At 43.6% G+C, this 144,179-nt stretch overlaps 2 protein-coding genes and 1 long non-coding RNA gene across 4 annotated transcripts in view; 1 reads left to right on the forward strand and 2 right to left on the reverse strand.

Annotated features, from left to right (window-relative positions):
* Positions 1 to 20,733: 20,733 nt before the first annotated feature.
* On the reverse strand, positions 20,734 to 99,747 carry PDK3 (pyruvate dehydrogenase kinase 3). Its single transcript, XM_075913292.1, has 11 exons — positions 99,489 to 99,747; positions 73,663 to 73,804; positions 69,933 to 70,004; positions 57,985 to 58,169; positions 55,563 to 55,652; positions 43,715 to 43,792; positions 42,293 to 42,369; positions 40,525 to 40,626; positions 40,154 to 40,264; positions 31,533 to 31,646; positions 20,734 to 28,317 (listed from the first exon to the last, which is right to left on the reverse strand). The coding sequence occupies exons 1-11, from the start codon at positions 99,592 to 99,594 to the stop codon at positions 28,174 to 28,176; spliced, it is 1,221 nt and encodes a 406-aa protein (XP_075769407.1). The 5' UTR covers positions 99,595 to 99,747; the 3' UTR covers positions 20,734 to 28,173.
* LOC142822524 (uncharacterized) lies at positions 48,035 to 103,933 on the forward strand. 2 transcript variants are annotated; one of them, XR_012898428.1, is made up of 4 exons: positions 48,035 to 48,135; positions 60,579 to 60,647; positions 62,852 to 62,962; positions 103,882 to 103,933. It is a non-coding gene; the product is annotated as an uncharacterized LOC142822524 (long non-coding RNA). The 2 variants fall into 2 exon arrangements; XR_012898427.1 differs by lacking the exon at positions 103,882 to 103,933 and adding an exon at positions 65,748 to 65,857.
* Positions 103,934 to 135,515: 31,582 nt separating this feature from the next.
* LOC102456751 (organic solute transporter subunit alpha-like) overlaps positions 135,516 to 144,179 on the reverse strand; it is a 22,074-nt gene continuing 13,410 nt past the window's right edge. Inside the window, exons 8-9 of the mRNA XM_006112514.4 lie at positions 138,971 to 139,076; positions 135,516 to 136,712 (exon numbers count right to left, since the gene is read on the reverse strand). Of these exons, the coding sequence (XP_006112576.1) occupies positions 136,525 to 136,712; positions 138,971 to 139,076 (294 nt within the window). The 3' untranslated portion in view covers positions 135,516 to 136,524. The remainder of the gene's footprint in view (positions 136,713 to 138,970; positions 139,077 to 144,179) is intronic.

Consider the following 144,179-nt stretch of genomic DNA (forward strand, 5'->3'; position numbering starts at 1 on the left):
TCATTCTTCTGGGTAGACCACAAAAATATCAGCAACAGCCTCCCAACTCTCCTTCCAGAGATGATGTGGTCAAGATTTAAACTCCCTTGTTACAATGTAGTCCTGGGCTTTACTTTCTTTCAGTCGTACATCTTGATACACTTATCCACTTCAGTGGAGTGACACCTGTAGAACAGAGCAGATTTAAACAGCTTCAAGTTCCATTGCTTCATGAACAAACTACCTGAGAGCTGATTTTTGATACATGATGCAGCTTTCATGTGAATGTGGAGCGGGTTGGTAATGTTTTCCAGGCAAACTTTTCACTCTTGTTAGCAGGGCAGCTGAGCATTTGCATTGATACAGGAAGGGGCTTCAATGCTGCTGGCTTTCAAATGCAGTCAAGTGGAAGACACCACCAGGTAGAGACAAGTTGAAAAGCAGCTCTCACTTAATTCAGCACAGACCTAAGTTACAGGAAATTCTGACTTTAAAATGCATTATAAACGGACTTCCACCCATACAGCTCCCCTAGGGCAGGAGGAGGAAGTTACTTAGCTGTGACTAGAGGTCCTTCCAGAAGCATGGCCCCTAGCTGTATTCCACTGAGTATTATGTGCATCACCTAGAGCTTTTAAAAGTAGTGGTGTCTGCTGGTCCATGCATGTGCATTTGTACTGCTTCATGGTTTTGCCGAGGCCATAAAGGGCAGGTGGACCAACTGTGCGTTCAGTTCCTTCTCCAGTGCAAACCACCAGATCCACAGCAGAGGGGAGGGAATATAGGGGGACCACAAATCTCGAAGAACCTCCAGTTATAGATAAGTAACCGTCTCCTCCTTCAAGTGATGGTCCCTATTGTATTCAACTGTGTGTGAGTGGCAAGCAGTATTTAGCTAGAAGGAGGATGCAAGGAAGATGATGGAGCCATGGCAGAGGACAAGCGTGCTGAATGAGACATTCTGTTGCAGATGTTGTGCAGGGCATAACAGAAAGGTGCGTACTGAACTCCACCTGGCTGCCCTATATGTGTCCGTGTGCATCACATTGTGAAGTGTGGCTGGAGCTAATACGTGGGCTCTCACGGACTCAACTCATAACCCCAGCGGGTGGAAACCATCCCTATAATTGGTAACAGAGCTCAATGTACCCCCACAATCACCTTGAAATTCGGAATGGGGAGGTCCTGCCTGTTAATACTTTCTGCAACAGTGACAAATAACCTAGGGAACTTCCTCAACAGCTTCATCCTCAGCAGGTAAAAGCTCAGGGCTCTACAGACACTGAGGTAACGAAGGTGCCCTTCTTCTGCTGAGGTGTGCAGCTTCAGGAAGAAGGCAGGCAAGCGTCTAGGTTACTTGAGGTGAAAGCAAGAAATCACTTTTGGCAGAAGCTTGGAGTGCAAATTCAGGGAAATGTACCTATGTAATGTGAAAAGGGGGTGAAGGAATTGCCATCCTGGTCTCCAATTTGCCCACCCTTCCCACAGGGGTAGCAAGTGCCTGGAAAGTGACCTCCATGGAAATAAGAGAAAGGGAGCATCAGACCAGAGGTTTTAAGGGCAATTTCATCAGTGCTGGGAGGATAAGTTTGAGGTCCCATTGTGGTCATCAGTTGAACAGGTGAATGTGTCTTTATGAGGTCCTTTCAGACTAGAACAGCCAACAAGTAGAAAGCACTGGTAACTGCTACATGCAACTCAGTGGAGATGAGGGTGATCCCTGATGCCTTTAGGGATAGAAGATAGTCCAAGAAGAGAGGAATCCTATAGCTTCTGGTGCAAGGCCTTTCTGTGGGACCCAGAAGGTGAAGTGTTTTCATTTGGCTTTGTAGGCTTACCGCATGGACTCCTTCTTGCTATTCGAGAGGACATCTCATGTCACTGACCAGCATTCCCAGCTAGCAAAGATGTCCATCCAAACACGAGTCTCTCATAGAACACTAGAACTGGAAGGGACCTTGAGAGATCATCAAGTCCAGTCCTCTGCCCACACGCCAGGACCAAGCACCATCTAGATCATCCCTGATAGATGTCTATCCAGCCTGCTCTTAAATATCTCCAGTGATAGAGATTCCACAGCCTCTCTAGGCAACTTATTCCAGTGTTTAACCACCCTGACAGTTAGGAAGTTTTTCTTAATGTCCAACCTAATCCTCCCCACTCAGTCTTCTCTTTTATAAACTAAACAAGCCCAATTCTTTCTGTCTTCCCTCATAGGTCCCGTTTTCTAGACCTTTAATCATTTTTCTTGCTTTTCTCTGGACCTTCTCCAATTTCTCCACATCTTTCTTGGAATGTGGTGCCCAGAACTGGACACAATACTCCAACTGAGGCCGAATCAGTAGAGTAGAGCAGAAGAATGACTTCTCATATCTTGCTCAACACTCCTGTTAATGCATCCCAGAATCATGTTTGTTGACTTATATTTAGCTTGTGGTCTACTATGACCCCTAGATCCCTTTCTGCAGTTCTCCTTCCTAGACAGTTGCTTCCCATTCTGCATGCGTGAAACTGATTGTTCCTGCCTAAGTGGAGTACTTTGCATTTGAGTACTCAGATGAAGTGTTAGTGGATCGGGATGTCTGATCCTACCATTGTGCTGTGTAAGCAGTTCTGGGAATGTCAGTAGTGGGAAGAGAGGATGCTTTAACATCTGAAGAGGAAGAAACATGAACTGATGAGGCTAGAATAGGGGTGATCAGAGTGACCTTCTGACACCAAACATTGTGAAGAACACAGGCAAGGTGTGGGAGGGAAGGAAGGCATAACTGATGTGGGCTGACTAGCTGATTAGGGCGTTGCCCAGGGAGCAGGCTCCAGGCCTAGCCTGGATGCATTTGGTGTTGGTGTGAGAAGCAAAGAGATCCTTGACTGGAGTCCCTCAAAGGTGGAAAATGTCTGTGACCACAGAGTCACAGAGTTCCCATCTGTGTCAGCAACAAAATTCCTGCTGAGAGCATCTGCAATCAGTTTCTGAGTCCCCAGGAGATGAGCTGTTGACATCAGGATACCATGTGCGAATCACTTTTGCACAAAGCACTCCTGGCACAGTGCCCCTTTGCTGGCTTATGTAGTGAACTGTAGCAGTTTTGTCCAACATGAGAACATAGTTGTATTACCCTGAAATGTAGGGTTGGGGTGCCTATCGCCCCATTAATCTTTTCTTATTGGGGTATGGTCTCCAGGATAGCTAAGGATTTACTTGAAGGTCACAGATACAACTCTCTGATAGTGATAGACGCAGACAGTATTCTTTCCAAACCAAAGTATATTTTTATTAATGTAACTAATAATCCCTGCTATCGAAATCAGACAAATACCAGCTTGCAAATTAACAAGCATTTAAACTACAAAAGCACCCAATTCAAATGATTTTAAGTGAGGTGCTTTACTGCACAACCACAGACACGTCCAAAAGGGCCCATGGGGACCAACTCCCTTATCAATTTTCCCACCAGCCAATGCTTCCCACCTGCTGGCAGGCCCAGCCAATCAGCACCTTCTCTCCCCCTCCTCATACCTCTCTCACACTGTGCTCAGCTGTTTCATTGTGCATGAGTCTCTGAGGGGTGGAATAGGGCAAGAAAAGGAAGGGTCAGGGTTAGAGCAGAAGCAGGAAGAAGCAGGGCAGGGGTGGAGCTTTGGGATAAGGAGTGGTGTAGTTAGGGGTCTGTGACAGAATCAGGGTCAAGCATCCATCAGCACATTGGAAAGTTAGCACCTGTGCTATACTGTATGGCGAACTTATAGTAAAAACTGACAAGCTCAGCTATTTGCTGATTGGGCAGTGTTACAAGCACTGCTGCATGCTGCTCCTGCTGCATTTTCTTAATCAGCTCACTCAGTTCTCTCTTCACAACTGTAGTTCACTCCCCACAGCTTCTCCCTCTCTGTCCTTTCGTCCCCGGGTTATTTTGTTTCCATGCTGCAGATGTGGGGGTTGTTGCTGATGCTAGAGCTGCTGTCTCTAGGTGCTTTCTCCAGCTGCGCTCTCCTCGGAGTTCTAAATTTGTTCCGTTAGCTCTTCTGTCCTCTGGGTTGTCCCTCTCTCCCTCTAGCCATTCTTGCAGCAGCTCTTTGGCTGCCCGCTATGAGCTGCCCTTTTATACTGTCTTATACTTGCCCTTACATACCCGCAAGTATTTACCTCATTTGCACATGCTCAGCACCAACCATTGCCCCAGCGATTTTCTGACATTTACACAGACTCCCAGGGAGGAGAGCAGTAGAAAGAGGAGGAAAGTCTGTTCGAGCCTTGTGTCTGAATAGCAATCAGTTGTAGAGAAAAGTGAAGATAAGGGCCCCTGGATGCTGGGGGCAGCCTGCTGCTACAGAGAACACCTTGGTGAAGACCCAGGGAATGATAGGACACCATATTGGAAGTGTTGAGGGACTACAGTAAACTTGAAGTCAGTGGGTCAGGTGGATAGCTATGTGAGAATAAGTATTTTGCATGTCCAGAGCTGTAAACCATGTGCATCTTTCTAGTGAAGGTATCAAAGTGTAACCATCTGGAACTTAGCCATGTTGTATGACATACACAGGACCCACTTATCCATTATCACACTCCATGGAGAGTGTCAGACTATCAAACGGTTTGGGGAGCAAAAACAGGGGGGTGCAATGTGGTGGATGCCTAAATGCTCTCAGAAATATCACTGAACATTTAGTGTGGGGGGAGGAGAGAAGAGAGACTGTGGAGACTTGATACTTCTGGGGAAGTTAATTGAACCACTGGTGGAAACACTGAGGAGCTACATACCATCATGCAAGAGGTGGCTGACAGGGGCACTTAGGTGCAGGTGATCATGGGGTAGCTCTAAAATTTTTGGCTACGTCTACATTGGCAAGATTTTGCACAAATACTTTCAACGCAAGAGTTTTTACGTTAGAGTATTTGCGCAAGAGAGCGTCTACACTGGCATGTGCTATTGCGCAAAAGCATCCGTGCCAGTGTAGACGTTCCCTTGCACAGGAAAGCTCTGATGGCCATTTTAGCCATAGGGCTTTCTTGTGCAAGAAATTCATGTTGCCTGTCCACACTGGTCTCTTGCGCAAGAACAGTTGCACAAAAGGGCTTCTTCCCGAGCGGGAGCGTCATAGTTCTTGTGCAAGAAGCCCTGATTTCTTACATTAGAACGTCAGTGTTCTTACGCAAGAACTCCCCGCCAGTGTAGACAGGCAGCATGTTTTTGCACAAAAGCAGGTGCTTTTTCACAAAATCATGGCAATGTAGAGACAGCCTTTGAGTGTAATGAAAATATTAGTTTTCTTGTTGAAGAGGGGAGATTCATTGAAGGGAAAGGCTTTGACTGTGTTCTCTACCTCCCTGGGGAAACCAGAGGAATGTAATCAAGTCTCCCTCCTCATCATGATTCCTATGGCCATAGTGCTCCAAGACATGTCCACCAACTCTACTATTGCCTGGAGTGTTGAACTGGCAACCAATTTGAGTGGTAACAGTCCTCCTATTCCTTCTCTCAATTTCCCAGGTGTGCTCAGGTCAAAAGTTCTCCCACAATTCCCTGGGAAGAAACGTAGCAAGGGATCATTCCGCAGCATAAAGAACCAAGGGATACACCCCCAAGAGTCAACACACCACACAAAGCAGTATCAGTGAGGCCACATTCACTTGAGGGGGGGAAGCTTTGCAGTACATGGTTAATGCTCAGGATAAACTAATTCAAGGACTGATCATCCAAGTAACTACAGTAGACACACCCTTACAAAAACCAAGTATCTCAACAGAGCAAATTTCAGGCTTTTCTTTTACTGTAAACCAGAGACCACACTGTATTTGGAACTCATAGCATAGGACATCTAGTGGCTGAATAATATATTGTAAGTAAATATTTTGTCAACACTTTGGATTCCTTTTAATTTAAAAAGAAATCATAGTAGCTATTCTACAAGCATTCCCTATTGCAGAGAGAGAGAGAGAGAGAGAGAGAGTAGAATTTGTGCTCAAATAAAACCATAATTCAACACACATTATATATTTGTTTTTCTTAAATACAATTATTTGATGGCAAGAAGCTCTTTGGAGGAGTCCTCCCAACAGAGACTAACACTAGTGAATAAAGTCTAGCATATCAATTGCAGTTTTGAGTCAACTGTCTGCCACATATTGTAGCACCTTCCAGTCAAAGTTAATAGATTCGTTTAGGCCAGTCTCTCCTTTACCAACTCCACCAGGGTTTCCCCAGCAGCAAAAGAAAAAGTGGCATAGATAGGCATTCCACCACGTTAGCTAACACATGGTAAAATCCTAGTGTGGACAAGGAAACTAAGTTTTTTCAAATGTTTTCAGACTCTCCCCTGGTGTTCACTTTGACCTGCTAATTCAACTGCCTTGTCCTTATCAGGATTTTACCAAGAGTTAGGTCATATGTCATAAGCTCACACCATTTGCCTAGTAAAGATAAGGCCTAAGTCTGGATGGAAAACTGATCTTCAACTCATAATACGATTGTGCTCCTTTTACAACTCCTTTGTGGTATAGAATGGTGGCCTAGGTATTTATTTTAAAATATTTTTATTTTTATGCTAAAGAGATCAGATTCTGACTCTTCCCAGGAGGACTTCAGCAAGATGTAAAAGGAGGGGGAGGAGATATCACAGGAAGCCAAAACGTAAATTGCAGGTCTCTTCACAGCCAATTTCACATGCTAGATAGCCTGAGACCACAAACGGAGGAGAAATAGGTAAAGTAAATTTAGCAGAGAAGCAACAATCTTAATGTCACTTCTACACCTGGGGAATTTTATTCTACCTAGCGGCAATTCTTCACCGGGAATCTTTGCTCAGTTTAAAACATTCCTTAGTTCAGCCACAGATTACAGGACTAGAGGTAGTAATATTCTATGCCCTATGTTTCCTAGATCAGATTAGATTGTAATAGTCTCTTTGTTTAAAAAAAATCTGATTTCTTCTGAGGAAGAAGCTGAAGCTCATGTAAGTTTATCAGGATTTGGACCTTTTTGTTGCATTTTCTGGTCTCTTGTGGTTTAAACTCTGCATATGTAGTTTGTAAAAAAAACTGGTTTCCTTGGGGATATTTTTGGTGTGAGTTTGAGCCACTGTAGTTAAAACATTCCAATATAATTAAAACAAGAGTAAATCCCCATAAGAGCTCATATTTCCACACTGAGAAGCAAGGGAATCAAGAAGTATGCCCAACTCCTTGTCAAGTGACTGTAACCCAGATAATTATGTAGAAGAGGACAATGGAGCTTTGCCCTTTTAAGGGGATTGAACAGAGAAAGATTTTATGGACTCGCTCCTGAAGATTCCTGTGGTGGATATGGTGAATCCAAGGTGCCCTTGTGAAAATGTCTCTATCCCACTTTGGGTAGTTCCCATCTCACTGAAAAACAAGATTTCATGGGCTGCGAGTAGCTAAAGCAGAGTGCACTTTCTGTAGCTACTGAAAGGGCCTCCACACAGAGTGCTCCTTGGCCTCTTGGTCATGAAAGTAGATATAGAAGTAGCAGGTGGGCAAAGTCCTGAAGTTTGCTCTTGCCCCAAAATAAGTCTTAATAGATAGACTGCAATGGATAAGTCCCGGATAAAGAACAGCGGCTCCATTTGAATAGATGGAGGCACAGACTATGGCATGTCCCAGAACTCATGAACAAGTGTCAACAGCTTGCAGCATGTTGGGGGGAGGGGTAGAGATCAACCTAAAATCTCTGTTGGGAGAACAGATCCAGAAACTCTTGTTTTCCTTTGAAGGTGCCCATGATAAACAACACACAATAATGTATATATGCAACCTTTTTGTACTGGTGTGTGTACACACACACACCCTTGCTGTAAATTAACTTTTCAGCAATTCAAGAAAGTAGAGCAAGAAATCAAGTGGTCTTACTTCAAAATGAGGAAAAGAAGAGAAACTTGGCCCTTCCAAGTGATACAGAGCAGGACAAGCCCATATGCCAAAGCCAGCCTTTTTGGTGCTGAAATGGAGAGTTGGTTGTGGGGGCAAACGAGGCCACCCACTACTCCAGGTGCCAGCTCAGGGACCCCGTGAAAGCAGTTGCCTGCAAATGTCTCCAATAACATGTGAAAGCTACTTCCCCATGTATCTTCCTTAATGCAGGCACTTCCTCCTGGTATCTGCTTGCACTTACTCCTCCCAGACTCTCTGCAACACCTTTCTCCTCTGCTCCTTCCTTGCACACTGAAGGGGAGCCTTTTTAAACCAGTCTGGACGGGGTCTTAATTGGTCCCCAGGTGCTCTGATTAGTTTGGCTCACTTGAGTCTGGAAGCCTCCTAAGTGGCCCCAAGTGTTTTAATTGGCCTGATTACCCTGATAAATTCTGACAAATTCCTACTGGTTCCAGATTAGCCCTTGCAAGTTTATCCTGGGAACAGGGGCCTATTTAATCTGGGCCGCTACTCCTAGACTCTAATCTGCCCCACCCACTGTGGCCCCATCATAGGACCACCTTGTTAACCTGCTCCTGGCTCTGGCCAAGATGACCATTTATAAAACCAGGGAGTTGAGGTTGGCTGAGGGAGGGGCCTCTTTCCATTCCTCTATCCAGTCACATATCTTGGTGGAATTTATCTGGCTGGTATCTGCTGGCTCCCTTTATGTTTTCGGGAAGCAGTGAGACTCTGCTCAGTTTACCCATCCAGTACCCATTCAGTTTCTCTCTGCTTGGTGTACCCATCCAGGCCCTTTGACCTTCATACTTTTCCCTGACTTCTTTTTATTTGTCCCACAAAATCAGTTGTACTCCAGCTTGCAGTGTATCTTCTCCATAGGCTGGGGAAGGGTCCTTTAGATGTGGAAGGGCATGTGCCCACCCACCTCAAGGTTTTCCAGTAAGACCTCTTTCCTGTAGTCCACTGGCCTGATAGGCACAATACATATTAATCTGTATTTTATTTTCACTTTCAAGGCATCCCAGGAAAAAAAAAAACAGCAGCATAACCTTTCCATACTTTTTTGGAATATTTGGTATCCTCAATTTACAACGCAAGCAATTTCCTTTTTTTTTATTGGTTCATAGCAATTTATGATTAAGAAAGTCAAACACACTGTATGCAAATCTGTTGCCAAGAAGAAGATACTTATTTTAAAAGATAAAACTATTGCTTATTATCCGATTTTGTTCTAAGTTGATTTTTTTGTTTTGTCTGTCTGAAGGGTTTCAGCTATGTATGCTATTCCAAATAAAGAAAACAAAGAATGTTTTTTAATATTCACACTGTACATGTACATAAATAAAAAAGCAGCAGCAGATTTTTTCTGGCTAAGAATTAACATTAGTTTCCATAAGAGATATCTCATTTTAAGTCAAAGAGTGATCCAAATAAGAGCCCTAGAGGTTTCAATGAGACCACTTACATGAGAAAAGAATACTGGATTTGATCCACACATTTATTTTTACTTCTAGATCAAACTTCAATAAAATTGGTGCCAGTCACTCCAGTGGCTGGCTGCCTGAAATTTTATTTTAAACACTAGCTCCCCAATTAGAGAGAAATAAGAAATAAATGTATTGTTAAAATCACATGGATAAGATGACCTCAAAAAGCAGACAGACAAAACAAGTTTATTCTTTAATTAGAATGAAACCAATCAATGATGGCTCAGTGAACAAGTACTATCATTACTGCATCACTAGACAAAGTGACTCCGTGTATATCAGTCACTTGAAATAATAGAGCTCCAGGACAGTGCAACAGGATCATCATTAGTTTAAGAATTTGGGTTTTATATAGATGTTTGAACATTTATTTCAAAACAGAAGACTGGTAATATTCTTCAGTGCCACAAACACTGCTTATGAGTTATAACTGGCAGTTATTTTAATGAACCATTACAATGAAGTTGTTCAGTTTATGTACTGTAAAACAACAGCTTCAAGCAAGTAGCACTACTTGTAATAAAGCCTACAGTGCAATATTAAGCTCTAATGCTAATAAATACATCAGCAAATTCAATCTCTTATTGAAACAATTTCAGATTACAAGTGCGATATCACTTTTGTACAATACTAGTTAGTGTACTAGCATACAGAGTAAACTGGCTTAGACACATGCACAGTAATTTTAAACATACACAGTAATTTTAAAATACCGTGATGTACTCTGCAAAATGTTGGGCATTACCTTGCAGATGGTTAGGAGTTGTTGATACCAGCCTCTTTTTAAGATAAATGGAAGTCACTGGCATGATGCCAGAAATACTAACCCTTTAGTTCACCAACATCCAGAAGTACAGAAACTACCATTCAGGCAGCATATAGAATGGTATATAAACAAACAAAATTAAAAAGAATAGAACAAGTTCGTCTAACTGAACACAAGGGGACAGTTTATTTATAACAAAACAACTTGCTCTTATATAGCAACAGTTGTCTTAACTTAGATATCTAAAATGCTCATTCATAGACCAAAGTCATGTATTAATATGCTTTTACAGACCAGCGGAGCGGGCCTGTTAATATAAAAGAAACAAGATCAAGGAGAAACAAAACAGGAAAAATTTAAAAAAAAACTTTGGACATCAATACCACAACACAGCGTGCAACATGCTAAAATGGATTTTCCATTTTAGGTGTCCACAAACCCTGTGTCACTTTAAAAAAAACACACCAAAAAAAAAGTAGGGATCCTATTCATTGAAAAAAAGTAATAAAAGTAGCAAAGAAGAAAAAAAGAGTAACAACACCTGATCAGTGTAAAAAGATGGGATTGAAAGTGGCAATAAGAAGGGACTGCCTGTATGAAAACATACTGCAAACATAATTTGCTTATTTAATCAAAGAGCCATGCCTATTTAACTCGATCAAATGTTTATTTGACTACATTAATTTTATTCCAATGAATTTCCAATGACTTAGATCAACAGTTCTCAAACTGTGGGTTGTGATCCTCTTTGCTCTTGGCCCCAAGAAGTCTGATGCCCAACCCTCCCCCACCCTGTCTAGTGCTACATGTCCCCTCCCACCCAGGACAGAGGCCATTGGGCTTCATCTTTCCCTCCCTCCTGGAGTGATGTAACAATTTGTTGTCAGAAGGGGGTCATGGTGCAATGAAGTTTGAAAACCAATGACTTAGATGAAAAGCAAAGTGAAAGAATGTTGGCAGCTATCAAATTAAGCATTTTGCCTTGCTAACCTTTATGCTAGCAGAAGCAAATGACGTGCACGCTATCCTCAGAACAAGACACATACACACACAAAGGAATGTGTGTGAATGAGAGATCTAAGACCAGGTTGTCATAAAGGTGGACAGGAAACAGTCTAATAAATTGCTTAGGAGTCACTGGCCCAGTTTTTTCATCCAAACGTGCAATAGACTTAATCTGAGAAATCAGTAAAACCCTAACAAAACTGAACATCCCCAGAGATACTGAATGCAGACAGATGTGACTCAAAAAGCTTTCAAGTTTAATTTTTCTATTAAGAAAATTCTTCAGACAAAAAACAGAATAGGAAAGATATAAAAACTGATTACTATTTAAGACGTCTTGTTACACTGGCCAAAACAAAAATCCATTCTGAAAAACCATATTGAATTGCATCAAAGAAGTCTGCAAAATAAAAATGTAAAAATAGTGTGATGGGACAAGAGTATAAGTGTAATAAATTGGGTCTTTGAGGTGACCCTGTGTCCTGGAGCTATACATCTTAATTATACTGCTGCTGCAACTGGTAGCTCTCTAGTCTAAATACAGTTACTATCGGTTATTATATAGTACATTTTGTACTACAGGCAATCCCCGGGTTACGTACAAGATAGGGACTGTAGGTTTGTTCTTAAGTTGAATCTGTATGTAAGTCGGAACTGGCATCCAGATTCAGCCGCTGCTGAAACTGACCAGTGGCTGATTCCAGGAAGCCCGAGGCAGAGTAGCTCTGCCCCGGGCTTCCTGGAATCAGCTGCTGATCAGTTTCAACAGCAGCTGAATCTGGACGCCTGGGACAGAGCAGCTGGGGCACTGCTGGGTAGGTCTCCGCAGCGCTGCACCTCAGTGCTGCGGGAATCAACCCGGCAGCACCCCAGGTGCTCTACCCCAGGTGTCCCCAAGTCAGCTGCTGCTGAAACTGATCAGCAGCTGATTCCAGGAAGCCCGGGGCGGAGCAACTCTGCCTCGGGCTTCCTGGAATCAGCCACTGGTCAGTTTCAGCAGCGGCTGACTTTGGGACTCCTGGGGCAGAGCAGCTGGGGTGCTGCTGAGTTGGTCCAGTAGCGCCGCACCTCAGCGCTGCGGGGACCAACCCAGCAGCACCCCAGTTCCTCTGCCCCAGGCATCCCGATTCAGCTGCTGCTGAAACTGATCAGCAGCGGCTGAATCAGGACTCCTGGGACAGAGCAGCTGGGGTGCTGCCGGGTTGGTCCAGAAGCGCCAAGGAGCAGCGCTGCGGGACCAACCAGCAGCGCCCCAGCTGCTCTGCCCCAGGAGTCCCGAGAAAAGCCTGGTCTGCTGGGGGGGAGGGGCCGCACTAGTTGCGCCCCCCCCCCCAGCAGACCATGAGACACAGGCGGCGGGACCGAGACGCGCCGCGGTCCCACCGCCCGGGTCCTCCATGGCTTTACTCCGCGTCTCCCTGGTCTGCTGGGGGCCCCCCTCCCAGCAGACCAGGGAGACGCGGAGCAGCTTCTCGCCCCGGAGGATGAGGGCGGTGGGACCTCGGTACGTCTGGGTAGTCCCACCGCCCACATCCTCCGGGGTGAGAAAAGCCCGGTTCGTAAGTGCGGATCCGACATAAGTCGGATCCGCGTAACTCGGGGACTGCCTGTATAGATTTTGCTATTTACATGTTATGCAATTAACTACTTCCTACCTCCAATATCACAGATGTCAAAGGGGAAGCAGTGAGGAAATGTTATGAAGATTCCTTACAGGTAATAAAAATATTGCTTCAAGAAAAAGAAAGTGACCTCAAACCTAGCAATATATTTCTTCTTATAGTTTAGATGAGTGGTTAGAGAAATGGACTGAAAATAAGGCAATCTTGATTTCTATCTCTATCTGCTCCAGAACTAACTGTTGGGTAAACGAACTCCTTTGTGCCTCAATTTTTTCTCCCATAACATGAGGAAAATTATAATACTTACCTAACTTTACAAAGAAATTTGAGAATTGCAAGCTGAAAAGTGTCTAATATTATTTTGACAGTTCAAACACCCAGGGTTATCCAAAAACATTTAAAGCCACAAAGATGCATGCACAAAAACAAAAACATTACAATTCAGAAAAATAGCATTTAATTATGGAAAATGTGGTGACAAGACAAACTATTCAGATGTACATATAAACACTGAACATTGGAATTTTAAATATTTTGCAACAGTATTTTTCTAAAATGTAAGTAACATATTTCAACACAACAAATAACGGTTCTCCATGTAATCCAGACTTCAAAATTAAAATAATTTAGGTATGAAAAATTATCTATTATATATTCATAATTAACTATCCCGATTGATTTTGTCATCTTTATTACTTAACACAGCAGTGCTTAATAAAACTTGATAGAAAATATTACCATCTATAGCTGAAAATTATTCTGAATTACAATATCCGACAAAAATCTAGCTACCTCTAATTAAACTGGGTTAGCATGTCTCTGAAAAGGATTTATAGCACAGGAAAAAAAGGCATCTTGCAAATTCAGTTCTATTTCATTAATTCTTACCTATCACAGTATCAAAAATCCAGTCAGTAATCCTCATTTCATATATTAAGCATTATATTTTTAAAATGTATCTTATTTTTAAATCTTCAGAGGGGTAGCTGAGTTAATCTGTAACAGGAAAAAACTTTAAAAACAACAAACAGACTATTTTTTATTTTTTTTTTAAATGTTATGCATATGTAACCAAACCAGTTTGGAGACTCCAATCATTCTGCCATTAGATGTTTCTATCACGCTTACCAGAGAAGATGATGCACTAGAGTTCTAAGCAATTTTGCAAGTTACAATTTAGACACAAAAACAGGTCAGATACTTGATTGCAGAACCCTTAAAGCAGTGGTCTCCAACCTTTTTAAGCATGAGATCACTTTTTTAATTTAAGCATAATCCAAGAGCTACCTCAAACCCAAATACCTTTGCCCCGCCTCCTTTATATCCCTACTCTGAGACCCCGCCCCTGCTCACTCCATCCTCCCTCCCTTTCACCAGGCAGGGGCAGAGTGTTGGGGTGCAGGCTCTGGTCTTGGATTAAGGGATTTGGAGTGTGAGAGGGCTCTGACCTGACCTTGTGGAATACAGTTGGGATTTAGAAGGGGGTTCTAGGTGCAAGCTCTGGGAGGGTGTTTGGGAGCAGGGGTGCTTGGGGCTGGGGCAGGAGCCTGGGGTGCAAGAGAGGGTTCATGACTGGGGTAGGGTTTCAGGATGTGGGCTCCGACTGGGCACTGCTTACCTCAGGTGGCTGCTGGGTGGTGGTGCAATGAGACTAGGACAGGCTCCCTGTCTTAGCCCTGCACCTCTCCCCATAGCAGCCAGCACTCTCCATCTCAAGTCCCAATATGCCCCTTCTCTGCTCTGTGGTGGTAGGATACAGGATGGGAGAGGGGGCAACTTGACATCAACGCCTCTCTCCTCCATTCCCTGCCCTGCACAGAAAGCAGGCAGCTCCTAGGGGTGGGAGAAGCAGCTACAAGGCAAAGGTAAGGAGTTGTGAGGCAGTGGGGGGGGGGGGGGCGGGAGGCAGCTGAAGTGCCAGCACTTGATAGCTTCTTGGCCAAACCAGTCAAGATCACCTCTCAGAGGCTCCAAGATCTACCAGTAGATCCCAATCTACTGGTTGGTGACCACTGCCTTAAAGGTTCTTTGATAAAATGGTGTACACTACAGCCTCACTTGCAAATGTCTCATTACATTAGCAAATTTCCAAAACTGCTTTTGAACTTTAGTGACTTAACTATTAACTTGGGGAAAAATCCTTGAGCAAACCCTAATCGAGTAAATCATCAGAAATGACTGTGAGGATTCTTGTCAAATTGAAAATGACAGCTGGTCTATCAACATGCTCATGGAACCTATAACTCCACAGTTTGCTCAGGAGAGCAAGATTTTAAGCAACACCAATATCCACCCTTCCTTCAGCCAGCAACTGGCATGACAGATCCCAGTGAATTCAGAAATCACATTTGTATGCAGTTTGAACCAGATTGTGATATGCAGGAGTGAAGAGTAGAGCACTGCAAATCCACACGTATTTGCTTCATATCTGTGGATAGCCACATCCACCTCCATGGCTCAGACTTTGTATCTAGAACCCTGTAAATAAGCAGATAACCACTTTGTATGCATGGGTATCCTCATTCATAGCTCATTTTTGCAGATACAAATGCGGATGCAAATACAAATTTGTATCAGCATAGGGCTCTAATCAAGACATCAGAATTGTATCCTTCCCTTTTAGCTTCACTAGCATTCTTATTTTTTTGCTTACATGAATGGTGAGATCATTGTTTCCCTGATCGAAGGACTAAGTCCTGTCTACCAAAAAATTTCCAGAAACTTGGAAGAGTCTTAAAGACATACCAGAAAAATTGAAATTGTACAGTACAGCAAGGAATTAATCACATAAGTTAGCAATTATGAATCATACTTTTCAATAACTTTACAGGAACAAGGGAGCCATATGCATTTGCACTGTGTCCAAGACTGAGGACCTCATCCTCACTGGGCTTCTCAGTAATAAATATCAAATAAAAACAGTCAAGATATCTGTGACTAGTGATTTGAGCCACTTATTTCATTGGCATGCAGTTCTTCCTTGAATTTAATCTGGTAACAAGGTAAGAGATCTGCAGTCTCTAAGACCAGATCTATGCCAGACCTGGAAACTCAGCTTAAGGTATGCAAGTCCAGCTACATAGAATACGTAGCTGGAGTTGGCTTATCTTAAACCAAGCTTCTGGCATCCCCTCAGTGGAAGGCCAATAGAAGCACTCTCCCCCATTGGTTTCCCATTCTTCGCAAGAAGAGGAGTACCAGATGCTGGTGGGGGCATTCTCTGAGTTTGATTCAGCGAGTCTTAATTAGACTCACTAAATCAAACTCCAGAAGATCGATCATGGCAGCATCGATCTTCTATGGAGTGATGACAAGGCTTAAAAGAATTAAGAGACCCAGGCGATCAGTTGGCTGTCCAGGAATATAAAAAGGAAGGGGAAACTGGGTAAAAGCAAAAATAAAAGGAAGAGTGTGTCCTCCTTGCTTCTGGCTGGCTAAAGCAGGCAAAGCTTCTGGAGATTATTTGCCTAATGTTTTTCAAATTACTTGGTTTTTTTTCCTGTTTTGTGATAATTATGTATCAAGAGCTTTACAAGATTTGGTGATTTATTTCCATTACTTTGAAGGTGAGATTGCTCACAAACTTACAAACTTCTAATTGTCTCCAATTAGGCACCCAAAGTCACGTGACAAATGGATAAGATAAAAGTCTACAGCAGTCCTTGCACAAGAAAATGCTGGTCATCAAATTTATCTTGTGTATCATATGTACAACTACTGAAGTTTCATCACTCTTCATGTTCTTCAGTATAAACCTTGCTAATGTTTTTTTTACAGTGTATATATCCCTTTCATAGGGCAGCTTTTGCCAGAATTCTACACCAGAGTTTTGCTCTAATCTCTGGCTACTTCAAAAGAGCACTTTATATTTACAAATTGTCATACTGACCAATTGATTGGCAGGTGGCAATTTACTTTATTTAAATTTACCACAGGACCCTTAAGATAAAATAATTACCTAAGCTTAATATACTGTCATTGAGATGAGGACAGGGAGCGCCTGTTCGTATGCTTTCATTTTAGACAGTAATTTCCCAATTCCTAGCCAAAAGATCTGGGATTCTCGATCCTATGAATATGCTGAGGGAACAAAGCAATTAAATTTGATTCAGGAAATACAAGTCCATCAGTTATACACAAAATGGAAAAGAGTTGTGATAAATTGAGACTGTGACTTGTCAGAATCTATTCAATTTAGATTATAAATGACAAAAAGAAAGCAAGTTTTATTTTAGGATCACCTGAAAGCAGATTTACAAAAGCATCAGATGAATACGTGACAAACGCTTTCAAAATGCTGGCTCCAGTAAGGTTTGTGCAGTCATCCATAAAGCATTTATTAAATTCTACAAAAATGCCAAACTTGCACATGCTTTTTGAATTGTCATATGGTTATAAGCAACCATCTTTTGGATTTTTAATTCACAACTCTGCCTACTTATGTTTCAAAACTCTTCTCAAACCAAATATTTTATTCACCTTTGTTTACTAAAAATTCTTATAAAAGTGTTGCCACATTGTAGGTTCTTGGTAGAATGCCCTCATTAAAAAAAATAAAGCATTAAGTTCTGGCTTCCTTAAAATAAGTTGTAATTATTCTGAGCATCACAAGAACCACCAAAAGAGAAACTAAAAAAAGACATTTAATTTTTAAATTTCCTTTAGATCGAAAATAAAGATTTATCAAAATAAATTGTTTTTGACAAGGTTGTAAGATTCAGCGTTGTGTTCAGAAGTTTCCAAAAAGCAAAAACCTAGATGATATTTGACAGGAATGCAACAAAGTTTTAAACAGAGTAAAACTTAATAAATAATTCAGAAAACTCATGATTAGCGTGTAACTACAAAATAAACAAACCTGAAGGAAGCCTATTGACAAATCAAGGAACTAGGGTAGCTCTTTTTAAGGAAGTGGTTGTATCGATTATGTGCCTGTCAGAGATATAATTAAACATAAAACAGTCAGAAACTAATTTAATGGAGGAAAATCCATTTGAAAACCCTAACTTCTGTCTGTGTCCAAGATACCCTAGAAAATTTCAAAATGGCTGACAATAAAGAGAGCAGTCTAAGAAAAATTCAATTATTTAAATACTGATTTTGTGACATACATTTGCTCATGGCTCTACAAGGAAGTACTTCTCACATCAAAAGTAAAATCCACATCAAATTTGAAGAAACTAATGGTGAGTTTACAGTTTCCTTGCTAACTCTGTCTAATGCTCCAATTCAGCAGTTCACTAAACAAACATGCTTACCTTTAATTAAGTCAGAGAATTTAATCATGTACTTGTACTTATATTGCTGAATAAGCGGGTAAATAAGCCCCCCCTCTGACTAATATAAGTCTACACAGTTTTGATTAGTTCCCTTAAAGACTTTACTACCATTTTTTAAAATTATTTGACAGCAATTAAAAGGAAAAGGGAAGGAAGACTAAGAGTACGTCTAGACTACAGGGTTTTGTCGACAGAAGTTTTGTCAACAGATTCTGTCGACAAAACTTCTGTCGACAAAGCACGTCTAGACTACATCAAGCCATAGACAAAACTATTTGCTTTGTCGACAGAGAGCATCCAGACTGCAGGGCGCTCTGTCGACAGAAGGAAGTACCCGGAACTGCTTTGCCAGGTCACAGGGGCAGCATGTACTTCCTTGTTCTGCTGCCTGCACTTTGCAGAGACGCATGCTAAAAGAGCCCCCCCCCCCGACTAGCCATTGCTCTGCTGCTGCAGCTGCCTAGAGGAATAGCAAAGGTTCTGCAGTGCCTGTTTGGAGTGCCCTGCATCCTGGCACAGCACAGCAGTGTGGGTTTTGGTGGTGGTGTTTTTTTTGAAGGTTTTTCCTAACCTTTGTTTACCATGGAGCAAGAGCTTCCCCTGGCCAGGCGCTGGCCCCACTCCACGGTGCTTCAAATGCTGCTGCAACTGCATGAGACTATCATGCTGTTAATGCCTGGTCCGGAACCTGAGCCCAGACTGGAGCCCCTCCTTCAGGATGCAGCAGCACTGTTCCTGCCTCTGAACTTTTTCCCCCCCGACAGGCGATGTTGGAGGAGGGAAACAAGTACGGACTGGTGGGACCGGCTCGTAATGGAACAGTGGGATGATCAGGCTTGGCTCCAAAACTTCAGGATGCGGAAGTCCACCTTCCTGGAGCTTTGCAACTGGCTTGCCCCCACCCTGCAACAGGACACCCACCTGCACCATGCCATCCCGCTGGAGAAGAGGGTAGCTATTGCCCTCTGGAAGCTGGCCACTCCTGATAGCTACCGGTCAGTGGGACAGCAGTTTGGTGTGGGGAGATCTACTGTAGGTGCTGTGTTGATGGAGGTAAGTCCCCTGGGGACAGGGGGAGGGCAGTCCGTAAGGGGACTGTAACCAAAAAAGGGTAGGTGGGGGGCAATGGAGGGGAGGTGGTGGAGGGCTCCTATGTCTTACACCATCATACTACTGGGAGCAATCACTGGGGGGGGAGGGTGGTTCTGTGTTCTTGGGGGGGCGGATGGTCGCCAAAGGACTTGGGCAACCCCTCTGACTTCATAATCTGCATGTGTTTGTATGTGTCTATTTTTGCAGGTGGTGAGGGCCATCAACTCACAGCTACTGAATCAGATTGTCTGCCTCAGACACCTAGACACGATCATGGCTGGTTTTGCAGGGCTGGGATTCCCAAACTGCGGAGGAGCGCTCAATGGAACGCACATTCCCATCCGTGCACCACCCCATCAAGCTGCCCAGTATATCAACAGGAAAGGGTACTTTTTCATTGTGCTGCAGGCCCTGGTTGACCACCGTGGACTATTTACGGACCTGTGTGTGGGGTGGTTGGGCCGGGCAAGATACTCGGATCTTCCGCAATTCACACCAGTACGAAAGGCTGCAGACAGGAACCTTCTTCCCCCAGCAAACCTCTGCTATCGGGGACGCAGAGATGCCGGTCTGCATTGTGGCCAATGCGGTGTACCTCCTCATGCCCTGGCTTATGAAGCCATACACAGAGCATCTGACCCCGAGCAAGGAAGTGTTTAATGTGCACCTAACACACGCCCATTTACAGGTGGAATGCCCATTTGGCCAGTTGAAGGGAAGGTTTAGGTGTCTGCTAACTTGCCTTGACATGGGGGAAACAATATTCCAGAGGTGGTGGCAGCATGTTGCATCCTCCACAACCTGGTAGAGAGCAAAGGGGAGGCCTTCCTCCCAGGTTGGGGGCCAATGGCTGAAGTGGAGGGCAGGCGGTTTGTGTAGCCTCGGACAGCTGCCATTCACCAAGCCCATCAGGCGGGAGTGCACATCCGGGAGGCTCTGCGTGAGCGCTTCTCAGCTAGAGCCCTATGACTCCCCAAGGTATCCCCAATGGGGTCTGTGGGCCTTCCCCCCATCCCAAAACCTTCCCTCCCACAATCCATCCCTGCATCAGCCTCTGAACAGTTAAGGCACACAAACCATGTTAAACTTGAAAAATATGTTTATCAAGGAGTAATGTTAGAATTTAGATGTTATAAAAAATAGAATTGTTCAACAACTGTGAGAAAAAAAAACTTTTTTTAATCTATTAACTTGTGTTTATAACTGTGGTAGGAGGGGGGATTTCAACCAGGAGGAAGGGAGGGAGGGAAGGAGAGAGGGAGGATTTCCAACATGGAGTGAGGGAGGGAGGGCAGACAACTTAAGGGTAATGGCGGCCTCGCCTGGGCTGCAAGGCTTTGCCACCCCTTGTCCGTGGACCCTGCCATCCTCGGGCTCAAGTTGGGGCTGACAATGACTCTGCTCTAGCGGGGGGGGGGGGAGAGGGGCAGGGCTGGAGGGGTGACGGGCTGAGGGAGAAGGAGGGTCAGAGGGGGCTGGAGCTGGATGGGCAGGAGGAGTCCCCAGGGGGAGAGGACCTGGCACAGCCAGGGACTCCCGGATGGTGGCACACATTGTGCTCCACTCTGGGAGGAAGTCCTGCAGGAGGCAAGTATGCCACCGAGCCTCCTCCCTCGCTCTTTCAGCCATGGTCTCTTGCATTTTGGCCATGGTCCCCTCAATTTTCTCCATGGCCTCCACATGCCTCCTCAGGAGGTCGTTGTAGGTCCTCCAATGCCCGCGGGTGCCATGGGACCGGGTGGGTGGTGGCACAGGAGTTGCTCGGCGGACAGCAGCAGCAGGTCCAGCTGTGGAGAAGGGGGAGAAGCGATCAGTGTTAGCAATTCACAAACAAGTCCATACACCAAGGGATGGGAATGTTGTTACTGGTAGGCCACATCTGGCCTTGCCAGCCGCCTCAGCTGCACAGGGGACCCATTGTGGCTAGGACAATATCCACCTCCACCCCCTAGATCCTCCCGCCCTCCACTGTGGCTGCCCAGGCCAGATCAGTGTGCAGCCACAGTAGGACAGGGGCCTGCTGCACCTTGGGTCTCCCATGCCTCCCACCCACATACCCACCACCTGCCCACCTGCTTGTACATGCACAGAGAAATGCAAGCTGTCCAGGAGGGAGGACCAAAATGTGAACACTGCTCTGAATCCTCTCTGCTCCCACCTCCCCTGTGCTGTGTCTGTGACCCTGCCTGCACTCACCTGATGTTCCTTCTCCAGCGTCAAAGGGTGCCTGCGAGGCTTCCTGTGTCTCCGGGACAGGCTGCAGAGTCAGGGTCAGGGTGTCCTCCATCTGCTCCTCCTCCCCTCCTCCACATCTTCCTGGGGACTTCCTGCCGGCTCTGCTGCACTGGTGTGTGCAACCCTGTCTGCACGAGCACTGGTGCAGACATAGATTCCTGGCCTCCCAGGACGCGGTCCAGTTCTTGATAGTAGGTGCAGTACACTGGGGCTGCACCTGAAGCCGAGCTCCACTTTCGGGCCTTCATATATCCCTGCCGAAGTTCCTTCACTTTGGCCCGGACCTGTTGCAGTGTCTTTGGGTGGTGCCCTTTATCGGCCAGCCCCTGAGACATGCCGCCATAGATGCTGGCGTTCCTGCGCCGGGTGTGCAGGGCCTGGACTGCTTCCTCCTCCTCCCACAGTTCAAGCAGGGTCAGGACCTTTGTCCCTGACCAGGCTGGGGCTCTCTTTTTTGTTGCCTGTGGGCACCAGGGCTGGCTCCCTCAAAGGTTCTTGGGGGCCTCATGGTGCTGGAGCTGCACACATGGCCACGTGCAGGTGACGCTGGGAGAGCTCGGTGCTGACAGGCTCTGTCTGTGGCCAGCTTCCTGTCACAATGCCTGCCAGGGATGTCTGTGCCTTTAAAACATGGCTACAGACAGGACCAAGAAGAGGTTTTTCCTGAAGGACTGTCCAGCAGGGGGTTTCCTTGGAGGTCTTTTTCTGTCGACAAAAGAAACCCCCGGGTCCAGACTGCCCTTTTTGTCGACAGAACTGTCGACAAAGACGTCATGCCTCGTAAAATGAGGTTTACCAGCATCGACAAAACTGCTGAGTTCTGTCGACGTTATGTCGACAGAACTCAGTGGTAGTGTAGACGCAGGTATAATTTTGTCAACAAAAGTCCACTTTTGTCGACAAAACCCTGTAGTCTAGACACACCCTACGAGAATACAATGAACAAAATTATACACATGGCCACCAGGTCAGAATTTTAAATAATATACATGGAATCTTTTGAAAAAAGCTAACTACCCTTCTCCACGCATACCTAAATACCCAAACTACTTCACAGCAGTTATTTGCCAGAATTAAAAACCATGGCACCTCAAGGGACGAACAATATGATACAGCGCCTTTGCTCTCAAGTATGCCTATTCTAATGAACTCCGAGTAAGCAGTAACCCAAAACAATTACAATTATGAATACTTTTCAGTGACCTATTCCAAGTGATTCTACCAGCCAGGTATCTGCACCATAAACCCCAAAACATCAGCCAGTAATTTTACTCTACGTTAGCCGTTCATCAGGGAAAGAGCAAGGTACAAACAGGTATGAAATATACTGGCAGGGCAAACTGAGGAAACTTGCACAGCCATGGTCCATACTCTAGCGCACTTTGATTTCCAGGAGTGTCAACCTGGCACTTTTCAGAGGTATTTAATTAAAAGGAAATTTACAAATACATAAAAGAAACAAAAAAGGCATGCTGTAGTACTGGGTGGCACACAGCAAAATAGCATGTAAACTATAAACAGTCCTACCAATATTACCTTAAGTGTTTTGAATTGAAGAAGGAAGGAACAAATTTAATTATACCAATTTGAACTGCTTTGGGGCATCGTTAGTAATGAAATTAAAACAAATAAAAGATAATAAAAATTAAATTGATAGAGAAACTATTTTATCAAACACCACAGATGGAGATTATTAAAAGGACTGTTGATAATTTAGGTCCCGATCCTGCAAGCAGACAGATTTGAATAGTTACACACATGGTTTGCAGGACTGAACCCTGCCATGTCTATACCCTTAAAATTTGTATTATCCTTTAATAAACTCCTTTTCCTATTTAATACTAAAATCATCTCAGATTATTTTACTGCTAAAACACATCAGAATATTTTCATTCATCAAGTAAGTGAATATCCAGAAAGAAGAGATGTTACAAAACCACACAATCTTTGTTACAACCAAGGAAATATACATAATTAAGTGACTTGACAATAGCCGACTTGGCACTGATATTGTCAAGAGAGAAATATTCTTGATCCTGAAATGCAGGGTTTTTTTTTTTTTTAAACACAAAATTATTTAGATCAGTCAAGCTCATTTTGCAATTATAGCGCCTTTGATGTAAGCATTTAGAAGCATTTTATAAAAACATTAAGGGTGAAATCAATGGGAATTTTGCCAGTGTCTTCAGTGTGGCCAGTATTTCACCCAAACACTTTGTCAGGCTTCTGAGATAGATAGATAGGGAATACCACACCTCTCTGAAATGGTCATCTTTAGGTTGGAAGGAAACAGCTATTTCATAGTGCACATGAACTCTGTACAACACTTAAAGCCATTTAAAATGTATATCCAACTTGTGCTATAAGCAAGATTTATAACTGGAGTTAAAATTTGGCAAAAACACCAGGATTTACATTGTAAAAATATAAGAACAGCCACACTGAGTCGACCAATGGTCCATCTAGTCCAGTATTCTGCCTTCCAACAGAGAGTGACCTGCACAAAATGCCTCAGAGGGAATGAACATAGAAATTTATTGAGTAATCCCTCCCCTGTTGTTCAGTCCCAGCTTCTGGCAGTCAGAGGTTTAGGAACAAGCAGCACACAGGACTACATCTCTAACCACTTTTGCTGATAGTCATTTATAGACCTATCCTCCATGAACTTATCCATTCTCTTTGGAGCTCAGTTATACATTTGGCTTCACAAATTCCTCTGACAAGAAGTTCCATAGGCTGATTGGGTTGTGAGAGAAAAAGTATTTCCTTATATTTGTTTTAAACTTGCTGCCTATTCATTCCACTGGATGACATCTGACTCTTGTGTTATGTGAAAGGGGTAAATACTACTTCCTTATTGACTCTCATAACATTCATGATTTCATAAATCTCTACTATATCCCTCCTCACTTGTCTCTTCCTAAGATGAAAAGTCCCAATTTTATTATTTCTCATATGGCAGCCATTTCAAACATCTAATCATTTTTGGTGTCTTTTTCTGAACCTTTTCAAATTTCAATACATCTTTTTTGAGATGAGGCGACCACATCTGCATGCAGTATTTAAGATATGGGAGCATGAATTTATATAGCAGCAATAATATTTTCTGTCTTATTAGCTGTCCCTTTCCTAATGCTTCTTAACGAATATTGTCAGCTTTTTTGATTGTGCTGCACTTAGTGCAAATATTCTCAGAGAAAGATCCACAGTGACCCCCATGATTCCTTTTCTTGAGTGGCCAGGAAAATCTAGACCCCATTATTTTGTATGCATAGTTGGGGTATGTTCTCCAGTGTGCAATATTTTGCATTTATCAACACTGAATTTCATCTGTCATTTTGTTGCCCAGTCACCCAGACTTGTGAGATGACTTTGCCACGCTTTGCAGTCAGCTTTGGACCCAATTCCATTGAGTAATTGTGTGTCATCTGTAAGTTTCTCCACCTCATTGTTCACCCTTTTCCCAAGATCATTTGAGTATGCTGAGCAGCACAGGTCCCGTTACAGATCTTTGGAGTACCCTCTATTTACCTCTGCATTATGAAACTGATAATTTATTCCTACTTTTTGTATTCTATCTTTCAACCAGCTACTGATCTATAAGAGGACATACATACACCTTCAAAAAGTATGACGGGAACTACAAAACCCTATGGCCTCTATTTAAAATATTATCCAAAAAAATAACACAAACTGCAGCAGTAGAAGATTCCCTCGCTACTATACTGGGTCATTAAGCAAATACTTAGATAAAGGCAGCACCCTGTACTAAATCTCCAGACAACACTTACCTGAGTATTTAAGTATTCCTTGAAAGTTTTATCTCCAAGAAATGAATCTAAGAGAACCCCCCAAGATTGAGACATTTAATAGAATCAAGAAGCACAAGGTTTTATGATTGACTTTTTTAAAAACAAATTTCAGTAAGTATCTTATCAACATTTGGTATTTGAGCTACAAGTCAGCAGACTAAATTCAAGACAGACATGCCAGAATATGCTTACCAGAAAGAAAAAAGTTAACTACTTTAATCCCATTCGTTTGAGAGTTTTCAAAAGAATATAGGGAGACAGTATGTATAGCTTTGTCTCCCTGTCTTTGTTAATGACACAGTGCTGAAGATATCTGTTCTAATCTACTGCATTCTGTACGAAACTCAAGACAAGGGGATACAGTAAAGTTAAAGGGCTATAAATCTGAAATGGATAGGCAATAAATGTTTACGCTACATAAAATTTAACTTTTGAAATCACTTCCACAGGATACCAAGGCAAATGGCACCATAAGATTCAAAAGAGGATAAAACACCTATAAATCAGAGCAGAATATGTAAATACACTAGCTAGACTCAACACTGCAACATCTATCAACCTTAACTTTTCAGAATGTAAATACATTTTGTCTTTCTGGGAAAGTCTCCTCTCTACCAAATTTCCCCCTACTGACTATTCCTTTCCACTCCCTCAGGCTAACGGGCTTCAGAGGGAAATGACTTAAGTTAGAGAGTTCAAACCTGCACAGAAGCGAGCTTTGTATTGGTAAGTAGTCTGGTAGCTTAGGTAAGGCAGAAAAGGAGAGGAAGATCAAGCACACTGAGTCGGGTCTGCCTGCACTCAGCAAGAGCGACTAGAGGATGACAGGAAAACAGAGGAAATAGGTATGCCTGGTAGAAAGAGAAGAGAGTAGAATCTGCTCTCATCTCCCTTCTGTGAACCATAAGGACATGATCAGGATCAAAGAATATATCGTCAGCTCTAGCCATTTCAGAATACATGAGTTTTAAAGTACTGAATAGGATGCGAAGAAAATGTATATGGCTTTTCCCTGGAACACTAATGATCATTTTCATCTTTTGGGGGGAATCTTTCAAACTTTCAAGATTACAATTTTTTAAAAATAAGGACATTGTAAAAAGTACAAGAGGTGACAGGAGCAGATTTTTTTCCTTAACTGACTAGATATCTGGTTGAATGTATCCATTAAACTTAAATCTCTAGTCATTTAAAGTACTTTTCGGTAATTACCTTGATTTTTCCATAGTAACAGATGGACCATTTAGCTGTACCATGTGAATAGCAGCTGTACCATGTGAATTTGCAATCATGGGGGATTGGTTAACACCAGCCCCCAATCCTGCATACAATTTTATAGATGCTTAATTTCCATGCATACATGTGATGTGTCTACAGTCTTTATTTTTTCCTCAGTTTATTCATAAAAAACAGGGGAGCTGAGAGACCGGATTGCTTATAATTGCTTTGAGATACTTGGACAAAGGGTTCTATATAAGTGCAAAGTAACATCATTAACTCAAATTAAGTTTTAAAAAAATATGCAGGAATTTCTCACCTTTTTCTTATTTATCTAACAAATTCTTACAAAATAAATAGACAGGAAAAAGGGATATTTTGCTGAGTTTTTGTAAACAAGTTTTGTCTTGTTAAAATCCTACAATATCTTTAAAAAAAAATACCAACACCCCTCAGATTCTGAGGATGCACCTTCAAGTACAGTTGCCATTATAACCCATTGTAGCTTTACTTTTGTAGTTAGGATATTACCAGAATGCCTAACCTTTATAGTACAATCTGTTGACCCAAAATATCAGATGCAATATTTGGAAAGTTGGTATAATATAGCTTCTTGACATTCGTAGGTAACTCAACCAATTTTAGAGAACGCTGTATAATTAATCTATATCCTCAGAAGAAGTCATCAATTTCTTACCAGTCATCTACTATTTTTAATTATCCTTCATTATTTCTATTATGCTCCCAGTTTCATAATATTTAAATCAGTAATACTTTCCAAAAGCCAGTGTGCAACAACTTTCTATATACCACAAATTCATATTGCCAGACTATTGTCTATTGCTACATAGATAAATAACTTTGCAAATTATTTACCGTCTTACATTTAATCAGGTTTTAGGTGACTAACATTCTTAAGGCAAATTCATTTACATGACTGGCAGTCTAGTTTCTTGGTATGCGCTACCAAAAATAAAACAAAAATGCATCCGAGAGGCAATGAACAACATGAATGAAATTTATTCTCTCACCTCTGTATCCACAGAAGTTACTTCCTAGAATGGAGAGAAGCACTTATCCCTTATACTCTTTCTTATAATAATAATGTGATTTTTCATTTGGCATTTTGTGCAAATCCAGTAAAACATTAAGGTGCATTTTAAGAGGTGAAAGTTGCAATGCATTAGAAGATTATATATTTTTGGATGCTCTTGACAAATAGATCTGGGAATATAGGGAAGTATCAATTTAAAGCTACAGAACCCTTTTAAGAACTATGCATCTCTATTGTCACTAGTTATAAGATCTGACGAGCCCAAAAGGATTTTATGTAACAAATGACACTGTGCAATATGAAACTGCAGCTAAGAGTGGATTTTCTAAGCACATATTGAACTACATTAGAACTTGTCTGTTATATTGCTGTGTAAGATGCTATTGAATATTTTGCTGATTTTTATGTGAGAATAAAAACTGGCCTTTAAGAGAATACCCTTTTACTATATAGCTGTGTACTTAAGTGCAATCACAGTGCAATCGCATTTGTCAATATAAAACCAAACTAAGCAAGCATATTTTGGTGAAGTTGTTATAACTCCACACACACCAAAAATGCTTAGTGCTTTTTTTAAGTCTCATACATCATTTCATTTTTGCAATTTCAAATGCCCCGATAGGACTTTGTATGGAAGTAACTGGCTACTAAGGTTCAGAGGATTTTGGAACAAAGCAGAGACTTTAAACTGAATGCTGTAGTCATCTCTGGGAAAGACAAAGGTGGTAAATTATCGATTAGCTTTATATTTAGACGCATCCCTGGGTTCACTGCTAGGATTGCTCCAATCATCAGCTTCAGGTGTAGTCTTGTAGTGTCGCCATGCTGACTTATTAAAAACCGGAAGTCTTTCAAATGATTCACTTGAAAGAGCCTATAAAATGATAAGAGCAATGGTAAGAAACTGTTTGAGAGACGTAAAGTGCTATACATGATAACCAATGCTTTGTGAACACTAACTTCTGCATCCAACAAAAGCTTCAACTATTTAACATTGTATGTATGCCCCACACATGAAATTTTAGAAGCCACTTTGACTAAACTTCTGGTGACCCAGTTAAAAATGAAGTTTACCATATTGCAATAAAAATCCATGAAAAAATCATTTTGAAATGCTCCCATCTCCAAGGAAATGGAAGCTACAAAGAGAATAAAAAGAAAGCAATAAAAATAAAAGTTTTAGAGGAGATCCCTTTGGGTCCTTTTAGGGGAATGGCTGTAGATCAGTGACTCCAGCCTACTGTACTCCCTTCAGGAGTCTGATTTGTCTTGCGTATCCCCAATTTTTACCTCAGTTAAAAGCCACTTGTTTACGAAATCACACAAAAATACAAAAAGGTCATAGTACACCATTACTGGAAAATTGCTTATTTTCTCATTTTTATCATATAATTATAAAATAAATCCTTTGGAATATAAATATTGTATAAATACATTTCAACATACCCGTATATAAAGTGGTACAAACAAGTCACTGTCTGTATGAAATTTTAGTTTGTACTGACATCACTTTTCATGAAGTAAACGTAAGCAAATTTAGTTGAGAACTATAGCAGTACATCATGGGGGGAGAGGAATCTCTCAGGTAAGTAACCAAGACTCAAATAATATAGGGCATTTAAAGCAAACTGCTTGAATCCAACCAAAAGGCTTATTTCAAGCCAGTGTACTTCAGACTGCTAGTCTGTGCAGCTGCACTGAGTAAGTACTTGATAAGCAATTATTCACAGGCCAGAGGTAGAGCTAACATGATTCATCTGAATCTAGAACTACAGCCAAATGGCTGTGCAAAATCCAGACAAATCTGAGATTGTGTTAGTGGGTCAAGTGGAAGCAGCTGGAAGAGGTGGCAGAATTCAAAGAGGGACTGCAACTGCCAGTTGTAACACAGGTCCATAAATTGGGGTTTCTGATAGATCCTGGAATGCTCTTGGATGCACTGGTAGCAGTTATTTCTATGCTTTGCATTTTCCTGAGCCGGTAAGCTCACCCAACTACTCACTTTCTCTGCAATGAGGACCCAGCTACACTTAACGTATCTTTGTTTCTAAAGTGTAGACACAGGTCAAGTGCATTACACTCTGTAATCTTGAGTTGACACTCAGAAGCTGAAGCTAGTGGAGAATTGCTACCACATGCTTACTCAGCACAGTTGCACAGATTTATCTAATTTATCTGAGGCCTAGTTACCTACCTGAAAGATGCCTCTCCCCCTACCCCATGATATACTGCTTTAGTTGAACCCTGCAGAAACACTCAAGATGAACTCCCTAAATATACAGGAAAGGATGTGGTGGGCAGAACATTCTCCATGAGGATTTCTCTATTTTGGAAGCTATTTCTCACTTGTCTACACAGAGCCCAGAATTTGTTGTCTGGAAATGTTGTAAAGCTCAAGGTTGGGGTGGTATTTTTAAACTTTTATTGTTAAAACTGCAGAGGAAGGTACAGCCTGAGGCAGCTATATTATTGGTAACTCTTTATTGGTATTTGTTACTTTTTTTGGCTTTCGGGATAACGTCCAGAGCACTGGATGGGCATCTATAGATATATTTTTAAAATCGGAACAAATAAATCAATATGCAACAAAGGCTCCACATTTGAGATTCTGAGTAAGTCTTTCACATTGAATGTATGAGCAAAGAGCAGCAACACAGGCCTTTCACCTTTTTTAGGTGTAAAGAGCTGCCCAAAAGCAGTGCCCAATGTCTCTCAAGAGTCCACAGATTCCAAGACCAGAAGGAACTGATATGATCAGCTAGTCTGACATCCTATATGACACAGGCCATAGAACTTACCCAAAATAATTCCTACTACATATCTTTTAGAAAAACATCCAATTCTGATTTATAAACTTGCCAATGATGGAGAATCAATCCTTGGTAAATTCAAAACAATGATTATCTATCCTTCATTGCCAAGGGTTAAGGGTGATCCTAAAGGGCTGAGGCCCAAAGATAGGAGAAGTAAAAGTGAGGAAAAAGGAGGACAAGAAAAGAACAGAAATTGAACATTTTAACCTTTACCATTATTCTATACTCCCATCTACACTTCACTAGGGATGCTAGTGCATAGTTGACTACCTAAAAAGCATAGGCTGTATGAGAGAGTCAGCGCGAGGGGAGGGGTGGGAAACAGGAGACAGTGCTGTGGGAAGCCAGCTTAAAAGACGGTTCCCCCCAGCACCATCTCCGCAGTGCCACCTGTCCCCCTTTCCTCTCCAAGTGCCTCTGATAGAGGCAGCAGGAGGGATAGGGGAGGCTGTTCTGACAGCAGCCCCTGTCCACAGGAGTCCTGGGGGGAGCTGGGGCCCCCCCATGGACAGGACTGTTGCCACCAAGGAGCCCCTGTTGGCAGCAGCCTGGGCTGGCCACAGCCAGAAGCTGCTGGACTTGGCACAAGCTGGGACCAAGCAGTTCCCACTTGCGCTAGTTTGGGATGCTGCACCTCTGAATTTTAAATGTAGTAAGAGCCCAGTGGCTCTTACTACATTTAAAATGTAGAGTCACAGTGCAGTTGACTCATGAGCCAACACGAGCCAGGACTGCTGAGTCCTGGCTTGAGCTGGTTCCAGAAGCTACCTCCGCTGGAGCTCTGCAAAGCGGTACTTATCGACTATTTCTGCAATCGATACAAATTGTATCAAGTACACAATTAGCTAGATAACCGCAATTTAATATCCTTACACTCTACTCCTGTTCTCTCAATTTAATTGTAGTCACAAGTGTTAGAAAACAAAACAACAAAATTATTAACAAATACTGCCTGCCATGACCTGAGGCTCTTTGATATCTCATCACTTTAATATTGATCAAAATCAGAATAGGAAACAAAGACCCAATAATTAAGAGATTAAAAAATACTGGAAACAAACTAATGCAATATCAAACTCTGTGGTCAAAAATGAACATCTATAACTTCCATTTTAAGTATTCTGTTTGTCTGATATAAAGTACAAAAAATACAAATAAAGAAAACCGTAGAGATACTAGGGAAAAATTTTGAATGTGAAATGAGAAGCAGTTGACTGTTTTGCCTGACAAAAGAATTCATTATATTAAATGAATTATGATGGAATTAAGTTGTTACCTTCAAATAAATTACAGCATCAGTACCCACGCCTTCCATTGAATAGAGTTTGAGATCACCTTGAAAGTATCTCGCATAAAGACGAGAGATTGGCAAACCATACCCAAATCCAGCCTATAAAACAAAACAAAAAAACTTGTGGTGAGATAAAAATCAATATTCTGTATCAGGTATAATTATTTATCAAAAGAAGATTAAAGAACACCAATTACTATATTTGCATCCATTTGCCCATCAGACTTTCTTTTGCTCCCCAGTCTATATAACATATTGCAGCCTGCCTCCATAAAATTTACTCGCTTAAATATGAAACGAGAAAAATTACTAACAGCAGCAGTATGTTTTGGCAACATACAAAAATAAAGACTAAATCTTTAGTAGACTAGCACATGCTTGCTATTACTTTCTGAACTACACAATTATTTTAGCAGATCAAACAGTAAGTAGTCCCCAGAAAACAAGAGGATGATGCTCTCTACAGCTCTTTTGTAAGATCGCTTGTGCTGCAATATTCCACTCATTGTTAGTGGCACTAAGTATCTGACAGCAGTTTATTATCTTCGATTAAAATATGAAAAAGCAAGACATAGCCCTACACACTTCAGCTGATCTAATAATATACATCAATGATAGCGGATGGCATGTCGCAACAAATCGCCATGGAGGACAGAAATGAGATGTAGTGAAAGTAATGACTGCAACTTTATTCAATTATATACATTAGGGGGTTGTGCCCCCTGCTTACTGCACTCACCAACCCCACCCCTGGCGGGGGGAAGGCAACCCTGGCTCTTCCTGCCAGCCACCAAGGAGGGCCAGGCTGCAGCCACACCAGCCTAGACACCTTCATAGAATCATAGAACTGGAAGAGACCTCAGAAGGTCATCAAGTCCAGCCCCCTGCTCTAGGCAGGACCAATTCCAACTAAATCAACCCGGCCAGGGCTTTGTCAAGCCGAGACTTAAACACCTCTAGGGATGGAGACTCCCTAGGTAACCCATTCCAGTGCTTTACCACCCTCCTAGTGAAATAGTTTTTCCTAATATCCAACCTGGACCTCTCCCACCACAACTTGAGACCATTGCTCCTTGTTCTGCCATCTGTCACTACTGAGAACAGCCTCTCTCCATCCTCTTTGGAACCTCCCTTCAGGAAGTTGAAGGCTGCTATCAAATCCCCCCTCACTCTTCTCTTCTGCAGACTAAACAGACCCAAGTCCCTCAGCCTCTCCTCATAAGTCATATGCTCCAGTCCCCTAATCATTTTGGTTGCCCTCCGCTGGACCCTCTCCAATGCGTCCACATCCTTTTTGTAGTGGGGGACCCAGAACTGGACACAATACTGCAGATGCAGCCTCACCAAAGCCGAATAAAGGGGAATGATGACATCTCTGGATCTGCTGGCAATGCTCCTCTTAATGCAACCTAATATGCCATTAGCCTTCTTGGGTACAAGGGCGCACTGTTGACTCATATCCAGCTTCTCATCCACTGTAACCCCCAGGTCCTTTTCTGCAGAAATACTACTTAACCGGTTGGTCCCCAGCTTGTAACTAGGCTTGGAATTCTTCCATCCCAAGTGCAGGACTCTACACTTGTCCTTGTTGAACCTCATCAGATTTCTTGTGGCCCAATCCTCCAATTTGTCTAAGTCATTCTGTACCCTATCTCTGCCCTTAAGCGTATCTACCTCTCCCCCTCAGCTTAGTGTCATCCGCAAACTTGCTGAGGGTACAATCCATCCCCTCATCCAGATCATTAATAAAGATATTGAACAAAACCGGTCCTAGAACCGAACCTTGGGGCACTCCGCTAGAAACCGACCGCCATCCTGACATCGAGCCATTGATCACTACCCGCTGGGCCCGGCCTTCTATCCATCTTACCGTCCATTTATCCAATCCACAATCCCTTAACTTGCTGGCAAGAATATTGTGGGAGACCGTATCAAAAGCCTTGCTAAAGTCAAGGTATATAACATCCACTGACTTCCCCATGTCCACCGAGCCAGTTACCTCATCATAGAAGCTAATCAGATTGGTCAGGCACGACTTGCCCTTTGTGAATCCATACTGATTATTCCCAATCATTTTCCTCTCATCCAAGTGCCTCAATATGGATTCCTTAAGGATCCCTTCCATGATTTTTCCAGGAACCGAGGTAAGACTGACCGGCCTATAGTTCCCTTCTTCCCTTTTTTGAAGATGGGCACTACATTTGCCTTTTTCCAGTCATCCGGGATTTCTCCCGATCTCCATGAGTTTTCAAAGATAATAGCCAAAGGCTCTACAATGACATTTGCCAACTCCCTCAGTACCCTTGGATGCACTAAGTCTGGACCCATGGATTTATGTACGTTTAGCTTTTCTAAATAATTCCTAACCTGTTCTTTACCCACCACAGGTTGTCCATCTTCATCCCATCTTGCGTCACTTGGCGCAGAAGTCCAGGAGCCAACCTTGTCCGTGAATACAGAGGCAAAGAAAGCATTGAGTACTTCCCACATCATCTGTCACTAGGTTACCTCCTTCATCTGCACACCCTCTCTGATCACCTTCTTCTTGTTAACATGCCTGTAGAAACCTTTCTTGTTATCCTTCACATCCTTAGCCAGTCGCAATTCCATTTGCGCTTTTGCCTTCCTGATAACCCCCTGGCATTCTCGAGCTATACCTTTAAACTCCTCCCTGGTCATTTGTCCAAGTTTCCACTCTTTGTAAGCTTCCTTTTTGTGCTTAAGTTCACCAAGGATTTCCCCTGTAAGCCAGTCCGGTCTCCTACCATGTTTGCCTCTCTTGCTACGCGTCAGGATGGTTTCTTTCTGTGCCTTCAATAAGGCTTCTTTAAAATACTGCCAGCTGTCCTGGACTCCTTTCCCCTTCATGTTAACATCCCAGGGGATTCTGTCCATCAGATCTCGGAGGGATTCAGAATCTGCTTTTTTGAAGTCCAAGGTGTGTATTACTACTCTCTTCTTCCTTTGGTCAGGATCCTGAAATCTACTATCTCATGATCACTGCTTCCCAGGTTGTCACCCACTTCCACTTCCCCTATTAGTTCCTCCCTGTTTGTGAGCAGAAGGTCAAGCTGCGCACGGCCCCTGATCGAATCCTTCAGCACCTGTGTCAAGAAGTTATCCCCAACATTCTCCAAAAACTTCCTGGATTGCCTGTGTACTGCCGTATAGGTTTCCCAGCAGATGTCAGGGTGATTAAAGTCCCCCACGAGAACCAGGGCCTGCGATCTGGAAGCTTCGCTCAGTTGTCCGAAGAAAGCCTCATCTACCTGATTTGGTGGCCTGTAGCAAACACCAACCACAACATCAATGCTGTTGTTTGCTCCTTTAAACTTAACCCATAGACTCTCAACAGGTTTTTCTCTCTCTTTATACTGGAGTTCAGAGCAATCGTAGTGCTCTCTTACATATAGTGCAACTTCTCCTCCTTTTCTACCCTGCCTGTTGTTCCTGAACAGTCTATACCCTTCCATGACCGCGCTCCAGTCATGCGAGCCATCCCTCTGTTATCCCAATTAAATCATATTTCTTGGTCTGGGCCAGGGCCTCCAGTTCTTCCTGTTTGTTGCCCAGGCCTCTCGCATTAGTGTACAAACACTTCAGGTAACCAGTTGATCGTCCTATCTTCTCCATTTGAAACATGGGTCCTCCTTTCTTGCCCCTTCCTCTCTGCATTTCTTCCCGGTATCCGACTTTCCCACTCCCCTCAGGATTTTGGTCACTGTCCCCCGATGAACTTAGTTTAAAGCCCTCCTCACTAGGTTTGTAAGCCTGCCCACGAAGATGCTCCTTCCTCTCTTCGTTAGGTGGATCCCATCTCTTCCTAACAATCCTTGTGCCCGGAACAGAGTCCCATGGTCGAAGAAACCAAAGCCCTCTCTGCGACACCATCTGTGCAACCATGCATTTACGTCCTCAGTTCGAGGATCCCTGCCCAGTCCTTTCCCTTCAACAGGGAGGATGGACGAGAACACCACTTGCGCTCTGAATTCTTGGATCCTTCTTCCCAGCACAACATAATCCGCAGTAACACGCTCAAGATCATTCTTGACCGTATCATTAGTTCCCATGTGGAGAAGCAGGAAGGGGTAGCGATCCGAAGGTTTGATCAGCTTGGTAAGCCTCTCAGTGACATCCTGAATGCGAGCTCCCAGTAAGCAGCACACCTCTCGAGATTCCAGGTCCGGACGGCAGAGGGATGGCTCAGTCCCTCTTAGGAGGGAGTCCCCGACCACCACCACCCGTCGTTTCGTTTTTGGAGGTGGTGGCCGTGGAACCCCCATCCATAGAGCTACACATCCCATGCCTTCCAGTAGAAGGTGTTCCTTTCTGGTTTCTTCCTTGTGAGGTCCCTTCCAGAGCTTTCAGCACTGCAGAGCCTGTGGAGAGAGCTTGAAAGCGATTGCTTACCTCTATAGCATCGGGGGATTCCCGTGCTGGCCTTTTTCCCCTTCTAGAAGTTACATGCTGCCAGTTCTCTTCTTGGTCACGTACTGCCCTCTCTGGCTCTTCTGCCTGCCGTTCTTGAAGGATTAAATGCTGCCTTCTATCGAGGAAGTCTTCATCCTCTCTGATCAAGCGTAGGGTCAACACTTGGGCCTCCAGTCCTCTAATTTTTTCTTCCAAAATGTCGACCAGCTTGCACTTGGTGCAGATGGAATCCGTTCTTTCTTCGGGGAGGAAGACAAACATGGCACACGCTGTGCAGGTAACAACAGCAGACCCATCACCAACCATCACTGCTGTCCTGGAAAAGGAATTTAAAAAGAAAGGCAAGAGAACCTCCCGCCCTTCCCTCTCCTCTTCCAAACTCCCTCTCAAAACTCCCTGTTAGCACTCACCTGTTGCAAGCTCCTTGGTCGCTTGCCCACTGCCTTATAAAGCCCCTCCCCCTACCAAGGCTCAGCCAATCAGCAGAGGCTTCTAGAATTCAAACTTTAATTAGAAGCCAACAGTTTCCACCTGCCAATCACAGCACAAACTGTTCGCAAGCTCCTTGGTCGCTTGCCCGCTTGCCCCTTCTCCCTCCTCCTTCTCACCCCACAAGCCAGGGTCCTTTCTCCCTCCCCGAGCCAGGGTCCTTTCTTCCTCCCTTCCGCCAGCCAGGGCCCTTTCTCTCCCTACCTCCGTCATACAGCCCAGGGCTGCCCAGCTGCCCGCTGGGAGCGGAAGACAAGGAGGAGACAAGTCAGTGCAGCAGCTCCCCCAGATGGCTCAGGGGTGCTCTAGCAGCTGTGGTAAGTACAGCTGCTGGGGAGAGGGTGAGTCTCCAGGGGGGCAGCCAGATTCCGGGCAGTCAGGCACTGTGTTCTAGCTCCCCAAGAGCCTGACGGTTGGAGAGACCCCAAAAGGCCACTGCTGGCACATAAGCCTGGCTGGGAGCTGCACTCCTAGCGCCTGCCCCCTCACTCCTGGGCTTTCACGGCTCTGATGTGGGTCTGCCAGTTACTGTTCCGTGGTTCTTGGCATTGAAAGCCCTGTGGGGTAGGGGTGGGGGTGGAGAAAATGGAGGAGGGGGTTGGTTTAAAATAGCAATTCCAAGTGGCGAGGGGAAGCAGCGAGGTCAGGCTTGTGCTGGGAGAGGAGGGAGGAAGCAGGTGGGACGCAAAGTAATGTGATGTCACTCTGTCATCCTGCAGGAATTTCTTTTTTAATATTATACACAAAACAGTAATAGACAGTTTTTGCAATGGTTGCACATTCATCAAAAAAATGTAAAAGAGCTCTCCTCCTGAACGTTAAGGCCTCAATATAAGCCACACACTACTTGAAAGACAGACTCCTCACATTCATAGGCTTGAAATGATTACACACTAAGACTAAGATCCCCAGTTACACATGAGACAAGTCAACAGACCCTATCATGACCCTAGCTTATAGAAATAAGGGTTATCATACTAGCAGTCTTTTCTCTCACTGCAGATGGTGGAACGAGTTTTTACCTGCAGACCCTAGCTTCCAGCCCCTGTTCCAGAGTGAGGAGAGTTACTGGGTGAGCTTGCACTCTCCTCACCATCAATTACCCCAATCAGGAGGATAGAACAGTGGGTAGGTGAGCAGTGTTCCCTCCAATTTTTTCCATTCATGTGCAGAACAAATTTTGTTGTGTACCAAGGCACATGCGGACATGCACCACCAGTGGAAACACATGCTGGTGGCTGTGAGCGCTCTGCTCATCAGCTGGGAGGCATCTCAATCTCTCCTGGGTGGACACCTAAGCACACTGCTTATAGGGAACACGGGTGAGCTGATGAGCCAAAATTGGCCCATCATTTCAAGACTGATAAGAAGAGTACAGAAAGCAGCAAAGGAGAGAAAGGAACAGAGCTAGCTGAGCCCAATTTCACATAGATGTCCAAGACCGACCTCAGTTCCTATCAGGCCGGAGAGAAGGGCCTAAAGCCCAGGATACAATGCCAACAGCACTGCCGCAAGAGACTATAAAGGCCTTGGTGAACAGCACAGTGAGATACAAAACTAAGGGAGTCTAAACAGGTTTTCTATGACGCAAGAAGGCAGGATCCCTGTTTTAGTCCTCCCCCTACCATCCTGTGATGAATCATTGCTATTCAAAAACCTAAGTCTAGGAGTTCCAGCTGAGGCTGAGAATCACCATACATGTTGTATGTTTGAGTCCCTCTATATTGGCAAAGACTATCCACAGCAAGAAAGCAGACTGCAAGAAAGTACTCGAAAACTATGCTCTTACAAAGTAATGAACAATAATGAACAAAAAGTCTGACCTACAGCAAAACAACAAGAAAGGGAAACCAGAAGCACAAGAAAAGGACCAAAATGCTCATTGAACATTCAGTCTCTTATATATTCTAGTCCAGTGATTCCCAAACTTTTCGGCATCACATCCCCTTTTTGATTGTTGAGAAACCCTCACGCCTCTCTCCCTCCAAAATAGCAGCAAAACTTGTTGAGAAAAAAACAAACAAACAAAGCCCCCCCCCCCCCCCCACACACCCCAAACAAACAAACCCAAACGAACAAAAAAGGAACTGACCAGGGCCGAAAAACAGTGAACAGTCATGGCCCCTTTAATTCCCAGGACCACTGTTTTTTAAAAAAGATGCTGGTACTCCAGGGGAAAAATCCCTCTCCCCCCAAAGGTTGCCCTCTTAAGAACAGAGCAGGCATTGCCCTTTTAAGGCAGACATTTTTAAAAGTCTGCCTGGGATGCTCCATCCTCCCCCTGTCTCAGCCAGCCCAAGCTCTGCGTGTTCCGGCAGACACCTGAGCCAGGAAAAACAGAAAATATCGGACATTTCACATGGTATTTTCTGAATTTTTTTACTGGACGGACTGGGCTCTTTCTTGGTGGCGAGCTCTGCCTCGGGCTTCCTGTAGTCAGCCACAGTTTCTTCAGCAGTTGCTAACTTGGGGACGCCTGGGGCAGAGCAGCTGGGATGGTGCTGGGTTGGTCCAGTAGCGCTGCATCTCGGCGCTGTGGGACCAACCCGGCAGCCCCCCAGCTGCTCTATGCCAGGCGTCGGCGAGAAAAGCCTGGCCTGCTGGGGGGGGGGGGCGGAATAGAGTGCACTAGCTGCGCCGCCCCCCTCCTGCCCCCCCAGCAGACCAGGGAGACGCGGGCGGTGGGACCGCCGAGACGCGCCGCGGTCCCACTGCCCACGTCCTCTGCGGCTTTGCTCCGCGTCTCCCTGGTCTGCTGGGGGGGCCCCCCAGCAGACCAGGGAGACGCAGACCACCTTTTCTTGCCGCGGAGGACGCGGGCGGCGGGACCACAGCACGTCTGGGCAGTCCCGCCGCCCGCGTCCTCCGCGGCGAGAAAAGCCCCGTTCGTAAGTAGGGATCCGACGCAAGTCGGATCCACGTAACTCGGGGACTGCCTGTAATCCATACAAACAAAATGTATAAATCCTGTAACAAGGAATACATTACTGAAAGACCAAATCTGAAAAATATGCGGCATTCAGCAACTCCCATTGTTCTTAATGGAAGTTACTGGGTGCTGCACATTTTTGTAGATCTAGCATAGAAGGTACTATGAAGAGGAACAGAATGACATGTCACTACTGAAGACCAAACACTAAAATGAATTAGCCTGACACAAAACACATTACAAATGTTTTGATTTGATTTTTACACAATACAGATTTAAACCTATGTAAAAGTCATTTTTTAAAAATTGATACAAACTCACTTCCTACTTATCTGCAGTGCTCTGTTCGTGCTATAGCACTGAAAAAGTAGCTCAGCTAATTGGGCACAATTTCGTGTGTACGAAAAAAACTAAATTCTAGTTAGTTTAAATACTAAACATCTTTTACATTAATCTGTTTTAAAATGCTGTACATGTAGTCATTTCTAAGCATACAATGTTCACAACACTCAAATAAGTAATTTCCTACTCCAAAGATGAGATGCTAAAAATGAACAACAGTGAAGACTGAGTAGCATTCTTTTCTCCTGGTAAGTGTTGCCTACACTGATATACTGATTACATCTAATTTCTGCAATAGAAAAAACTTCAAGAAATTTTAATGTAGAAAAAAAGAATCATCCAGAAGAGAGATTAAAGAATGTAACTGCATTTACATTCTGAAAAAAATATTTTACCCTGACCTACAGATACTTACCAAAGGTGCAGCTCTGGTTGGCTCCAAACTAGGCCTAGGTGCTGTTGAGTACATGTAGTTAAACAGTCGATCTATTTTTCTCAGAGGGACGCCACCTCCCTGATCACTTATCTACACAAAAAAAAAAAAAAATTATCAAGGTTTACTTAAACTCTTATCTGCTCAGAAACAGAAAATTCATATCATCAAACAAACAAAGCATGATGTAAATCACTTATATAAACACTGATGCAAATTGAATGAGTGCAAGAACCTATATGGAGTACATAGTTTAGTGTTTGCAAAATTAAAGATCAATTTCTTGAAAACATTACTAACATGAGTATTTCTTTGAAAATCAGCTCAATAGGTTAAAAATATTATTAGTTTACCTTTATGGATAGATCTTCTTTTCCCAAAGTGACTAATGTTTTAATTGATGGATAGCCTTCTTTCCTACCTTCATGTAATTCCACTGTAGCTCTCATTGAGTTCTAAAGTTAAAACAGTATGTTTTAGATTCTGATTTATTGTCTCTCTCAATGTTACCATATTTTTGGTAACAATATACAAATCAATATGTTTTCACTATGTTATTCTGAAAAAAATCTTCTGAATAAAACTGCCCTAAATTTGTATATATAAATACAGAAAAGCATATATACTTGAGTGAACTGAAGATGTGCTTGCCAGCAAGTCAAATGTCAAATTATTACATTTTTATATTGTAATACTTCACTGAAATTAACTGAATATCTCTGTTGAACACAATGCCAGAAAGCACAAGACAATACAGCAGAACATCAGAGTTATGAATACCAGAGTTACAAACTTACTAATCAACCATACCCCTCATTTGGAACTGGGAGAAAGACCAACCCTCCCCCCCCAAAAAGAACCAACACCATACAAACCACCAAAAACAAAAACAAAAACAACAACAACAATACAGCCCAGGCGGCGGCTTTGCTCTGGTGTCCCTGGTCTGCTGGGGGGCGGGGGGGTCCAGCGGCTTTGCTGGACCCCCCTAGCAGACCAGGGGGACAGGAGCAAAGCCGCAGAGCACACCCGCAGCGGGACAGCCGCGGCGCGCCTGGACTGTCCTGCTGCAGTCGTGCTCCGCGTCTTTGCTCCGGGTCTCCCAGGTCAGCAGACCAGGGAGACGGAGCAAAGCCGTGGAGGACTTGGGCGGTCCCGCCACCCCCGTCTCCCTGGTCTGCGGGGGAGGGGGGGGGGTGCAGCTAGTGCCCCCCCCCCCCAGCAGACCAGGCTTTTCTTGCCTACCCCTGGGGTAGAGCAGCTGGGGGTCAGTTTCAGCAGCGGCTGAATCAGGATGCCTGGGGCAGAGCAGCTGGGGTGCTGCTGGGTTGCTCCAGTAGCACGGAGGAGCCGCGCTACTGGAGCAACCCAGCAGCTCTGCCCCAGGCGTCCCCAAGTCAGCTGCTGCTGAAACTGACCAGCGGCTGACTACAGGAAGCCCCAGGCAGAGTTGCTCTGCCCCAGGCTTCCTGGAATCAGCCCCTGATCAGTTTCAGCAGCAGCTGACTTGGGGACGCCTGGGTTTCTTAAGTTGTATCTGTATGTAAGTCAGAACTGGCATCCGGATTCAGCCGCAGTTGAAACTGATCAGTTTCAGCAGTGGCTGACGCCAGTTCCGACTTACATACAGATTCAACTTAAGAACAAACCTACAGTCCCTATATTGTATGTAACCCGGGGACTGCCTGTATTCTGAAAATTAGTAAACAATTTTTTTAAAGTCACTATTCAAAAAGAAAACTAACATCTCTCAAGATGAACGCTAGCACCCACTTAAATATCCAAGCCTTTTCCATCCAATAAAACAAAAAGCCTGAGCAAAATAAGGTCTTGTACTGCACCATGGTCAGTGTTAGAAATTTTATCACAAGTTATTTTGAGTTAACCAAACGCAGAAGAGAGTACAACCATTTCTGGAGAGTAAATGAATGTTTAAAGAGTGCACATTAGGGAAGGGCTCAAGGACTAACTTTGATCACATCACCCCAAAGTTTCAAAAACAAAAAGCATGAAAACATCAGGAACAATGATTTTTGCAAATATTCTGGCTAAGAAGAACCTTAACTACAACATACAATTACAATGACTACTACAATTCGAGTATTAATAAATCTTACCTACCTTGAACAACTCAAACAGCATATGAAACAGATGTGAGGGTACATAGACTACTTGAATAGTCTTGTTTGGAGCTTTAGCTAGAAATAAATAAATCATTAGTTAAGAAGCTTTTTTCAAAATATTCCCCATGTGGTATCACAATTCACTCCATCGACTGTAGTAATCATAATTTGTAACAAAGTCAACTTCAAAACTATGCTCTCTCTTTCCAAGCATGTAATAGCGGATCTTGAAAACATACTTCTGAGTTAAATACAGAATGCAGTTATATCAGAAGGTAAGTAGAATTTTGCCTGGTAATTACCTACAAAAGATAATGCTAAGGAAAGCAAAGGCAGCTACTAGAAGCAATATCTGATTCAGCGTGAGCTCTTTTCCCTCAGTATCACATACTGAACAAATGCTTAGAGAGAAGGATGTTAGGGACTAGTCGACTATCAGATATCAAACGCTCATCAGGTAGTCAAGCCAACTAGTCACTTCCCCCTCCCCCTTTGCTGCCTCTAGCAAAGAGAGGCAGCAAAGGCAGGGGGAAGGGGGGAAAGGAGGGAAAGAGCGAGTACTTCAAAGCAGAAGCGCCCGCATGGAGCCCAGGGTCAGTGGGGGACCCCAGGCTCCATGCAGGCGCTTCTGCTTTAAAATGAACAAGAGCCCCCACTGGGGACTCTTGTATATTTCAAAGTTGGCACTCTGCATGCAGCCCGGGGCCAGCGGGAAATCCCACTGCCTCTGGGCTCCACGTGGGTACTTCCACTTTGAAATGTACAAGAGCCCCTGGGGCTCTTGTACATTTCAAATGGTAAGCGCTCTTGTGTAGCCCAGAGTCAGCGGGACTTCCTGCTGGCCCAGGGATGCACGTGGAGTTCCACATTCCTCCTTTGAAATGTACAAGAGACCTCTAAGGTCTCTTGTACATTTCAAAGGAGGAATGCGGAAGTGCCTATCGACTAGTCGAGCAGACGATGGAAATTCCATTAACTATTCAACTAGTAAATTAACCAATATTTAACATCCTTACTTAGAGCCCTGCAAATCCATGGATACTGCTTTATATCTGCAGGTATCCACATCCACAGATGTAGATGTGTGGTGCTTGTTTTTGCAGATACAGATGCAGATACAAAATTGTGCATCCACACAGGGTTCTACAAATGTTCCTGCATGTTAGGGTGCTCTTACCTCTGGAGTAGTTTTATATAACTAATTAATATTTTTATTGCCTTAGAAGGCCAAATAATTAGGAGGGCAAGGAAAGACACCTCTCTCTATATGATCGGTGTCCTGCAGAAATTAATAATTTAAAAACTTATCTCTGGACTAAACAAGTTAGCAAGTATACTTTTTCTATTTGCTAATATTTTATTTTCCCATTCCCTCCAGAATTTCCTACAGCACTTAAAAATAAAATAAACTTCCTATTACCATTGAATTCTTCAACTTCCAACTCTGGTGCAACCAGATAGTACTGCTCACACAACATCTTAGCTGTTTCATAAGCATCTGTGAAAGAATAAAACAGCATACTTTATTCTGAATTTTACATGTATTCAAAAAGATTAGCAATATTCATTCAACATCTCAGAATAACAAGACTGCAATCAGATACCTACATTTTTAGAAAATTAGTCTAAAAACCTGAAATTAATGCACATTTTCATATTAGTTGTGTATATTTACATCTGCATAACTCAAAAAAGGGCAAATTATCTTAAACAGATTTACTATCACAAGTTTTGAGTCATATGGGTTATGCAAGTAGACGCTCACAACAGTCATCTTGCTTGGATATTTATTTATAGTAATCTGATAGCAAACTTAATAGGGGAAAATAATCTTTAGGTCAAGGGCCAAGTTATAAGATCTGGCAACTCTGGGATGGTTTAAGCAGAGTAGGTTAAAGTAGTTGTGTGTGAGATAGCTGCTGTTCATTAAACCTGCCCTCAATTTTGTTATTTAGTGCAGATAGTTTCTCCTACTATATCCACATTCTATGTTGCCACAATGCTTCAAATCCTCTGGAAGGACAGAGTGCTACAACATATGGCTGGGGAGATCGGGGCTCAAACTGGGCACAATCCAGGTTTCAGGGTGGGGCAGTGCGTACTGTAACCCTGAATTTAAAAGATTTAAGTACAGGTGTATTTTGACACATTGGAAGGTTCTAAGGCACTACAGGCCAACCTTAATTTGATAAACTTGAATTATAAACTTCCCTTGTTTTTTCAGTAAGTGGCGATAGTGAGGGGGTAATGGATGCAGGGCACCTGTAATGGGGGAGTACAAATGCTTCCTGAGAATACCTTGTTGCCATCCAACTACTAGTTCTTCTCCCCTCATGGTCCCTTCCTACCTCCAGTAAGTAGGAAGTAGAATTGGAGTAACTTGGAAGAAGGACGAGGGGGACAATAAGGAGCATATATACCACCTACAATCAGTAAAAGAGAATGGAGGGAAGCTCCAAAGTTTGTACTCCAATTTGGGGGGCTAGGTTAGAGTGAAGGAGGTTCACTCTACAACACAAAAGGATTGCAAAGGTGTGAAGATGATCATTAATCTCAATGGGATGTTCACAGAAGAATAAGAATACTCACAAAGATGAGTACAATCTGACAATAGTTCTAAAATGGCTTAACTGACATTTCCATATCAAAGCGTGTTCTCCTCCCCACTCTCCCCCAAGCCCAGCCTCTGTAGTGGAATTTTCAAGGCAATTTTCAAGGCAATATAATTATGCAAGTGGGATATAGAGTAATTTGATAAGTAAACTCCTCATTGAGGGAATTTAGATAGGGTTTATCCCTGGGATCCTGTCTCTAAATGACTCCAAATTCACAGCCAGTGGTATACCTTTAGCCTTACTATGGTACAGCAATAGCATGTTCGGCTAGTAGTGCCTCCACAAGTACGGCTGCATCAGGATTTCCTTTTTAACAGAAGTAAAAAAATAACTTGCAAAATTCTCCTTTGGGTTAGAACAGCATTTAAAAATCTTAATGCAGTTTGTACATTGCTTGATTTTTCTATAGTAGGTAATATAATTTGAGGTTTGTTCTTATTATTTTAAGATGGGCCAAGATGACAATTTTTTTTCTTCACATCCCTTTGTTACAGGAAAAAGAGATTATTTACCTTACAATAATTGTGGTTCTTTGAGATGTGGTGTCCATATGTATTGCCATGGGTGCATATGGGGATCTTTTAGCCAGCAGCCTCCACTGGTTCATGCCTACGCCCTGTGTGCCTCAGCCCCCATACCCAACAGCATAAAAGGACAGGAAAGGGACAACTGCCTTTTACTTCCTCAGCCAAAACAAAACGCGGGTGTGAAAACTCTGTGCCAGTAGGGAAGGAGGGTAGATCACAGGATATGTATGAATAACACACGTCAAAGAACCAGAGTTACGTAAGGCATCTTGTTTGTCTACACCCACTCACTCTCCCCTTCCCTCCCCCCCTCCAACACATACACGCATTTACTTTCTTTCCACTCTTGGTGACTTTCGAATGGTTACCTGATGCTAAGATGTGAATGCTCATAATCTATTTAAATAGCAATGGTAATATAGCTCTGCCAAAATGTTCTATTTATCTGAACAGGGGAATAATGACTAAGGAATGCATGCACAGAACTCCAGTTGGCTTCTCTACAAGTTTCAGAAACAAGGACATTTCTAAAAGAACCTGTAGGAGCCTGTGGAGTGAGTTTTAACTTGACCAAGAGACTCTAATCTAGCTAACCAATAATATGTTAATAAAATCAGATATCTATTTAGATAATCTTTGGATCACATAGCCTGTCCTGGAATCTCTTCTGCAAAGGCAATAAACAATCTAGGTGAGATCCTGAAGTCTTTAATACAAAGGTGGGAAACCTAAGGCCTGGAGAGCCAGATGCAGCCCTCAGCTTGTCTGATTCCAACCCCCAAGGCTCAGGGTCCCCCCTTCAGCATTGAGGAACCTGTGCTGGTGCTCCAGTCGCCCTGCTTTTCACTTGTGAGAGGTCCCTGAATGATTTGTGTGTGGATCAGTGGGCCCACAACCAAAAAAGGTTCCCCTTAACTGTTTTAATTCTATCTAGGTAGAAAGATACTGCTCTTAGTATGTTCAGAGAGTATTACCGCCACTAGAGTAAAAGAAAAACCATTTATGTGAACAGTTTTGGAGGTCTAACAGATACCCTATCCTTGTGAAAAACAGTTTATAGTGGGTCAGCCATGAATGTTTGTATTTTTCCTGTAAACTGATATAATCACGACTAAGAATGATATTTTCATAGACAGTGTAAAGACCATGATGCTAATGGTTCAAAAGCCAAACCCTCTCTTCTCAGTCTCACACCCAAAATCAACCCACCTAAAACCACATTCAGATCCCAGGAGCAAGGATATTCACATATATTGATGAGAACACAAGCATTAAGCCCTCAAGGATCCTAGTCACTGTAAGGTATGATAAAATAGCATGGATGTATCGGTGGATGGTAAGCTTTTACATTTGCAAGGTGAACTCTTACAGAGCTAACAGACTACTAATCTCTAATGAAAGTCTGATGTTCCAAAATCATAGGAACATCAAACTCCAAAAGGGAGAGGGAACACTGTTCCGCTCAGACAGTGATATTTTTTTCCTACTTAGCCACATAAAACTCTTCTTGTAGAGACTTGTCTATTGTAAATCAAAATGTCCTGGACATCTTTGTATCAAGATGTCTCCTTGTTGACTAACTGAAAGGTGCAGTGAAGTTGGGTGTGGATGAAGTATAAAGAAATTACTCACCTTATGCTGTAACAATGGGTCTTTGACATGTGTCGCTATGGAGGTATTCCATTGTAGGAGTGCTTTCATGCTTGCCCTGCTGACTGGCGAACTTAAGTAGCAGCGTCCATTAGCATGCCACATGTGCTGTCTCCCCTCATGTTCTACCACAAGGCAAGTCAGACATGCACACTAATCCCCTTCTGATCCTTCTCAACTTCCCCTGGCTAGACAGAGCTATTCACAGTCATCAGGGTCATTACGTCTAGCTCCTAATTGTAATTCTAGTCATAATTTCCCCCTTTTTCTTATCTTTTCTCCCTTAAAGAAAAAATTTAAGACTATTTTTCCCCATTATTTTTATTTTGTAGAGAACCCTTCTCCAGTGGGATGCCCAGTTCACCAGGCTTCTAGCGCCTCTCTTGCAAAGTTGTGATCCCTGTTGCAGACAAGCATTCCCAGTGCATTCACTGCTTCAGGAAAGGCCACAACAAAAGTATGGACTCTGTGAACTCAAACCCCAGACTCATAAGAACAAATTACTCAGAGAAGATTATCTTCATGGAGTTGGCTCTCTGGATCCACACCAAAAGTTACCTGGCAAATGTGAATCATCTCCTCAGCCCTAAACATCTAATGGCTGTGGACTGAAGAAACAAGCCACTGACCCCTCTCGCAGATCATTAAAACAAGAGTGGGAAGTCCCTACAGTGAGCCCTTAGATAGCTGCAAATAATCTCTGGCACACTTTATGCTGACAGAACAAATACCTTCTCAGACCAGTACCCACAGTTCATAAGACCGAAGCATCAAGCACAACTGACAAGCCCATAGACCGAATGGGCATAGGCATCAAGTCAACAGCACCCAAGGAAAAGGACAATAATAAGCACTTCTCTAAAAAGATGTTGCCAATACATGATCCTACATTAATACTGTCATCTATACCTCATAAGGCACCACAGCAACCAAAATGGACAAGATCTCCATCCCTCCTGGTACTGTCAATGGCACCAAATGAATCAGTATTGCTGGAATTCAACAGTCCAGGTCAGGAGTTTTCAAAGCTGAGTTGCGAGCCTGCTCAGGTAAGCCACTGGCAGAGCCGGGAGACACATTTTTTAATCTAAGTGTCCATAGGCACAGAGCCTTACAGCTCCCATTGGTTGTGGTTCACCTGTTCCATCCAAGAGGACCTAGTGGAAGTAGCATAGGCCAGTCTGCCGCTTTCCACAGCTCCCATTGACTAGAAAAGGCGAATATCACTAGGGAAAGTCAAGGACATCCACCACCATCTCCTTGACATACCCCATTCATCATCCTCTCCCTCAAAGATTGCCCAACCATTAATCTAGACAATCCAGACCTGACAAGAACCATTTGGCAAACCTGTGTCAGGGGCACCTACTTGCACATGGGCAGACAAAAAATATTATGTCTCAGTGCAGAAGACTGAGTTCCTCTTGTTCTACCTTTCACCCAACTCCATCATGGTGAACATGATCAATTCCCACAGCCATCAACATCAATGAGATCCACTGGACTGGAAACATTTGGACCTTTCTGGAAGGAAGGCATATTCTTTGTTTCTTTTTCTTTTGGCATAGGCTTGAAGTTTTATTGATTCATATGTTCTCGGACAGCAGCAGGATGCCATGGCCCGCAGGCAGAGGCTGATCAAGTTCAACCAGTGCAGCCCCTTCCTGTGCTCCCCTTAAATTGGTTAACCAATTAAACAATATGTTTAACCGGTTAACCAATTAAACAGGATTTTACACCCCTGTTCAAAACATGCGCATTAACTGACCTAGCCAGTCTTTCCAATAATGAAGTATACAGAATGTCTAGATTTCTGCTATTTTTTATTAATATCATGTACCTGCATCTCGAATCATAGAATACTAGGACTGGAAGGGACCTCGAGAGGTCATCCTCATGGCAGGACCAAATACTGTCTAGACCATCCCTGATAGACATTTAGCTAATCTACTCTTAAATATCTCCACAGATGGGGATTCCACAACCTCCCTGGGCAATTTAGTCCAGTGTTTGACTACCCTGACATTTAGGAACTTTTTCCTAATGTCCAACCTAAACCTCCCTTGCTGCAGTTTAAGCCCATTGCTTCTTGTTCTATCCTCAGAGGCCAAGATGAACAAGTTTTCTCCCTCCTCCTTATGACACCCTTTTAGATATCTGAAAACGGCTATCATGCCCCCCCTGAATCTTCTCAGTCCTAAACTAAACAAACCCAATTCCTTCAGCCTTCCCTCATAGTTCATGTTCTCTAGACCTTTAGTCATTCTCGTTGCTCTTCTCTGGACCCTCTCCAATTTTTCCACATCTTTCTTGAAATGCGGTGCCCAGAACTGGACACAATACTCCAACTGAGGCCTAACCAGTGCAGAGTAGAGCAGAAGAATGACTTCTCGTATATTGCTCACAACACACCTGTTAATACATCCCAGAATCATGTTTGCTTTCTTTGCAACAGCATCACACTGCTGACTCATATTTAACTTGTGGTCCATTATAACCCCTAGCTCCCTTTCTGCCGTACTCCTTCCCAGACTGTCTCTTCCCATTCTGTATGTGTGAAATGTTTCAGCCATTCTCCTGAAGAGATCCTGAAAAGTTTTGTAGTTATCTAGATATGATGGTGTTGATGGAGGGCAATTCATCTCTAGAGTGGATAGAGGAAGGCATTCTAATGTCTGGAGAGACCCCAGGAGCCCAGTAAAGGTAGAGGTGAGAACAATAGGCAAATTGTATATTAAGCCAAAAAGGGGACCGGTGAGTACTAGGTAGAGCATTCCTCCCTATAATCCCTGGCTACGTCTAGACTACATCCCTTTTTCGGAAAAGGGATGTAAATTAGACGTATCGCAATTGCTAATGAAGCGGGGATTTAAATCTCCCGCGCTTCATTAGCATAAAAATGGCAGCCGCTTTTTTTCAGCACGGAGCTTTGCCGGAGACAAGTGCCAGTCTAGATGCTGATCTTTTGGAAAATAAAGCCTTTTCCGAAACATCCCTTATCCCTCTTGAAAGATTCCAGTGTCCAGAGCACAGGAAATGTGGCTACCAACAGTGGAGCACATATTGAAAAGTACTTAAAGAACTCACTTAGAAGGGTGAAACTGTTAGGTGTGGACCATTGTCTTGTATGGGTTTAAATGAATTATTGTAGAGACCTAAAATGTGTATTCTGTGTTTATTTTTCATAATATAAGTTACTATTTGGACTAATGGCAGTATCCTAATGCTGTGTTACAGTGTCAACCATACACCTGTCCTTAGAACAGGACTCTCTAATCTGGGTGCTTATCATGATGCTCAGCAATCCCTTTGATCACAGTGACACTGCTGAGCATCACAGATACTTGCTTTTCTTTGATCACACACAGCCCCACTAGTCAGGAATGGGATGAGAAGCATGCATCATAATTACAGTATCTGAATGCTGATGCTTCTAGAGTCTTTCATCTTCCCTCTATTTAATTAATTACATTTTCCTTGGCAATACTTCTAACAAATATGGGGAAGCATGTGGGTTTCAGAACATGGATTTTAATCAAAATATTCTATCCTCAGGGCACAACTTCCGGAAGCTGACCATGCAGAGAGCAGGATGAAAGCAACTAATACTTAAAGGTCTAGAAAACATGACCTATGAAAAAAAAGCTGAAACAAAAACTATGGGTCTGTTTAGTTTGGAGAAAAGATGACTGGGAATGGGAGACACATCAGTTTTCAAGAACATAAAAAATTGTTAATCTCTGAAGATAGGACCAGAAGCAATGAACTTAAATTGCAGCAAGAGAGGTTTAGGTTGGACATTAAGAAAAAATTCTTACCAGGGCAGTTAAGTACTGGAACAAATTGCCACAGGAGCATTAATGAAGCAAACAGAGGAGTAGCCATGTTAGTTTGTTTCACAAAAACAATGAGGAGTCCTGTGACACCTTAACAACTAACAAATTTATTGGGCATAAGCTTTTGTGCTCTAGAACCTATGCCCAGCACTCCTTGTTGCTTTTCCATCATTGAAGGTTTTTAAGAATAGGTTAGAAAAACACTCATCAGGAAAGTTCTAGTTATTTAGTATTGCCTTTGGTGAAAAGGACTGGACTAGAAGACCTTTTAATGTCCCTTCCAGTCCTACACTTCTATGATTCTATGTACACAATATACATTCTTTGAAATGTATATAAGGGCAGAGCTCAAACTCACTGTAAATTGGTATTTCTCAGATTCATTTGCTATCATCGTGAACTATCCAGTTATTCTGCCAAGTGCCTCCAATCAATGTCTTGTGACAGAGCCCTAATCCCACTGTAGCTACATATGACTTTATCTGGCTTTTCAGCTTCATCTGAGCTACAATGTAGATCCAATAAATATTCTTCCAAAAGGGACAGTTGGTGCCAGACATACTAACTCTGATCAACTCAACCAGACTGTATCAGTTTGGGGAGGATCAGAGTGATAGGATAAGCTTCAGGAATATGCATGAAACATTAAGAACTGTGAAATGCTGACATCACTTTTTTGTTTTGGTTGACTATTTGGGGTGCTGCTTCTTCAGATGACCTCAAATTTTGACTACAGGTTGAACCTCCAAAATCCGGCAGGATCACAGATATTTCTGGACCAGAAAGCCCCAGCTGGCCTGGTTCAGAACTGAAGCCCAGGGTGGGCTGGCAGTGGGGAGCGCACAGTCCTGGCCCAGGCTGAGGTCCAGGAGCTTAGCCCCAACCGGGGCTAGAAGCTGCAAGGCCAGCAGTTATGGGTACACTATTTCCAAATAACTGTCTGCTATGTAGACACGGACTACGTTATTTCAAAATAGTGTCAGAATATTGTCAAGCTGGAGGACTTCTTATTCCGACTCCTGTAACCCTCATTGTACGAGGAGTAAGGGAAGTCGGAGGAAGAGCGCTCTATTTTGAAATAACTGCTGTGTAGACGTTCCCTATTTGGAAATAAGCTATTTTGAAATAAGATACACAATAGCTCAATTTGCATAGCTTATTTCGAGTTAAGCCCTGCAGTGTAGACAAACCCTAAGAACTCAGCTCTGGCCAGGTGAGGTAGGGAGCACCACTGCAGCTGGGGCTGGTGAGGTGCAGGGAACACAGCTCTGGTCAGGGCTGGTAGGGTGTGTGCGGGGGTGGAGCCCCAGTTGGGACTGAAGGCAGCAGGGTCAGTAGCCAGGAGCACAGTCCCAGCCAGGGCTGGCAGCAGGGAGTGCAGCCTGGGCCAGGGTTGTGGGGTGTACAGCCCCGACTAGGGCTGGAGACAGTGGGGCAGACCCTATCCGGGGCCGGTGAAGTGTGGAGGAAGGGGTGACTAAATGCAGCAGGAGAGGTGGCAGGGAGTGCAGTCCTAGCTGGGTACAAAATCCTACTCCCAGGTAGGGAGCCTTGACCTCCCCTTGTCTGGCAAACTCTGTGGCAAACTCAGGTCCTGAGGGTGCAGGACAAAGGAGGTTCAGCCTGTATTATCCCTGTCCCCAAATCTCCTCAAGGCAAATGAACTTTCAAAAAATAAGCATGTGGACTTTAGAGCACTTGGAAAAATCAGTAAGCTAGTCTCAACTAGAGGTAGGTAACTTACTTTTGCAAATAGTATATTTCCCAACAAATACATATTAGGAGGCACAGAAACTGAAAGCTTGTGTCAAAATCAGCAAATTGTTGAAATTTTCATTGTTTGGGGTTTTTCCAGCTAAAACTGTCATTTTATTTCAACGTTTTGTTTCAAAATGTCATTTCAAATTGACATTCAAAATAATATTTCATTTGATCTAAACCAAAAATTGTTCAGTTTTGTTTTATCAAGAAAAAAAACAAGTTTCAGTTTGAAAATGGTTTTTTTCCCCCTTCTAATTTTTCAGTTCAGCCAATAAATCAAAAAACAACTATTCATCAACTCATTAACTAGCAGTGCTACTGTCTCACTAGAACAAGAACTAGACTATATACCATAATTCACCAACCCTTGTTAGATTTAAATGATGTAATACAGAATTACAGTATCTTAAATGTCAACCCTTATCAATATGGCATCAATAACTACTATGGTTTAGAAGAGAAACAAAATAAAAAAACATCAAGAACCCATTTTGGTATTTCCTGCTTTGGTAATCAAATGCCATATCTCCATGTGCTGACAAAAACCGCAACACAATGCAGACAACGGCCTTCTTGAAAATACAGTAGACTGAACAGCACTTCTTATAAGGCAGCCATTGTTAACCTATAAAAATAAATTGTTTCACCAATTATTACGTATACTGGAAAATTTTAATTTGTGAAGAATTTGCAACTGCAACGATTTCATATAAATGAAAGAAAAGGTGAATCTATTCTGGGGAGGTTGAATCCTTTCGTGATAACAAAACAATGCAAACTCTTATAATTTATTCTTAAGATCTGTAATTTATGGTTACTTATAATTTATACAATCAATATCACATGGTTTTACCAAACATTCAAACACTGCTTTAAAAAAAAGCTCAATTAGCTCACTTTGGGATTGACACTTACTCCAAAAAGAAAACTGGGGTAAGGTTAATATTAATTTTCAAATGCTTATAAAGCAGCAAAATTGTTGGTGAAACATTACACACACATCCACTGACACACAAATGTATAACACAGGGTGAAATAAAGAATCATAGTGCAAGTGGAACTATGTTCAAGCAATCAGTGCTATGCAATTAGTATGCAGTTGCTACTTAAACATTAAACAATGTTTTTAATTTTGCTGTATTAGAGTCTCTATTGCTCTGTAGAGTTTAATGCATCCTTTTTTTCTTTCTTTTTAATATACCTCAATTTCTATACTGTTGCTTACACAAATTATGTATTTTATAACATATATCAAAACAACACTTTCAGGTACAAGCATGGATAAAATCAATAGTTATAATAAGGTGCTTTGTGCTTCACTAGTTTCTCACATGGTGTCTTTCCTTTCTTCACAAGGATCCTCTAATACTCTTTCCTAGCCCTAAGGATTCCCTCCAACTATTTTCTTCATTTTTCTCCCGCCTTTGAAAACACTGTGGTCACACTCCCTTACAGTCAAACAGTGGTACTCCTTGAGCTAATATGATGAAATGAGATGAACAGAGAACAGTATGAAAAGATACCTCCTCCCATAAGTGTGAATGCTTTCCGCTTCCACTATGTTCATAGCTTGTGTCAACCTGACAATTAAGGGTCGAGATTTAAAGCCCAACATCAGATCTCATATGGCATCCCAGTGTTCTTCCACTAGATTACCATACTGGCACAGTGGGCCAATATGGCTTCAAATGAGAATGTATTAGCTCAGAATTCAGATACAAACATTGGGTACGTATTATTGTATTCTGTGTATGAAGCATGTGTATGTATATATGCTCCATTCATGTGCATATAAAACTGATATGCATGTGCATTTATGTGCATATGGAACATGTGAGTGTTTACACACATACGCATATAGTCCATGAGAGTGACACTGCATGACAAGGTGTACAAGAATATCAAAATATTCCTATATGTGTAGTACCTAAACACACAAGCTAAGAGTTTCTAAATATCTCAAGATTATTCCTGTATTATAACCTCACTTTCTTAAGGAGTTTGTGTCTTTATTGTACAGCCTTACTTGAATACTGTACAAGAACAGAGAACTACCTTGATTTCCTTTATGAAGGACAGCAAATAAAATCTATACTTTTAAATACTTTTTGGAAAATAGTTTAACCAGCATATCAAGCATAAGGAAAGGTTGAAGTCTGCTGCTGCCCCTTTTAATCTGTTCTCATAGTGTGAATTATAATTCCATTTTTGTAGTTATATTAACATTCCATTAGTTTCACATTTTTAGATTTTGAGACCACTAGAAAGAGTGGTTGAGTAGATAAAGCACTAGGCTAGGACGAGTTCTAGCTCCATTTCTTCCCCTGGCCTGCTATGTATCCTTCAGCAAGACTTTACTACCACAGACTCGGTTTCTCTATCTTTAAAAAGGAGCTGCAGAGGGGAGCCAAATTAGTCTGTCAGGGTAAACTTAAAAAACAACAAATGATCTATTCTAGTAGCACTTTATAGACTAACAAAACATATAGATGTTATCAAGAGCTTTCATGGGCACAACCCACTTCTTCAGATGACCGGAGCTGTGCCCACGAAAGCTCATGATACCATCTACATGTTTTGTTAGTCTACAAAGTGCTACCAGACCATTTGTTGTTTTTTAAAAAGGAGGTAACTGCACAGACGAAAAGTGATATTGGAGCTACATATTGTTCATTTTATTAGAATCTTTGATAGGACAAAGCCTTTATTTATTTATGGCCTCATTATAAGCAACTGAATATATATTATTCCTTGGTGGTTTGTTTTTGTTTGTTTGTTTAATTAAACGGAACTCAATCTTCTGCCTTGGACACCTTAACTAGTTATATAACTGTAAATTGGAGTTTGAAACATAATATACGTTAAATGTATATCATTACCTTTTACTACGTCAGCCACATTACAGGTTGGATCAATACTCCCAATATGCTTTGGATGAGCAGGATTAGTATCTCCACCAAAAAGAAGAGCTAATAAGAAAAAGAATTGTCAGTTATATGAACAGATATTGCATTTAAAACAACACAGAAAAGTTAAATCAGATGTGTTGACAAGAGTCAGCATCACGCTGCAAAAAAGATACGCTTCCATAATGTCAGTCCCTGATCTAGACTATTGCCCCTCTCTCTACCGAAAAAAACCCCCACTTTATTTACTAATTACAGCTTGCAATATCAGATACAATATGAAAAATTAATGCACTGGAGTCTATTCAAGTCCATCCAGAAGACAAAGTCTCATATTTCTCAGGATAGACTAGACTAGACAACTGAATTGTGAAATGCTTCCTCCATATAATTATCTCAATGCACAGTTATCACAATTAGGGACACTTCAAGAAGAAGGTCCCAGTAGGTGGAACTGCAAATTAGATTAGGTATACAAGGTTTCTAATATTTAGCACCCATTTGTCAACCATCTATTAAACCAGGGCTACTCAACTTTGGAAGCCCTGGGGGCCACAATGATACTCACAGCACATGCTGAGAGCCGCAACTTTATGCAAATATACATGTAAATATATGCAAATAAGCTTCTTTCACATTTGCAGGCATGAATACAAAGATTAAGGCAAGACTACACAACACACAGGCCCCATTTAAGTCAGTTTTGATTATATTAATAAAATGCAATATTTACCCAGTTTCTACCCATATGACAGAACTTTTAAATGAGCAATGACAGTCCAGGAATGTAACTACTAAAACACATATCAACAAAAGACCATTATATTGACTACTTTTTTGTTTTGGCTCCCACCCACAGGCCGTGTGTTGAGCCCCGTGTAAATCCAAACCACACTGTGGGCCACAAACAAATGAGCCATGGGCTGCATGTTGAGTAGCCCTGTATTAAACAGAACTCTGTCAGGGTCAAGGCCAAATTACATGAAACCTCTTGTTTCTCTCAACACGTGAGAAAAGAGCCAATTGCCCTTAGCAAATCAAGGGTGGATCACTAGAGATTATCTACACAAAGAAATCCCACCAGTTTAATGAAAGGTGTGATATTAAACTGCTTTAGTTAAACTACTGCAAAGCTGTACCAGTTAAAATGCTAAGCCAGGTTTAAATCAGTATGAGTCTCCAGACTCAAGTTGTACCAACTAACAAAATCAGTTTAGCATTATAGTTAAACAGGTGCAACTGGTGTGTCTAAACTAGGCCTACAAATTGTAATAGTACAAAGCCTTTATTTATTAACACTTATTTTCTCAGAGGGACCTTTTTATTCATCTAGCTTTGTCATCTTCCTTTTCATGTCTGGCCTGATTTACTACTAAGTGACTATACTATTCTCATCTTTTTAGCCTTGTAGTACTCATGCATTTAGCATCTCTTTCACTGGACACATTATAAATAAAAGTTACTGCATACATACATCATTGTTAGTTTAATGCCTTGGGCTTAATGTTTTCCCTATCCTATGTAGCATGCCCATGTTTCTAAGATGTCACAAACAGCAAGATACTGGACAGGAATGAAAACATGGAGCCAATACAAAGATGCACTTTCAAGAGATCATAAGAATGACCTTGACTTTGAAAAGCAACAGATACTGGCTACTGGAGCTAAATAATTCCATTCACGCTACAAGATGAATACTAAAAATGGATATGTAACCAGCACAAATCTCGGAATCTAATTTGCATGCTTCTCTCACATTAGAACTACTGTGTTGATTAATAAAGGGAAGAATAAAAATAAAAATCTCAAGTGAGAAATACAGTTTCTTTAGAAGACAAGAAAAAAAGAGGTTGGTGGAGTAAGAGCAGGAAAGACAGCATAATTTGTTGGAAATATTTAGCTCTTAAAATATGCACAGTGAACAAACTTTATTCACAAGCATGACAAAACTGAAAAGGTGGAAGACTTTTGTATTTGATGGTGAAATATGTGTCAAATCTAGAGAGTGGACTGGTAGGCAGAAAAGATGTAGTTATTTTACTAGTACCTAAAAATACTTTGTTCATCATCTCGCACAATGAATCCGCTAACAAGGTGAAAAAATTTTTTAGTCACATTGACAAAACAGAAGAGTAGAATTTACCTGCAAGCCCATCACTTTGAAATACAGGGCTGTTACTCTACTTTGTGGTTCAGATTCATTTCTAGAAAAATGCCTCAAAAATACTGCACTACTTAAATAAACTGACAGTAGATCATCTACCATCTTTATCTTCACCTCAGAATGTTAAAAATAGTCATTGGTGCGAGGAAGGCAAAATCAATGCTGTCATTTTGGGTACATAAGCAACAACTAATTATTCCTCCAAATTGAAAAGCAAAGCAAAGTACTTACTGTGCTGGTTAATAAGCATGCGGAAAGAGATGCGGTTGGTGTAGAACCTATCTAGAAAATACTGGATGTTACTGCTAACAAATGGATCAAAGCCATACTTTTCCTTGTACTCAATCACCCCTTGAGCCATTGTAGGAACCACATCATTGTGTCTGTTCCTTACTTTGATTAAAACGTCTAAAAAGCTGAAAAACACAAAAGTAGAAACAATGTTAGAATAGCAGGAATCTCTACATCTTATTCCACTGTTTTAAACTATTCATTCACATGTAAGACAGTCTCTTCTTGTTTATCCTTCATGGTCTCTAAAAATGTATCAAAGAAACAAAAGTCTTGCTACATTACTATCTACTACACCATGCTAAAGGGAAATATATTGTGCAACTGTATGCTCAAACTAGTGTAAACATTCAAGACCTCTGAATGATTCAAGTTATGTCCCACAAAAATGTACATAAAATTGTGTTTTCCCCAGATCATTCTTCCCTATCAATCCAGAACACTTACTCACAAATATGAATAAGGCCGACTATAACCAGGAGGCAACCAGACAACTCTCGAACACCACATTTTACAAACCTCTCCCCTCTGACCCCACCTTGGACTACCAAAAGAAACTACACTGTCTCCTTAAAAGCCTCCCCACAGCTACTCGGGAACAAATCCTCACAGAATCACCTTCTGACCCCCGACCAGGATTGTTCTATCTACTTCCCAAGATCCATAAACCTGGGCACCCCGGACGTCCCATCATCTCTGGTATTGGCACGCTCACTACTGGTCTATCCAGCTATGTAGACACTCTTCTCAAACCCTTCGTAACCAATACCCCCAGCTATCTCCGAGACACTACTGACTTCCTAAGGAAACTACAAAACATCGATAACCTCCCCAATAATACCATCCTTGCCACCATGGATGTAGAAGCTCTATATACCAACATCCCACATGAAGACGGACTACAAGCAATTAGAAACACTATCCCAGAGGACACTACTGCCAACCTGATAGCAGACCTATGTAACTTTGTTCTCACCCACAATTATTTCCAGTTTGAGAACAACTTATACCTCCAGATCAGCGGCACAGCCATGGGTACACGCATGGCCCCACAGTATGCTAACATCTTTATGGCTGACCTAGAACAACGTTTCCTCAACTCCCGTCCCCTTTCACCCCTCCTCTACCTACGGTACATCGATGACATCTTTATGATCTGGACGCATGGCCAAGAAACACTGGAGATATTCCACAGAGATTTCAACAACCTACACCCCACCATCAACCTCAGCCTGGACCATTCTACACGAGAGATCCACTTCCTGGACACCACCGTACAAATCAACAATGGAAAATTAGACACCACTCTCTACAGAAAACCCACCGACTCATACAGTTACCTACATGCATCCAGCTCCCATCCAGAACACACCACACGATCCATCGTCTATAGCCAAGCCCTTCGATACAACCGCATCTGCTCTAACCCCACTGACAGAGACCAGAAGCTTCAGGATCTCTACCAAGCATTTATAAATCTCAACTACCCACCCAGAGAAATAAAAAAGCAAATTGAAAGAGCCAGACGAATACCTAGAAACCATCTACTTCAAGACAGACCCAAGAAAACCAACAATAGAACACCACTTGTCATCACCTACAACCCCCAACTTAAACCTGTCCAACACATTATCAATAAACTACAGCCTATATTGGAACAGGATACCATACTCAAAGAGGCTCTGGGAGACAGACCCATAGTCTCCTATAGACAACCACCTAACCTCAAGATGATTCTTACCAACCACCACAGGACATACCACACTAATACCAACCCTGGTACCTTCCCTTGCAACAAACCCCGTTGCCAGCTTTGTCCACATATTCATTCTGCTGATACCATTATTGGACCTAACCAAGTGAGTTATAAGATCAAGAACACATATTCCTGCGCATCCAGAAATATAATCTATGCTATCATGTGCCGAAAGTGTCCGTCTGCTATGTACATTGGACAAACATCTCAGACACTTCGCCAAAGGATTAATGCCCACAAAACAGATATCAGACAAGATCACAAAGAGAAAACAGTTTCTTGCCACTTTAACCAGAAAGGACACTCTCTAAATGACTTCGCCACCTGCATTCTGCTACAAAGACCTTTTACATCTGCACTTGAAAGGGAATCCTCTGAACTGTCATTCATGTTAAAATTCGACACTTGCCAACAAGGACTTAACAAGAATTTGAACTTTCTCACCCATTATCAAGACAGTTTCCCCAATTATCACCTGTAATACCATTAACTCACAAACATCCCACTCTCCCTACCTTTAATATCAGCAATTCACAGACACTTACCTTCCTTCCTCCCCCTTCCCACCCCCCTGCATCCCCCTTCTGTTCTGCAATGTGATTTGTCCTTTTCATATTTGTTCATTTTTTTAATTGTATCCTTTGGTATATATGGTTGTGACTACTTTCTTCCACTATTTGATCTGAGGAAGTGGGTCTGGCCCACGAAAGCTCATCATCTAATAAACCATCTTGTTAGTCTTTAAAGTGCTACATTGTCCTGCATTTTGCTTCTGCAGGAGATAGTGGACTAATAGCAAGCCACCTCTGAAGAGACCAACTAGCTGGATATCTGAATTGCCGGAAAGGTAAACCACAGTTTGTTTTTACTGTAGGTAGAATGATTATGTTTAAGTAATGATCAGTATCAACATGTGCACAGACACAATTCTGATCAGATTCTTTTTATGCCTTTGGATGGCAGAACACATACAATGGTGCTTTCTCCAATTTCCTGCAGTATCTTCCCCTTTGAAGATCAAGTTTTGTGTCTACTTTTGAGTATTCTTTTTAATGATATCAATACAAGGCAAACGAAGACATGTATTTGAAAGAGGAAAATGTAACTTTCTTGTCAAAGAAAACTAAAACATGCAACATTTGAAGAATCATCCCTTCCTTTTACATACAATTCTTCTGAGGTACAAAATATTGACCCCAAAAAATTCCCCTTTTTAAAAAGGATGATTTGAATATTTTTTTTAATCTCAAAACATGAAAAGTAGCTTTGTTCAGCTCTGCCATTTTTCTTATTGACATTAACGACCATCAATACTACATTGACAAGAATGCTTTTTTCCTCCTTTCAGAATCAAACAGAAACAAATGCAACACACTTTTCAAAAGAAAGCAAAAATGGTGACGCTATTGTTAACTTGTAGCTATGTCTGAAAAGCTAAGGTTTCTTTTTATACACTAACTTTAGAGGAAATTCTCAGTAGGTTTATAATGAGCATGGAGGAACTCTGTTTGACAAATTGAGTGAGTAACTGATTAAATTAGAACCTAAGCACCACCTTTAAGAGGAAATTATGATACATTAGACTGCATGAAGTTACAGAGGATGGAAGACTCATTAGTCACTAACATTTATGTATTCTAAGGCCTACAAACTACAGAGTTTGTCAGCGCAAGTTATGCTGATGATCAAACAAAACTACGATTATATAACTTGTGTAAGTTCAGACAACCCTCCTGCTGATGAAGCACATGGTTGTTTAGTATCAGAGGGGTAGCCGTGTTAGTCTGAATCTGCAAAAGCAGCGAGGAGTCCTGTGGCACCTTATAGACTAACTGAAGTGTAGGAGCATAAGCTTTCATGGGCAAAGACCCACTTCGTCAGATGCATGGTTGTTTGGTGCTCTAGCATCAACAGTGAAGCTGTTCACTGTGGGAGCTATTTCAATGTGCAACTTGCCATCTTCTGCAGATAGGAATTGTGGGGAAGGTGGAGTGGACTATAGTGCATCATGGGTACAGGCTCAATGTCCTATGATGTAGTTTTTTTACAAACCACCATTCCATTTTTCAATGGCTCCTGTTTACTGTGCACCCGCCATCTCTGTCTGAAAGGAGTGATCCTGTACTGCCCTCTACTGTTGTGGTGATTTATGAACACATCATAGATCAGAGGTGGGCAAAAGGGCCTCCGTGGGCCGGATCCATCCGCCAAGCGGGTTGAACCAGCCAGCGCGGAAGCATGAAAAAGCTCCCTCCCTCCCTGCAAGGAGCACGCTGCACTTCAAAATGCTACGCGCTCCTTGCAGAGTGGGAGGAGACGTCACCTGCTCCCCCGCCCCCCAAGCCCTGATTGGCCTGGGGGGTGGGAGGAGCATGCGAAGTTTCCTCCACCCTTCCTCCCTCGCCCCCCCCCCCCCCCCCCGCGAGGAGCGCACGGCACTTCAAAGTGCTGTACTCTCGCGGGGGCAGGGCGAAGGAAGCTTCATGCAGCTTCCCCACCCGCAGGCCCTGATTGGCCTGGGGGTGGGGGAGCGCACAAAGCCTCCTCCCGCCCTGTGAGGAGTGCGTGGCACTTTGAAGTACAGCATGCTCCTCGCAGGGCAGGGATGGGGGGGGATTGGCCTGGTGACAGGGGGAGCGCCCGAAGCCTCCTCCTGCCCTACGAGGAGCATGCGCCAGGGCGCATCATGGGTGCGTACTGTGAAGTGGGGGGCAAAGGGGCTCCCCCACCCCCAGACCAATCATGGTCTATGTGTGGTGTAGCCCAGAAGTGTACTGGCCCCGTTCCTTCCGGTTTAGGCTCTGGCCCCTTACGGGCAGCCGGGGGCACTTCAAAACTTTTTGAAGTGGCCCCCAGCCAAAAATTATTTCCCACCCCTGTCACAGAGGGTCATGCGTAGATGGAAATGTGTGTAAAACTGCGTGGCTTTGCAGAAATGGAATTTTGTGACTGCGCAGTGACAACAGATAGCATACATATCCCAATTTTGGCTCCAGACCATTTTGCAATGGAGCCTGTACAGAAAACTGCAAGCAGGTTCTTTCTTTCCAGACCAGAAGATTCCAATGGAGCATGTGAAAATGCCTACAGTGATTCTGGGAGATTCAGTGTGCCCATTACTTTCATGGCTCATGAAGCCTTACACAAGGAAACTGGACAACAGTAAGGAGAACTTCAACAGTATGCTAAGTAGATGCAGAATAAAAATAGATTGTGTGTTTTGCAGATTAAAAGCACGCTGGTACTGCCTTCATGGCACGTTAGGCCTAAATGAGAAAAATATTCCCATATTCATGGCAGCCTACTGAGTACTCCATAATATTTGTGAGGTTTAGGTGAAAAGTTTCCACAGGGTGGAGTATGGAGGAAAATCACCTGGTGGATGATTTTGAGCAGCCACATACCAACACTGTTAGAGGGATACAACAGGGGTTATTCGACTGAGGAAGACTGTGAGATACCATTTTGACAATCAGCACAAGTGACATGTCATTCTATGTAGTACTCTGCCATATTTTGTTAACTTGCAGCCTTATATGAAAATTTTGATGATCCCTGACCATGATTTGTAGTCTGAAAATGATCCAATTGCTGCCATGTATTAATTGCAGCAACAAACTCTGTGTTTAACCGTGGCTCCTACTACATTTAAATTGCAAAGCCGCAGAGGGGATACCACCAGCTCATGCCTCACATTATCAATAGTGTTGTCGATACAATTTGTATCAACTACACGATTGGTCAATTACCCACGTAACATCCATAGTAGAGAGTGATACCTCCAGTCTGTCACTCTTTCATTTATCTCACAGCATTCCTCAAAGTTAGAAAGGGGGAAAATCATTTTATCAGTTCTTTAGAACCTTTATTTTCCATTTTTTATTTTCCCATAACACTAACAATACAGGCAGTCCCCGGGTTACGTACAAGATAGGGATTGTAGGTTTGTTCTTAAGTTGAATCTGTATGGAAGTCGGAACTGGCATCCAGATTCAGCCGCTGCTGAAATTGACCAGCGGCTGACTACAGGAAGCCCAAGGCAGAGTTGCTCTGCCCCGGGCTTCCTGGAATCAGCCGCTGGATCAGTTTCAACAGGCTGAATCTGGATGCCAGTTCTTACATACAGATTCAACTTAAGAACCCCAGGCATCCCCAAGTCAGCTGCTGCTGAAACTGATCAGCGGCTGATTCCAGGAGCAACGCTGCCTCGGGCTTCCTGTAGTCAGCCGCTGGTCAGTTTCAGCAGCGGCTGACTTGGGGACGCCTGGGGCAGAGCAGCTTGGGTGCTGCTGGGTTGCTCCAGTAGCACCGCTCCTCAGCGCTACTGGACCAACCCAGCAGCACCCCAGCTGCTCTGCCCCAGGCGTCCTGACTCAGCCGCTGCTGAAACTGACCAGCAGCGGCTGAATCAGGACGCCTGGGGCAGAGCAGCTGGGGTGCTGCCGGGTTGGTCCAGTAGCGCCCAGAGCGGCGCTACGGGACCAACCGGCAGTGCCCCAGCTGCTGTACCACAGGCGTCCGGAGCAAAGCCGCGGAGCACGGGGGCAGCGGGACAGCCTAGACGCGCCGCGGCTGTCCTGCTGCCTGCGTGCTCCACGGCTTTGCTCCGCTTTGCTCTCCGTCTCCCTGGTGAAACCAGCAGACCAGGGAGACGGGGAGCAAAGCCTCTGAGGACGCCGGCAGCGGGACAGCCGCGGCACGTCTGGGCTGTCCGCTGCCCGCGTGCTCCCCGGCTTTGCTCCCCGTCTCCCTAGTCTGGGGAAACGTGGAGCAAAGCCGCGGAGCACATGGGAAGCGGACAGCCCAGACGTGCCGCGGCTGTCCCGCTGCCGGCGTCCTCAGAGGCTTTGCTTCCCGTCTCCCTGGTCTGCTGGTCTCCAGCAGACCAGGGAGACGGGCAACAAACCCCGTTCGTAACTGCGGATCCGACATAAGTTGGATCCGCGTAACTCGGGGACTGCCTGTACCTGAAAACAAAGAAATTAACACTGAACAGAGGGAGGGGTCATGTTTGAAAAGAATCCAGCCAGTAAGACTGCTGAAATGTGGTGAGAGAGATCTTTGCTTGGAATTCATTTAGCTTGTTAGTAGGGCTGTTGATTAATCACATGAATTAACTGTGCTCGATTAGCTTCAAAAAATTGTGATTTAAATTTCACAATTAATCACAGTATTAACTGCATTACTAATTAACAGAATAACAATAGAAAATTATTAAATATTGTGGATGCTTTTCTACATTTTCCAATATAATTATTTCAATTACAACACAGAATACAAAGTGTATTTAACATATATATGTTAATCTCTACAGTACCACAGGACTACTCATTTTTAAAGGTTACAGACTAACATGGATACCGGTACTCCTCTGAGGAAGTGTACAGTGTTCACTTGATAGTCCTTTTGATTACACACATTTTTACTGTAAAAATAATAAAAGAAATAGTATTTTTTCAATTCACCTCAAACAAGTACTGCAATGCAATCTCTTTTGCATGAAAGTGCAACTTACAATTTTTTTTGCACTCAAAAACAAAACAATGTAAAACTTAAGAGCTTACAAGTCCACTCAACCCAACTTCTTGTTCAGACAATTGCTCAAACAAACTTCTTTATATTTGCAGGATATAATGTTGCCTGCTTCTTGTTTACAATGTCACTTGAAAGTGAGAACAGGTGTTCACATGGCACTATTGTAGCTGGCATTGAAAGGAATTGATATGCGACTATGTTGAATATTTATATGCTCTTTCATGCTTTGGCCAACATTCTGGAGTACATGCTTCCATGCTGATGATACTCATTATAAAATGTGTTTACTAGATTTGTGACTGAACTCCTTGGGGGAGAATTGTATGTCCCCTGCTCTGCCATATATTTCATGTTATAGCAGACTCAGATGTTATAGTCTCAGCACATGTTCATTTTAAAAACTCTCTTACAGCAGATATCACAAAACACAAAGAAAATACCAAAATGAGATTTCTGAAGATAGCTACACAACTCAAGATTTAAGAATATGAACAGTCTTCCAAAATCTGAGAAGGACAAGGTATGGAGCGATGCTTTCAGAAGTCTTAAGAGAGCAACACTCTGATGCAGAAACTATAGACACCAAGGGGGGGGGGGGGGGGGGAGAATGAAATTTCTGTTGGTGGTATCTGACTAAGAGGATGAAAATGGACACGTGCCAGACCATACTGCTTTGGACTGTTACCAAGTGACACTCACATCAGCATGAATGCATATTCTTGGAGATGCAGGAATGGTGGCCAAAGCATGGAAGAGCATACAAATGTTTAGCATATCTGGCATGTAAATACAGGTTGAACCTCTGTCATCTGGGATTCTCTGGCCTGGCAACATCCATAGTCCGACAGGACCATGGATGTTGCTGGATCCGAGAGCCCCGGACCCAGAGGTTGCCAGTGGCTGGCAGCCGGCAGGGAGCCCCGCCAGTGGACCAGTGGCTGGAGACAGAGTACCCTGCTAGCTAGAGCGGGCACAGCAGCCAGGGGCAGGGAGCCCTTCTGGCCCGAGTGAGGCCAGCCACCCAGAGAGAAGCCCTGGTGGCTGGGTGCAAGAACCCCCGCATCCCACAGCCTGGAAAGGAACCCCGCCATCAGGCTGAGGGCAGCAGAGCCCAGCAGGCAGACTAAGGGCAGGACACTGGCCGGGGCTGCAGCCAGCAGGAGAGCCCCAGATGATCCCAAGGCCTGACCTACCCTGGTCTGGCAAAATCTCTTGTTCAGGACCACTCAGTTCCTGAGGGTGCGGGACGAGGGCAGTCCAACTTCTACCTTACAATGCCAGCTACAACAGTGTCATGTGAACACCTGTTTTCATTTTCTGGGGACATTGTAAAAAAGAAGCAGGAAACATTATGTCCTGTAAATATAAACAAACTTGTCAGTCTGAACAACTGACTTAACAAGTAGTAAGACTGATTGCACTTATAGCCTATAAAGTTTTACACTGTTTAACTTTTGAACATAGTAATGTTTTGTACATAACACTACATTTGTAAGTTCAACTTTCATAGGGAAGAGGTTGCATTATAATTCTATTAGGTGATTGAAAAAACACAATTTGATTTGTTTTTTTACAGTGCAAAGCTCTCTCGTTTTATACATAAAAACATAAGTTAGAAATATGTGCATCTAGATTCTGTACGTGAGTCTGCCCATCCATCTGTCTGCAAGTCCATTTATTCAAGAACTCCTCCTATGCTATACTCACAGTTATCACTGGGGGGGAGCAAGAACAAGAGAAAGCTATGCTGCAGAATGACCACTGGAAACAGCTGCACCAGCATGAGAGTGGCCAGCTGGGGACAGGACTCACCATCCTGCCCGCCCCAAGCCCCTATCTCCCGGCCCTTGGCTCCAGTCCTGGACCAGAGGGGAGAATCCCTGCCAGCCCAACTGCTAAGCTTGGACAGCGCAGCTCTAACCCCGCACCCAGCACCATTGGCCCAGTCAGCAGTACCATGGCCAGCCAGACTGCGTGGTCGTCCGTCTTTCTCCAGCCCCCAGGCCAGGCCCTGGGAACATCAGCAGGAGACCTGTGTGCCCTGCCTCCCTCTCCCTCCAGCTCCCAGGTCATACCCAGGAAACACTGAGTAAGTCTTCTAGTATTTAATAAAAATTAAGTGAGCACTGTACACTTCATATTTTGTGTTGTAATTTAAATCAATATATTTGAAAATGTTACAGATAATATAAAAAATATTTAAATAAATGATATTGTTTAACAGTGCAATTAACTGTGATTAATTTTTACTTACAGTTTGACAGCCCTTCTTGTTAAGTTAGATATAATGACATTTTGCATTTTATTTTTTGTAACCATGTCTTGAATGCCTCATTACTTAGAAGCTTCAGGGGGTAGCCGAGTTAGTTTGTACAAAAAAAAACAAACAAAAAAAAAACAAATGGTCTGGTAGCACTTTATAGACTAACAAAACATGTAGATGGTATCATAAGCTTTTGTAATACCATCTACATGTTTTGTTAGTCTATAAAGTGCTACCAGACCATTTGTTTTTTTTTTCATTACTTAGAAACACTTAACATCTTTCTGTAGTTGTTAAACTTTTTTTTAATCTAAACTAGCATATTTGGACTGATGTGTTTGAGAAACTATTTCAGATAACAAGATCTGTGCATATCATTTTCTATTAATGAAATGATGAACTTTATATGAATTTCTTTTATCCAGAAGGAGATAACTAAGCAATACAAGATGCACATTTCTGCGGGAAAGTCTGGGACTGGGAGTTTGGTGGTGTTTCCCTGCAGTGTAATTCATTGATGGCTGGCTGTAGCACTCATACAGCAATATCTCACAGTAATTCACATGCTGGAGGCTGTGTGTAATCTGAACAAGGATTATCCCTCACCTGGTAGGAGAATTTAGGGCACATAATTGTTCAATAGTCCAGACTGTACCATGGGTAATGTCACATGAACCTCTCCTAATGAGTAATAATATAACCATTTGCTCTAATGGTGCTTTCCCCCTTCACCCTACATTGCTGATTGTGAAGGAATGTCCCTCTTTTAAAGTACTTATTCACCATCTCCTGTCTAATCAGCAATTCTTAAGTGCCTCCACAAATGGCTCATCTAGTCTTTCAAAATATCATCTTATTTTGCAAAATAAGCAGTAATGGGGAAGTCTTAACAGATATTGCCTAATCCCAGATCTAAAGACTTGTACAATGAAGAAGGACTGTTCTTACATACTCACCCACCTTGCTGATTGGTCAAGCATCCCCTCTTCAAATCTACTTTAATGTTTAAAGCTTCAGAGATTAAATTAGACCTTTCTGATTTTGTGTGATCTGTAACCACTGAAATCTGAGTTAAATGCCAAGAAAAGAGACCTTTCAGTCCTCTGCATCCTAGCCATGAATGGCAAAATCATTTTTTCTAAGTTGCAAGGAAATATGGTAGCATTAAAAACCTATTTTCTCTTCTGAAAATACAGAGATAATTCTACAAGGAAACAAACATGAATTTCTTTAGGTTTCATTTCAGAAAGCATGCCTACTTAGAAACCAAATTCATTCAGTGGTACAGAGGACAACATTTATTATAAAGGAATCCTTAATTATTTTCTGAGATAAAATTGTTACTCTTACCTTCAAAGATGCTTTACTTCTCTTTTGAAGGTATTCCTTTCTATTCATTAAAAATAGCTTTAAAAAAAGTTTAAGCCTAACAACTGGAATATATTTATGGACATTTTTGAGTTTACCACTTTTCCTTAATCTTTCTATGCCCCATGTTTGTCAAGCAGGCCTCTGATCTTTTCACTTTATACTGTATCAGAGCACTAATTATTTCAAATAAAGTTCACATGACCCCAGAATGAAGAAATTTATCAATATTCTGAGGCACTCAGGAGTAACCAAGTTTTCAAAATACTGTATACTACTTCTCCAAATCCACAATTAGTATAACACTGAGCTGCACCAAGCAGGAATTCTTAGAAAGCCAGTTGACCCTAATCAGCTTCATGTGCCTTGGCAGATGTGCATTAAAGCAACATCAATAATAATATTAGTTCTTTCCCCCTTCAGTTTTTAACTGCCTATTCAGAAATGCTAGCTATATGAAGACAAGCTGAGATGACGTAACAAGATTGCTTAGTAGTCAATACATCTGCAGAATTGTATAGGGAAATGAACTAGTCTTTTTCATGAAAAAGCTTTCAGCGTTCCCGCGCTTTCCCTCTCTCCCCCAGATTATCTAGCAGTAACCAAAGGGAGCAGTTTGTTTATATTTATATATGTAAGATCTAAGCTCTTATATTTATATATGTAAGATCTAAGGAGTGTCACCACAGCTTTATCAAAGTAAGCATGGCAACCTTCTGTAACGGCAATTCTTGAATAAATCATAATGCAAAGGACTATCCTTTAGACCACTACTCACTGGATATGTCAACCCTTTATCATCTATCCTCATAAACACAAGGAAAGAGTTATGCAAAACATTTTTGTCTCTTAGTAAAAGTGGAAGGCATTTTTTACATCCAGCTTCTGAAGGAAGTCTTCAGGTCAGGTTTACACTACAGGGCTTGTAACATGGTGGTTTAACTTTTAAAATAAATCATTACTTACTTATCCAGAATATGAGGATCCTCAGGGCTTTTATTTTCATATTCTAAAAGCTCAAGGAAACTTTGCATGTACCTGAAATATAAAAGATATGTATTATTAAGTAGTAGGGTAAAATGTTCAAAGACACCTGACACAGGATCTGTCTGCATGTACTTCTATCTGGCCATGGCAGTCATACTGAAGGAACATAAGGACTTAGAAATGTTCCTCTAGCCACTCACTACACAAAAGACCAATTCCTTCAGGACAAAGCTGACTTTCTCTGAGTCATTTAAAAATAAACCTACTCAAACTTCAATTTGAAATTGACAACCTGTATTAAGGCAAATATATAATAATCCCTTAATTAACACAAAAAATAATAGTAAGCAGTAAATGTTGGCTGCCAAATGTTAAAGAAAGTCAAACCATGAAAATGGTTGAAGTCACGGGCTAAAGCACCTGGAATAGGAAGTTGCTTACTGTAACTGGAAGTTCTTCAAAATACGTGGTCCCTACTTGGATTGCAGAAGTAGAAGTGCATGCATGTCGTGTACCGCAGCTGGAATTTTAAGTAGTAGCGTCATTTCACCTGTATGTGCATCATGTATCAGTCATGTAGCGTGTCCAAGATTTTAAGAGAAAGTGAGGTTTAACACTCTCTAAGTCCCTTTTAGCACCAAGCAAGAGAGCCCGCAGCACAGGGGATGGAGGGCTCGAAATTGGAATAATGGGTATTAGAATACAAACAGGGATCACAGGTATAAAGAATCTCCAGACACAGTAAGTAACCTCTTTTTCTTCTTTGAGTGATGGTCTCTATATGGATTACAGATGTGGATGCTGTGACACACTGCTGGCTAAGTCAGAGCTCTGCCACTACAGCCTGGCTGAAAAGGCCAATTACAGCCAGCTGAGGAAGCCCAGGCCTGAAGGGCTAATGGAAGCTGCTGTGGGCCTCATTAGCCAGAAGGCTAGATAAGTCAGCCAGAGGGGAAGTGAAAGGGAGGAGTCAGGAGGTAGCTGAGTGTGCTCCTAAGCCAGAAGGAGAGTCTGCTTGAGTTAGCTGCTAGAAAACCAAAGCTCTGTAAATAGAAGGTGGTGGGAAATTGGCACCAACATTAAAAGGCATGGGTGACTGCACCAGAAAGGGTCTCCGGTTGGTTTGTGACGCAAGAAGGGGTCCCAAGGCGAGAGGCCTGGCCAAGAACTTTGCCACAATGCACAGAGAGCAGTTCTCAGAGTCAAGATGGGTGTAAGGACTTGCAGGAAGGCACAGTCTGAAAGATGGAGCAGCCAACCACTCCATCTGCCACTACTGCTGGAGCACTTAGGTCAGTGAGTGGTAAAAGTTTGAACAGAGGACCATGTGGCCACTCTACAAACATCCTCCTGACACAGTACATCCACAAAGAATGAAGATACGGTGGCATGGGCCTGTGTGGAGTAGGCCATTACTCCAGAGAGCAAAGGAATGTGTGAGAAGGCATAGTATTCCTTGATGCAACAGGAGATCCATTTAGAGTGGTGCTGTGAGGAGATGGTGGTGCATCCCCAGCAGCAAGGAAGAGTGTGGGCAAGACCCAGACGACATTGGAAATAAAAGGCCAACACATGGCGAATATGGAAAGATGCCACTTGTGTGCCCTGGGAGAGGTGTGCGGTTTGGGGTAGAAAACTGGAAAGTAGATAGACTGGTTGAGGTGAAATGGAAAGGCCAGCTTGGGAAGAAACTTGAGGTGTAGGCACATGGAGAATGCGTCTTTTTGGAAAACAGTAAAGAGCAGGTAAGCCATCATGGGTGCCAGCTCACTAACCTGCCTCACCAAGGTGACAGCCACTAAGATTACCTTCATTGGTCTCTGAACAAGTTCCACCGTACCATAAAAGGCACAGCTCTTCATTTTGTCCATGTTTGAGAAGAATGAATCCTCAAAATTTATGTAAAAAGAAGTGGGTGAAAAAAGCAGGTAACAAGACGTATGAATGCAGCGGTGTAGGGTAGAGAGGACAAGACTGAGGTCCCAAGAGGGGGAAGGATTCCACACCAATGGGAACACGTTGAGTAAGCCATGATGGAACCGGACAGTGGTTGAGTGAGTGAAGGCAGAGAAACCTCCATAGGAGGAAGAAAAGTGTTGAGTGCTACCAGATGGATATGGATGGAACAGTGGGCAAGGCCTGACAACCTAAGGCGGAGAAGGTAATTTATGAGAATGGGAATGGAGATGGAATCCAGACCATAGCGGTGGCAGTGTGCCCAACCTATGAAGTGCCACCATTTCGCTTGACAGCAGGCCCTCGTAGATGGTTGCCTGATGTACATGAGAATGTCACTTAGTGACATGGGCCATGCCCCTTCTATACACAAGTGACATCAAAATGCAAACCTGTCTGAGTGGGTTCAAACTGAGGCGCTGCAAATGGCCATGCACCTGCGTGATGAGATCCTGGAGGTCGGGGAGACGGATCAGGGACTTATCCTGAAGACACTGATGATTCACTAATATACTGACAATAGCTAACTGTATACATTTGCAGCTCAGACTATAAAGAGGCATTGATAGCTTAGTTTAAAGCAAGATTTAACTCAGGAGGCAAATAGTCCTAGCTCGATTATATTTTTCATACATAAATTCATGTGCAAATTTCATGTTTATATGCCAAACATACTGATTTGTAGATAATCATGGTTGTAATCATTTGTAAAGAAAGAAAGAGTTGGCACTGCATAACTTCTTTAAATGAATAAGGCAAGTTGACCCGATGTTGCACAAAATCTAACACTACTTCAGATTTCTTAGGTTTGAAGTTTGAGATACATTAAATATTTAGCCGATTGCTTTCCCATGTGAAAAAAAACTGAAGTTATTGAAGTCACATCAAGGCAAGATGCAATTTATGTATACAAAAATTGTGGTAGTATTTACTCAAGATACTTTGCAGAGTATGCAGACACATTTTACATACATTTTGTGGATTCATTCTTCTCAAACATGGACAAAATGAAGAGCTGTGCCTTGTGCAGTACGGTGGAACTTGTTCAGAGACCAATGAATGTAACCAAGAAAGAAGTTTACAGAACTTTGCTCAACTTACAAGTAAAGTAGAGATAAATGATATTGCGTAGATGTCAGAATTTGATATTAATACTAATAAATTAAATAAGAAGCTTAATAGGTTTTCTTAAGCCAACTGGACAAACTAGAATTTTGATGTTCCAAGGGACCAGCTGAATCAAAGCTGCCATTTTAAACTTTTAAAAACATAAGCTATGAAAGCACAAAAAGATTAAATCAATTTTCAGTTTTTTGAACAGGGTATAACTGCAGAAAGAAGAAATATTTTAAATGTTCAGGACTTATTTCTTCTGATGAGAGACTTCATGACAGCTAAAATTCAATTAGGTTGATTTTATGAGCCTAAAAATGAGGCAGGCCTTGTAGCACTACTGATTTAGCACTCTAAAATTTCATCTTCCACTGAAATCACTCATACAGAATTTCTGGGCTTTGATTCAAACAATGTATGAGTCCTTCATCTATACCTGAAAATTGTATCGGAATATTTGTTTCATATCAGACAAAGAAAAAGATGCCTTGTTTACATATGCATAACAGTTTAAGAAGGACAAATTTAATAAAAATATTCAAATTAGAGAACTAGATAATGATTCATTTTCACATGGACTTTTAAATATACTTACAATAGCAGAAATATACGGATTTCTTAATCTGCTCTATACACTTACCAACTCTGAACTAGCCCAACTGAAGGCCTGTTTAGCAAGTTATCAGGCAGCAAATTGACTTCTCTCATGGTATTAGCTAGTCGCACAGGAAGTTCTTTCCGAAGGAACATATATGAAGTTTTCTCACATGCATTGTCACGTCCTGTTAGGAAAAAATAAAGAATTCTATTGCAACAGACTGGTTTAGGATTTGCAGCTCTAGATTGAAATAAATGTCTCTCTCAGAAAACAAAGACCAACTACGCTGCCTAGCTCTTATCCTATATCCATTTATCAGTACCCTTTCCAAAGCCTGCTTTCCCATTTCATATCTTCAGGTTGCACTTAAAAGCTCCTGTTCCCAATTAATTCTTTCAAACTCTACCCAATCGAAGTTTCTCTCTAGTGCTCAAAACCTCTATCCCAACCACATTCACATGGCAGAAAAAAATTACAAAAGAAAAATAATTTACAGTAATTTTCTCCTCTACCAGGAGGCTTTTCTCTAGTGCTTTTGTTGTAGAAGCAATTCCATAATAATTGCACTTCTACTAAGCTCTTTTCTACAATGCTAGCACTTCTGTTCTAGAAAAGCTGCTATTATTGTAGAATCATTTTTTGATACAAGGATTACTTAGATTCACTTTTAAAATGGGTAACTAAATAAACCTGCCAATGCAGGATAAAATGCCTACTAACTCTTCTCAGCACTATTACTACTTCATTGAGAGTTATAATCCCACTTTTAGGTTTGTAGAGACTCTGTATCAAAGTAGAGATGTAAAACATTTTTGTATAGCTCTACTATATTTTTAGAGTGTTTGTCTGTGAGCGTGTCTGTCTGTTCATTCAAGAACTCCTCCTAAACAATAAGAGCTATGACCACCAAAATCAGTGTATAGCTTTCCCTTATCATAACTTAAAGCAAGGTAAGGGCCAACCCTTGGGTTGTGCCTAGAAAACAGGACGTGCCTAGAATGGGATTGTTTCTCATAAAATCATACAGAAAAGAGAGAATCACCAAGCAGCTAAAAGGGGGCTGAAGCTCTCCTCCCCAATTCATATAGGAACATTGGTGGCTGTTTGCTTCCTTCAGGGTGTGAGGAGAAAATGCACAGTTTGCTGCATTCCTTACTCTGTTTGGGGAGCCTAGGAGAAAGATGAACCTGGACCTGCCCCAGCCAGGTGATATGCACCCCTCACGTGGCTGTGCTGGCTAGAGCTGTAGCAGCCATGAAGTGGTCAGGTGAAAAGCACCTCAAGCTGCTGCAGTGAGAAAGGGCTGGGGTAGTCCTCTCTTTCCAGGGCAGCCTACATTTACTGAACCCCTCATCTCCAGTCCCACCCCAGAGCAATTTTTTAAAATAAAGATAAACAAAAATTGAGTTAAGGACCCAAGTAACATCAGGTAAATCTTCTAGTATTACATAAATTTCCTTTGCCAAGTCTCACACTGATAACTTGGCAGATCCAAGGCTATCTTTTATGTAGGTTAGTTCTCTGCTTGACAATTTGTCCATACATAAACAGAATATCTTAAAACAAAAGGCTATTGTGATTCTCAGCTAATATCTTTATCTAGTTACATACCCGTTCCTATATTTTCTCTAGCATAAAAATATAAGTTCTATAACAAGTGGCTCCAGTAACCTAACCAATTTATATGCTAGCTTTACTTTAATACTTCATATTTTATGCAAGCCGGAAAGTTTCGGTTGACATTATACATAAAAATGTCCATAATCAGAGTCCAATTAAACATTTCAAAGACCTAAAACACACACATACATACAAACAACAAAAACATGATGTCCACTTCTGCCCTTAGCTACGTAAGAGCAGCTCAATTTCAACTGCAGTCATGAAAGCTGACTGTGCTCCTTTATACCAACCCTAATTTCATAAATAAGAGTGATGGTTAAAAAAGCTTACATTGTTAAAAAAAAAAAAGATACTGTTATATTATCAAGCAAATTTAATGTAATTTAATTTAATAGACTCCTACGATGCCATTTTATATCAGCACACTTTAAACTGTACAATATAAGTCAAGTGTGCCTTTGTCCAGCTAAATTATTAAATCTTTACTTTCCTGAGAAGTCAACTCTGTGTTTAGCAGAAATACTGAAAAATTCTGGCAAAGGTCAGCTTACAGTTCTATAAAAACAGCAACTTTATAAAACTGTTAATATTTGCAATACACAAGCTAAAAGATGGGGAAGGAAAACTAATTTCACAGCAGTGAATGTGACAATAAGTTTCCTGGTCTCTCTCAACAGCTTAAAAATGTTTTATGATCAAAATATTCCTTCTAATCTCATTTCATTTCTAAGGTGAAATTTTAAAATGGTCATAATGTCAATATTTTGGTACGGAAACTATTGATATTCTGTGCTTCCACAGTCAAAGTTTAGTTAACATTGCTATAAAAACTGCCTTTTGCATTCTAATAATAGTACTAAATAGGGAAAACAAATTAAATGGGGTTCTGAGCCACCAAAAAGTTGACTCTGTAGCTACTGGTCTACAAAAACTGTGCGCCATAGCTGGAAAAAACAATGCACAAACTATTTTGTATGGCAGCATTCTGTTCATCCTTTTTCCCCATACATATAATGGAAATTGTGAACTGCCAAACTGCCATTTCAGAATCTAGCAAGCTGGCTTTTGAAAGGGCTTTTCCAAGAATATTCAGCCATCCAAAGAGGAGGCATAGCAAGCACAGCCTGTTAACTTCTAAGAGGTTGAAAGGGGGAGTGAGCTAAAATGTTATTTCTGGCTATTATTTCTATTATCTTGTCAACTATAAAAACAAGAAAAGGACAACAACAGAGTTATTTAAGAGAAGAAGAAAAATTCTCTAGCAGTCAAGTGAAACCAACAAGTCTTCCTAAGAAGCTTTCAATCTCCGCCCACCCCCAAATGTATCACTCTTACAATGGATTTTATTGGACATGGGGAGTAGGCAACTGTGAAGAGGACTGACTGAAAAAAGAGTGACTGGCGTAGCTAATTCATTTGATGAGCAAGATATTTCCAAAGAAACGGATAATATTATTTTGACATTTTGCTAGCATTAACAAATGGTTGATTTACCACTGCATTAGTGATTATCAGAATATGGTGTGATGGGATGTCCATCCCACACAAAGCCTGCGAATATAAATTAGGCCTATTAACCTTAGGCTGCACACGAGGAAACCTAAGGAGTGCTACAGCCTAACTGCAGGTGAAGTTCAGCTGGGGGGGGGGGGGAGGAGTGGGCAGGATATACCAATAGAAAAAGTTGGGAAGAGAACTACCGGAAGAAACCTGGAGTTGCACTTCCTGAGTCAAGGGGAAAGAGCAAGAAACTGGAAGGACAGAGTAGGAAGCAGTCCTGGAAAGGAGCAGTAATGACTGGGAGAGTAAAAGGCCTGGACTGCTGAACTGAGGGTCCCTGGACTAGAACTCAAAGTAAAGGGTGGACCCAGGATCCCCTACTCACGGAGCAATACAAACCAAGTATTGGGGAGGAGACCACTGGTGACAGTTTGCTTCAAAGTTCGCAGTACCCTAGAAAGGAGGAGAACTTTAACAGGACTTGGCTCAAGGGCTAAGCTATGAAGAGGACACTGCTGCCAATCCCAGCACGAGAGACCACAGTAACTTAAGGAAATGATGGACTGAGTAACCATAGTAAGGGACATCAGACCACATGGCCATGCAAATTCCCCATATGAGCTAAAAGGAGGAGCTGCCAAACAGTGAGTACAGCAGTCCTAAAATGTAGGGATGAAGAGGATTCCTTTGGAAGCCAGTGTTGAGCAAATCCACCTAAAAGTAACCCTATATAAGTAAATACGGGATAGCTGTGAGAATGTTTGAGCAATAAACAAAATTACTAATTTCCAAAGCATCACAAAATTTTATTATAAAGATATGCTAAGATATAAAGCATACCAAACAACTATAGGACTAAGCAGCTGCTACATGTATGATGAACATACAAAACCACATAAGGATGAATTTTCATAACCCAGAGGCATGATCCAACAGCATCATGTTCGTCCTGTCTTGAGCTATTTGAGCACAAGAAATTTGCAGTTCTACAACTATTGGACAATATTTTGCCAACAAAATGAATCACTTATTTCTGCTAAACTACTTTAATAACTAGTAAATTATAAAAATGAACAACATACAGAGAATAATAAAGATTTAGCCAAAATAGTGTATTTAACTTTCCATGTCCTGTGGTTGTTGATAAGAATCATCTTGAGGTTAGGTGGTTGACATACCACACTAATACCAACCCTGGTACTTTCCCTTGCAACAAACCCCGCTGCCAGCTTTGTCCACATATTCACTCTGCTGACACCATTATTGGACCTAACCAAGTGAGTTATAAGATCAAGAATACATATTCCTGCGCCTCCAGAAATATAATCTATGCTATCATGTGCCGGAAGTGTCCGTCTGCTATGTACATTGGACAAACGTCTCAGACACTTCACCAAAGAATCAATGCCCACAAAACAGACATTAGACAGGATCACAAAGAAAAAACAGTTGCTTATCATTTCAACCAGAAAGGACACTGTCTCAATGACCTGCTAACCTGCATCCTACTTTAGAAGACATTCAAATCTGCACTTGAAAGGGAATCCTCTGAACTGGCATTCATGCTAAAATTCGACACTCTCCCCAGGGGACTTAACAAAGACTCCAGCTATCTTACCCATTACAAAGATAGCTTCCCCAATTATCACCTCTAATACTATTAACTCACAGACATTTCCCCTTCCCCGCCTCTAATATCATTAACTCACTGGCATTCACCTTCCTTCCTCTCCCCCCCCCCCCCCGCATCTGCCTTCTGTTCTGAAATGTGATTTGTCCTTTTCATATGTGTTCATTTTTTTTAAATTGTATCCTTTGGTATATATGGCTGTGACTATTTTCTTCCACTATTTGATCTGAGGAAGTGGGTCTGGCCCACGAAAGCTCATCATCTAATAAACCATCTTGTTAGTCTTTAAAGTGCTACATAGTCCTGTATTTTGTTTCAGCTACACCAGACTAACACAGCTACATTTCTATCACTATTCTTCAATTAGCTTTAAGCATTCAGTAATCAGCTTATAAAAATATTCCTGTAGAATCCATTGCATCATCTCTGGATATGTCTAGACTACATTATTTTTTCAAAAAACACTGCCCTTTTTTCAAAGAAACTTCACCTGCCTCCACACTTCAATCGCGTTCTTTCTAAATTAAACCAGAAGAACACAGGTTTTTTTCAACATTGGAAAACCTCAAATTACAAGGAAGAATGCCTTTTTCAAAAGAGCTCTTTCGAAAAAAGGTGTGTGTGTAGACGCAGAACAGGGATATTTTTCAAAAGAAGAGGCAATCAAAAAACACAGGTGCTCTGGTGGCCATTCTGTGAATAGCAATCAGGACTTTCTTTCGAGAGAATGTCCATGCAGTCTGGACGCTCTTTCAAAAAAGCAGATCACTTTTTCGATCCGGTTTTGAGGTATGGATGCTCTTTTTTGAAAGAACTCTTTCAAAAAAAAGTTTCTTTCAAAAGAAGCTTGCAGTCTAGACGTACCCTCTCTCAGCCAGTATGTATTCTCAAAATGTTTTTGCTTTCTCACCCTCTAATTTTCTAGTTGCAAATGTATCTCCCTCTCCCCGCCCTTCAAGTTTCTAGATACTACAATGGAAACATTTCAAACAAGAAACATACCCAAAATGAACATTTCTCAAAAATTACTATTGACTACAGGGGCTCGTCTACACTGGCCCCTTTTCCGGAAGGGGCATGTTAATTTCACCTATCGTAGTAGGGAAATCCGCGGGGGATTTAAATATCCCCCGCGGCATTTAAATAAAAATGTCCGCCGCTTTTTTCCGGCTTTTAAAAAAGCCGGAAAAGAGCGTCTACACTGGCCCCGATCCTCAGGAAAAAGCGCCTCCGGAAAAGGGCTAATTTGGCTATGACAAATCAGGAAAGAGATCTTGGAGTAATCGTGGATAGTTCTCTGAAAACTTCCACATACTGTGCAGCGGCGGTCAAAAAGGCAAATAGGATGCTAGGAATTATTAAGAAGGGGATAGAAAATAAGACAGAATATCTTACTGCCCCTGTGTAAAACTATGGTACGCCCACACCTTGAATTCTGTGTACAGATGTGGTCTCCTCACCTCAAAAAAGATATTTTGGCCTTGGAAAGGGTTCAGAAAAGGGCAACTAAAACGATTAGGGGTTTGGAACGGGTCTCATATGAAGAGAGGTTAAAGCGACTGGGACTTTTCAGTTTGGAAAAAAGAAGAGACAGAGGGGATATGATAGAGGTATATAAAATCATGAGTGGTGTGGAGAGGGCAGATAAAGAAGTTATTTATTAGTTCCCATAATAGAAGAACTAGAGGACACCAAATGAAATTAATGGGTAGCTGGTTTAAAACTAATAAAAGAAAGTTCTTCTTCACACAGCGTGTAGTCAACCTGTGGAACTCCTTGCCAGAGGAGGCTGTGAAGGCTAGGACTATAACAGAGTTTAAAGAGAAGCTAGATAAATTTATGGAGGTTAGGTCCATAAAAGGCTACTAGCCAGGGGATAAAAATGGTGTCCCTGGCCTCTGTTTGTCAGAGGCTGGAGAAGGATGGCAGGAGACAAATCACTTGATCATTGTCTTCAGTCCACCCTCTCTGGGACACTCGGTGCTGGCCACTTCAGGCAGACAGGCTACTGGGCAGGATGGACCTTTGGTCTGAGCCAGTACAGCCGTTCTCATGTTCTTATGTAAGTAACATCAGTGTGGACAGAGCTATGATAGTGGGAGAGCTTCTCCCAGATACTACTTTCATGAGTGGCAGTAGCTTGTTTTATTATGCTGGCAGGAGAATTCTCTCCCCTCAGCATAGTACACTGGTATAGCTGTGCCACTGTGAGATCTCTGATGTAGACATAGCCTAAGAAAACTGAAATTTCCTTTGAGATTCCACTTCAATGTTAATGTGCATCATTGTACTGGATTCTCAATCTTTGAATAAACAAAAGCACTAAATGGAAACATCTGATACACAGGTAATTTAAAGCAATGGAGAGGCTTACAGATGCTATCTGTCAGTGTAGAGCCTGAGTAATTAGGTCTTTGACTCAGTGACTATGCCTATCTTCAGATTTCCTATCCTTCCTCAAGGATAGAAAATTCTAAAGCAATATCTAAAGAACTCAGGTAGCCTCAGAGAGCTGTGTTTTATTTGTCCTGGGCTATAAGTAGGGCTGTCAATTGATGTGCGTTAACACCTGCAATTAATGCAGGGCAGGATTAACCTGTTTAAAAAAATTATCAGGTTAATCCTACCCTGCGTTAATTACAGGCATTAATGCTACACTGCCTCTTTGAAGTACCCGCGTTTCCAAGGGGCAGCACCGTGGGAGTCCAGGGTCAGCTGGAATCCCCAACTGATCCTGGGCTCCGCCTTGCGCTGCCCATTTAAGGCGCTGGAAGGCATTAGGAGCCTGGGATCAGCTGGAGTGTCCAGCTGATCACTGGCTCTGCTTTGCGCTGCCCCTTTGAAGTGCCACTCCAGCGCTTCAAAGGGGCAGCACAAGGCAGAGCCCAGGGGCAGCTGGGAACTCCAGCTGACCCCGGGGCTCCTATGGTGCTGCCCCTTGGAAATGCCACTGCTGCATTTCAAAGGGGCAGCTGCACTGGGCCTGGGGTAAGCTGACAACTCCAGCTGATCCCAGACTTCCGCAGCAGTGCCTCTTTGAAATGCCGCCACAGCATTTCCAAGGGGCAGCGCACGCGATTAATCGTGATTAAGTTTTTTAATCGCTTGCCAGCCCTAGCTATAAGTATTTCACTATAGGACAAAGAAAAATTGAAAGTATTTTTTATGACTGTGACCAACACAACAACTGCCTGCAAAATGAACAAAAAATACTAGGTACTGATTAAGATGTGTTCAGGCAGCCCAAGAAAGGTTAAAAGCATTGCTATGCATATAATAACTAAGATTTGCAATCTGAAAATCCCTGAAGCACATTGCAACTGGCACAATCAAGGTCATACTTTAAGGCTGTCCCATTATAATCAGTTGAACGGCATACCATTCAACATCTGCTCACAGATAATGTACATTGGCAAGAGAGTCCCCAATCAGGCTTTTAAAACAAGTATTTGAGGCTTTTTTGTACTCACTGAAGGCATGTCAGTCAATTGATATTCTACTGGCATCACTAATTACTGTTTCAGGGCCCAATCCTGCAAATATTTAAGCATATTATATTCATACGCGTCATGATCATGAGGGTTAGCCAGCAGCCTGGTGTTAGCAGAATTGTATATGCTTGTGTAATTTTATGTAATCTTGGGCTGTACCACAATTGTTGAAATGTTAATGAGCAGATTATATGTATATTAGCCTTGTTTATATTACATCATTAATATGTTATCAATTGCACTGCATACGTACCAACAGAATTGTTGATTTTGAAACTGTCTCATGAATATTCATAGGGTCGAACGTTGTTTCATAAATATTAAGTAGTTATGTTAAGGGACCAATCAATTCAAAATCATGTAAAGCATCATCCTCTGTAAACCAATCATTTCAAACTAGAACCCTCATACATATGCATCAGCATAGCCTTTAAAAGCCCGTGCAACGCTCATTTCAAGCGTTGCATCGGGGCGTCGGGTTAGTTTAGGCTAGGCTAACATGAGAGGGTGTGAGAGGAATGCACTTTTGTCACGTGACGAATGATTGAGTCCTAGGTTAGATTAAGTAGGTTAAGATAAGCGGAAGGCATTACTGAGGTGATCAATCCCCCCACGTTTTGTTGTGAATTTTCCAAAGAAAATGCTGGTGTTTTCTATAGGTCACACACATCTCCCAGTCATAGCAGAGACTTGGGATTAAACATGGCTTTCTCAACTAAAAGTCTTATACATGTTCAGACATCGTGATTGTGAATATCTGGCGAGGCAGTTTGCCAAAGGCAAGGCTGGCCTTGAATCTTGATATCTATGGCTTCAGCTGAATGGCTTGTGTGAAATTTGGAAGAGCAGCTCAAAGAGACCCCTCTCCTTTCCTTAAGGATAGACTCTCACAGCAGCTTGAAGGAACAAGTCCTCATGGCAGACAGAAAGCCATGCTTGCAGTGTATCCTCAGCCTTACGCTACTTATTGCTTCAAGTGCCTTCAAGAAAGTGAGGGCAATTCTCGTGTTGTGTGTTAGTTTTATTTAAAAAAAATTTCTGAGTGTTATTTTAACAAATAAGTTAATCTCTTACATTCACTGATGTATCAGTGGTAAATAGGTCAGTGGAGGGATGATAGGAGTTACTATAGAGAACTTTCTGGGTGTCTGGCTGGTAAGTCTTGCTCACATGCTCAAGGTTTATCTGATCGCCATATTTGGGATTGGGAAGGAATTTTCCTCCAGGGTAGATTGGCAGAGGCCCTGGAGGTTTTTCGCCTTCCTCTGTAGCATAGGGTACAGATCACAGCTGGAGGATTCTCTGCATCTTGGGGTCCTCAAACTATTTGAAGGCTTCAATATCTGAGCTATAGGTGAGAGGACTATTTTAGGAGAGGGTGGGTGAGATTCTGTGGCCTGCATTGTGCAGGGGGTCAGACTAGATGATCATAATGGTCCCTTCTGACATTAAAGTCTATGAGTAAGAAGGTGTGTGGGGGGGGGAGGGGTAATTGTCCCTCTACTCCCCCTATCATACCTTGGCTCCCCTGCTCCTCCTCCACCCACCACCACCTGCTGAAGCCTCCTCCCTGCCTCTGCGCCCCCAGCCCCATTCTCCTCCCTCTGCAACAGCAGGATAGGGCTCGCCCCAAACTTGAGGGGGTGGGGGAAGATGCAGTACAAGCTCCCCCCCTCTCTTCCCAGAGTTGGGCTCAGCTGTGCACCAGGTTTAGGGCCCTGTCATGGTGCTGGGGGGACCGCAAATTTTGCTTTTGCCCCTGGGCACATAACACCCTCGCTATGCCTCAGACAGGCTTTTAAAGTTGAGAGAGACTAAAGCATCCCTTTATGTTTCAGGAAAGAGAGAAAAGTAACAGGTTAAGGAAAAAGGTAAATAAGAGGATGACAGTGGAGAGAAGGGAGATCAGGAAATGGGATGGGGTCAGGGAGCACATGGAGGGATTACTCCTGGACAGCAGATGAGACAGTTCTGTATTTGTGATGAGAAGAGGAGAAAATTTATAAGAGGTATGAGAGACGGATCATGTTGTATTTTGTCAATTTTCAGAGGAAACTGGCAAGACCCTGCACAGAAAGAAAGTGGAAACAGAAAGCAGGTAGAGGACAAGGAGTGAAAATGCTGGCAAAAAGATAATTAGGAATGTGGACATGGGATTTAATTAAGTTGGAAAAGCAGAGGTGGTTAGCTAGAAAGAAGGCAAAAGCAGCAAAGGAGAGAATCCATTTGTTATGGAGGAAGTCAGTCTGTCTGGCCATGGGATTTCTGCCAGAGATGCTCCACAACACAAGAGGGAGATGTGAGGAGGCAGATGTTAGGGGCAAGACCCAATCCTTCCTACTCCCAGGGTTCCATCTTTAGTTAGAATCATAGAATCATAGGACTGGAAGGGACCTCGAGAGGTCATCGAGTCCAGCCCCCCGCCCTTAGGGCAGGACCAAGCTCTGTCAGGGATGGTGTAGACGGATGTCTATCTAACCTGTTCTTAAATATCTCCAGAGAGGGAGATTCCACCACCTCCCTTGGCAATTTATTCCAATATTTGACCACCCTGACAGTTAGGAATTTTTTCCTAATGTCCAATCTAAACCTCCCCTGCTGCACTTTAAGCCCATTACTCCTTGTCCTGTCCTCAGAAACCAAGAGGAATAAATTTTCTCCTTCCTCCTTGTGACACCCTTTTAGATATTTGAAAACCGCTGTCATGTCCCCCCTTAATCTTCTTTTTTCCAAACTAAACAAGCCCAGTTCATGAAGCCTGGCTTCATAGGTTATGTTCTCTAGACCTTTAATCATTCTTGTCGCTCTTCTCTGCACCCTTTCCAATTTCTCCACATCTTTCTTGAAATGTGGTGCCCAGAACTGCACACAGTACTCCAGCTGAGGCCTAACTAGTGCAGAGTAGAGCGGCAGAATGACTTCACGAGTTTTGCTTACAACACACCTGTTGATACAACCTAGAATCATATTTGCTTTTTTTGCAACAGCATCACACTGTTGACTCATATTCAACTTGTGGTCCACTATGACCCCTAGATCCCTTTCCGCCATGCTCCTTCCTAGACAGTCGCTTCCCATCTTGTATGTATGGAACTGATTGTTCCTTCCTAAGTGGAGCACTTTGCATTTCTCTTTATTAAACTTCATCCTGTTTACCTCTGACCATTTCTCTAACTTGCTAAGGTCATTTTGAATTATGTCCCTATCCTCCAAAGAAGTTGCAACCCCACCCAGTTTGGTATCATCTGCAAACTTAATAAGCGTACTCTCTATCCCAATATCTACATCACTGATGAAGATATTGAACAGTACGGGTCCCAAAACAGACCCTTGCGGAACTCCACTTGTTATCCCTTTCCAGCAGGATTTAGCACCGTTAACAACAACACTCTGATTACGGTTATCCAGCCGATTATGCACCCACCTTATCGTGGCCCTATCTAAGTTATATTTGCCTAGTTTATCAATAAGAATATCATGCGAGACCGTATCAAATGCCTTACTAAAGTCTAGGTATATGACATCCACCGCTTCTCCCTTATCCACAAGGCTCGTTATCCTATCAAAGAAAGCTATCAGATTAGTTTGGCATGACTTGTTCTTCACAAACCCATGCTGACTATTCCCTATCACTTTATTACCTTCCAAGTGTTTGCATGTGATTTCCTTAATTACCTGCTCCATTATCTTCCCTGGGACAGACGTTAAACTGACCGGTCTGTAGTTTCCTGGCTTGTTCTTATTCCCCTTTTTATAGATGGGCACAATATTTGCCCTTTTCCAGTCTTCTGGAATCTCCCCTGTCTTCCATGATTTTTCAAAGATCATAGCTAAAGGCTCAGATACCTCCTCTATCAGCTCCTTGAGTACCCTGGGATGCATTTCATCAGGACCTGGTGACTTGCTGACATCTAACTTTCCTAAGTTCTTAATATCTTATAGACCACGCCTAAGCTTCCATCCAAATTCATTCTGTTTTCTAATGGCTATTTGTTCCATTCAGAACGAGTGCTCCACCACAGGATGATATTTCATTAGTCATAGGTATTCAGTTAATCAAGACATCCATTCCATATCTCTGTAACTTTACAGAAATTGGACACCAGTTCTTACATCAGAAAGAAGCCCAAATGGTTCATTTTATGTCCTACTGAATCATTCTAAACAAATTTAGTTTTATGATTGAGTAATTGTATTTTGAGAAAACGGTTTGTCAAATTAATTTGGAGCCAGAGAGAGAGCAAGCAATGGCAACATTCCCACATAACCGTGCACATGCTCCTCAATCCTCACCTGCAGTACCTGTTACTGCAATCTCAGATAAGAGACTGACATCCATGACAAATTACAGGATTACTGTCTAGGTCGTTTATTCACTACATACTGTCCAAAGGTCAGTTATGTTTATTAATAGAACACATTCTCAAATATTTCTCATAGGTGTTAGTTCAGTTGCTAGCAGCATGAAACGATGCATATGTATTCTGTACTATTTCAGTATCATACCTGTCCAATGCATGCAAAAAGGCAAGTAAATTAAAACACTTATTTATAGCATTTTTTTCCAATAGTAACATGAGATGGCACATAAAAAGGACTGCGAGTATGTCTGGAGGTGGAGCTAGCCAACAGCATTTGATTGGCATAGGCATGGCTCTTCAGTTTGACTAACATCAATATCACAGCTAAGCAGTTGTGAACTGCTAGACAAATGACAGCATTTGATCTCTATCTCTAACAGAAAACTAAAATTAGGTGGTAGAGAGAATTCACACACCAAATCCTTACCTATCACTCTTAGAATCTCAGTTGGTGCCTCGGTGATTTGAAGCTGCACTAACTTTAATTGAAATGTCATCCAAGGTCTAGATTTTACACTTAAGTTGAAAGTTAAATGGATATTACATAAGAATGGCCATACTGTGTCACACTAAAGGTGCATCCAGCCCAGTATCCTGTCCGCTGACAGTGGCCAATGCCAGGTGCCCCACAAGGAGTGAACAGAACAGGTAATGATCAAGCGATCTCTCTCCTGCCATCCATCTCCATCCTCTGACAAACAGAGGCTAGGGACACCATTCCTTACCCATCCTGGCTAATAACCATTAATGGACTTAACCTCCATGAATTTATCTAGTTCTCTTTTAAACTCTGTTATAGTTCTAGCCTTCACAACCTCCTCAGGCAAGGAGTTCCACAGGTTGACTGGTGCGCTGTGTGAAGAACTTCCTTTTATTTGTTTTAAGCCCTTTACCCTTCAATTGATAGCCATATGGATTCTCTCAATGCTTCAATAGACAAGTGTGCATCGTTGTGGGGAGGATGAGAGCCACTGGCCTGACAACTTACTCGCCAACACAACCTGATGGCACAGACTGCTCCATCTGAGTCTGTACAGTGCAACAAGTTCCCAGGTTTTAACATCTATTCCCCACACTTTGAATTTGGCCTTTAAGGTGAATTTATTGCTGAGGGTGGGTCAATCCTTGAAGCGTGTTCTTGTGCCCTGCTGACTGCAGAGCATCACTTGTTGCATATCAGAAGTCTTTAGTTTGAGTCCTGATGAGTATGCTCTTGATCCCAGGGACTTAGCACCTCTCAAGGACTTCAGTGTTGGGAATTCTGTCCTGCCACTTCATGTTGCAGATAGATCATAGTTATAAATGGAAAATAGAAGCTCTCTGGCATTGGCAAAGCATCCATCTCCCGCAACCACTCTGGAGTAAGATGAGTACGACAGAGTGGTAGTTTTTTTATCTTGGCACGGAGGCAGACTCTATGCTTCCTCCAGAGGCTTAGTGAGACTGCCAAATGCTTAATTGGCCAGGCACCAAATGATACCATCCAACATGGCATTTCTGGAAAAGTATGCCATCAAGTTAGCAAAACTTCCTATCTGTGTTGAGCGGTATATTGTCAACTGTGACAATGGGATTGTGGACAGTCTGGTGCTGGATAGTACATAACCTCCATCTTTTCAGGCTAATTGTGAAACCAAAGCATTTTGAGGCACAAGCAAAGTGGTCCACAACAAGCTTACCTGTGAAACCTCAAGCATGTATCCAATGACCATGTGTAACCACCACCAAGGCAGATTTGAACCTGGGGAGCTGACTTTAGGAGCCTCTACCCTCTGAACTAAAAGCCAGCTAGCTCCCAGCCCATGCTCTAGAGGTCTCTTGATCTTAACTGTTGCAGTGGTATAGATGCCACTTGCAGTACTCAGTAACCACACTAGGTGTGTAAGTTACACATGCATGCAATGAAAACAGAAAACTATGACTATGACAAAGAGCACTGTTGAATGCAATCAACCCCACCAGTTTCTGAGCCTCTAGAAAGGACAATTTTACTCCCAGGCCAGTTGTGTGCAAATGAGAGCACACACAATTAGTGGGCCACATATTTTCTGCACAATAAATATATAAAAATAGCTTGCCAGAAAATAGATGCATTTCCGCTTTTTGCCCACCAGAGGGTGCTATGGTGCTAGAACAGAGCAGCCACTCCCAGCCAGCTAGGAAAGAGAAAGAGCCTGCAGAGCCTTCTTCACAGCACCTGTCAGACCAGGTCAGGACACAGAGGCTTTGAGAAGATAGACTCCAAAGGGCTGCTGGGGGTGAGCCAGGGACACGCAAGGACTAGTCAAAGGACAGATTAGGATAGGATGGAATGGGAGTAGAGCTATAGGGCCACGTAAGGATGGGAAGGGGGTACAGAGCCACATGAGGGTGGAACTGGTGTTGGAGTGATGGACAAAGGGTGCAGGGCCATATGGGAATGGGAGATAGAGGAGACAGACACATGGGGATGGCAGTTGGAGCCTAGTGTGGGGTGTGCAGGGCCCCACGGGAATTGGGGAAGTGGGTGTCTGAATGGAGGTGGATGGTCACATGTGGACAGGGCAGGGATGGGGGATGATATTTCAGTATTATACCTATCCAATGCAGGGAGCCACAATAAGATTTTTGGTAAGTGGTCAAGGGCAACTCTTTTCTATGGAGGGGCTGTGGTGTCTGGGACAGAGGTTGGGTGCAGAAGGGAGCCCAGGGTAAGGGCCTGGGATGCAGGAGAGGGTGTGGGGTCAGAGGGAGTTTGGGTGAAGGAGGGGGGGCTGTAATCTGGGGCACAGAATTGGGGTGCAGGGTCTGCTGGGAGGTACAGGTGGAGGAGAGGATTCTGGCTGGGGGGGGGAAAGAGGTTGTAGGACGTGGCTGATGGTTGAGGGGGATGAAAATGTGACCTGGGGCAGGGGAAGAGAAAGGTGCTAAAGGTTTGGGTGGTAACCTGGGGCCAGGTATTGTGCTGCAGAGTCCAGGAGGGGGTATGGGTGCAGGAGGATTCTGACCTGGGGGAGGGTTTAGGAGGAGTGCAGGGTCTGGAAGGGAGTTTGGGGGAGGGAAGGGCTGGGGTCTGGCTGGGAAGCCCTCACCTAAGTGGCTCCCAGCCAGCAACTCTGCATACTCCCTGCCTGTGAACTAGGTGAGCTGCTCCATGTGGCTCTGCTCCACCAGAGAGGAAGCTTCATTCACTGACCCTGCCGTCAGCAAAGTTTCTCAGCTCCTATTGGCCAGAAACTGCACAGCAATTAGCAGCCTGCTATTTAAAGCGGCTGCCCTGCTCTGTAATAAGGGTGCCAAAAAGGCAGCCACAGGCTGGATCCTGCAGCTCAGCAGGCTGGATCCAACCCACTAGCTGTCTCTTGCCCACCCCTGAGCTAACCTCTTCAATCAGTGCTGCTCTCTGCTGAAGGGATAGGTGCAGGCTGTATAAAAAAGGCTTGGCAGGTTGGATCCAGCTCACGGACCACATGTTGCTCGCTTCAGGACAGGGAATGCAAGGACATATGGGGGTGCAGATGTACCTGACTGAATGGGAGAGGCTAGGGGTCAACTGGGGACTGTATGGAGGAAGCTCCCTAGCAAAAAACTGTTACATTCTTTTCCCAACCGTACCCAACAACCTTTCCAAGTTCACATTCAGACATCTTCCCAGGAATTACTTCTATTTCCCTCAGCTACTCTGTAACCCTGGATTCCCACAAGCCTTTGTATTACTTCTAAGTGGTGTTGGAAATATAGTTCTAATTTTAGTTTAAACGAATTACTCATAGTTCTGTATTAATATGCCTAGTAAGGAATCTATTCGTCAAAAACATTTCCTGAATCTGTTTTGTTCTGTATTGTTAGACATACCTCATGACAACTATTTTGAAATAAATTACTAAAACAATGGATGGGATTATATTGCTTTATTTTTATGAAAAACATGTGTGTAATTTTGCAGAAATTAAAAATAGTGTGTGCAGAATGTTTAGCTTTTGGGTGCATAATTTTTTTTAATGTTTTGGTGCAGAATTCCCCCCAAGAATATCAACTTGTACCTTACTCTTACATACATAAATGAGCTTTCCTCTTGTTTGTTACCCAGACTCCTAATATTGGTATTCATGTCATATATTTCCTTGATTTTGTTCTCAACATCTTGGTTTTGTGTTGACTGCTCCCTTTCTGTTGTTAGTTTAAAACACATGACTACTCTAGCAGCTTGTCCCTGAGGAGACTGGTACCCCTTCTGAAGTGGAGGCCCTGAAGCCTCCTCTCTCCATAAATGATGGACTCTGTTACTCAAAGCCAAAATTCTCCAATTTACACCACTTACCTAGCCAGAAGTTCATTTCCAGAATATTCTACCTCCTGTTTTCCTTTTCTAGCATTCTGCTTCTTCAACATGCTTCTAAATTTCCACAAGTTATCATCTGCAAGATATCCCGCGACTACATGTCATTAGTGCCAATATACCCATTGGTGATTGCTCAGTTTCCTGCTGATGTCAAAAGCCTGTCCAAATCTTAAGAGTGGCTCTGGGAAAAAACACAATCTAATCCTTCTGTCTACCTGTCCCATATAGCATGTTCTTTTGAGTCAACTGAGCAGTGAATTCCCAACAAGGTTAATCTGCATTCCTTGGATAGTTGGAGAACTCTTTGTGGGCAAGCTTGATTTTTACAGGTTGGACCAAACTGTCATAGGTCCCATACATCTCTCCATTTTCTTTGACCAGCTGGATCTTCAGTGGTATTGTTAACAGTTTCTATGGTCTTGGTATTGACTGGAGACTTCTAGCTCTGTGGATTTCCTCCTGACCATCTTCTGCTTGGTGACCATTCTCATCTATTTTCCAGTACTGGGAAAATAGTACTTTAGTAGCAGCTGGAAACATGGAGAATCATCAGCATGTGACCAGCAGCTCTCCTCTGTCAATCACCAAATGTCATGCAGACTTCTAACAATTACACGAACCACAGCCTAGCAATGGCTACTTTACAATGCGGAGGGCGTGAAGAGGGAAAGAATAAGCTTGTGCTGGGTTCCCACTTCAGAAAGACTGCAGATAACCAAGGAGTGCCCCAGCTTGGAGTCTGTTGGAACTTGTCTAGGCAAGGAAAATTTGTAAGCATCTTCCACTACAAGTTTAAATCATAGTGAACCACATACGTATATTTAGATCAGTGAGTCATCTAAGCACATTTAGATGACACAAGTATAAACACCGACATCGGTCTACACATACGGTTTCATTACTGGTAGCACTATCACAGCTGCACGGGTACTGAAAAATGCTTATAAGTTTTTCTACAGATGGACTTGCAACAAGGAACACAAGTTGGAGTACCAACAGTGGCAATAATCTAGAAAAAACTGCACATTTTCCTGCACAGTCAGACTCTGGAAAGATGAACTTTATGTACAAATCCTTAACATGGAGACTGCATTTCACAGAAGGCTTACATTTAAGGCAGGGATTCTCAACCCATCGGTTGAGATTCCAGACCAAATCCGGGTTGACCAGCATGATTCAAGGAGTCACATGGCAGCTCTTGTGGTTCTTGTTCCATGGGGCTGGCTGGACTCACTTCCTTGCTCCTGGCACTGGAACTTCTAGGTTCCCAGCACCACTCAGGTTTAGCCCAGATGCCATGACAATAGGAGCCCAGGTAGGCCAAATCTGAGTGAGTGGTTCCTCAACCACATGAATCAGGTCAACTCCACGCACACACATTTGGTCAGTCAGAGGTGACGCCAAACCTGCACAGCACTACAACACTGGAGATTTCAACACCCAGAGAGGAGAGCCAAGCTCAGCAAGCCCTACAGAACTGGAGCTATAGGAGCCGCCCCTATGAGATGAGTTCTAGGCAGGACTTAATTCCCCTGGGGAGGGAAAGAGGGCGGAATATGACTGACATCAGCCCAGGGCTGCCACCCCAAGACTATTTACTGGACACAAACATTTTTGATACGCTAAAACCAGGGGATCTAAGATAGAGTGGGGTCACTGCTCCCCATCCCAATTACAGCGCAGGGGGTTGTGGCCACAAGAAAAGTCCCAGGCGGCTGCAGTTGTGAAATGCTGATTTAAAGCTCTTTTAAATCTCCCTCTGTAAGGCACTTTCACCAGCCCTAGAAACATCTGGTGGTTCTCTTCTGCACTCCCTCCAATTTGTCATCCTCTCTCAAATACGGACACTCAGAACAGTACACAGCATTTCAGTATCACAAAAGTAAAAATTACCTTACTGCTACCCTGCTTATACACTCGAGGACTGCATTAACCCTTTTACCAAATCACTGCATTTGAAGCTCATGGCAAGTTGGCTTGTCAGCTATGACCCCTAAATATCCTTCTTCCAGATGCATTTGTTCACATTTGGCTGTATTAAAAATGCATTTACTTTGAATGAGCTTAGCATACTAAGCGATCCACACAGCTCTGTTTAACTGCCTAGCCCTCATTATTTACCAATTTTGACAATCTTTTTGTCATCCACAAATGTTATTAGCAGTGATTTTATATCTACTTCTAGATCACTTATAAAAATGTTAAACAACATTGAGTCCAGTTCTGACCCCAGTGGAATCCCAGAAAGAACACCTTTGAGGATTCCTCCCAAGACAACTATTTTGAAATGTTAGTTAGCCAGTTCTTAATCCATTTAATATGTGCTTTACTGATATTCTCTGTGCCAATTTTTAAAATCAGAACGTTGTGCAATTCTTACAAAAGTCTAAATATATTGCTTCTATGCAGTTATCTTTGAAATTACAAATTTGGTTAATAAAATTTTTTATCAGGTTTGCATAAAACTGTGTGGACTAACATTAATTATTTATTAACTGTATCCCATATCAGCTTTTTCATTATTTGCCTGAGACTGATGTGAAGCTAACCAGTCTATGGTTATGTGGGTCATACTCCTTTTTCAAAAACTGATATATTAACACTCTTCCTTAGTTACATCTTCCTCAGTTACTGCTGAACTGGAATGCACTTTCACATGGCAAAACTAACCACACTGCCCGTTTCCAAATATAGAACAGAAACACCTGTTGAATATTTCTGCCTATCTGCATAATTAAATTTTACCATTTCCCTCTAGTAACGGGCTTATACCAGTGCCAGGATTTCTCTTCTTTCTAATATACTTTAAAAATTCTTTCTTATTGTTCTTAGCCAAGCTTGGATTTTTCTCTGGAGATCTTTAGCATCTCTCAATATTCCACTCTTCATAACTTCTAATATATCATTATTACTAATCATTTCCCTTATTTTCATTTTTATAGATGCTTTTTAATTTCAAAAGCTCTTTTTCCTTTGCCATTGAGCCAGGAAGAGCTTGGAGTCAAATTTGCCCTCTCTTAATTATGAAATTGTTATTTTGGGCCATCCAATAAACTCCTAATCTTCATTCACATTTCTCTGTCTAAACTTTTCCATCAAGTAAATTTTGCTCATATTTTTCCTAAATGTTGGGATATCGGCTCTTCTGAAGCTGAGAAAGTTTGTGTACACAGGCAGTCCCCGACTTACGCGGATCCGACTTATGTCGGATCCACACTTACGAACGGGGCTCTCTCGCCCCGGAGTTCACAGGCAGCGGTCAGCCACCTTGACATCTGGGGCGAGAAAAGCTGCTCCCGGTGCCCCTGGTCTGCTGGGGACCGTCTCCAGCAGACCAGGGGCATCGGGAGCAAAGCAGCAGCCCCGGCGGGTTCCCGCGCTTCTGAGGCTTTGCCAGAGCAAAGCCTCAGAAGCGCGGGACCCCGCCACGGCTGCGGGTTTGCTCACGGTGCCCCTGGTCTGCTGGGGACCATCTCCAGCAGACCAGGGGCACCGGGAGCAAAGCGGGTCCCGCGCCAGAGCAAAGCCTCAGAGGCGAGGCACCCCCCAGCAGGTGTGCCCCCCCCAGGAGACCAGGCTTTTGTTGTGGACCCTGGGGCAGAGCAGCTGGGGTGCTGCTGGTTGGTCCCGCAGCGCCGCTCTGGGCACTACTGGACCAACCCGGCAGCACCCCAGCCCTAAAAGATAACTGTTGCTCTGCCCCGGGCTTCCTGGAATCAGCGGCTGATCAGTTTCAGCAGCAGCTGACTTGGGGTTCTTAAGTTGAATCTGTATGTAAGTCAGAACTGGCGGTCAGTTTCAGCAGGAGCTGAATCTGGACGCCAGTTCCGACTTACATACAGATTCAACTTAAGAACAAACCTACAGTCCGACTCTATCTTGTACGTAACCCGGGGACTGCCTGTATATTCATAAATAAATAAAAACTGGTTAGACATGTCCCATTTGCCCACATTGTATGCACTCAGGCCAAGATCACTGGTCTCTGGTCAACCACCAACTTCCAGTCCAGAGATTAATCCATCTTTCTTCTTCAGGTATAGTCCCTTATGGGTGCCCCTCTTGAGGTGTACATGCATCCCACAGGCCTTTCAGCTGATGTTTTTAGCAGCAACCTCCATTCAGTCCACATATACCCCCAGCTATCCTAATGCCCTGTACTGAAAGTAATACAGGACTGCAATGGACTCTCATAGTTTATTTGCCCACATCAGCATGAGCCAAGGCATCTGGCAGCTATGCTTGCAATCTTAAAAGTTAACTAACTTTTAATATGTTTTTATGTGTATAGTTTATACACTTATTTCCTTAGTTAAATACATTTAATCTAGTTAATATTACTTGAAACCTGGTGGGATGATTCCCAGGGTTGAAATGTTAAAACCAGGGGTCCTAAACGGAAAGATTGAGTGTATGAAAGAGAAGGGAGTTTGTCTCAGTTGATGCTTATGCCATCAATCGTACCTGTTTGATGGTCACTGACAACCTGAAAGAAAACTGTCTAGACAATATGCTAAGAGATAAAGCACATGATGGCATATTAGGTGGAAACTGCTATATATCACCAAATTACCCTACAAAACAGGATAAAAGGCTTCTTAGGCACCTTTCGATAATGTGGGGGAGGGAGGGAGCTTTTTGATTATGAAAGACAGAAATTTCGTGCTGTCAATACTAAATCATCCTTGGAAATTCTAAATATTATGGTTGACAATTTCCTAACCCAAAAAATGTTGCATCCAACGAAGAGAAATTCCATATTGGACCTTGTCTTGATAGATAAAGAGAAACTAATCAGAGAAGTAAAATGTAATGGTAATTTAGGTACAAGTGATTACTATTTGATCACAGTTATGTGGAAAGAAAATGAAATCAAGACCAGTAATATATGTACTTTATAGAAATATAGATCCATATTAATCCTGACTGAACTATGATTTTAAACTGAGTTTAGATATACACATGAGAAATAGGCTAAAAGCATGTGTCCAAAAAGAAGGAAATAATAAGAAAGGAGGATTATTTGTATTAAACTTATAATTATTCTTGAAATACCAGTATTAAATTGTTTACGGTTAGGGATGAGATCACAGAACTACAAGAAATATGAGTAATTGGGTCACATGTGCAATAAATAATTGGTTTGTTTAGTTTAATAAAAGAAATACTTAGTTCACTAGTTAGGAAGAAATGAGAGAAAATGAGATAAGAAAGCCTTGAAAAAAAAAGAGGCCCAGTCATTAATCTTGTCTTGACCAGGGCATAGAACAGGGCTTCATTCGTCCTTAGTTAAGGTCCAATTACCAGCAATGAAATCTGTTGTTTGTTACATTGGTTTTCTATGTTTTTGTCAGAGCTTTCCCTAACCCCTCCTGAGACACACCAAATGCTTATCAGATATGTCAACATACTAGTTGACTAGTCACTTCCCCACCCATACGGAGTGCATAAAAAAAAAGAGGCAGTGGGGAGGGGGTGGGGGGGCGGTCAGCTGCCGTTTTGCTCCAGGCTCCACACGGCATTTCAAAGCAGCAGCGCCGTGTGGAGCCCAGGGACCCTGGGTTCCATGTGGCACTGCTTCTTGGAAACGCCACAGGGAGCACAGAGCCAGCAGAGGACTATATGAGTCCCCTGCTGGCCCCGTGCTCCCTGCAGCGCTTTCGCCTTTGAAATGTAGCAACAGCCCTGCAATCCCCACTGATATGGCCCCCAACTGAGAAGGAAAAAAGACACTCCCCACAATCCCCTCGCCAGAGCCTAGTGGGGCCCAAGCTAGTAGACTGTGTGCTCCAACCCCACAGACTCCCCAATGTTGTGGGGGAGTCCTGAGCCTCAGGGGCCGCATCCAAACCCCAGGCCTTATGTTCCCCACTCCTGGTGTAGACTAAGCCTTACAGAGCTGCAGCGGCACTTAGTGAACCTCTCCCATCAGCTTCAGCTTAGGTACTCTACCTCCCTGAGAGCCAGTAGCTATGTCAACAAAAGAAGCCATCCCATCATATAGCTGTCTACATTAGGAATTTGGTCAGCATAACCAGATTGCTTATGGATGTGAAAATCCTGAGCAACATAGTCATACCAATATAAGTTTGCAGCGTAGACCAGGACAAAGACAAGCACCCAAAGAATATTTAAAAAAAAAAAAAAAACATGCACACACACACACCCCACACAGGTGAGAATACATTTAACTTAAGAAATTCAAAGGTACACAAGACAACATTGGGTTAAAAACTGTTATTTTACCACACACACAGTGTAATACATAAGAAGAGGAAGTACTTTCAAAGTCTAATTTTCAATATTTTTGCATGCCTGATGGTCTAAGGATATTAGAGAGCAAAGATGGGCGAGGTACAAATGAGCTCTCAGAGGAAAATTATAAAATATAAAAACACCGTAACTCCAGTAGGCAAACACTTTTCACAAAGCCATCACTATACATCTGTCCCATAAGTCTTCATCTTCAAAGGAAATCTACACAACACTTTCAAAAGACAATCTTGGGAGCTTAAATTCATATCTTTGCTAGATATTAAAAATCATGGACTGAATAGAAACTGCATTTATGGCTTACTATAATCTGTAAACCACCCACAATCTCCCCCATCCATTTGCTTCCCCCCACCTCTCTCTCCTTATGAGTGAGGGGTTTTAATGTGCTATTTACCACACATTTCAAGGGAAATTACTTATACAGAACAATCTTTTTCTCCTTGTATTTGAGACACAAGGTGGGACAGACAGTATCTTTTGTAGAACCAACTACTGTTGGTGAGTGAGACAAGCTTTCCTATCTTAAACAGAGCTCTTCTTCATGTCAACTTGTATTTTAAGTGATATTCTGAGACTATGTCTACACTATAGCAGCCAAAGTGACACAGCTGCATTAATACAACTGCATCACTATAGCACTTCTGGTGAAGACACACAACACTATGCCTACACTAGCCTTTATGTCCGTATAACATTGTTCATGGATTCAAAAAAATACTCCACTGAGCAACATAAGTCATAGTGCTATGTTGCTCAGTGGAGTATTTCTGGGTTGCCTGAAGAGGAAATCCAAGAAAGGTCTAAAAGAAGTAGCTAAGGAACTACTGTATTGGACCAATACCTTTTGTTTGAGTTGCAAACACACAGCACAAAAATGTTTAAGTTCCAACAAAACATTTTTGATTTTAAGGTTAATTCATTCTGTTCCCAATTCCATTTACACAAACCTAATTCTGGGGTTATTATGAGTACCTGACAGTTTCCCTTCAAATAATTAATATGTCTATCACAGGACATTTCAGCTGCTAACAGATACAGCAGGGGCTATTTTAAAAATAAATCATCAAATCAGAAAAAATGGTTTTGAACTTTATTTTACACAGTGAAGAATGCCTAAAACATTTTCTTTCAGCCTTCCCTTATTTTTTTATGTTGGAAATCAAGCCTAGAAAATGCCAGAAAGACTATCAGGAGAACATGAGAAGAATCAAAGGAGTGAAAGTTGTCTAACTCTGTACTGCAGAAAATCCAATCTAAAGTAGGTGGCCGTACCTTAGGTCAAGCTACAGTGAGGGAGGGGGGGTATCGATGGGAGAAACTCTCCTGTCAATTTCCTAGACTACTAGAACTGGAAGAGACCTTGAGGGGTCATCAAGTCCAGTTCCCTGCCCTCACTGCAGGATTAAGCACCATCTTCATCCCTGAAAGATGTTTATCTAACCTGCTCTTAAATCCATTTTTCTCGTTGAAAGTAGAGTACAGGAGTTGCCTGCAGAGTGATCTGCCCTCAATTTGGTGGGTCTTCACTATCATAAGCTGCGGCTTATGACAACATATCGCCAGAATTCCTGAAAATCCTTGGCCCCCATGCTCAGCCTTAGTTTGTGCAGTTCTTTAACACAGTCAACAATGAAGACAAGCTACCAGAGATATGGTGCATTCCAAAAGACATTGGCCTCCCAAAGCCTGGTAAGGACCCTAGTCAAGCATCAAGCTATCATCCCATTTCACTACTGTTGGCATGCTTAAAGACACTGGAGCACTTGGCCCTCTGGCACATTTTACCTGAAGTGGAGAGAATTTTGAGCTCTGACCAAACTGGGATTCCCCAAGGCCATAGCATACACGACCAAGTACTCGCATTGCCCACATTAATTGAAAACGGCTTCCAGAAAACCTTGAAAACAGGCACTGTTTTCACTGACTCAACAGTACAATATGGTATGGCACGCTGGCCTCCTCGTGAAAGTATCACACACAGATCCTACTATCTTGGATCATGGGCGTCACTTAACTGTTCCTCCACCATAGGCAGTTCAGAGTCCGCATGGAGGAGAAAATGAATGCTTGGAGACCACAGACCAATGCAATGGGGGTGCAGCACTTCGTGCAAACACAGTTACTCTGTAGGGCTTGCAGTGAGACTGCTCTCACCTGGAGGAGGCTCACTCCAGAGCTAACTCAAGAGCCCTGCAGGGAAGACAACTCTAGTCACAGAAGAAGCGGCCTCCCTCTCTCACGCAGCCCATTTGCTCCCAGCCAGCCCCTCAGCCTGGACCCCTCCAGCTCCGAAGGCTCCTCACTTGCGATACCAGGCCCCTGCAGCCCCATGGCGGGGCAGGCCACTGAGCACTTCGGTTACTCCCAGCTCCCGCCTCTCCCCCTCCACGCAGCCGGGCAGGGTTACCCCAGGGGGCCTGGCCGGGCAGACTCGCCCAGAGCAGCCAGGGCAAGGGCCCCAGCTTGACAGGGGAGCCTGCTCGGGCCTCCCCCGGCGGCAGCCCCTGCGCAGGAGAGCGGCCTGCTCGCCGCCAGCGGGGCCGGGCGCCTCCTCACGCCCGTGTCCCTGAGAGCCGCCCCGCTCCGCCCCGGACCGACGGACGGACACACGCGCGGGGGGGGGGGGGGAGCTGCGCCGCCCCCCCCCCGGCGCTGCCGCCACTCACCGAAGTCGAGGAACTGCTTGATGGAGAGCGGCGAGGGGGAGAAGCGCGAGTAGCGCTCGATCTGCTTGGGCACCGGGCTCCGCAGCAGCGCCCCGCACAGCCGCATGGTGCGCGCGCCGCGCCCGCCCGGCCTAGCGAGCGGCGCCCCCCCGCATGCCGGGCACCTGCGAGGCCGCCGCCGCCGCCGCCTGTCACTGGGGGCGGGGCGGGGAGCGGCAGCACCTGACGCGCGCGCAAGTCTGTAGCCGCCAGAGCCCGGGCACTGCGCAGCCGTCGCCCGAGCGCATGCGCCAGATACTCCCCCTTGTCCTCCTCCTCCCCCCACTTGACTTACCCCCCCCCCCCCAGCTGGCTGGGGCGGGGCAGGGCTCGTAGTGGGGCAAGTGAGGTTGTCAAAGGGGGGGGCCCTCATCCAGGGCAGGGCAACATCTTGCCTCTCCCTCTTGGCACAGGGAGAGACTGTCACACACACACACACACACTCACACACACACACTCTGCCCCCCAGCACCTCCCATGTGGCCCTCCTGGCACAGAGCAACACCTTCCATGTGCCTTCTGGCACAGGCAGAGACTGTCAGTCGCTCACACACTCACTCCCCATGGTGTCCTTCCTGGCACAAGGACAGAGACTGCCACACACAAAGCAACACCTTCCATGTAGCCCTCCTTGCATAGCGACTGTAACACGCCGCAACAACTTCCATGTCTCTTCTGGCAGAGGGGGAGAGACACACACAGAGAAACACCCTTTATGTCTCTCCTGGGGCAAGGTCAGAGACTGGCATGATCCCGTCTTTGCCTCCCCCACAGAAGGGAAAATACTGCCATAGGCCCAGCAACCACTCTCACACTCACGCTAGGGGCACCACTAAATGAAAATACACCCACCCAACAAAATACTCTTCCTTTTACCCCCCTCCATAGACTCACAGGAGAACAGCCTCTACCACACCCTTTCTCTCCACACTGGGAAACAGGTGGCATGTTCACTGAAAAAAAAGCAACCAAAGATGCGTTTAGATGGCTAATGTAAAATCCCAGTTGGAATAAAGCACTGTTACCTTTACCTTGATGTAAGCTAGTTGAGGTCAACACTAAGTGGCAGTGCAGGTTGATCTCAACTAGCTGCATCCAAGTAAAAACTGTATTTCATCTCCATTGATCTTGATTCTGGAGCTAGGTGTCTCAATGTAAAATGAACTTCTTTTGCAGTGACAAAGTCAGAGACTTTAAGGGTCTTGTGACCTGCAGGCAATGATGTATGTTTAACCCATGTTAAGTAACCAGTGTTAGAATTCTAATGTAGATCAGGCAAGTTGTAGTATTTAACCCATATTAGCTGATAAAGGAAAACCTTCACATTCCCCACTAGGTATGCCCCCTTGACTAGCTTAGATGGGTTGGATTTTAACATGGTTTAAACAGCTTTTTTTCTAATGAAGTCACAGCCTAACTCATCTAGTAATACTGCCTAGCCCCATAGGTGGGGACACATACAGTAATATCCACCTAAAAGACTATAATACAGCAACATCTACTTTTATGGGGAACAGAAAAGCGGGTGACTTAACCTAGAATGACACTGTTAACAGCAACTCCATAGGTAAAACTGGTATCTGAGGAATTAGGTGCCACACAGTTGGGGATCGTTTTATCTCAGAGGTTAGCAGCAGTGAATTAGGAAGGAAGGGGCAATGCACTTTTATAAGGGTTGGAAAGTTATGAATGTAGGTGGCTGTATTAGTCTGGATATGGTAATTAGAGGCTAAATTTAGCCTCAAAGTAAACATAAATTTCAGGGTGGGAAGCAAGGGACCAAAAGGCTTGAGACACTCCTATGGGGAGGAAAGGGGCTATAGAGAGGAGGTTGGACTCACCTATTAAATGAAATGTTGGAACCTGTGCCTGGAATTTCGGGTGAACCCATTCCTTCACAATAAAGCATAATTTATTGATGTGCAGGGAGAGGATTGCTCCATTGCCAGTCTGATACACTCTTTAGAGCCCACATGTCTAAGGAATATTGTCAATGAATGCTGACACAAATGAAGCATTATTGTTATTATGTTATAGTAGCACTTGAATGCTCCAACAGTGATCAGGGTCTCATTGTGGTAGGCACTGTATAAACACATCATAAGAGAACATTCCTGTTGCAAATTGCAAATACCCTCCACCTAAATAGGTAAGACAGAAAGGGGATGGAAAGAGAAAGAAAGGAAAAATCATGTGCCAATGGTTGCAAAGCATCAGTAGCAGAGCTGGGATAGAACCTGGAAGTATCCTGAGTAGTGTCACATCCACCAAACCAAGCTGTCTATGCATTAGCCTAAGGCCATTCAAATATTTTTAAAAGTTTCTTTCTTTTTTCTTTTTGAAAAGCCGAATCCCACAGCTGTCACTGACTTCAGAGTCAAAATGTCTCCCCAAATCTTAGTGTGCCTACAATAATTTTCTAAGAAATAGTTGTTTCAAAGGTAGCTTGTATCTTTAACCATTTCACAACTTTGCATTTTGTGTTATCTCTGCCTAGACTTCAGAATTCATATTTTTTCTAGCCATTGCTACTTCTAGGTTATTTTATTATTACTATCATTATTATTATTATTACCAAGGTATATTTATATCTCTTGGTATTGTTTGAGTTTTCATGTCTGAAAGCAGTGTTGGGAGAGACTTACATGCTACGTCTACACTGGCCCCTTTTCTGAAGGGGCATGTAAATTTCACGAGTCGTCGTAGGGAAATCCGCGGGGGATTTAAATATCCCCCGCGGCATTTAAATAAAAATGTCCGCCGCTTTTTTCCGGCTTTTAAAAAAGCCGGAAAAGAGCGTCTAGACTGGCCCCGATCCTCCGGAAAAAGTGCCCTTTTCCGGAGGCTCTTATTCCTACTTCGAAGTAGGAATAAGAGCCTCCGGAAAAGGGCACTTTTTCCGGAGGATCGGGGCCAGTCTAGACGCTCTTTTCCGGCTTTTTTAAAAGCCGGAAAAAAGCGGCGGACATTTTTATTTAAATGCCGCGGGGGATATTTAAATCCCCCGTGGATTTCCCTACGACGACTGCTAAAATTTACATTCCCCTTCCGGAAAAGGGGCCAGTGTAGACGTAGCCAGACTGTGTGGCTGAGGAAAACAAAAAGGCAAGGGAAACTGATATAGTGACAGGGAAATGTCATAATAATAAATGTAACCAATGGAGAAACTTCTACTCAAACCAGGTATGTTTTATGCACTGAACTTGGACTCCAGTCATGTAAACGTATATATATATATATAATTAACTGTGAGCATATGTATGTTTGAAGGATCAAGGCCATATTGCACACCTGGGTATACTAGATAAATAGTCTTACAGAGAATGGGGACTTGATACTGCTTCATATGAGGTAATTACAATATTACTGTTTTTCTTTGCTAGTCAGATAAAAACAGATTTATTGTATGGAAGTGGGTATTCAAATTTCAAAAATATTGCTTTCTCTGTCTACTCACTCCTTCAGATGAGTGGAGAAAAAGGAAAAATCTCCCAGTTTAAAGCAGAAAAAGAAGTGGGGGCGCAGTCAATTGTAGTGCCATTGCTAAATGAGGCTAACTGAGTGGGCTGTAAGTGTCCCATACTTAGCTTTTGATGTCATTTGGGTGTTGATTATAATGGCCCATCCAGTTCATGTCTTTGTTCAGTCCCCGAGAGATAGTGTCAAATTTGCAAATGAAGGCCCATTCCCCTATCTCTCTCTCTAGTTGGTTCCTGAAATTCATTTCTAGAAGAATGGCTACTTTTAAATCCATTAATGAGTGCCCAGGCAGGTTAAAATGTTCCCTTAGATTTCTGTAGTGTTTTTTCCCCTCTCTCTTCTTTTTCTGCTTTACATTGGGAGATTTTTTTCTTTTTCTCCACTCATCTGAAGAAGTGGGCTTTGCCCATAAAGGCTCGTGACATATATTGTTAGTCTTAGGACTACTTGTTTTTTCAAAAGTTGCAGACCAACACAGCTACCGCTCGGAAACTGCATTTTACTGAGCAGTTTCAGGGAGTAGCCGAGTTAGTCTGTTATAGAAAAAAAAAACAACAAAAGATGAAAAATGGGGCACAGAGAAGGTAAGACCAACAATTTTCAAACTTGAGTAAATGAAGGTAAGCACCTGATTATATTTAAGCATCTACAACAAAGTGGCCTTATTTTTAGAGATGCTGAGGCCTCAAAGTTCAGACTGAAGTCACTGGAAGCTTTGACTTAGATTTAGATGCCTAAGTTTAGACATCCACATTTGAAAATGTTGTCCTACATGATTTGACAAAAGGCCACAGAGGGTGTCAGTTTCAGAGCAGGGATTATTGCTCTGCCCAGTCCTCTGGCAATGTTGAGCTGAATCTCCTTTTATCCATAGGTCATGTCTGCCATGCCGCAGAGGACCTCACTCAGTCACAGACAGCTGTCTGGTAAGTGACTTTTCAATAGTACCAGTGTTATCATAGAATCATAGAATAATAGGACTGGAAGGGACCTCAAGAGGTCATCGAGTCCAGCCCCCCGCCCTCAAGGCTACAATGTTGTTGTAGCCACATTAGCCCAGGATATTAGAGAGACAAGGTGAATGAGGTAATATCTTTTATTAGACCAATTTCTGTTAGTGAGAAAGATGAGCTCTCAGGTTTACAGGGAGCTCTTCTTCCAGTCTGGGCAATATATTTGGAATGTCACAGCTAAACACAAGGTGGCCCAGATCGTTTAGCACATACATATTTCAAGGGACAATTCAAGGGAAAGTGGTCCATAAAGGGTATGTCTACACTGCGGAGTTTTTTTTTGGAAAACAGTTGTTTTTCCGAAAAAACTTACACTGCAAGAGCTCTTTAGGAAAAAGGTGTGTGTGGATGGGGAAGAGGGAGCTCTTTCGAAAGAAGGGGAAAGAGGAAAAAGCACAGGTGCCCTGGTGGCCACTCCATCCATAGTAATCACAGCTTAAATGCGAGATGGACACTATCTTTCAAAAAAGCAGATCACTTTTTCAATGCGTTTTTGCTGTGTAGATGCTCTCTTTTGAAAGAAGGTTTTCCAGAAGATCTCTTCTGGAAAAGCTCCTTCGGAAAGAAGCCTGCAGTCTAGACGTAGCCTTACCGTTAAAAGGTCCCCGCAACTATGGAGGATGCAGAGGGATTTGCCTCACAGTGGGAGTTCAGTGCATTCCATAACAGATATGAGAATACAGAATCATCTGTTGATGTCTAAGTTCACTTACTTTGTAAAGATTGGTTTTTGCCTGTTTTTCAGGTAGACTGTTACAACCAAAATATTCAGAAGTACCCAAGTTTTGGTGCCCAGTTTGAATCACCAAAGGCCTGAGTTTTCAAAAGTTTGGAGGCTCCACCACTCCCATTGACTTCAATGGCCACTTTTGAAAATCTGATTACAAGCTGAACCTCCATTGTCCTACAAGGGGAGGTCAAGGCGCCCTACCCAGATATAGGGTTCTGCTCCCGGCTGGAACTGCACTCCCTGCCGCTGCCTCCAGCCTCACACCTTTCCAGTCCTGGCCAGGACTGCACCTCCCACAGCACCAGCCCGGGCTGCGCACCTAGTGGCTGGTCCCACTGACTCCAGCCCTGGCTGGGGCTGCACTCTCTCCTGCCAGCCCCAGCCAGGACTGTGCTCCTGACCACTGGCCCTGCTGCCTCCAGCCCCGGCTGGGGCTGCGCTCCCCCACCACACCAGCCCCAACCAAGGCTGTGTTACGGACTGTGCCAACCTCAGCCGGAACTGTGCTCCCCACCTCACCAGCCTCTGAGGGGCTGCGCTACTGGCTGCTAACCCCACTGCCTCTAGCTCCAGCTGGGGCTGTGTTCCTTGCCACCTGCCCTGACCAGGGCTGCACTCCCCACTGTGCCAGCCTTGCTCGGGATGAGCTCCCCACCACCAGCCCAGCTTGAGCTGCACTTGTGAAATTGGGCAGCTGGGGCTCTCTGTTCCAGTGATATCCATGGTCCTGCCAGACCACGGATGTTGCCAGACCAGAGAGTCCTAGATTTTAGAGGTTCAATCTGTACTTTTTTTTTTCTATTTTTATGCTTTAGATATTTTGATACTTTTATAGGATACTATGCACTTAATAGATAAAGATCTTTTTATCAGGCTCTCACACATATCACTAATCTTTATTCATGTGAGACTTACGATGAAATAACTCAGATTTAGTCACACATGCTCACTTTTTATAATCTTTTGTGGACTGCTGCTCATTAGAAATTGTTCGATTAGCTCTGTCGGTCAGGTGTGGAAAATCCACCCCCCAAAATACCACAGTTAAGCCAACCAGAGTCCCCATGTAGATTGACCTAGCTATCTCCCCTTCCAGAGGATTACCTACACCAACAGGAAAATTGAGGTAGTTTCTACACTGAAGTGTTGCAGCAATGGGCTACAGCAGCACAGCTGTGCCTCTGTAATATTTTAAGTGTAGGTGAGTCCTTTTTTTTCTATTTCACATCCTGTGTTTCCAAAAGTTTGGTTTTTACAGTGAATATTTTGTCCAACTGAAATTAGTTAATTCCATTCTTAATAACCATTCAGAATATTAAATCACTGTTCCTTATAATCACTCTAAGAAAACTAATTTTTCATCATAATAGAAAATCTGGGATTATTATTTTACAAAATGACAGTAAAACAGAGTACAGAGAAACAGGTACGAATATAGTTATTTACACTTCAGATGCACAAATCACATCCATTCATAGTGCTATTTCCTCAACAATAATGTGTAGAAACAAGGGAGAAACACAGAACCATAAATTAAGTCAGTGGACAGAAGGAGGATATATTGGGATCACTTTTTATACATGAAATGAGTAAGGGACAAGGGCCTTTAAACTTTCCCAACCTTAAAAAAAAATTTGGGTTTGAGTCATAGTTTCCCCTAAGGGGCACGGCTGCATGGCCATGCACAAAAAATTACCTGCCCGCCCACCTCCTTTGCAGAGAATGCCAATGGAAGGTGAGGTGCAGCTGCTGCTGCTGCTGCTGTTACAGCTGGGGGGGTGGGGAAGGCTCATCTGGGAATCTCTTTGATGTCCCCGACTCCCCAGGGCTGCGGCCAAGGCCACATAATAACTGCCTAGCTGCTCCGGGGGCTGTGGCAGAGGCTCCTCCACCTTACAGAGCCGGCCCCAGATTATGTGGCCGTGCCATGGCTCCTTTGCCTGCCGGGGCCAGGACTGCATGGCTGTCCACCACCAGAGCCAGGGCCACGTAGTGGCAGCGGTGCCAGCTGCTCCTCAAGTGGCCAGGGCCTCCCCCAGAAGTAGCTGGGAAGCCACCATGCAGTTGTGGCCCCAGCTTCAGACCTGGGGAAGGGCTGGAGCTGGGCTAGGCCTGCATGGTAGCTGCTCCCAGGGCAGGCCACGGGGCAGCTGCCAGGCCTGGAGCTGGGGCTGCAGTGTGGCTGCTCCAGGGGCTGGGCCATGGTGTGTTATGGGGGTGCAGGGGAGCTGCTGCTGGAACAGGCTGCCATCACTGGCAGAGCAGCGCTGGAGACACTAGGCCTTCATCCCAGCCCTTGAGTGAGTTGCCTTTCTCTTCTGCCTTGGAGGTGGAGGCAGCTTTCCCAAGGGGAAGGTGCATGGCGGCACTGCTCAGCGCTCTGGGTCTGCTGCAGCCCACACAGAACTACCTGCCGCTTGTCCTGCTGCTGCTCTGCCATCCTGTGCAGACAGCAACAACATGGCTCAGACACTGGGGAGGGGGATGATGTTGACTTCCACAGCAGTGTGCCACAGGATCCCATCACGGCTGTGGAGAAGGGAAAGGCACACACCCTGCCCCAAATACTGCCTGGTTGTGCCAGTTGGTTGTGCTGGTGGGTGTCCATGCTATTTGTGCAGCATTATACAGTGTGGCCATTTTGCACTCCAGTGGCACAAAGGTACCCTAAAGGCAGTGATGACCCTTCTCTACTTGGGTCTTATCCCCAGTGTAGGTAGGGGACTCCCTAGCTTTCTTAGACCCAATGAAATGGCTCTGTGGTGCCCTCCCCCCCATAAAGCTCCCGTTTTGGGCATTTTGTAGGAAATCTAGAGCAGTCGCACTGTGCTTATTCTTGGCCTCCTATGACTTCTATGGAACTATGAGCAATGCAGACTTAGGGTAGGTCTACACAACAGGGCTATTTCTGGATACTGGAAGTATCCCAGAATATCTACCCCACATCTTTTAAACACGCCTGTTATTTTTTGAAATAACGGGTGTGCTATTTCAGCATCCCTATAGCCCTTGTTCCACGAGGGTTAAGGGATGTGTTGAAATAGCCTGTTATTTCGAAATTTGGCATTGTGTAGATGCCCCAAATTTTGAAATAAGCTATTTTGAAATACAATCAAAATAAGATACACAATTTGCGTAGTGCAAATTGCATATCTTATTTTGAGTTTAGGGTGCTGTGTAGATGCACCATTACAGTAGCCCTGAGGCTAGTTTAACATTCTGTACAACAGCATCTGGACTTGCTTCTGGCAAGATGGAAAATATAGAAGGCACAAAGGGGACTTAGATACATCTTTCACTCTTTCAGCATTCCTGCACTCATGCGCTGTGGTCATGCCTTAGTGTCCTTACTTTTCTGCTGGATCTCATACCTCTGATGTTGCTAGCAAACCCTCCAATATCCTTCTGGTGTTTGAATTCTAACAGTAATCATAGAATCACAGGACTGGAAGGAAGTTCATCTGCTCTACATCTAGTTGGGGAAGAGCCTGGGAGAGAGCTATAAACAGAGGATGTTGGCTACTCAGAAATTTGCAGTATTAATTTTCTTTTTATTTGACTTCATATTAAATAAACATTTAAAATCATGAACCTTGTTAATTATCCTATTTCAGTATTCTTTCTTCCATAACATTTTACAAAATATATATAAGATATTTTTAATAACTTGGGTTCCACAGTGGCACACATCCAAACAAGTGCAAATTACCTCACTATTGGTGCACAAGACAAAACTCACTCCACTCACGGATGGAAAATCTTAGTGGGAACACAGGTTTGGATCTTATTTTTACTCATTTTGCCCATGCCTAGAGTTCATTGGGATAAGTTTGAATGTGCTATTCCTTGTGTTGTTCAATAGCCTAACAGTGCACAGAGATGGGTACTTCACATGATATTTCTAGGCTTATCTCATTGTTCCAGCTTCAGAGATTTTTGTAATCCAATATTGTATCAAACATTTACTGAATTCATTTCATTATCCCCACCGGCTCGTCTTTCTCTAATAGATGTTTAATTATAGCCTGGAAGTTATCAAGTTTGACCTGATCATTTTATTAACCTGTGTTGCTTCTTATTCACTGGGTTCCTCATGCCAAACTCACTAGTGTTTACAGATAGCTTAGTTAGGGTATGTCTACACTACCCCGCTAGTTCGAACTAGCGGGGTAGTGTAGACATACCCTTAGTTATTTGTTTTAGATTTTACATGGGACTAAAATTAAACTCACTGCCTCTGTTTTTAAAGCTTTTACAGTATTATTGTGACCAGTAATTGCTCTTAAACTATTTCTTCCAAGTGTTATTGGGTTTTTCCTCTTGTTTGTTTCACATGTTCATTTTACATTGCAAATTTGCAAGTTCACCACAGAAAAACTTCCTGTGTTGGAACATAAGTTAAATATTATCTTTAACCTTTCTGTGATAACAAGACCTTCAAATATACTATTGCACCTTCTGCTGATACTCTGGCATGAACATAATACTTTCTGACAGATTCTGAGGGCACTGGATATTTCTCCATACCGAAGTGTACAATAAGTATTTTAATACAAATTTTATTTGGTTGTCTGTAACATTTCACAAACTAATGGTTTGGGTCCGCCATTTTAAAGCAGTTCTACAGACCTGTCTCATCATCTAGTCCAAAATCCGGGCTCCTAATCCACTCAGTGGCAAAATTCAAATGAAAGTATAAATGTCTGTAGTGGAATTCAAGATGAATCCCAAACCAAAACTTTCAGATATTTCTATTCACCCATATATTTCTATCTCCACCGCCAGCTACATATACCACTCTCATTACTATAATATTCAAGTACCTGATCTTGGGAGAGTTTGAATCTGGATCTGAATTCAGGTATTTAGGTCAATTTCTATTTTGGTTAGATCATAGCTATTCCAGCATTAACTTTCACATAATCCTCATGGGTCTCTAAAAAGTGAGTTTTCTAAAAGCTCAAAGGATAAGAATACTAAATGCTACAACGGAGCCACAAAAGAATCCCAAATTTCTAAACAAAATTTTAAAAATAATTTCCCCTTTCTACAGAAATAACATTTTCATGATGAAAATTCTACACATGTTCTGCTGTATAATGTATTTTTTAAAAGATTACATTATTTTAACATAACTACATCCAATACCTAGTTTCCTGTCAGAAATAACCTGCCATTCATTTGGCTAGTGAACATAATCACTAAGTAACATACAAAATCTTATCTTGCAAGATATTCTGGTGAATAGTAAGCAAGATTGTGCCCAACACACTCCACCCCAGGGGAAGAAAATCTTTATTTGGTGGTTTACTTTTTAAATTAAGAGCATAAGAACATAAGAATGGCCGTACTGGGTCAGACCAAAGGTCCTTCTAGCCCAGTATCCTGTCCGCCGACAGTGGCCAGCACCAGGTGCCCCAGAGAGGGTGGACCGAAGACAATGATCAAGCGATTTGTCTCCTGCCATCTCTCTCCAGCCTCTGACAAACAGAGGCCAGGGACACCATTTTTATCCCCTGGCTAATAGTCTTTTATGTACCTAACCTCCATGAAATTATCTAGCTTCTTTTTAAACTCTATTATAGTCCTAGCCTTCACAGCCTACTCTGGCAAGGAGTTCCACAGGTTGACTACACGCTGTGTAAAGAAGAACTTTCTTTTATTAGTTTTAAACTTGCTACCCATTAATTTCATTTGGTGTCCTCTAGTTCTTCTATTTAGGGAACTAATAGAATTGGTGACATTTAAATGGATTTATTCACCATGAAAATGATGAAATCACAAGCCTTGGAGCAGGCTGGAGCTAGAGGCAGTGGGGTCAGCAGCCAGCACTCCAATCTCCTGCCCGAGATCACAATCCCCTTCCAACCAAGATCACATCCCGAAACCCTGCACCCCACTTCCCTGCCCTAGGTCACAACTACCTCCTTCACCCAAAGTCCTTCCCAGACCTATTTCTCCCTCCTACACCCCAGTCCTTTACTCCAATCTCCCTTCTGCACCCACCCTCCATCCCAGACCTCACTTCTCCTCCATTAATGCCATGGAAGAGTGCAACCCTCAACCACATTCCAAAATTTGGGAGTGGCCGCACTCGTCCAAAATTATTGCCCACTCATCAAAAAGTATTGCCCACCCCTGACCTGGAGCTTGATCCTCCTTCTAAAGTGTAAGTACAACACAAATACCACCAATGCAACTTCCTTGCATTTATCTGCAAGCTTCACATGACTTGTGACAATAAAAATAATTAAATGCTGTGTTTCAGGGCATAAACCGATAATGTATACAGACCTGATTACATGCAATACATTCCTGCCCCAATACAAATAATTTCACAGTTTGGTGTCTGTGTTATAGGATGGATTTGGACTATCGCTATCTATTGTCCAATTTATAAATATGAAGGAGGAATTTTTGCAATCAATTCTGCTATTCCTGATGTAGCCACTTGGCTCCATCATCCTCAGGTGAAATGGTAGTTGCTGCTCTGTACCGAGGAGGAGGAGGAGAATAGTTTAACATTCTCTGACTGATATAAATTATTGCTCAGAACAGTACTGTTTGAGTGGATTCGGAGCTAGGATACAGGTTCATCTACACCACATTAACAGTTAGCAACCAAAGTTCCACAATCAGGTGGTTCAAAAATTGTCCAGATTTGCTATTTAATTTCTCTGTGAATAGCATGTTTTTGTTATTTGGATACCTACCTGCTGAAAATTGGACTAAGCCTTTGGCCATCATTATAGGCAGCATGGGTATGTCTATACTACCCCGCTAGTTCGAACTAGCGGGGTAATGTATGCATACCGAACTTGCTAATGAAGCCCGGGATTTGAATTTCCCGGGCTTCATTAGCATAAAGCCGGCTCCGCCATTTTTAAAAGCCGGCTAGTGCGAACCCCGTGCCGCGCAGCTACACGCGGCACGGGCTAGATAGTTCGAACTACGTAGTTATTCCGAACTATCTGTACGCCTCATGGAAATGCTAATGAAGCCCGGGAAATTCAAATCCCGGGCTTCATTAGCAAGTTCGGTATGCATACATTACCCCGCTAGTTCGAACTAGCGGGGTAGTGTAGACATACCCCATGGCAGTACTTGTTGTCTGACACTACCCATTCCAAGACCCTGTTTTCAATTTCTTTCATCTGTGCCAAATTCACTTTGTGGACTGACATTTTCCATGTTGGGTGTTTGCCTTGGACTGAACAGATTTGGAAAATTTCAGCCAAAACAGTATAGGGGTGGGTTTGTTTGTTTGAGAATGAGATTAGTTAAAAAAAAATGTTGTTTAGCATATTTAATTTGGGTGAACTTTTCTTTGCATAGCCACACAGCCCCCCAGGCTTTGCAACTCAAATTTGACATTGTGGCCTTTGTGTCAGGAATGTGCCTTTTTCTGTCATCGTATAAATCCCCTCAAATCTGGCTAAACTGTAAGGTTCAGGGGGCGGGGAAATCACAGTTCATGCATGTCCTCAGAGATTTTCAGTTTTAGCAGCTAAAATCTCTGAACATGTTGAGTGTCTCACACCTGGTCCTGCTGACCAAAATGTGTATGATGCTATCCCTCAAGCTTCCTAGACTGTGTGTACTCCATCTCCATAAGACCTTTTGAGCATGCTTTCTCCAGCTCACAGCTAGAGTAGTGAAGCCAGACTTTTTCTGTAATGGCTATTCCCAGCTGCTCTGGACTGAGGAAGAGCCAGTCTTTGGAACTGTGAGCAGGGAGCCTGCCTCTCCTGTGCTCTTCCTAATCCCATGGTGACAACCCAGCAGAGTGGAGGAGGAAGCCGCCTGATTTGAATGCAGAGGGTACATAAGCCAGAGACAGGGTGAAAGGAAAAGAATAGATTGTGACAAGGAGTTTTCTGCATGGGTGGCTGGTGAAAGTAGAGCTGGGGGAGGCAAGCCCCCAACTCCACCCCAGCTCTGCCCCTTCTGCCCAGGCCACACACCCCATGATGGGGAAAATGGGCAGCGCACAGCCCCCAGCCTCCCCAGCCCGGGAGCATGAGGAGGGCAGATGCTCCAGGACAGCAACACTCTGCCTCCAGGATGCCTACAGTAGGCATTGTGTGGGCGGGACCAGGGTGGTGGTTTGGGAAGACAGTGCCTTTCTCTGTCTAGGATACCTGCCACCCATGGTCTTGTGATATTGGAACTGGATGAGAAGAGAATGTAGGACTGGAATGGGCTAGGTGAAGAGACTGGGACTGGGAACCCAGGGAGATGAAGTTGGGCAAGGAGACTGGGGGCCGAAGAGAGAAAAGGGGGACTCTAGGGCAACTAAGTCAGCCAAGGAGCTGGACAGGAGTAGAGAAGTAGAACTGGCTGTACAGCGAGATTGGGGCTAGTTCCCTGTCAGGGCAGAAATGGCAGGGAGGAGAAACATCTGACAAATGGCAGGGGTGGAGAGAAAGAACGGGGTCAGCTAGGAAAAGATACTGGAACAGTGAGCCAGATAGTAGGGAGGCAAGATGAGACAGAAGCAGAGGTTGAAACTTAATGAGAAGCCTGGGGAGAGAAACTAGTGCTAGGAAACAGAAAGGCAGAAGAAGGGATGACATATTGGATGATGAACCAGAAAGGAAGAACAGGAACAGCTGGGAAATGAGGCTGAGACAGGGTGTTGCGAGGAGAAGAGACTGGGAGTCAGGAAGGAGATTGGGACGGCAAGATCAGAGAGAGAAACTAGAACTGGGATGAGGACACTGGGACAAGAAGGAGGAGCCAGTAGTGATGAAGATACAATTGGGTCAAAGATGGAGCAAAAATGTCTGTGCCCACTAGAGAACACTCTCCTTCAGAAACTGTAAAGGAACCCAAGATTCCTGAAGTTCAACATTCCTCTCCTATCAAATATCTGTGAAACTCCTGGGCAAAATGTGTCTCCTCCCCCTCTATTGCTGGGCCACAGAGCAAATTACAACCCACTATTCCTAACAATTACTCCATTAGCTCACGTGGCAGAGATCTGTGTAGCGGACCTAAAGGTTCTGACCCTGCTGATGAACCACACAGGTGACAATATGATGCTACAATGGAACTTCAGAGTTGGTTTAGTTTGCTTTTTTAAAAATCTAAGAAATCACACACACACACAGGCTGTGTTAAAAGAACATTAGTAGGGTTGCAAGTCAAAGCAGTCAGAAGTTAGGAAATACTTGAATTATGGTTGCCTGTGCAATTAAATTAATTTAATGTTTGTGAAGCATTCGTCTGCTAAAATAATACGTGCAATAGAGAAAATGGAGAAAATGATATGATCATGTAACTAAAGGTTGTATTATAATCCATGTTGCATTCAGAGGCCAAATTAAGGGCATAGGCAATTTTAATTCTGGCATTTCTCAATCTTTGAGCAGTTGATTTGGACTGTTAATAATGTCCTTTTATCAGTTTTTATGTGTAATATAACTATCGACTAGCTGTAAGTTATAATGGGTCTGCTAAGTAGTGACCTGCGACTTGCTCCCCTTCCCCACACTGTATATACCTTGTTTCTGGTTTAGGACTAAGTTCTCTAGACCCCACTGCACTTCCCTGTCTCCTTACCAGATGAAGCAACAGTTGCATCCACACCTAGAGCTGCAGAGAAGCTGCATGCCATTTAGAATTCCCAGGAAGCATATGCAGACCCACATGAGGAACAAGCAGTGACTGTGGGATGATATAGATGGATGCAGATTAATGTGGAACATTTGGGGGAGCAGCAGCAGCTGAACAGAAATTCATGTAGAGGAGGCCCAGTTAGAGACACTAAAGGTACATCTACAGAGCAACATTATTTCAAAATAACTAGCATTATTTTACAATAACTTAGTCCACATTTAACACAGCAAGCAGGTATTTCGAAATAGTGTTGAAATACTGTCAAGATGGAGGACTTCTTACTCCAACTCCTGTAACCCTCATTGTACGAGGAGTATGGGAAGTGGGAGGAAGAGTGCTCTAGTCAAAGTAAGGCTGTGTCTAGACTACATCCCCTTTCTTGAAAAAGGGATGTAAATTAGACGCTTTGAAATTACAAATGATGGCCGCAGGTTTTTTTCTAAAAGGGGCTTTTTGAAAGAAAAGCAGCTGTTTAGATGGGGATCTTTCAAAAATAAAACCCTTTTTTGAAAGATCCTGTAAATCTCATTTTTTGAGGAGTACAGAATCTTTCGAAAAAGGGTTTTATTTTTGAAAGATCCTCATCTAAACAGCCGTTTTTCTTTCACAAAGCCCCTTTTTGGAAAAAAAAACCCACCACGGCTGCCATTATGCAAATGAAGAGAGGGAAATTTAAATCCCAGCTTCATTTGCAATTTCGAAGTGTCTAATTTATATCCCTTTTTCTAGAAAAGGGATGTAGTCTAGACATAGCCTACGTGCTGTATAAATGCTCCCAATTTCAAAATAAGCTATTTAGAAATAAGCTACGCAATTGACGTAGCTCAATTTGCATAGCTTATTTTGAGTTAAGCCCTGTTGTGTAGATGCACCCTAACTGAGCCCCAGCCTGGAAACCTGCAAGCCCCCATTTGTTTGAACAGAAACTGGACTATATAGGGCACGCCAAGTACTAAACCTGGAGAGCCTTAACTTTCAACTGAACAGTCCCTGGAACCCAAACAAGAACTGCTATTGCTCGTGTTGAACAGGAACTGCTTATGTCTCTGTCCTTAGGGTATTTTTAACATTTCCCCTTTCCCATCAACCCTAGTTAAAATCCTTTCCCCTAAAACATGTGTCTGAGTGATTATTGGGACCCACAGGTCTAGTGTCTACAAGGCCTAGCTGCTGAAGCATCTACAATAGTTGCCTCAAAGATATGGTACTGGCACCCTACGGGTTTGGTGTATTCCGGTGCTGAGCTGTTTCTATTACAGGCAGTCCCCGGGTTACGTACAAGATAGGAACTGTAGGTTTGTTCTTAAGTTGAAACTGTATGTAAGTCGGAACTGGCGTCCAGATTCAGCCGCTGCTGAAACTGACCGCCAGTTCTGACTTACATACAGAATCAACTTAAGAACCCCAGGCGTCCCCAAGTCAGCTGCTGCTGAAACTGATCAGCAGCTGATTCCAGGAAGCCCGGGGCAGAGCAACTCTGCCTCAGGCTTCCTGTAGTCAGCGCTGGTCAGTTTCAGCAGAAGCTGACTTGGGGACGCCTGGGGCAGAGCAGCTGGGGTGCTGCTGGGTTGCTCCAGTAGCGCCGCTCCTCGGTGCTACTGGACCAACCCAGCAGCACCCCATCTGCTCTGCCCCAGGTGTCCTGATTCAGCCGCTGCTGAAACTGACCAGCAGCGGCTGAATCAGGACCTGGGGCAGAGCAACTGGGGTGCTGCCGGGTTGGTCCAGTAGTGCCCAGAGCGGCGCTGCAGGACCAATCGGCAGCGCCCCAGCTGCTCTGCCCCAGGGTCCAAAACAAAAGCCTGGTCTGCTGGGGGGGGGGCACACTAGCTGTGCCCCCCCCCCAGCAGACCAGGGACACGGGGAGCAGAGCCGCAGCGGCAACGGGGTGCCGCACCTCTGAGGCTTTGCTCTGGCAAAGCCTCAGAGGCGTGGGACCCCGCCGCGGCTGCAGCTTCAGTCCCGGTGCCTGTGGTCTGCTGGGGACGGTCCGTCCCCAGCAGACCACAGGTACCCGGACTGAAGCCGCAGCCGCGGGGGGGTCCCACGCCTCTGAGGCTTTGCCACAGCAAAGCCTCAGAGGCGCGGGGAACCGCCGCTGCTGCCGCTTCAGTCCCGGTGCCTGTGGTCTGCTGGGGACGGTCCCCAGCAGACCACAGGCACCCGGACTGAAGCGGCAGCAGCGGCGGTTCCCCGCGCTTCTGAGGCTTTGCTCCGGCAAAGCCTCAGAAGCGCGGGAACCCGCCCGGTGCCCCTGGTCTGCTGGAGACGGTCTCCAGCAGACCAGGGGCACCGGAGCAGCTTACGAACGGGGCTTTCTCGCCCCGGAGCTCGCAGGTAGCAATCCGCCACCTCGACCTCCAGGGCGAGAAAGCCCTGTTCGTAAGTGCGGATCCGACGTAAGTCGGATCCGCGTAAGTCGGGGACTGCCTATATTACCAAGTTTCGATCACTTTTAACCTGAATATAGATTGCATTAATGTTAGTGATCTGCTGCTGAACAGATCCATGTTCCTTGGCATATTTGTTTTTACATTGTTGTAAGGCAATATCCCATAGTCACTCAAGCAGTTTACCCCAAAACATGCAGAGCCAGCAGCAGGTTAGAGAAGAATAAGCTGAAGAATAGCACAGCGTGTCTCTTAGCCATGAGCCTCATGCAGTTACCTCAGAACTCAGTAACTAGAGAAGCCATAAAACATTTTTTTTGTTTTAATATACAGCATTGACAAGAACGCCTCTTATATCTTGCAATTTTACTGCTGTTTGACCTTGTCTTTCAGAAATTACAGTATTTATTGCAGAACAGAGAGAAAATGGGCTTGAGATGAGAGAATACAAATTAAGTCACATTTCTCAATAGAGTTCATCAGAAAAGCTAGAGGCCATATGATCACCTTGGTAACAAGGTCCAGAATTGAGAAACATGTTGTTTAGTACTAGCAAGTGAGGAAGCTGTTCTGTGTAGTCCACAACCTCTGCAGGAGTCTAGAAAAATGCTAAAATGGGTAATGGGAAGGTGGACACAGTCATCAGCAGAGAGGTTTGTAATTTCCCCTACAGAAAATTTTATTAAAAATGAAGATAGTGTTACACTAAAACTAATTTAGTGTTACATTAACACTGTAATTAAGATAGTGTTACACTTAATTACGGTGTTAACTTCTGAGGTAGTGTGCAGTGCACATATTGGATACAATAAAATATTCAGCAGTAGTTCCAGGTCCTGTCTATAGTCGCAAAGCTTGACACATCCGTACAGCTTCACTAGTAGAAGCTGTAACAAAAGAGGATTAATTTAGGAGTCCAGGTAAAATATGAGGCTAAAATGCCTAAGTCCTGTCTCCTCTGCAGCAGCTACCACTACTATTTTTGGCTGAGCGTTAAGTGGTGAATTACAGATCCCATTTTTGGCAGTAAAGATACAGCTCTCATAGAGTTCGTCTACACTGCACCCGTGGCTCAAAATAAGATACATAATTTGAGCTACGCAAATTGCATAGATTATTTCAAGTTAATTTTGAAATAGCTTATTTTGAGATATGGCGCTGTCTACACAGCACTTATTTCAAAATAAATCGCTACTCCAGAACATCCCTTACTCTTTGTGGAATGAGGTGTACAGGGACGTCGGAATAGCGAGCCCATCATATTTCAAAATAATGATGTGCTCAAAAGATGTGGAATAGCTATTTTGGGATACCAGAGGTATCCTGAAATAGCACTGCAGTGTAGACATAGCCAAAATGAGCTGCTACATAGACTAGGAGACAGCCATGTAGAATAGACACTTTGAGAGCCTAGAACAGGAAATAGAAACACTGAAGCAAACTAATATAGCAAATTGTGTAATCCTAAGCAGTTAACAAGTCTCCCTTGAGAGGGAGGAGGGTTCGGTTGTCTGAGATCTGTTCATGGAAAGCAAGTGGATTGAGACACAGGCCCTGCAGCATGGGTCTGGAGGAGCTAGACTTGCAAAAGCTGTGAGGGCAGCTATAAACTTTAGGTAAGAGAGCAAGCCTTGAAGGCTTTTTTTCCTTGCTATATCCCTGTCTTCTGATTGTTGTGTATCTTTGGGTGAATCAACAGTGTTTGTTTTGAAGAAGTTGTTCTGTGTCACAGCTGCTGGTGACAAATTCCTAGAGGGAAATTTTTTGCAGCTGCTAAATATAATTACAGGTGTGTGGACATGGTTGGTAAATGGGGCTGCTGCCCAGAGACCCAGTCTGAGGGTGGCTGGATCTCATGGTTCCACCCAGGGAAGCATGAAGGTAGCACAACCTGGCCCTAGAGGTACATACTTGCAAGTATGCACCCCAAGGCATAGCTTGCCCTGTAATCATGACACTATCTTTCTACTTCTCCAGGCCTATAGCCATCTGGAAACCAATTCAAGCCCCAACACAATTCAGAGCAAGTTTCAGTCTGTTTTAAATTACAGTGGCTACTAACTGCTCTTGAGGAGCCATTCCCTCAACCGGAGATAGTCAAAGTGCAGCAGCATTCTGGCATGTCTCCTCCAGATGGTCATGAGAGGAAGGGAAAGAATGCTGGGTCTATGCAACTCGGGATTCCTCTATACTGGTTAGAGCAGTTTTACAGCCCTGACTATGGGGCATCCTGAAGCAAGCATCCCGCTCAACTTAAAATAAAAATCACCTTGTATTGCATTCTCTTAACTGTAAATCCTCATTTAGTTGAGTGACTTGCATTTCCCTTTAAGAACAGAGCTGTGATGGCATCAACCAATTAATCAATAGAAAGACAACTATTAGCATTACTGAGAGATAGAAGCTTTACAACAGTTAGACAGTATGGCTGTGTCTACAATGGCGCAATCTTGTGCAAAAGCAGCTGCTTTTGCACCAAAACGTGCTGCCTGTCAACACTGGCCGCGAATTCTTGCACAAGAACACTGATGTTCTAATGTATGAAATCAGTGCTTCTTGCGCAAGAACTATGATGCTCCCACTCAAGAATAAGCCCTTGTGTGCAACTGTTCTTGCGCAAGAGGCCAGTGTAGACAGGCAACATGAATTTCTTGCGCAAGAAAGCCCTATGGTTAAAATAGCCATCAGAGCTTTCTTGCGCAAGAGAGCGTCTACACTAGCAAGGATGCTCTTGTGCAAAAGCACATCTCTTGCGTAAAGGCACATGCTAGTGTAGATGCTCTCTTCTGGGTGAGTTTTTGCACAAGAACTCTTCCACAAAAGAGTTCTTGTGCAAAATCATGCCAGTGTAGATGTAGCCTATAAGTTAAATGCATCTCCTGCCATCTTCCCAACTGGTAGCACAAAGTAAGTATTTTTTAATCACTGTGTTCTGTTTATGGAACATGCAAGTGATATGAAGTTTGAAGCAGTTTCTTTCATAGGAAAAATGGAGCTTAATACATTTATCCCAAATAAAGAAGAGGATTAACATTGAAAAATCTCAAACTCATATTCAGACACCACCTTGGTTTGAAAATAATGGCAACGGCTAACAGATTAAACCAGCCTGAGTGGAGAGATGGTATATTTACAGGACTCCCACTTCCAGCTCAATAGTACCATAGGGTATGGCTACACTACCCTGCTAGTTCGAACTAGCGGGGTAATGTAGGCATACCGCACTTGCAAATGAAGCCCGGGATTTGAATTTCCCGGGCTTCATTTGCATAAGCGGGGAGCTGCCATTTTTAAAACCCCGCTGGTTCGAATCCCGTGCAGCGCGGCTACACGGGGCTCGAACTAGGTAGTTCGAACTAGGATTCCTATTCCGAACTACCGGTACACCTCGAGGGTAGTGTAGACATACACTAGGTAGTTCGAACTAGGAGGGTAGTGTAGACATACCCATAGTCTGTATGTTTGACAAAGACCAGCCCAAGTCTTGTGTTTAGGAGGCAGACACATCAGTGCTACAAAAGCAGATTTGTCACCTTTTCTTTTTGTTGCAGCAAGCACAGCACTTACCCATCTACAGTAGCTGCTTTTGTTAAGTGGTTTTTTTCCTATTTCTAATAAACTGTTAATAAAATACAAAGAAAACAAATAATACACACACCTCAGAGCAATTGAATACAGCTATTATAAATGCATTAGCCCATTTCGTCAGATTGTTATGGCCAATCCAAAGAAACAGGAAGTGGGGAAAAATGGAAATTGTAAAGGAGGGATAAAAGAAATGCTGTCTGTCATGAAGTTACATTCACTGTAGAGCCCCACCTCAAGTGACCAAAGACTTCCTTCATCTCCACTGAGCGCTATTTGACATACTAGATACAATAGATCAAATCTTTCTAAAGAAAACCCCTGGTCTTTATGTGCACATTTTATGCATCTACCAACTCCTGCTTATGCCAAGAATTTTCTTCTAGTTTTCTTAAATTTGCATTTAAACAAATCTTTTCCCCTCGGTGGACTCTTTCATATCAGATGTCAGCAAGATAGCTCATCAGCAATATGCACCTGCCAGATTGAAGCTGGAATTCATCTTCATACAATCGACCTTCTTAGGGAAAAGGTACAGTCCTTTATTAAAATATATAAAAGGGGTCCATGATTATTGTCCCCAGATCAAATTCTTAGTTTTCAAGTTCTTTTGCAAACTACAGCCTTCCAAGCTCAAAGTGCGTTTTAAAAGCAAAGCTGTGGATTTTTTAAAAATTTGTATATTATTACCAGAAAAGATTCAAGAGTCTTCAGACCCATGGCCACATGTTCCTACATCCTAGGGGCCACCCCTTCCAAGTGCAGAGAAGACCATGTATATCCCCTGATTTTTAGTGAAAAAAAGGAACAGTAATAGAACATAAGCCTTAGTGACAGCTGATTCCCAGCTTTCCAGCTCTGGGACGAGGGGGACCACGAATCAGACAATTCATGGCACTCAAAAAGTACTGTGAGGAAGGGGAAAAAGTCTGGAGCTTTGGTGCCCCAGTGCACAAGAAGCGCATAGGAGAGGTGGGCAGAGAGGGGGGTCTGCTGCGGCCCTCTGAGATGAAGGAAGGCCATTCATGCTTCCCACTCACTATTCTTGGTTGCCCATCGCTGGGCTAGATGGTCATAATGGGCTCTTCTGGCCTCAGAATCTAATAATCTAAATGCCATGTTCAAAATCCAGTTAAAGGTACTGTTTTAGTAACTAGTCTGATGTTAGTGAGGAGGGCAGAGTGAGGGCATGGAGGGCAGACTGAGGACAGCAGCTTCAGTAGTATTACAAATCGTGCTCAGTACAAGCCAAGCAGCAAATTGGGGATGAGATTAACCCCAACTACCCTCCCCACACACACAACACTTCTTTCCAGGAGCTCCTAAGGCACTGCAAAACTAGGCTTTTGGCAAATAATTTAGCAATCAGCTGACAGCAGGACTGTATCTAATTCCTATATAAAAGAAAGAAAATTAGATAAATATTACTCAGTTATAATACAAATGTATTCTGACATATTGTGGAATGTCACTTAAGAGACACTGATTAGGCTTAACATTTGAATGCATATTCTTACTTTGTTGCTAACTTTGCAGGGAGAGAGACTCATAGACTCATAGACTTTAAGGTCAGAAGAGACCACTATGATCATCTAGTCTGACCCCCTGCACAGAGAGAGAGAGAGAGAGAGAGATCCTGTCAGGACTCCTGGGTTCTCTTTCTGCTCTGGGAGCGGAGTGAGATCTAGTGGGTTACTTCAGGGGGCAGATATATTTGGGTTCTATATAAGATCATCAGAATGGCTACAGTGGGCTAGACCAATGGTCCATCTAGCCCAGTATCCTGTCTTCCAACAGTGGCCAATGCCAGGTGCTTCAGAAGGTATGAACATGAGAAACAACCATCAAATGATTAAATCATATTGCCCATTCCTAGCTTCTGGCAGTAAAGAGGCTAGGGATACCATCCCTGCCTATCCTGGCTACAAGTGAAGCCCCTATCCTCCTTGAACTTATTTTGTTTTTATTGGAACCCTGTATCCTTCGGGCCTTTCCACAATTCCCTGCCAAAGAGTTCTACAGTTGACCATGAAGAAATAATTTATTTTGTTTGTTTTAAAAATGCTCCCTATAAATTTAATTGTGGCCTTTTCATGTTATGTTAGTAAAAAAGTAAATAACATTTCCTTATTCAATTATTCTTATAGACCACAAACGTATCTCCCCACCCTTTAGTCATTTCCAAGATGAAAAGTCCCAGTCTTTTTAATCTCTCCTTATATGGAAGCTGTTCTTTACCCCTAATAATTTTGTTGCCCTTTTCTGTACCTTTTCCAAATCCCAAATATCTTTTCTTTAGATGGGATGACCAGATATGCTTACAGTATTCAAGATGTGGGCATACCATGATTTTATATAGGAGTAAGCTGTTATATCTGTATTATTATCTGTTCTTTTCCTAACGATTTCCAATATTTTGTTAGCTTTTTAGATTGTCACTGCACATTGAGTGGATGTTTTCAGGGAGCTAGCCACAATGATTCCAAGATCTCTTTCTTAAGTGGTAACAGCTAATTTAGACCCCATCATTTTGTATGTATAGTTGGGAATATATTTTTCTATGTGCATTACTTGGCATTTATCAACACTGAATTCCATCTGCCATTGTTTTGCCCCGTCACACAGTTTTATGAGATGTCTTTGCAGTCAGCTTTGTACTATGTTGAGTCATTTTGTATCATTTGAACATTTTGCCACCTCACTGTTTACCCCTTTTTCAAGATCATTTATAAATAAGTTGAACAGCACTGGTCCCAATGCAGACCCCTGGAGCACACCAATATTTATTCCTATTCTTTTCCCTGTTATCTTTAAAAGAATACCTGGCAATGTTTTCATGGTCATCTAATTATCCTTGAATTACTTGAATGACAAGTCTTTTTTATCTTAATCACCCTCCTTTTATAAACAAACTCCCTGCTCCAAAGGCAAAGCTGGAAGCAGCACAAGCTCTGTTGCAGATAAGAGCTGCCCCTTAGACCAGGGCATGCACTTTAAGGAGACCTCAAATATGAAATACAGGGGTTCAAACTTCAGGGGAGGGGAGCTACAGTTCCCTCGCCCCTCTAAATGGTGTCCCCGAAGTAAAGATGCTAAAATAATCAGTGATGCAATACATGCATCTCCACTGTGATGGGCACTTACATTTAGCTGTCCATATTTTCATCATATACCCTCATTTCCTCCCTGGTGTGTATGTGTTACTGTGACCTAAGAACCTCTCCATGACAACTGGTGAAAGGTTCATGGTTTCATAATAATTACTCCTATCGGTAAAAGTGCTATTACCCCAATTATTGTTACACGTGGGAAACAGGCACAGAGAGAGGAAGTGATTTAGTAGAGGAGGTAGGAATAGAACACAAGAGTCCAGATTCCAGGTCCCGTGCTTACCGCTCCCCCTCCCCCCGCGCTAGCATAGACACCAGCTTCCTCATATTCCCAGGAGTGCTCAAACCCCACTCCCTCCCAGGTTCTACTCTTACTCCATCACTTACTCCAAAGCACCACCTCACCTCTGCCTCTTCCCTCTCAACCCCCCTTCCCACCACTATTCCCGCCCCCAGCCCACCTTTTTCTGCCCTGTTCCACCCTATCCCCACAAGCACCTGCCTTCACTCTCTCCTCTCCCCTCCAGCATCTCCAGAACGCTGATGACAGCTGATCTGCAGCAAGCAGGAGGCACTGGGATGATGCAGGAAGAGCTGATCCACAAGGCTGCTGAGAGTGAGTGCTGAGCAGCCACTGTTTTTTTTCCCCATGGGAGCTCCAGCCCCAGAGTACCCACAAAGTCAGTGCATATACTTCCCCTCCCACTTCAAGTTAGCATCTCCTGGTCCCCACTCCTCTCACAATTCCTTTCCATAGTTCTCATTGTCTCTCTGCTGTGGGCCTGGTGCAGGCTCCTGACACCTATTGCTGAGCATTAGTAACTTTGGCTGCCAGTGAGGACAGGATGGGACTCAGCAGGCTTCCCCATGCCCAATCTGGCAGAGCCAAGCTACTAGCCTGGTCTCTCTTCCCTTCTCCAGTGCCTCTTAATGGGACTATCAGGGGTGCTAGGTGCTGGTGCCTTTCCCAGGCATGTTCTCCTCAGCTGTGCTTATCCTGAAGAAATCGAGGACCGGGGTGGGGGTGGGGGTAAGAGGAGGAGTGACCATACATGCCCTATCCCGTGTGTCACTACTCTGGAAAGAACTAAAGATGTTAAGGGGCACATCTGCTTAGGCTGACAGCTGTTCCAATGCAGGAAGCTGAAGTGAAAATTAACAAGGGAGGTTTAGGTTGGACATTAGGAAAAAGTTCCTGTCAGGGTGGTCAAACACTGGAATAAATTGCTCAGGGAGGTTGTGGAATCCCCATCTCTGGAGATATTTAAGAGTAGGTTAGATAAATGTCTATCAGGGATGGTCTAGACAGTATTTGGTCCTGCCATGAGGGCAGGGGACTGGACTCGATGACCTCTTGAGGTCCCTTCCAGTCCTAGTATTCTATGATTCTATGAAGTCTGCACAAAGATCTTCATTGTAGGAATCCTATTATAAAGAGCAAACTCTGTAAAGGAATTAAAAATGCTTTGACTCCTGGCCATTAGATACAGAACAGAAACACAACCAGTTGCCTGCAGCATAGAACAGAATCTGTCTTGGTTTGTTATGCCATGTCCTTCAGTACCTCAGGACAGCCAAAGCCTGACATGGACAGATCTGGCATCACGTGGAAACAACAAACAAGTGATATTCTCATTAATCTAAGGGGGGGGGGGGTGGAATCATTTTGAAATGTATACATTTGAAGTAAACATATAGAATGGGGACCATTGAAAAGGGCCATCTTTAGAATTTATGGGGCCCTATCAATCCTCACACATGATCCCCGTGACTTGTTCCTACCCCCAGCCCTCTCTCCCCCGATTCTCCCCATCCCCTCCCCATGGCCCCTTACCTGCAAGAGTCCAGCAGGGAATTAAATGCCTGGCTGCTGCAGACATTGTGACCTGGCTGCGCTGGGAATCGGAACCACTCCAGCCTGCAACTAGTGGTGAACTCTGTGATCAGGAGGAATCAGTGGTGGTAATAAGAAGGTAACTGCCCCACACAGCATTCACATTGTTATAATTTTGGGCACTATATGAGGGCGTCTACACCACATTGTAGCTCGAAATAAGATATACAATTTGAGCTTTGCACATTGCATAGCTTATTTTGAAATAGCTTATTTCTACACCGTGCCAATTTTCAAAATAACCTGCTATTCCAAAACATCCCTTACTCTTCATGGAATGAGGTTTACAGGGATGTTGGAATAGTGAGCCCAAAATAACTGGCTAGCTGTTAAGATGCAGGATAGCTATTTCAGAATAGTTTAGGGTGCTTCTACACAGCAGGGCTTATCTCGAAATAGGCTACGCAAATTGAGCTACGTCAATTGCGTCACTCATTTTGAAATAGCTGATTTCAAAATTGGGAGCATCTACACAGCACTTATTTCGAAATAAAGCACTCTTTCTCCGACTTCCCTTATTCCTCCTACAATGAGGTTTACAGGAGTCGGAGTAATAAGTCCTCCAGCTTGACAGTGTTTTGATATTATTTTGAAATAACTGCCTGCTGTGTAGACGTGGACTCAGTTATTTCGGAATAGTGTTGCAATGTAGACGTACCCTTAGAGTCCCGAAATAGCATTGCAATGTAAATGTAGCCTAAGTGATTTGTGGTAGCACAGGTGACTGGTGCCTATGGGGACAGGCGGTGTAGGGAGGGCCACCCAGAGGGTCAAAGAGGGAGCACAAGGGGACACCCCATTTAGCAATTCAATTTTTGGCATGGGAACAGGGAGACAGTTCACCTCCCGAGTGCTACCACGCATAAGTGACTCATGGTAGCATTCGGAAAGTGCACGGCCCCCCTTCGGCACTGCCAAAAATTGCTAACCGGGATGCTCCCTCTCTGTCCCTCTGGGTGGCCCTCCCTGCAGCCTCTCCTCCTGCTGGGACAGAAGGTTGTGCAAGAGCCAAGCTGCTCTTAATTGCTGTCCCGGCAGTGCCCCGAATTTTCAGGTGCCCTACGCAGCTGTGTATTCTGCATATGCATAGGGAAAGCCCTGCCAATGAATGACAGACAGAAATACTGCTAGTGGAATGGCCGGGCATTACAGAAACTTGGGGGAATGATGCTAAGTAATGGGACATAGTAATACCAGCGTTCATTCAGTTACATTCTGTTTTGAGGACAAAAGCCAGCTCTTCAGTAGTTGCAAACTTGCATAATTACATGTCCTATAAGCAGTCTTTTGTGGGGGCCTCTGGACAGATGACAGAAATAAGCTGTAATGGTGGCATATTTTTTGTACAGCACTAAAGATGCTTTATTTGTCTGGGGATTTTACACCACCCAAACATACTAGATACAGTACCGTATAGTGCAAAGAGAAAGCCTTTGTCCCCAGACTAAAAAAGCTTATGCGATAGATGAATGCTAAGTTATTATCAGTCAACATTTCTTTCATCATGCCGTTTGCGCACTTGAAAGTAGGTTTGATGCTAGGCTAATACCTGCAGCATTTGTGGCAATGATAGCAAGTATTATGTCTCATACAGTTTTAAAATATTTGGAATTATAAATTAAGGTGTTCCTCCCCTCCTCCCATGAAAGCAAACTGATGAGTAAAAGTTGTTTGGTTCCAAAATAACAGCCATATCTCGGCAGGGGAGGGAAGCAGGGTACCCGAGGTCATTATTTCCCCTAAAATAAGTCACAGCAAGTAATCCATGTCTTGCAGCCGAGATTGCAGCAGCAGGAATGGAAAGCCAGCTTTAGGTCTGTTTTTGCCGATATTCCTCAAGGCATCTGGAGCACACTGTTCTTCAAAATTACCATCAGCAAGAGTTCTTTATGGGCACAGAAACTGAGCCTTTGTGAATTAAACTGTAAAGCTACCAGTTAAAGCAGAAAACTGAAGGACAAAACAAACAGTACACAAAGTCTCTAATAAAGCAGTGTGCTCATCAAGGCAACTCTGGCTTCTCTCAATCATTTGCCAGGGATTTATTTGGAATGAACTGAAATAGGTAAGACATTGGCAATGGTGAACTGTTCAAGTGTGGCACCTAGTGGTACTTATTTGTACTACAATGATGTTCAGAAGACTATTTGATAGAACAGTAAGTTTCCATATACTGTACTATACACGTTTTTCACACCTTGACACTAATTATGCCCTGTGGAGATTATCCAATAGAATGTGTGATTGCTTCAAATCAAGGGGTTTTTTCTATAATATCTAGAGGCCATGTGATAAAGCAGTGATCAGACTGCTTTTGAGGCCTGCCAATGAGGGACGGGAGACAGTGAGGGCAACTGCCCCAGGGCCCAGTGATTCAAAAGGGCCGAGGCTCCTGGCTGCTACTACAGGAGTGAAGGCAGCTGGAGCCCTGTGCCCTGTGACATGCTCTGAGTGAGGACTACTTGGGGAGTGGTCAGCCTGGGTTACCACTTCCAGAGTGATCCCAATGGGCCTCTCCCCCAAGTCCTCAACTCCCTCCAAAACAAAAACAACCCCAAAACCCCACCAAACTTGTCTGTCTCACCAACAGAAGTTGGTCCAATAAAAGATATTACTTTGTCCCTCTCATATCTTGGGACCCACATAGCAAAGTTAAACCAAGAACATTTTATTCATGTCTGGACTGGGAAGCACAGTAAAAACTAGAACACTTCTAGTTTATTGCGTTGTGTTATTCCATTTTACAGTGGCTGGGCCTATTACTCAATCTGGGGGGGAAGAACAAATTAACTCCAGGACACAAACCATTACAGAATAGATTAAATTCACCCCTCAGACACAGGACACATAAAAGACCCCATCACTTAAGCCATTGGACTTTATGTGGGTGAAAAGCACTGGGGAGCAAAATTCCATAGACGTGCTGCTCCTGACAGCACTGCAGCTGCATATATTGTCTCCCCCACAGTGAGACTGGTAAATTTCACGTACACTACATTTTCACATTAAAAACTAGGTTAATTGTCTACTTTATAGCCATACACATTTCTCTAGCTGCATCCTCATTTTTTGTTTTAAAGCCAACAAATGTATACACTCTCTTCACCTATGAAAGTGGGCATTGGGACTTGACAATGAGGCGTTATCTATGATTGCAATAATAGGACCTACAACTAGTTCTATTTACAGCTCCACTCTTCACATCCAGGTTCAAAAGTGGAATAAAAGTGAGGTTGGTGTTTCCTCGACTGGCACATGGCTCAAAAGCAGCAGGGCTTGGACTGAGCCTGAAGACTTTGCTCAGGGATGTTCAAGTTTGGAAAAGCTCCATGTAGTGAGCTTTCAATTTCAAAAATGTTCTTTGGAAAACCTATGTTTTTGGTGGGAATTTTCATTTCAAATTAAATACAAATGTACATTTCAAGTTAATATCCTGCTTAGTGCTTTGTGTTCCATAGAACAAAGACACAACAAGAGTTTTCAGCGTTGTCTTTGATTCTCACCCCAGCCCTTGTCTACAAGAGAAAAAAAACTGTTGCTTTTAAATATATACACTCTGTCCCCCACCCTGGCAGGGATGTCTCCCCCTTCCTTTGACATATATTGTGAAGGACACAGCACACAGCCACCACTTGGGGGATGTTCTGCTTCCCAACGTCCAGCCTGGTGAGGAGGCAACAGAACGCCCGAAGGTGCCTCCACCACCATGTGGGCCTGCTGATCCCAGCATTGAAGCGTCGCTTGGTGTGGTCAAGGTGTGGTCAAGGATGATGGCAACCCCCTTCTCAAGGGGGATGGCGGGTCGCATGTGTGTGTCCCATTGCCTGAGGGCAGGGGCGAGCCACTCACACAGCTCCAGAAAGGTGTCCTTCTGCATACGGAAACTCTGGAGCCACTGCTGGTCGTCCCATCACTCCATAATTAGCCGGTCCCCCCAGTCAGAACAGGTCTCCAGATGCCACTAGCGGCAGTGCACAGTGGGGTCCAGCTGCATGATATGCGCATGCAGAGAGATGATGAGGTTCTCCACAATGAGCTGGGAGTTATGTTGCTGCAGGGCCAGGAAGGCAGCCTGCAGAAACTGCTGCAGGAGCTGCAGCATGACAGATAAAAGCCACCTAGTGTTCAAAGGGATCTCCGGTTCCATTGCTAGAGAGCTGAGGTGTCTGCAGGGACAACCACAGCAGACAAAGGAATGAGTTTCCTGTCTCTCAAGAAGGTAGGCAAAAGAGAGGAGCCTGAGACATGGCTGCACCCATGTCTGAGGCCCACTATTGCTTATCCACACTAGCACTAAGAGATACAAATCAAATTTACTGTATAATAATCTTCATACGTTATGCATACAAGACCTCTACAAGGATGGCAACAAACAAAGCTGTTGGTAAACATAGCTCACACCCTTTCTTATTCCAAGGAAACTAATCCTTTACCCATTAGCCTTCACACCAGTTTAGATGTTATACCATGTGGTAATTATTTCCAAATCACAAGTGCAAACACTCACCCTGATTGGAAAATTAGCAGATTTCAAACTCAGGTAATTTGCCCCTAATGAGGAACTTGTTGAACTAAATTTAACAATTAGCTCACACCCTTTCCTGGCTGTGTGTGACAGGGCTACAAAAAGGTTCAGAATCTCACCGATTCAAAGATTTTCAGTGAAAACCCTGAAACATTATTCTGCTCTTCTACATAGCCCTGACATTGGTAGTTCAAGGATTCTGGTCTTTGAAGAGCTGGCTGATCATATGATACTGGCTCTTCTTGTTCCTAAACGCTAAACTGCATTAAAAGATGCTAAAAACACATTAGGGAACTAATGTTACTTTACTACATGTGCAGCTGCTGCTAAGCACTGTGCAATCAGGTAAAAGAGAAGTGGTTCATGCACAGTTGAGAATGACAGAGCACAATGGTCAATGCAAGGGAAAATGTCCACAAGGATAATCTCACTGTTAAATTGTGATCTACATTGGAACTGTCTGACACCTTTGAAATCTCACCCGGATTGATTGTTTGATTGGCTTGCTTGCTTTAAAAAATTGTCAACATCTTGGGGAAAACTTTTTGCTGTTTTTAGTGTGGCTAACATTTTACAGCACTCGTAAACTGTTAAAAAAAAATGTTCAATTATCTCTGGTCACTTCAGAAAAATTCCTATCCTAGAGAGGTACAGCCTTAGTATACCAAGAGCACTATCATTTATCACCATAACTAGAATTAGTCTGTGCCCAGAGAGCACCTCCAAAAACTAAAAAGGACAATGTGCACTGGATAAAGGGACAAAAGCATTTTTTACACAAAAACAATGTACACATGAGAGATACTCCTGCATGTGCTGCGTCTATGCTGCAGGAGCAGGTATTTGAACAGAAGCTGAGATTCTGAAGACTAAAGAATGCCATGTTTAAGGAAGGATACAGTAGAGCTGCTCTACCGAATGAGAGTGAACTTTGACCTCTCAGAAATTCTATTAAGGTGTGCCTTAAAGAGAAAAGAGCACAGGAGTATTCTGCATGTTTATGAATCAACTGTACAAAGGTCTGTGCCTCATGCCAATTCCACAGGCTGGAAAAAATTGATCTAGCTGACCTCTCAGCCAAAGATTAGACAGTCTGGAAATCCAAACATAGCAAACAGCCCTTCATTTTATTGTTCTAAATAACTAGTAAGGGCTTAACTGTCAGTAAGATGATAGTAGGTTAATTTGCTAGGCTACTGCCTTTAGGAGAGTGGGTTTCCTAGCAGGCCAAGCACAGAAGCAGGAGTTAATAACTTCTGAGTTCTAATCCTGGCTTTGATACTGGTTCCCCCTTTGAGCAACTCACTTAACTTCCCTGCCTCCATTTCCCCCTCTGTGCAATAATTATAAAACAATGCACAGAAGTGGTGCTAATTCACATTTTTAAAGGGCTTTCAAAATATGCCGTATAATACTTTTCATCCATCACTCTTAAACTGCTTTGTAAACATTTGTGTCTATTTTACATTGGGGATGCAGAAACACAAGCAGATTACATAACTTGCCTGGGGCAGGAAAGCAAATCAGGGGTAGGGTCAGGAAGAGAATCAGGCTCCAAAATGGTTAAGACTGTACAAAAAGAGTAAAGATGATAAATGTCAAGTATCAATTTGCGGGAAAGAGCGCATAGGGATATGTTAGCTCTGGTGTTTATTTAACATGCATGATCTACTTGAGGATAAACATCACAGCAATGATGTTTGCAAATGATATTCTTTGACTTAGTCTCTATTTGTATTACCCCACGTGCCCTCTCCACTCTACAATGACACCAGCCTGAGTAGTCCTGTTGTTTCCTTTTCTTACAGCCAGCCTCTTCTCTGAGGCCTCTTTCATGCTATCCTTGTGCTCTGCAGGCCCTTCCTTTCCCTGTTGTAGTAATGCCAGTGCTTGTGAGTTTATTGCAATATTTGGTGGCTTTCCTAAAGCCTCAGCCCCTGGATTCATGGGATTTCCAGGGACTTTCATTTTGTAAAAGTAAGTTTCCACTCCTTATAATGATGGAGAAAAGCCTGAAAGCCTGAACCCTAAAGGCTCACAAAGCAGAAGGCAAATAAATAATTTTTTCAAAAATCTAATGATTTTTAAAGCCAATTTCCCCGATTGTACCAGCCTGATTCATGGTTTGTGAAAACATGGGGTTGGCAGTGCTGCTGGGCCCTCCAGTCTTGATCTTGCAACAGCATCTGTGAAGGTGCAACTGTATAGTCAACACCTGAGCTGCCTCTCCTTCGCCACATGCAAACCATTCCAAAAACGCACTTCTGCCTTCTCACCTATTAGACGTGAGGGAGAAGGAAAGTAATGAGAAAGAACCCAACTTTCAGTTAAAAGTATTTCTGCAAAATCATGCCAATCTAAACGTAGCCACCTTGTTTTAGAACCACACATGAAGGGTATTGTCACTCTTGTCCTTTTCTGTATATCAGTCTCCTCAATCTCACTAGTTTTTCCAACGCATACACTATTTTAACCTTTGATCGCATGTCCTTGGCCTTCTCGCTCAAATTCTTTAACATATACTGTGCTTTTTATGACCACAAAAGGCACCATAAAATGTCTTTAGCCTTTCTTATATGACAATCCAAAGGAAGCTTGGCATCAAGGGTATAAGAAGCTTACCCGGAGATACCTCATTTTACAACAGCTGTTTGAAATTTGACTATGGGACTTGAAGATTAGTCACAGGCCAAGAGAACTTTGCGGTTATATTCTTTGTAAACATTTAACATCACAAGTACACGCAACTGGAAACAAAATGTTCTTATTAATTGAGAAATGATTGTTACCAGAACGTGGGATAAAGTACCTCAGATTGTCAGAGGTACAGTAATGAGGAAAGACACATTTTGAAAATAAAGTAGAAAACATTGTTGTTTTGGTTTTGGATAATTAAAATAAAACATTAAAGCACAACAAAATTGGTACGTTCTGACACTTTCATGATCATTTTAGCTGTGGTTCAGGAAAGCATTCCTATTCAGGAAAACACTTAAACATGTGCTTAAAATTACACAGATCTTGTTCTGGACTATACATAAGCATGTGCATAAATGCTTCTCTGAATTGGGACCTTGGTCCCAGATGCCCAAAGGGATTTCAGTTCCCAGTCTCAACTGATTCCAGCAGAAATCTGGAGCCTAAGTACCTTTGTGAATCTGGGCCTGGGTGCCTACAAAGAGTGTATGAGAAGTGTCTTCTTAGATGACAGCTCAAAAGTCTGCTGAGTCTATGTGCTAATCACTATGTAAGCTGTACATTGAAATGCTCAAACATGCAGTGTAGTTGCAGTTGTATTGGTCCTACCTTGAATGGTTCCTTAGAGCAGCGGTGTCCAATCTTTTTAACCACAAGATCACTTTTTCAATTTAAGTGCAATGTGAGATCTACCTCAAGCCCAAATCCCCTTGCCCCACCTCTTTCCTGCCCCTTCTCTGAGGCCCTGCCCCTGCTCCAGCTCTTCTTCAAGGCCTCACCCTGCTCACTCCATCCCTCTTCCTCCCCCAGCCTCACTCACTTTCACCAGGCTGGGTAGGAGGTTGGGGTAAAGGCTCTGGTCTTGGGCCAAGGGATTTGGAGCATGGGAAGGGCACCTGGCACAGTCCAGGGCAGGGAATTAGGGTCCAGGAGGGGTTTCAGGGTGCAAGCTCTGGGAAGGAGTTTGGGTGCAGGAAGAGGGTCAGGGCTGGGACAGGGGTTCAGGAAGCAGGCTCTGGCTGGGCAAAGTTTAACTGAGATGGTTTCCAGGTGATGGAGCAGTGGGGTTGAGACAGGCTTACTCCTGCCCTGGCCCTGCACCACTCCTGAACACAGCTGGCATGTACAGCAATGGCTCCATGTGCTACCCCTCATCTACAGGCACTGAGACCACAGCTTCTACTGGCCATGATTCCCTGTTACTGATCAATGGGAGCTACGGGAGTGGTGTCTGCAGGCAAGGACAGCATGTGGAGACCCCCTGCTCTGCCTCTCTCAGGGGCTACAGGGACATGCCAGCCACTGCCAGGAGCATCAATTACCAACAAGATAATTACTCCAGTCACAACAGGCTAGTCGTTTTAGAACTCACTACTCAAAGAACTGAATATAAGCGTAAGAAATGCAAATTAAGAAATGCACAGACCAGCCAGAAACCACAAATAATCCACTTTGCAAGCAGTAAAAAAGTAACAACAACAAGCCACGTATGTGTTGGGTCGGGAGATGAGAATGTGTTTGTGAGAATGACAGACACACACGCAACGTGTGTGTGAGTGACAGAGATTTGCATTGCCAAGCTCCCTCCACCCCCTTCTCTCTGTGTGGAGATGGGGTACAGAAGTGGGGGGGGGGGGAGGAACACCCTGGCATCAGCACTTCCCCTTCTCCTTCCTACACCCTGCACAGGAAGCAGGAGGCTCCCAGAGCGGCAGCTCCAAGGCAAAGGGCAGCAGCAGTATGACAGTGGTGGGGAGGAGCAACTGAAGTGCTAGCGCTTGATAGCTTCCTGGCCAAACCCCAGCATCATCTGTCAGAGGCTCCAAGATTGACCAGTTGATCCCAATCTACTGGTTGGTGACCACTGCCTTAGAGTATATGCTAACTACTTATGCCTAAGAGTCTGTTCCACCTTGCAGTTAGCTGTGACATTTGGGAGTACCTTTCCCAAAGCTAAAGAAGAGCTCTGCGGGGATCGAAAGCTTGTCTTTCTCACCAATAGAAATTGGTCCAATAAGAGATATTACCTCACCCACCTCATCTCTCTATTGATCAAATATGACAGATGTATAATAGTAGAAGTATTAAAAATCTACTCTAAAAGCATAATAGCTAAAAAGACTCTCATGGTTAAACTAAGCTCACATTGATTTCAAAATATGAATCTATTTTAATTAACATTTCAGATATGTGATTGAGACAAATGCTTGGTTGACAGTGATCGAAAATGAAGCCTTCTCTCCACAGAATAGGTTAATCAGAAGAGGTATCTGTAGAGGCTTCTTACTTTGCTCAGATGACACACCTTTAACAGCGTGTGGGAAAAGTCAAGTCATTCAATTTCCATGCCTGCTTCCAACACTTGATTCAAGTTGTAAATCCCCATATAAACTAGGAAATTGATCAGTTATTAGCAACAGGTTCCAGTGAAGCAACGCTGAAAGCCAGTTAATTTAATGTATGGAACAAAACAATTTTCAACATCATTATAGAAAAAACATGACTTTTAGAAAATGATTTTGTCCCATCTGCCCTAGCAATTGAACTGTTTCCAACCCCAATTCATAAGAAGACTTGTTGGCTCTAAATAGTCTATTTGCCCCATGGCGAGTCCCATGAAGTCACAGTCAGCAATTAGAAAATACTTGTAACTGCCATCTCATATGGATAGGTATTAGATTACAGGTATGGAAGTAACTATGCAGATTGCTGTGGTAAAGTATCTATGGCCTTGTCTACATTAGGAAAATCCATCATGTCAGAAAATGTGTTAAAGGGAGCTCACCAACCAGGTGTGAGAGGCATGCACAGAATACAAGTACTTTCTCCTCACTCCCTGATAGTCCAGGGAACGGGATGAAAAGCTAGCCATGTCCCGGAGTGCACTGCTGTTGCCCACCCTACCCTCCCCAAATTCCACCCTTGTGCAGAGGTACACCACCAATAGAAACCGATGCTGTCAATTAGGCGGCTGTGAGTGCTCTGCTAATCGGCTGGGCAGCATGTGAATCTCTCCTGAGTGGCTGCCCAAACTCATGGCTTACATGGAACACTCGTTGCGAGAGCTGTGTCTGCTGGCAAAACTCCCAGCTCTGAAGTAAGCAGCAGTGCAGAAGTCAGGGTGGCATGGTATGGGCTGAGGGGTGCTGTGTGCTGGGACTTTTGTATTTTTATATACAGTATTATAAGCAAGTGAGGTGAAACATGGGCTATCAAGACAAATCAGACTCCTGCAAGGGGTACCATAGTCTAGAACGGCTGAAAACCGCTCGTATAAATGACAAAGGAAAAAGTGACAGCCCTCATCCAAGAACGTATCGACTATTGAGGTGGACAGGACAAGCAGGCTTTGTGGGGTTTGTGAGGAGATATTTACTGAGGTAGGTTAACTGTTGTGGGCTTGGTGGAAAATATGAGTGTTGAGGAGGGATTTGAACAAAGAGAGTGTGGGCACCTGAGGTGTTGGAAGACGTAGAGAGCTCCAACTGTGGCAGTGGCTACCTAAAATTAGAAAAACACAATAAAGATAAAAAAAGAGAGTGAGGCTAGGTTCATGGATCTTGTCACATTGTATAAACACCATAATGTGTTCAATTCTGTATCATATCAATTCGCATTTACACCACAAGGTTCAAACAAGATGATAGGATTCAAACTATCTGACAACTACATGCAATTACATGGACACTGAAAACTCTTGGTCCATGTCTGTATCTCTGGAAAATAAAGGAGGTTTATCCTCCCACTTTTTGGTACTTTCTGTCCAGATCACACAAATTTATACCAGAAGTTGTTCCAGCTTGGATAGCTGGTATTTGCCGTATAAGGACACAAATATTGCACTGCGTGTCTCCTCAAGTAAAGCATATATATTAGTCAGAGTCTTGCCATGGGCAAGTTGAGCTGGGCTACAGGTATTGTCCCAGCTCTCACAAGACTGCTCATCCATCTTCTAAACATTTTGGATTCCATCTTCCAGAGCTTTGCCATTTAGGTTGACCTTGGTGTTCTGGTTGTTGTCCTGAGTTTCCTGGTCAGTGCACTCTGGAAGGTCCAGATCATCATATCTTTTCCTATACACCACCCTTGAGATCAGTGTTATCAGAAACATTTCCATTATGAGGAGCTGTTGGTTCATATCTGACAAGAGAAAGCAATCATATCAGAACTGTGGAAGAAGAGAACAGTAGGTTTAATTCATGCCCATTTGCCCAAGGGGATTAAGCACTGTCTTTTATTTTCCCCCAAGTTGCTCTGCCCTATGGCCATGCCCCCAGTCCATCCCTTCCCTTGAGGCCTCACCCTCGCTCCACTTCTTCCCACCTCTGCTCTGCTCTCTCCCCAAGACACTGTTCTCACTCCATCTCTGCTTCAATTCTCCTCTGTTTCTCCAGCCCACCACTCACTGCTCAACCTTTAGAGCCTCCCCCAGCTGCCAAACAGCTGATCACTGATGCCACCAACCAGATCTGACTGGTGGGGGTTGAGCACTCCCTGTTTTCCTTCTGTGGTTGCTTCAGCCCTGGAGCACCCATGGAATTAGCACCTCCAAAGCTAGCAAGTGGCTGTTGTAGCCCAGGTGAGATTCACCCCTGCAGAGGGTGACCAGGATTTTCAGGCTAAACAGTCAAAGTTCCACAGAAGCTCCGAAGGAAAAAGTTGCCTTATGATGGGTTGAATCAGCACATCTCCTGCATGCCCGGGCCACACCCCTCCCTAGCAAGTGTTAGCTTGCACACTTGGGGGGAAGGCTCCTTGTTCCTGGCTCCTTCCAAGGATGAGACAGGGGTTGTGAGCACCTGCTGCCACTGACTCCTATTTCTGGGAGAAGTAGCAGCTGGGAGTCCTGGTTCAGGGTCGCACAGCTGGGCGATGGGCGTAAGTGAAGTCTAAAGCGTGGCCTATATTTAAAAGTTAGGCCAGCAAAGCTATGGATCTCAATGGTGTGAACAATTCACGGCCTGGAGTGCCCTAGCTATGCCAATTTAGCCCCTGGTGTAGATGCGGCCTCGTTGATGGAAGAATTCTTCCACTGACCTGGCTACTGAGGCAGGCAGATTACCTTCAGGAACAGAAAACCTTTTCCCATCACTGTAGGAAGTGTCTACACCAGGGGCCCCAAACTGTGAGGCATATTGTGACATTCTGTACCCCTAAGTAACACCCTGGTGCCCCCATATTCACCAATGTTATGTAATTGCAACAAATCTTATACAAAATACTTCACGACAGGTGTCAAGGAAAAGGTTTGGTTTGCTGACTGTGATTATTCTTTTTGGAAGCATGTGTCATTTTTGTATCTGAAGTTATCCATATAGACTATGAGCCAATATTTTAATTTTGTTTACTCCTGGGTAAGACCCATAAAGAAAATTTCCTCCAATCTAGACAACACATTGTGAATAGACTATTCAAGGTAAGGGCCCAACAGTAAATGCAATGGGTCTCAGCATCTGGTTAGCAGCTTCATACTCCTCCTACCACACTCTTTCCCTGTAATTGTCCATAGATCAAAGAACCAGTTGGTGGCACCTATTAACACTTTCCAATGGAGTGTGCCCAGTCATGGGCTGTAAGTAGCCCTGCCTCTAAGCAATTCACTCCAATTTGATCCTCTGGATATGTCTAGACTACAGAGGTTTTTTCTGGAAAACTGTAGTTTTTCCGAAAAAAACTCTCGTCCACACCGCAACTGTGTTCTTTCAAAAAAAAAACTGAAAGAACAGAGGGGTTTTTCCGACATTGGTAAACCCCTTTCTACGAGGAAGAAGCCTTTTTCCAATAGAGCTCTTTCGGAAAAAGGCGTGTGTGGATTGGGGAAGAGGGAGTTCTTTAGAAAGAGGAAAAAACACAGGTGCCTTGGTACCCATCCCGCCCATAGTCATCACAGCTTATGTGCGAGATAGTGTCCATTCAGTGTGGACGCTCTCTGTCGAAAAAGCAGATGGCTTTTTCAATGCTCTTTAGCAGTCTGGACGCTCTCTTTCGGAAGAAGTTTTTTCAGAGGATCTCTTTCAGAAAAGCTTCTTCCAAAAGAAGCCTGCAGTCTAGACATAGCTTCTCAGTAGTTCCCCCAGAACTCTCCTGTAACACAGACACTTTTTAAAATCTCATGGCTTTTAATCCTAATATGTGTTGGATTCTTTTTCTTTCCATCTGGTTTCTGTGTTGTTACCACTTTTATCTGCAACCAGGAGAACTAGACAGTTTTTGGGGGGGGGAGTTGAAATGTTCATGTAACTGCATGAGTACAGGAACCAGAGGTTTAGGAAAACACCAAATGTCACAACACACACATTACAATCAAGAGCATTGACTACACTGATTCCAGGCTTTCATCCATTTAAAAAACAACCCCATTTAAAAAATAATCCCGCTCTATGGCCAAAAGCACCTACATGCTCCTCTTGCTTGAGAAGGCAGAGGTGGTGCACAGGAAATAACTCCTTTCAAAGCCAGGATGTTGATGATGGCTGCCTGTAGTTGGCTCAAAATGAGGACAAACTGTGAAAAGAAACAAAGAAAAGGAGATTAATGCTTCAGTGGCACAGAGAGGCTGTATTTCAGCAGTGATTTTGCTTTCATGAAGAATATAAACTCCTCTTTCACGTTGATTATCTCCTCTCCTCATCTCCTACCCTGAACCTATCTCTCCTGCAAAATAAATCTTTTGGTGAAGGCAACACCTGCAAGTCTAAATCTACAAGTCTGACTACTGAAAGAAAACAGAGTAGGATCAGATATGAAGGCCAGCTCTGGTCATGCAGAACAGATTTTAGAGCCAAGTTATCAGAATAACGGCTCACCCGATAAAGGAATGTTTTTAAACAAATGCGAATGTGATCTAAGAATCAACAGTGCTTTAAAGTGTGACACATGCTTAGTCTGCTGGCCTTAGCCATATATTTCGGTGGGCATTTGAAATATTTAGAGGGCACATATAAAGAACCACTCACTAGCCTGAAAAAATGAGGAATGCAGGTCACAAAGTGTTTTTTATCCACAAAAGCTTACATCCAAATAAATCCATTAGGGCATGTCTACACTAGGAAATTATTCAAAATAATAACTCCCGAAATAATAATTTTGAAGTAGCATGTCCACACTGTACGGCACCATCGAAATAGCTCAGAATAATTTCAGAATAGCATGTCCACACTGATTGGAGCCTGTATCAGATTTAAAGCCCCTGGAAGCACTCCAGGGAGGGCACCACGAGGACGGATGCTTCCTGCTTGCTGATGCTAGCTAAGAGACATGCTTACAGGGGCTCCTCTCTGCAGCCGTGTCTCACACATCACTCCACCACTACCTAGCCCCTTGCAGGACACCAAATTCATACCGCGTGCTCTGGTTGACCTTGCACAGAACTTCCAACGTGGAGCCGGAGCTGCTGCAAAACAGTGCTCACAGGCATCATGCTGCCCCTCATGGCGCAGTTCGTTCAAACTGCCCACGTGCTGCTTCAGGACACGACGACCAGCTTCAGCCAGAGGACTCCTTCACCCAAGCCCTGGCGCTCCTGCTGCAGCAAATGATCCTCAATCCCCTGCACACTATGGAACTCTGCGTCTGGTAGAAGGAGACCAGTTCTGACTGGTGGGCCTGCATCGTCCCGCAGCAATGGGATGACCAGCAGTGGCTGAAGAACTTCTGCATGTAGAAGGCCACTTTCCTGGAGCTCTGCGAGTGGCTCGCTTCTGCCCTCAGATGACAGGACACTCAACGGCAACCTGCCATTCCCCTGCAGAAGCGTGTCGCCGTCCCCCTGTGGAAGCTTGCCACACTGGACAGCTACTGCTCAATAGGGAACCAGTTCGGTGTGGGAAAATCCATGGTCAGGGTCATGCTCCTGCAGGTGGTCAAGGCCATCAACACCATATTGCAGTGGAGGGTCATCACTCTGGGGAATGTCGACTCCATCGTGGACGGCTTTGCCACTATGGGCTTCCCCAACTGCAGTAGGGGCCATAGACGGCACGCACATCCCCATCCTGGCCCCCAACCACCATGCCTCAGACTATATAAACAGGAAGGGGTACTTCTCTGTGGTGTTGCAGGCCCTGGTGGATCACAAGGGACAGTTCATGGACATTAACATCTGCTGGTCAGGGAGGTGCGTGACACCTGCACCTTTCAGAAATCAAGCCTGTTCCTGAAGGCGTACACCAGCACTTTTCCCCCTGACTGCATCACCATGGTCTGGGACGTGGACATGCCCATATGCATCCCCAGTGATGCAGCCTACCCCTTGCTCCCCTGGCTTATGAAGTCCTACACGGGCAACCTGGATCCCATCAAGGACAACTTCAATGACAGGCTCAGTAGGTGCCGCATGGTGATGGTGTGTGCCTTTGGCCACCTAAAGGGAAGGTTCAGGAGTCTCCTCACCCACCTGGACCTTAGTGAGTGCAACATCCCCTACGTGGTGCCAGCATATTGCATGGTCCACAACCTGTGTGAGAACAAGGGGGAGACTTTCCTGCCAGGGTGGAGGGCAGAGGCTAATCAGCTGGCCATGGCATACAAGCAGCTGGACACCAATGCCACAAGGGGTCCCTGCATTGCCCCTGTGTGCCTTTTCTCCCCCACTCCTCCCTTCCCCTGCCCTGCCTTCCCACCTTTCCCCTCCCATGCATATCACATAAAAAAAGTCTTTTTTGTTTGAAAAAACAACTCTCTTTGTTTATTTGGGGGATATGCAACAGGGGAGGGACTGGGGAAAGAATCTGGAATGGGTGAGGGGGGAGGAAAGGGAAGGAGGTTCTGGGATGGGGCTGGGACTGACACCTGCCTTAGGTAGCTCAGCAGGCTTCAGCTGCCTGAGAGGTCCCTCTGAAATGTGATCAGGGGCCCCAGTGGCCCCTGAGGGGGCTAGGAGGGGAAGCCAACGGGGGGACTGTGTGTGGGGATTTGGGGGGCCAGGGAGGTGGCTGGTGGCCTGCTCCATGCACATGGCCATTCGCGCCATCACAGAGGTTATGGAAGAGCAAATGGCCTTATGCTGGCAAGCCAGCTGGTCCCAGAAGGCCCTCTGCTGCTCCCAGTCATCCTAGCGCTCCTCCCAGTCAGTGGCCCACTCCTGGCACGCCCCGTCAAACCCCCGATGAGGGACAGGAGGCCAGCCAGCTGGTCCCTCACGAGGTCTTCCCGTGTTCACTTCCTCCCGCGGATCCCGTGAAGTCAGAAAGATGGCGTGGAAGGTGGGGGGTGCACCAAGCTCGCAGCTGGCCCAGCTGTGAAAAAAAGTAACAAGGGCAGTCATCCCAGGAGACACTGTGTGTGAAGCCCAGCCCTAATCTGCGCCGACACCAAAGGTCTTGGTTCAGATGATGGCGACGTGCTTCGAGCAAGGTCATCTGTTGCCTAGACAGTGGGTACTTTTCTGCAGGAGCACGGATGTCCGAGGGAAGCCTCGCTACACCCACGGCCCAGAGACAAGCAGGCATGGGAAGGTGCCAGCCAGGCCAGGAGCAGGGATGGGGCAGCTCAGCTTCCTTCTGTGCCCAGGATGTGCCAGGTCCAGCAGCAGCGGCATCCCACAGGGAGAGAACTTCTATCCCTGGCCGGTGGAGAAGGGGGGAAGGGGCGTTGAGGGAAGGGTGTGTGAGCAGCAGAGATGGCTTGCTGGAGAGAGTGCTACTGGGGTTCCCTCCTCTTCCTCCCCCTGGCAGGTTCCCATGCAGAGGATCAGTCTCCTTTGCATCACTGCACTTGACTGGCAGCAGAAGCTACCCGAGTGCAGGCATGACTGTTGTGTGTTTCCATGACTCCAGCCTCCTTAGGGGTGGCTTGTCGTAGGAAGGTGTCCCACCACAGAGGCCAGAGTAAGGCAGGCCTGTGCAGGAACCTTGTGAGAAGGAGCGAGGGGTTCCTGTGTGAGAGCGTCATAGGGCTGAGTGCTCCGGCCTGGCTCTTCATGTGCACCCATGTGCACAGGCTGTTCTGCGACCCCCCCGGCCAAGAAGGCCAAGAGAGGAGAGCACAGCCTCTCACAGCCCACCCCTGCCCCTGCCCGTATATAGTGAAAGTTATGGAACTCACCTGACATGCCTTCACCAGGATTGTCTGAGTCCGGGGAGACATCCGGGGAGGGCGGAGGGGGTGGCTGGCTCCAGCATGAGAAGCAGCTTCTGGCTGGCAGGCATGGTGGCCTGGCTGGCCTGCTCCTCCTCCTCCACAACCCCGCCCTCATGGGTGTGAGGAGCCATTCCAGAGCATCCACTCCTCTCGCTGGCCTTGCTGTACGACTGCCAGAGCTTTTTTATTTTCATGCGGACCTGGTCAAGGGTCTATGTGTGTCCTTTTTCAGCCAGGCTGGTGGCCATATGTAGACATCCGCATTTCTCCTCCGGGTGTGGGGATCCTGGAAGTGGGTCTCCTCTCCCCAGAGTTCGATAAGGTCCAAGATCTCTGCACCAGTCCAGGCTGGTGCCCTTTGCTGGCAGCCATAGGGGTGCAGAAAGAGCGCTGGAATCATCCATAGCTCCTGCGATGGGTCCTGTGTGGCACGGGGCCGGCAAAGCTCTCCTCGTGCCACATGCCCTTTGCCATCTGCCTGCGGCTGTAAAAGCTCTGCAGGAGAAGGGGAGCATTGGAGACACCAAATATGGCCAGAAGTGCAGCTGTGAGAGGCCTCTGGAGGCCAATTCATTTGAAAAAGCAGCAGCTGAGCATCCACACTCAGGCTATTTCAAAATAAGTGGTATTCCTCATGGAAAGCAGGAGATGTTATTTCGAAATAACCAGCCCTTTATTTTGAAATAACGGGCTTGGTAGTGTGGACGTGCCGCTTATTATTTCAAATAAGGGGAGTGTAGACCAGACCGTCTTCTCTGCTCTTTCACACTGTGGCACCGCTGGGCCAGTGGGACCCAGTGGTGGATGTAACCCTGTTTTACTGCTCCCACTATATTCCCTCTTCTTGTTTTTCTCCATTCATCCCTCTGTAAATAAATACCTCCCTGTCCTCTATTCATTGTACCTGCCGGTGTGTATATGGTTATGGGGGGGGGGGTTTCCCATGGAGTGGAAGGGAGTTTCCCTGCTGCACCCCTGCACATACCCTTTCTTGGCCAGAGCTGCCAGCAGAGCAGACTCCATTTTGGCCGCGAGGCATTAAAGTTACAACTTATTGGGACTTGCCCTAGAGCAACTTAGTGCAGTAAACTGCTCAGCTGTGAGCCATGGTTTATAGTTCTTACCTTTGTATTTACACCAGGGTTTTACACTGCCCGCTAACACCTAACACAGATGGAAGGGCTGAATAAGAGGATCCTGCCTCAATCCTTTTTTGAGGCTGGAGGTACCTTTCATGGATTTCTTTAATATAGAAAATGGATGGAATTAAATCCAGACCATATAGCACTAGATTCTATTTTCAGTGGTTTCCTGCCAACATTTTTATTATTGTCTTATTCTTATTTGTAAACTGGCCAAGAAAAATAACGAACATAACAAAAACAGCAGCATGTTGCAACAATTCAAACAAGAATCCCCTCCCTTCTTTTAAAGTAAACTTCAAATTGTAACGTTGTAGCACAGGATACACCATCTGTGAGGCTTCCTTTATGCTGAGAAAAGCAAGCTCAGCCCGAGGAAGATGGA

This window comes from Pelodiscus sinensis, chromosome 1 (genome assembly GCF_049634645.1).
Source record: "Pelodiscus sinensis isolate JC-2024 chromosome 1, ASM4963464v1, whole genome shotgun sequence".
NCBI lineage: Eukaryota > Metazoa > Chordata > Testudines > Trionychidae > Pelodiscus > Pelodiscus sinensis.

Coding starts and splice junctions, on each gene's coding strand:
- PDK3 (XM_075913292.1), bottom strand. CDS start 99,594: ATGCGGCTGTGCGGGGCGCTGCTGCGGAGCCCGGTGCCCAAGCAGATC. Junction 58,170..69,932: donor GATCCTCATATTCTGGATAA/GTAAGTAATGAT, acceptor TGTGTTTTTCAG/CTTTTTAGACGTTTTAATCA. Junction 40,265..40,524: donor AAGAAGATCTATCCATAAAG/GTAAACTAATAA, acceptor TTTTTTGTGTAG/ATAAGTGATCAGGGAGGTGG.